This window comes from Cynocephalus volans, chromosome 5 (assembly GCF_027409185.1).
Source record: "Cynocephalus volans isolate mCynVol1 chromosome 5, mCynVol1.pri, whole genome shotgun sequence".
Classification (NCBI taxonomy): domain Eukaryota; kingdom Metazoa; phylum Chordata; class Mammalia; order Dermoptera; family Cynocephalidae; genus Cynocephalus; species Cynocephalus volans.
Genome location: NC_084464.1, coordinates 40,751,370 through 40,878,457, shown reverse-complemented (window position 1 = coordinate 40,878,457; position 127,088 = coordinate 40,751,370). Strand labels below are relative to the sequence as shown.

Sequence of the window (127,088 nt, the reverse complement as noted above, 5' to 3'; positions counted from 1 at the left end):
ATAGTACTAACCCATTGGATTGAGGATTAAATGAGTTAATACACACAAAGCACTTACAAACAGACCTGACCCAGAATAAGCACGCTATATTCAAATGTTTGCCAAATAAAATTTATAATGTTTAACATTAAAGGACGGCTTAAAGCAGAGGAGCAAGAGGAGGAGAGAAAAACAGACGAGAAGAGGAAAAGAAAAACATGCCTTGGCCGGTGGGACCCCCTCCTACACCCCACCCCGCCGCAGGCCCCGCCCCGCCCCAGACGCCTCGCAAGCGGCTCCCGGCCTGGACCCCGGACGCCGCGGCACAGACCTTCCGGCGGCCTCAGATTCTCCACCAGCCTTTCGGGTCACGACTTCCAAGTAATGGGGCCAAAGGAGCCCGAAGGGCCCCCAGGTGAGGTCGAAGGACCTATGACCCCACCCAGAACACGTAGACGCGGAGCTTAGCCTTGGATCGGGGACAGCGTTTTTCCACTCCGCGGTCTCCATGGTAACGCGCTGCTCGCCCTTCTAGGACGTGGGGATGACTCTTCTCTGTGGTCCAGCCCTGCAGACCCTAAGCGAGGGGTCTGACTCTCACCTTAGCTAGTTTGGGACTGTTGCACCTAATTTACCTGAATATGAAATTTGCCTTCTTTAGTGTACGAAGAGATAAAACAAAGAGAAAATGGAAGCACGAGTTAATCAGAATTACTTGAATATAAGCTCCACGGGGCAGAGATCTTTAATTGTTTTGTCCACTCATGTATTTCAAGCTCTTAGAACAGTTGCTGTAGAAATACTTGTTGAATGGATGACTTGAAATGGGTCTGAAAAAAAAATTGCCGCAAAGCGGCTTTGACTAATAATAGCATTTGCCTCTTCTTAGTAGCTCTATTTAAAAGAGAACTTTGTATCATATACATTTAAATGTGTTATAATTTTTATGATTATGAAGACCCGCATGCATTAGAAATAATGTATTCTGTATTTTCCAAAATATATTTCCAATATATGGTATTTTTCTGTAATGTATTTTCATTATGTTATATTTCAACATAATGATTAGCAGCAGAAACTTGAACAGAAAATGTTCAATATATGTAGATAATAAGGTTAAGCACAAAGGATATACTTAAAAGTTTAAGAAAGTGGAAAATACCTTTTTTAATAGACTTTATTTTTTAGAGCAGTTTTAGGTTCACAGTAAAATTGAGCTGAAGGTAGAGAGATTTCCCATATCCTCCCTGACCCTGCTCATGCATTAGCCCCCACACTATCAACATTCCCAACCAGAATGGTACATTTGATACAACTGATGGGCCTACATTGACATATCATTGTCACCCAGAGTCCGTAGTTTATATTATGGTTCACTCTTGGTGTTGTACAATCGATGGGTTTTGACAAATGCACATACATCCTCCACTGAAGTATCATACAGAGTATTTTCACTGCCTTAAAAATCCTTCGTGCTCTCCTCCCCACCCCCAACTCCTGGCAACCACTGATCTTTTTACTGTCTCCATAGTTTTTCCTTTTCCCGAATATCATATAGTTGGACTCAGACAGTATGTAGACTTTCAGATTGGCTTCTTTCACTTGGAAATATGCATTTAAAAGTTTCCTCTGTGTGGTAAATAATTTTTAGATTTTTTTCCTACACTAGAATGTAAACTTTCTACGATAAAATTATAGGAAATTATCCTTTTAGAAAGGGAAAGTCCAAAAAAATTACTTCAAAAAGCCGATATAAATGAAATGAAATCTATATAATCAAAGACAAAAAGCAAATACTTGCTAAGTTCTGGGTTATACTGGAAAAATAATCGGGTTAATTAACAAGATTATTGGAAGGAAAATGGAAAAGACCTGTGGCAGTTAAAATGAATGAGCTAGAGCTACATATTTCATAGAGGATAAATCTCAAAACCATAAAGTTGAGTACAAAGTACATAGTAACCTCTATGAAGTATTCTTGCCAAAAATATCGAACCTAAATAAAATCAAACCTTTCAAGCTGAAAGGATATGTTCAGAGTGAAACTATTTGTGTAAAATTTGTAAAACATAATGTTTGTGGCTACCTACATTAGTACTAAAAATATATAAACATGCATGGGACTAATAACATTAAAATCAGAGTAGAAGTTAACCTGGGAAGGAAGGGGGAAGGAATTGGGGAGGGGTAGACAAGGGGATTTAATTGCGTCTGTAATATTTTATGTCAAGCTAGGTGTTGAGTGTTCCTTATATTATTCTTTGGTATGCTTGAAATTTGCAATATTTTGGAAAACCCCAGGAAATGAATTTGGTAATTTCTACAGATGGCAGAGGGGCCATAAAATTACTTAACACCTATCAGCCTTTTATTTCTCCATCAATGATCATGATCTTCAAACTGGGAATGGTAGACATATGTTAATATGAAAAAGATAGTAAAAGAATAACTACTTGCCCTAAATGAGTACAAATCTTCATGCCCAACTTGAAACATCCTAAAAGTCAGGCAGATTGGCCAGGGGACCACTGAAGGCCATTTTTGAGGAGTATGACAGATGTCCAAGACTGGCAAATATCCAAATTTTCAAAAAGTAAAAAAAGGTGAACTGTGTAACTACCAGGCTGAAAAGCTTGACATACACTCCTGGCAAAATTCCAGTATTAATTATTTTAGGAGATCTTTTATGAGCAACTGGGGTTAGCCAAGAACAAATAGTATAAATAAATTTATCTCAATCGGAGTAGATTATTAAAGTGGTATGCTAAGGGTCTGCTGTGGAAGTAAAATACCTTTATATCAGCAAAGTTATGGCAAACTCTCCCCTGAATGCACCCCGTGACGATATGTAAACTGGACGTCAGTACTCTTAAGTAGATTAATATTGAGAAGAAAAACTGTACCCAGTCAGCCTGGAGGATAGGTGACTATTCATAAGTATCTGTTTTGCAGCCCCTGCACAGTGCCTTTGCACAGTATTCACTGAACTCATTTACAGAATTATAGACTTAGTATCCTTAGGGATCATTCAAGTCAAAACGCTGATATCCTCTAAAGGAGGAAAATGAAATTTTATTAAATTGAAGGAATGAAGAATTTTTTTTGTATAATGATCTTTATTTAGCGATTATTAAGTAATAGTATATTATAATATATTGTATTTTAACACTCACAACGACCTTGTGCATAAAGGATTTATTTTGACTGTTTTATAGACTCAGCAATTGAGATGCAAAGGAGTTAAGTGACTTGTCCAGAATATCATAGCTAGCAAGTTGTAGGTCCAGGAATTAGATCTTCTGAACTTAAAATTGGTGCACTTTCCATAACACCAAATATTTTCTAAACTCCTTTGTTCTTGAATAAGCAGAAGCCTTTACTGGGCTGGAAAGGCTGCATTTATATTCAAAATCGCCTAGGTATGAGATTCAAGAGTGTGGAGTCATTAGATTCCCTTCTAATTTTATTCTTTTTATTTTTAGGCAAGTTTTTAATCTCTTGGGCCTCAGTCTCTCAAGTATAAAATGAAGAAAGTGTACTTGACCACTGTAGTATCTTCCAGGCTTGTAATTCTATTCTTCAAATCATGAAATTTGATGCCAGGCAATGTGTTAAGTGATTTCTACGTATTAACTCATTTAATCCTCATAACAACTCTGAAAATTAGGTATTTATACTGGACCCATTTTGCAGATGGAAAAACTGGGATATGGGAAGTACCTTGCCTAAGTTCTCATACACACAGTAGTGAGTGGTATATCCTGTGTAAGTCCAATTCTGTTGCTTATAACAAAATACCTGAAACTGGGTGATTTATAAAGAAAAACAGCATTTATTGCTTACAGTTTCAGAGGCTGGTGTCCATCTGGTGGTGGCAACAGTGATCTAGGGTCTCGCAAGATGGTGGAAGCAGAGAGAGCAAGACAGAGCAAGAAAGACAGACTCTCCTCTTCTTTTAAAGCCCTCAGGATCATGCCCCTGACCACCATCTTTAAACCATTCACTAAGGCACACTCCTACAATCCAATCACCTCTTTAAGGCTCCACCTTTCAATTATCACAATAGGATTTCCCACTCTCTTAACAGTCACAGTGGGAGCTAAGTTTCTAATACATAAAACTTGTGGGACACAATTCAAGCTTCAATGAGTTTTAGGGGTACATAATTCAATCCACTAAACCTGCAACTGGGTAATTTATAAGAAAACAAAATTTATTGCTTACAGTTTCGGAGGCTGGGAAGTCCAAAGTCCAGGGAACACATTTGGTGAAGGCCTTGGTGGTAGTGACAATGACCCAAGGGCCTCAAATGGCAGAAATGGCAGAGCAGAGAAGGAGAGAGACTAGCCTCCTCATTCACTCTCCTTTTAAAGCCCTCAGAACCACACCCATGAGCACCATTTTTAATCTATTTACTAGGCATAGTCCTACAATCCAATCACCTCTTCAAAGCCCTACCTTTTGATTACCATAATAGGATTTCCCACCCTCAACAGTTACAATGGGAATTGAGTTTGGAGGGAACATTCAACCTAAGGCAACCCTGTATTTAATCCCATAATTAAGCAAATATAACTTACTTCAAACTTTAAAAGAAGTCAACCATGACCATTCACAAAGATACAGAATCCTTGCCCCCACTGAAAGGAATCAGAACTTCTTGGAGAAATGGCTGGTACCAGGTCTGGAGCAGGAAAATGTACAATATGTGTCTGAAACATCCTCCCAGAAAGGAAAAAAGCTATCAAAGACCCTTAGAGTTGGATGAAAAGGACACAGGAGATAAAATGAAGGTATTCCCACTGACCAAAGATGAAATAATTTGGATATCAAAAAAAAATAATGATGGCAATTGATTGAAATTCATTGAATGTATTTTTTAAAAAATCACAAGTTCAGAACAATACTCAAAAAGAGGAAACAAAATAATTTGTATTAGTTATCAATTGCTGCATAACAAATTACCCCAAAATGTAGAACCAAACATCAAACATTTATTATCTCACAGTATCTGCAGATCAGGAATCTGGGAGCAGCTTGGCTGATGGTTCTGGGTCTATGGTCCCTTGTAGCCAAGATGTCACCCACGGCCACAATAATGTGAAGGCTAGACTGGTGCTCAAAGATCTGCTTCTAAACTCACGTGGTTGTGGGCAGGAGGCTTCAGTTCCTCCCCACAGGTGCTTCTCCTTACAACACGGCATCTGCTGTCCCCCAGGATGAGGGGGAGAAGGGGAGAAAGAGAGAAAGTGGGAGAAAGAGAGTGGGAGAAAGAGGGGGAGAGAGACTAAGACAGGAGCCTTAGATTATTTTGTAACCTAATATTAGAAATAACATAGCATCACTTCTGCCATATTCAATTGGTTATACAAACCAACCCTGGTACAGTGTGGGAAGGGGATTTACAAGGGTGTGAATACTGGAAGGCAGAGCTCATTGGTGGCCATTTCAGAGGACGGTCACCACATCACTGGTCACCACATGTCACTGGGGCACAACTGCTTATTTTGAAAAGCAGCAATTAGGTTAAAAATTAAACATTCTGTCTTTCCTGTACGAATTACATTTCAGGATAACCAAATAGCCCTGAATTGATAGATTGATTTTAAAAAGTCCTTCTTTACAAAAAATTTTAGCTAATAAATGTGAAAAAAAAAAATTGAATTAGAAAATCACAAGTTTACAACCTCTAATGAAATGGTTGATTCTGGCAAGGATCAACAGTGGGAGAAACCGTCAGATGAAAGGTTGATGGGGAACTTTACACAGAAGGATCCAGCTATCAAGTATTCAACCTTTTAATCGATTTTAGCATCACAAAGAGTGAAACAAACATTATATGCTTCCTACTGTGCAGCAAAAAGAAATACGTAGCACCACCTAAGAAGAATTTCTACCAAAAAAGTTAAACAACTCTAATGAAACCTTTAAAACTAACATCTAGTTTACAGGAAATACAAGGTTAGAGAAACTAATCAAATGAGGGGCTGGCTGGTTAGCTCAGTTAGTTAGAGCGCGGTTCTTTGGGCGGCTGGCCAAAAAACAAATCAAATGAAGACACAAACAGATAAAGCCAGCACGTAGAACATTCAGGACAAACGACCCAATTTGTTCAATGAGTTGATTACATTGTGGGGACAGGGGAGATGGGGAGAAAGTGAAAGACAGAAAAACAAACTGTTCTAGATCTGAATAAAAAAAATCAAGAGATATTACCAAATTAAACATTTAGACTTCAGGTCTTGAGTCAAAAAAGACAACTGTTGCAAGAAGCATATTTATATATTTAGGGAAATTTAATATGTGCCCGGCATTAGATAACAAAGAATTAGATGGCATAATGACACTGTAATTCTGTAAAAAAAAAATGTGCATATTTTTAAGAGATATATAACAAAGTTGAAATAACATGTTAGGGCTTTGCTTTAAAATATTTCAGCAAGAAAAATGGAATAGAGAGGTGAAACAAAATACCGCATGTTCTCAATTATTTGTGGGAGCTATAACAAAAATAAATAAGTAAACGAACGGGGTCGGGGGGAGGGAAGAAGCCACAACAATCACAACTCCTTGATTTTGTTAAGACACGTGAACAGATATGATGTTGATGAGGAGAAGGGGGGAGAGGGAGGGAGGAAAAGGAGAAATTGATAAAGGGACACAAAAATCAACTGTATTGTGTACTGATAAATTTTGTTTTTAAAAGCTCATAGGAAAATTTTTTTTAAATCTTATTTACTTTTAAATCTGAGTGATGGGTATATGGGGGTTCATTATACTCTAAATTTTTGTGTAGGTTTAAAATGGTCTTAATGATTTTTTTTTTTTTTGAAAAACACATTAAATGATGTGTGTTATTTTTAAAAGTAACTGTTTTATATATTTGTCATAAAACTTCCGTCCATTCCTATCCAGATTCCCCTCCACGACAACAATGAGCCAATTGGTAACGTTTCTGCCGCCCCGACCCTCCACCCTGAATCCACCAGCGCAAACTCCTAGAGGACGCGAGGGGTTTCCAGGACACGCCGCGACCAGAGAGTTGAGGTGTTTCCTAGAAAATCACCGGAAATGATGACTGGCCGGCTAGGAAGTAGAGCCGGTCTGCATTTGGGTTTCTCATCTCTTCGGGAGAATAGCGATGCGAAGGTTTGTGCTTCGAGTGGGCGCGGGAGGGGATCTGCAGCCTGGGGGTTCCTGAGTTGCCACCTGGGTCCCGAGCAGGCCAGGGGGCGAGTGGGGGGAGTCGGCCTCACTTAAATACATCCTCTCCCTGGGGGACCCGGGGTAGGGGCGGGTGGGGGGGCCTTTGGGGCCAGATTTGGGAAGGGAATAGCAGCGGTTTCCTCCCCCAGACAGGGCTTTTCCCGCCCATTTTTCTTACTTCCTCTTGCCCTCAGGGGCCCCTGACCGTTCTTTTTATTCTTCTCTACAGCGTCCATTCATGTATTCATTCATTCAGCCAATTTTTAATTCAGCGCCTACTAATTTAGATATTGGGAGTACAACAGTGAACAAGACAGACAAAAATCCCTGCCTTCGTGGAGCCTAGGAGCCTACATTTTAGCGAGGATGGAATGACAAACAATAGATGTGGTAATATAAGTAACTTATGCACCATGTTGGAAAGTGCTAAAGTGTTATTGAGAAAAAGAAGAAATAATGTAAAGGAAGGTAAGCCCTATCAGGATTGGAAGGAGGGAGTAAGTTGCAATTTTAAATAAGGTACTTAGAGCAGACCTCTTTGGGAAGATGACATATAAGAACACACTTGAAAGAGGCAAGATTATTGGCCATGGAAATAGCTTGAGGTGAAGGAAACAGCCAGTGGAAAGGCCCTAAAATGGAAATGGACCTAGGGAGGAAGAGAAAGAGGGTCAGTGTGGCTGAAGAGATTAGAGTGAAGGGGAGAATAGAAGAGGAAGTCAGAGGCAATGGTCACATTTATGGACTTGTATGCCACTGTTAAGGACTTCAGCATTTATTTCAAGTGAGTAGGAGAGGAAGTTAGAAGTAATGGGCACATTCTGTAGGGCCTTGCGTGCCTTTGCAGGGACTTTAGCTTTTATTTTGAGTAAGATTGAGCCATTGGAGAGTTTTGAATAGAGAGATGAAATGATCCAACTTAAGTTGTAAACGGAGCACTCAGACTGCACTAATAAGAAGAGAGACAGAAGGGAGCCAAGGATAGAAGCCAGGAGACCAGTTGGAAGACTACTGCAGTAATGAGGAAGAAGGGAGATGGCTGGTGATGGTGGCTCAGACCAGGGTGGTAGTAGTGGTGATTGTATTCTGGGTATACAGTGTTAATATTTCCAGTTTGTCTTCCTGTGCTCCTCCATTTCCCACAGATGCCTCAGATCCTCAGTGGTTTCCTCTTTTTTCTATGATCACATTCCTCTTTTTTCTCTTTCCTTCACCAAATATGCAGAAAAACAAGATACAAGATTATAGCTGACTTCATATTGCTAGTGAGCCCCCAAATCAGGGCATATTTGACCCATCGAACCAAATAACAGCTGTCCTGTAGGTCAGGAAGGACCCTTTGGCTGGCACCACCAAGACTTATGTCCCCCAAGAGAGGCTGGCATCTACAGGAGTCACTTCATAACTTATTGTTTGGGAGCAGGATCCAACCAGCAGGAAGAAACCAGGACAATAGTGGAAGACTGTAAAAGAAACCTGGGTAAAAATATGCAACAGGTAAGAAGAGGAGGGTCCGTGATACAGCCCAAGAAGAAAGAAGTGAGTTCAGAAAGAAGGAAAGTAGTGGGAGTGGTGGTGGGTCTGGACTGACCTTGTGGAGGTCTCTCTCTCTGGCTATTGTTTATTTCTGCTTGACCTGATGATCATTAAAGCTCTGTGGTTATGGAGAGTAACTGGATGCCATTTCTATTTTTCATAAGGTATATTAAGAACTGAGTTCTTGATTTTTCTCCCTCCTTTTGGTATTTCTGTGAGACAGTTTCCATCAACAAACCTTTGTGATTGGATGGTTGGTTGCATCTTCCTGTATATTTTTCTCACCTCCATAACCTCTGTGAATTCATTTTGTGCCCTGCAACAGGTTGTACTGTCAGATGAGAGTCCAGGACCACCAAGCCAGCTCCCTTGGATCCCCCCTGATTCCCAGCACCTTCAGGAAAGAGGTAAGGCCATACAGGATGTTGTGGCAGGAGTCATGGCAGCTGAGAATGGTATAGTGACACAGAATGGGTGAACGCTGCCTTCCTGGGGCCCAAAACTCTGTTCATTATTGAACATTTATAGAAAGTCTTCTGTTGTTTCTCTGCCAAGCTTGGATCAGTATCAAGAAGAATTAAATTATTCAGTTTTTGCCTCATCTTATATAAAGTTTGGAAAAAATAACCAAAGATTCATAAGAAAAGATTCTACAAAGCAATTTATCAAATAAATTGAACTTATTCAATCATTTACTATATGTATAACTTGATGTATATGATAAATAGCATACATATTTATACATTAATACTTACAAGTATAAACCTTATAGTATAATTCAGTAACTCCTACCCAAACATAATTTTGCCAGCATATAAAATTTTAATATGTATAATTTTACTTCTGCAGACTTTTTTGGAACCCTGAGATTTTTAAATTATACAACAGATACTTGAAAAATACAAAATTAAAGCAGTGGCAAAAAAGGAAGAAAGGTTTTCCTGTGAAGCTTTGAGGAAAATGAAGGAAGGTATACTAATGGGACGCTGAGTTTTAGAAGTGCTTTTTGTGGCATATGTGAAGAAAAAAGTGCTTAAGATTTGTATAAAAGGGGCTGGTGGATGTGGGACCTAGAAGATGGTATTTAGCAATTCTGGAGTCATAAAATCAGACCCAGAAAGGCATACACTTTTGGACAGAGGACTAGGTATATCCAAAAGTATGCTTTTTAGTTTAACCTATAAAAAGAAAAGTGAAATGTATTTTTAGATATATCATTGAAACTTCCAGAGGAGAAATCCTGACATATCTAATCTATAAGGAATCATAAATGAAAATTAATCATAAGGAACATATTTATTATAAATTTAGAAGTAGAAAATAATAGATATTGTTAAACTTGGGTGCTCATTTTATTTCATTGTTTTCAATATAAAAATATATACACTCGTATGGTTCACATCTGTCTCCCAGTCCTCCTTTACTCAGAAGGTCTTAAGTTATCCTCCCATAGTGGATTTTCAAGGCCATAAAGTCTACAGTTACCTAACATATATATAAATATATTAATCTCATCCTAGAAAATATCTTTGCACTGCTTTAACAAATAGTGTCATGTTGTTGTTTTTGCATGTAGCCTGTCTCCCAAGTTCATTTGTAACTTGAGAGGAGAACCTGACCTTTCAAATTATAAAGCTAAAAAATAAAGCTTAAGAATCACTCTGAATTGACCAAACTTTTCCAATTGTGATGAGAATATGGTAAAAAAAAAAAAAAAAAAAAAAACCAATTGGAATGTATATGGAGGGGAATTTGAGTTATATAGAAATGTGCTTTTGTCAAAATTCATCTAGTAGTACACTTAAGACTTGTGCATTTCACTATATGTAAATTTTACCTCAAAGAAATGTAAACAGATATTGAATCCAGTTAATGATATGCATGTTTAGAGGTAAAGTGTACTAATGTTTTCAATCTACTTTGATGTGCATCAAGAGATAAAATAAATTAATGAACAGATAGAGGAAAAGATTATATTGCAAAATGTTCATTTTAGAATGTAAGCGATTGGCATCTGGAGATTTACTATATAATTTTTTCAACTTTTTCACATATTTGAAAATATTTATAATAAAATGTTGGTTGACAAAAATCCAGTTGAGAGCTTTAGGTTTATTGATGTTATAAGGAAAAGAACTGTTATGTGATATAACAAGGCAAAACATGTCTGCTGTGAGCTCTATGCTGTCCAGGTAAGTTTGGAATTTTTTGAGACAGAGTTATAACGTAACTTAGGACTTTTAGAGTGAAACAGTAGAAAAACTGAGTGGAACCACTATAACTTAGACACAGCCTTGGTCTTGGTCAAAAGCTAAGAGTAGTCTAGATCAATAAAGAGTCTTCTTGGGAAGTTTCTGTGAGAAGAAATCAATTTGGTTCTAAATTAGGGTTTTGGTAAAATTTGAATGATAGTTTCAGGGACTTGAGGCCAAAGAGTGATCTTTGAGTTTTACCAATAGATGACTTTTCCCCTGCTAATATCTTAATAATAGAAAGCAATCATTCAGACTTGGATTTGGGGATGCGTTGATAGACCATCAAAAAAAGATACCATAAACAATGAAGCTGCAGAAAAGTTGATATGGCCTGCAAGGAATAAAATAGGGCTACATTAATTAGTAATGTGAAACTTCTCATCCAATCCATATGAATCATACCTAAACATTTAGACAACTCGGATAAAGTTTCTTTTTCATTTTAAAGTGCTGTTTGTGATATACTGCATTGTTATGGGTAGGATAGTTTAGTACTAGGTATTTAGTAGGAAAAAGGATCAGCATTATAGGGGACAAGTGATTTTTCTCTAATATGGACAGGGAAAAATGTTTTCTAATAAACTGACTGGAAGTAGAACAGCCTTTAAGTTACTTAAAAAAAACAAGCTTTGGGCCTATCCCAGGATATTTCTGTTCAACACCTATTCTCCCTTTTTTCTCCTCCCACCTCCCCAAGTCTTGGAGGAAATTAGTTCAATAAAGAAGGGTTATCATACAAACTGGGAGTCAGTGATTTGGGCCTTTTTTTCCTGATCTGTTTAGGGAGGGGGTAAGGTTATTCTGGACAAAGACTAGAGAAAAACATGTAATAGGTGAGAGAGGAGGAGAATGCATTTACTGTTGGCTTGACTGCCATGCCAGGTCCTGACACCCAACACTGGAAGCTGAGACAAGGGAAATAATGGAGAAGAGGGATACTGTGAAGCAGTGGACTTAAGCCCAGGTTAGAGCTGCAGAAGCTTCTGCATTTGGAGAAGAGAAGATGAAAGCAGAAGGTTTCATTAATACTATAAGCTGACTCTTGGCTTATCTCTCTTCCCTCAGCTCTACCAACTCCTCAATATCCTGCCTTTACTAAAGATGGAAGCCAAGGAAACCTGGCAGGAGCAGATATCACACTGATGAGCCAGACCCAAGTGAGCTGAGGCCCCTTCCATCCTTCCTGAAAATATATCACTGCCTCCTAAATATGGCCCTATTTTCATTGCATTCTCTAGCTATGCAACTCCCAAATCAAGGTGCTCCCTCTCATAAGGAACATTTTGTTGGATGACATACCACTTGTGGATTGTTTCCTCTTTTATTTTTTGCTGTTGAAACCCGATGCTGCCTTTTACCTGATTTCCAAATATCCACCAAACGATAACAGCCTTTCACTTCCATAAACCTTCTCCCTACAAATTCCTTTCTTCTGCCTGTCTCCTGAGGAAACTATGGAGTTTTCTCCAGGACAGCAGAAACATATTGTTTCAGGACTCAGTGACATTTGAGGATGTAGCTGTGAACTTCACTAACCAGGAGTGGCGGTGTCTGACCTACGCTCAAAGGCATCTCTATAAAGATGTGATGTTGGAAAATTATGGGAACATGGTATCACTTGGTAAGGACCTTCCCTGCACTTGGCTTAGTGCTTTCTCCCTTTTTTTTTTTTTAATTGCTTTATTTATTGATGTACGTGGGGTCTCAAATTGACAGTCAGAGCCCTCATTCTTTATCATCAGGATCTTGCCCCCCAAAGTTACAATTTTAAGTTGCCTCTGTTAAATAGCAAGGTAATTTTTGGGCTAACCTAGTTGCTCTTTTCTGATTCTTTGGAATGGGACTCTGCCTGGATGAAAAGGAGATACTTAGTTTCTGTTTTCCCAGCGTTGTTGCTTCCTCAAGCCTCTCATTTCCCATCAGGTACTCTATATTCAGGCCCTAGCCGTGAACTGCCTTGTAGGGATGTGAAACTGATAGTTTTCCTATACAGACTTCCATTATCCTAAAAAGAACACCCAAATGACCATTTCCAAGAATCTCTTTCTCCTCCCTTCTGAGTATGACTTTTCTGAGAAAGTCCCTAAATGCGTTCTTTTACATGTTAGACCCTGAATAAACTCTTTTCTCTACCTAAATGGACATTTCTTTCCTGTTTCTATATGCAAACAAAGGGATCAGGGATAAGTGTTAGGACAGTTGCTCTATACATTCTTATTCTCTACAACCAGGATTTTCATTTCCTAAACCTCCTTTGATCTCCCATCTGGAACAAGGAGCAGAGCCCTGTGTTCAGGATTTACAGGACAGGGAGTCCCTGAGCTGTTCTTACCCAGGTGAGTGACAGAGAAGCATTCAGTTCACTCCTATCTTCCATGTGACAAAATGACTATAGAATGTTCTTAGTGGTGGGTCATCCATTCTGAAGGGCCCAGAAAGAAAATCCATGTAGGAAAACTTAAGGAAAAGAAAACAAACAACCACTGCCAACTATTTGGGCAGTTATGCTCTCATTATTTAATTGGTTCTCTGCAACATATCTCATAGGCTTTTTGCAATTTGACCCTCAAAAAAGCTCAGAAAATTTATCTCCTCTGTGTGTATCCATTACACCAGAGCTCAGAAAATAATAAGTTGAAGGAGGGGAGGAGCATTCTAGGCAGAGGGAATAACATGTGAGAAAGTAAAAAGAGTATGAGTAAAAGAATATGAGCTGTAAATAGTTCAGTGTGACCACAGCAAAGGCCTTGGGGTAGCTGGTGGGGAAAAAACAGGAGCAGTATAAAGATGCAAGATTATGATTTGAAAGACTATTTTTTGGTTTGTTTTTTGAAGAGTTTTTGATAAACTACAAGCCTTGGGCTTTGTTCTTACATTAACAGCCAACATTTATTCAGTGTGGCAAGTGCTTTAAATGCATTGACTCATCTAATTATCATGGGTAGTCTAAAGTCCATTTTATAGATAAAACAATGGAGGCAAGAGAGAAGTTATACTGTCCTCCCAAGTTCACATAGTTATTAGGTATCAGAACTAGGATTTGAACCCAGATAGTCTTACTTAAGAGCTAGGGCTCTTGACCATGTGCTTTACTTCCTTCCTGTCTGGTTAAGTATGGAGTGTCATTAAAGCATTGTGAGCTAAAGAGAGACATCAGTAGGTTTGATTTTTAGAAAGAATAATCTGGAAGCAGTGTAGAGGATGGCTTAGAGGGGAGCCAGACTAAATGACATTTGAGCAGTATTACAGTTAGCTAGTGAGAATGTACTGGCAGTAGAAATGGAGAGGATGGGACAGAGTTAAGAGATAATGAGAACATTGATTTGGACTCTCTGATTGCCAACAATAGAAATTAACTAAAGCTACCTTAAGCAAAAGAACATGAATTTATTTATTATTCAGGGTGTGTCATGGAACCTAAGAGCAGGTATACATTAGGCTCAAGAAGAACTGGAATGCCATCAGGGCCCTCTCTCCAGCTGTCTTCTCTGCTGCTCTATGGGTCAGCTTTATTCTTCTTTCCTAGCAGATTGACCTTCTCTGCTTCTCAGACCAGATGGCAGAACATTCCCTCCTCTGTACCATATAACATCCACTGGTTTTCAAATTGAAGTACTAAAGATTTATCTACCCTCACAGCCTGGCCTAACCTGCCCTCAGATCACAATTCCAAAGTCCAAGAAAACAGAATCTGGCCTAGTTTGGGTCAGGTCTTGTTCATATCTAATCTGTCCCACCTAGATGGGCCAAGTCACACAGCAGCAATATGGCTCTCCAGGGCCTACTCTTGGGAGCAAAGCAGACAGTTCTTTGAAAGGGGACTGCATCGGCATTTCAGCACCACCTCTGCAACTCACTTCACAGGTGGAATTTGTAAAATGTTAGCTGAGTAAATATGAGGGGAGGAAAGAGGAGTTGAGATTGATTTACAGTTTCCTGGCTTAGGTAATTAGGTATATGGAGTTGCCACTTACTAAACTAGGAGCCTCTAGAGGAGTAGATTTATAGGGATTTTTTTTTTCTTTTTTTTTATTTGCTGAGTTTAAAATATCTTACCTCTTTTCACTATTTCAACCTGTCCTGACCTTTGGCCACAATGTTAGCAATTTTTCCAGCATGGAAAAGTCATTTACTCTTCAAACAGCTTAACATTGCTTCACCGCTCCCACCTCACTTATTTCCTTTCCTCTGACATTTTTATTTTCTTGTTTAAGTGTCAACTGATAAGACATGGCCAGAGAATGAGAAGTCAAGTTTAGAACAAGAGGCTTTTGAAAATGGAGAAGTCTGCTGGGTAAAATTTAACAGTCTCCTAAAAGTTGTTTCCCAGGATCCTGAGGTTAAAGGTTGTGTACAGGATGTCAAATTAGAAAATCAGTGGAAAACACTCATAAGGGAGAAATTGAGAGAAGAGAAAGAAGACTCTGAGAAAGTGACTTTCAAAAAAGGAAAAAACCAGAAGGTACTTAGAAAAAATTCCAATCCTAACTCAAAGCATATTCCATATACTAGTGTTCTTACGGAACAGAAGTTCCATGAATGTGCCAAATGTGACAAAAACTTCAGTTGGCATTCAGACCTGATTCTCCATGAACGAATTCATTCTGGTGAGAAACCCCATATGTGTAATGAGTGCGGGAAAGCATTCAAGACCAGAAATCAGCTTTCTCTGCACCAAATAATCCACACAGGGGAGAAACCCTTTAACTGCCCTCAGTGTGGGAAGGCCTTCAATAGTAGATCAGGTCTTTGCCGACATAAAAAAACCCACAGTGGGGAGAAGCCTCACGAGTGCAGGGAGTGTGGAAAGGCCTTCAAAACCAGGAACCGTCTCAGTATGCATCAGATCGTCCACACTGGGGAGAAGCCTTATGAATGTAATGACTGTGGGAGGGCCTTCCAGTTTAAGCATTCCCTTACCATCCACAGCAGAATCCACACTGGGGAGAAACCATATGAATGTGAGGAGTGCGGGAAGGCCTTCAGCGGCAGTTCAGATCTCACCAAACACACGAGAATCCACACTGGGGAGCGGCCTTATGAGTGCAGTGAGTGTGGAAGGGCCTTCAGTTGGAGCTCAGACCTAAGCAAACACAAAAGAATCCACACTCAGGAAAAACACTACAAGTGCCCCCAGTGTGGAAAAGCCTTCGGTATCAAGGCAGAACTCACTAAACACAGAAGGATCCACACTGAAGAGAAACCTTACAAGTGTGACAAGTGTGGGAAAGCCTTTCGTCATAACTGTAAGCGCAGGACTCATGAACGAGAACACACTGGCGAGAAGCCCTATCCATGTGGGGATTGTGGGAAAACGTTCCAGGATCAGCACTGCCTTACCGTCCATCAAAGAATCCACACTGGAGAAAAACCTTATAAATGCTTGGAGTGTGGCAAAGCCTTCAGTGGGAAATCAAACTTGACCAATCATCAAAGAATTCACACTGGAGAGAAACCTTACGAATGTGAGGTGTGTGGAAAGGCCTTTCATCATAGTTCAGTCCTGAGGCAGCACAAAAGAATCCACACTGGTGAGAAGCCATATACCTGCAATGACTGTGGCATGTCTTTCCGTCAGTGCTCAGCTCTAATCGGACACAAGCGAGTTCATACAGGGGAAAAACCTTATGAATGTGAGGAGTGTGGAAAATCTTTCAGAGTCAGCTCAAATCTCACTGGACATAAGAAAAAAAAACATCGAATATAGAGAACCCATAAACTTGATGAGAGGGAGAAACCCCTCTCTTCAGTAACTGTATCCCAGACCTCAGTAGTCAGTATTTTGACCACCAATGCCTGAGTGTAACAATTCTGTTTACACTTTCCATTTCTCCTTCTTCCCTTTAAACTGGCCCTTCTTGTCTCCTATTTTGGTTATTCCTGACTTCCTGACCCCTAATTATGAGATCTCCAAAGGCATTGTTTTTTACCTCCCTATTCAGTATTTCTTCAATGAGCACATTCACTGCCAAGAGTTTGTCAATCACTTCATAATAATAATACATACTAGTGCTTCCTAGATGCCAGGCACTATTCTAGGGCTTTATACATTTAACTTAATCCATACAACATCCCTATGAAATGAGGAATTTGAGGCATAGAAAGATTAAAAAACTTGCCCAGGATCACATAATTCTGCACAAATGACCCCCAAATGCTCAGACTTCCATAGGCAATTACCATTTTCATGCACCATACCTTTTGAACATGAAGCTGTACCTAAGTTTAACACAAAACTTTTTTTAATTGATAAACATTGATGAGTTTTTAGCAAGTTGTTAGTTTGTTTTTAACTTAAATCCTGAATGGTATTTCTCCATATTGTATCAGGATTGCTGAGATTTAGGATGAAAAGGGAGGTGGGAAAGAGCAGGTTTAAAAATTACAGATAAGGAAAAGCCAGCTGTAAATGCTCAAGTAGCAGTTTACATACAGAAAGAGCATGAAGCCTGCCCCACTTTAAGTTATAAATACAACAAAATTTTTTTAAATGTTTATTCCTTAAATATTTGCTTTGTCCATTTGCATGATACATTAAATACTCTTTCAAATTTATTAGTAAATGTGTATCTTTTTAGGTCTGTGTGTCTCTTACTTCCATCCCTTTCTCTTCCAAATGTTACCACCTTATCAGTTCCTATTGCAGAGAGAATTAAATACCAGCATACAATAAGGCTGTTAAAATAGAAATTGAAAAATCCTAGAAGAGAATGTAAATGTGTTGGTTCAATTAACAATAATAACCATAATTGAGGATTAAATTTAACTCTAAGTTTCCACTGGTAAAGTAATGAACAGTGAGTTACCCAGCATTTCTCAAAGGTGTTTTACAAGTTAGTAGTTGTTCTTAAATAATAATTTTGGGAAATGATAACTAGGTGGGTTTTTTAACTCTTCCTTAAAGACTTCTCAGGGCATAATATGCTAATGTCCATTCTAAATCTTAAATGAGGGAGCTAAAAAAAATTGCTTTCCAAAAGCAATTCACCATAGATCCCTGTTTGGGGAAGCATCTTCATGAATTCTTTTGTTTTACAGAAAACATTTTGGAAAATGGTTACATATTACCTAGTAATAAAGAACAAAGATGCAATTTTCTAGTAACAAATTCCAAAGGGGATTACATGGTTTATTATACAAAAGACACAGATGAAAACAATGTTCCTTAGGTTCAGTTCCTACAGGAAATTAGAGCATACTCTTTATAGGGCCATTTCTTACATAGTTTATAGATGAAAGCATTTAGGACATAACTCTGAAATTGTTTCTATAGAGGATGAAACTGGGTATGTGGCTTTTAGATGATATATGACTTAAGGACAGAGCTTAAGATATGTCTGAACAGGAGTTCCTCAGCAACTGGCCCACCCAGATAACCTACAGTGAAGAGCAGCAAGTCCAAGTCCTCCCGTCAGAGTTTCTCATCAGTTTAATAGTCCTCCTCTAGTTTTGAAAAAAAAAAAAAAAGTTTATTGTAGAAAATTTCAAACTCATGCAAAAGTAGAGAAAATAGAAAAATGAACTCACGTACGTGTCACCCAGCTTCACCAATTATTAACTCAGGATTAATCTTATTTCATCTATAGCCCTACCCCTTCTCCCTGCTCAAGATTATTTTGAAGCAAATTCCAGAAATTGTGTTTTACCTGTAAATATTTGATTAACTATAGAAGATAATGACTCTTTCAAAAACTAACAATAGCACAGTCATCACACCTAAACAAAATTATCCATTTTGTCAATATCATCAAAGATCATTCAGTGTTCAAATTGTCTGTCTTCATTATTTTCACATTTTTTAAAATCAGTATTCCAATAAGGTCTATACATTGTGATAAGTTGGTATGTATTTTAAGTTTTTTATATATAAGTTCTCCCCACAGTCTTTTTTTTTTTTTTTTTCTTGCAACTTAATGATTAACTAGGTTGGTTGTGCTGTAGAGTTTACCACAGTTTGGATTTTAATTATTGCACTCCTTTGATGGTATTTAACATGTTCCTCTGCTCCTATAAGTTCTATAATTTGGTAGTTAGATCTAGGGCTTTATCAAATTCAGGTTAGATTTAGTTTTGTTAGGACTACTTCATTGGTGTCAGAGCAAGCATTTTCAGATTAGCTGCTAAGCGCTTTTAACATGACTTTAGTAGTCTTCGATGGTTTCCTTGCTTCCTGGTGAAAAGATTTTCCAGGTTCATGTAGAATATCTTACTTGGAAAACCCTTCTTTCTAAAAATAATACAGGTAGAAATATAAAATCGGAATGGTCTGATACCAGTTACTTAAATAGAATCTATAGTACATATTCCTAGAAATAAAACTCCAGGTTCAGATGGTTTCGCTAATTAATTTTACTAAACATGCAAGGAAAAACCAACCCCAGCATTAAACAAAGTCATTTTATGAGGCCTGTATAACCTTGATACCAAACCCTGACAAGGAAACTAAAGAGAAAATTACAGGCCATTATTATTCATGAGTGTAGTGAGAAAAATCTTAAAATATTATCAAACAGAATCCAGTAATACATGGTTTTCAAAAGATGACATATCTTGAACAACTTAAGGTTATTCTAGTAATTTGAAGTTGGCTTAGCATTCAAAAGTCAGTAAAGGTAACTTATCACATTAACAGAATGAAGAAAAAAATAAACATCTTACTAGATGCAGCAAAGTATTTGATTATCCATTCAGAATTTTCAAAATCTCTTAGGTGGGGTGGCCAGTTAACTCACTTGGTTAGGGTGTGGTGCTGATAATCCCAAGGTCAAAGGTTAGGCCAGGTGCCAAAATAAAATAAAATAAAATAACCTCTTTATAAAACTAGGAATAGGAGAGAACTTTTTTTTTTCCTTTTTTTGTGACCAGTAAGGGGATTGCAACCCTTGGCTTGGTGTCGTCTGCACTGCGCTCAGCCAGTGAGCGCACTGGCCATCCCTATATAGGATCCGAACCCACGGCAGGAGCCACGGGGTCGGCCCAAATTTTCAAACTTTCTCAATCTGTTAAAGGACGTCTACAAAACACTTGTATGAGACACATGTCTGTTGATGAAATGAAAGCTTTACCTCTTCAATCAGGACAAACGTGCTCACTATGTTTAAAACCTTGTACTGCAGGTCTTAATCACAGCAATAAGACAAGAAAAGGAAATAAAAGGTATAAAGATATGAAAGGAAGAAATAAAATTATTTGGATTGTAAATCAAGAAAACCCAAAAGAATCTACTCAGAAGCTATTCATAATAATAAATTCAACAAGGTAGCAGAATACAAGTTCAATAATAATTATATTTCTATTCAACAGCTATAAATACTTTAAAAAATGATTTTTTAATGCTGTTTATATAGCATCAAAAAACGTCAGATACCTGGCAATGAATCTAATGAAAGATGAGCAAAATCCTCACATTCTACAACAATATTTGGAAAAATTAAAGATCTAAATGAAAGGAAGCCTATACTTGTTCATGGACTGGAATTCATATGAGCTGCCATTGTTAGAGGTTGAGCAGTGGCAATATAAAACGGTTCAACCTAATCCTCCTACAACTCAATAAGCAAAAGATAACCTTTAAAAAGGCAAAAAAAAAAAAAAAAAAAAAAAAAGAAGAAGCATACATTAAATATTTCACAGAAAATTGTAATGAATGATGACCAAACACACAAAAAAAAATGTGTTCAATTTCAGTAATCAAAGAATGAAGTCCATAGTAATATACTGTGAGATATCACTACATAGACAACATTAAGAAAATTGACATTACCAGGTTTTGGCAAGGATGTGGAACTATGATAACTACCAGTGGTGGTGGTAACTGATATGTCCACTTTGGAAGGCAATTAGATAATATCTTGTAAAGTTGGACTTTATCCTACAACCCAACAATTCCAGTCCTAAATGTATACCCTGAGAAACTCTTGCACATAAGCACCAAGATTCATGTATAAGAATTTTCATAGCATAATTGTTCATAATAGCAAAAACCTAGAAATAACCCAAATGTTTATCAACAATAAGTAAATAGGAAAACAAATTTTGCCATATTTAGATAATGGAATATTTTATAGCAGTAAACATGAATAAACTACACTTCCAAACAATAACATGGGTGAATATTAGAAATTTCATGTTGAGTTATAAAAGCAATTCCCAAAGACAATATACAGCATGGTACCATTTTTATAAAGTTTAAAAACAAGCAAAACTAAGTATTGCATTGATTAATGACAGAATCACAGGGTAAATTATTTTTAAGTAAAGGAAAGATAAACACAGAGTTTAAGATAGTGGTTACTTCTGAAGGGGAGTCAAAGTGATGGGATGGGAGAGGAGCACATTGGTTGATGCAATAGTAGGAGTAATGTTCTAGCTCAGACCTGTCCAACAGAAATATAATGCCAGCCGCTATATAAAATTTAAAATCTTGTCATTAAAAAGGTAAAAATAAATAAGTGAAATTAACTTTAATAATATACGATACATATGATCCAGTATATTCAAAATATTATCATTTCAGCATGGGATCAAAAAAGTATTATCAAAGTATGTTATTTTATTTTTTTGTGCCAAGTCTTTGAAATCCAGTGTGTATTTTGCATTTACAGCATATTTCAGTTTGTACTTTTAATTTTCATTAGAAATATTTGCTCTGCATTTAGACTTCATAAAACTTAACAATTGAAAAAATAGATTTACATAGCAAAATTGTCCTAAACATACTAAAAGCTTTCCAATGGGATAGAGAATCCTTTTAAACTTGAACTAATTAGAATTAAAATTAAAAATTCAGTTCCTCAATCACACTGGACACATTTGAAGTGCCAAATAGCAACATGTGGCTGGTAGCTACTATAGTGAACAGTGTAATTCTAGATCTGTAGTGATGTGTTCAAAAGCGTTCATTTTAATATTATGCTTCAAAACTTTCATGCTTGCTGCTTATTCTTTTTAATGTATAAAATGTAATAAAAGGAAACAAGAAAAATCTAGAGAAGCTGAAAAGAAAAAACCCCAGCCTGAGCACAAAAGAAACACACCGGGAGACAGGAACTCAAGCCAAAGTGTATTAGGCAGGCAAAATGAACACGCACGCTGCCCTCTCAGAAGTGGGAGCAGCAGCAGGGAGAGTTGGGGGTGGGCCTTTTATATCCAGTTAGGCTGAGCTGGACTGTTCCTATTGGCTAAGAAGGAAGGGGAGGGAAGTGAGCCAGGTTTAAGCTGAGTTGGGATTTTTCTATAGGTGGAGAAAATCGTGCAAGCAGGAAGGGGATGTGGTGGTGAGGAAGAAGGGGGAGGGGGCTTTTTGTGATTTTCCGAAAAGGTGCTGTTTTAGGGACCTGAAACTCTCTGCGGCCATTTTGGGTGTTCCTCCCGTTGCCATCTTAGACATAGGCTAAAACATAATTGCCTAACAGAAGCAATCCAGGGATCCCAATTAACAGTATTTCCAAGAAAATGAAAACATAAAAACAGCAGCAAGTTATCAAAATAGAAATTAAGAAAATTAGTTCTGTCTTAGTCTGTTTTCTATTGCTATAACTGAATACTTGAGACTGGGTAATTTACAAAGAAAAGAAATTTATTTCTTATAGTTCTGGAATCTGAGAAGTCCAAAGTTGAGGGGCCACATCTGGTGAGGGCCTTCTTGCTGGTGAGGCCTCTCCCAAGATGCAGGTCAGTTAGTGACTCTGTGGCATAATAAGAAATATATATTTGGTCTTTGTCACTGGTTGCTGACACAGAGCTCCAAAATTCCTTGGAATTTCTTGGGTGATAGGAGCCTCTTTTGTTCTAATGAAGTGATGCTTGGTGCGCCCCTAATTAGTTTCGGGGGCTGGTCACTAGAAAGATCAAGCCTTAATTAGAAGCCTGGAACTTTCAGTCCTACCCCCAACCTCTGAGGAAGGGAGAGGGACTGGAGATTAAGTTAATAATTGATCATATCTATGGTAATGAAGCCTTCAAAAAGACCCCTAAATGATAGGGTTCAGAGAGCTTTCAGATTTGTGAACAAAATGAGGTGCTGATAGGGTGGTTTGCCCAGAGAGGGCATGGAAGGTTCAAGTACCTCCCTTCATTCCTTATCCTATGAATCTCTTCCATTTGGCTGTTCCTAAGTTGTATCCTTAATAATAAACTGATAAATGTAAGTAAAATGTGTTTCTGAGTTCTCTGAGTCATTCTAGCAAATTATCGAACCTAAGGAGGGGGTCGTGGGAACCCCAATTTACAGCCAGTCAGTCCGAAGTAAAGGAGGCCTGGGACTTAACACTGATGTGTGAAGTAGGGGGCAGTCTTGTGAATCTAAACCGTTAACCTATAGGGTCTACACTAACTTCCAGCAATTAGTAGTCAGAATTGAATTGAATTGCTGAACACCCAGCTGGTGAATCACAAAATTGTTTGTTGGTGAACTAAACAGTAGAGACTTAAAATACATGCAGAAACAGAGACCCTTGGAAAATTGTCTCCCAGTAGTAACCACTTGGGAACAATTTGGTCACTGTCCTTCCACCTAGCAAACAGTGCGTTTTATTCTCTAACTTCTTTTTACTCCTAAATCTGGAACATCATTCAAAGTCTACACATAGAAAGCTCTCTCTTTTTTAGTAGAGATTGTACTATATTTGGAAGGCAGCTATGCCCACCACTATACCATCAATGCACTTAGATTGTACCATATTTGGGCAATACTTATCTAAGGCTTGCAAACCCCATGAGAACTCAGCTAAACTCTTAAGTTCCATGGGACACACAGACACCCTCTGTGCTGTTACCGTCCAAACCCTCTCCATGCCCTCCGTAACTATCTCCAGAGCTGGTAGGAGGGAGAGGGAGAGTCAGGGAAGACTTCCAGGAGGAAACCATTTCCAAGCTAAGACCCAGAGAATGAGAAAGAGACGCGGTGTGTGCAGAAAGAACTGCTCACAGCAGGAAGAGAGCACCCCCGGCGACCATAGAGACACCGGGTGCCGACAAGCGCTCGGGGGAGTGAAGGCGGCGGGCAGTTTTGAGGCAAAGCAGGGCACTGGCGCTTTCCCTAGAGTCGTGTCTTCTCCAATCCTCATAACTAGGGTTCCAAACATGAAATGAGCACACTACAGAGAGGCTGAAGGAAGCACAGCTGTTAATTAAGAACATACATTATTCCTTCGAAGGCGTTGGCAGGGTCTGTCTTGAGTTACAAGCAGATTCCAGGAGTCTGGTACCCATTCGCTTGTTTGTACCGGGCAAGGCCGTTGTAAGAATGAAAAACCCCTAACAGGGGTGGGACTCGAACCCTCACCCGCCAAGAGAGTGGAGCCTCAATCCAGCACCTTAGACCGCTCGGCCACACTACCGTTTTTATACTGTTGCTTCTTCTATCTTTTCACTCTGAGGGCAGGTCGCGTCCTTCTGACTTTCACAGGTCCTCTCCTTGTGACTCTCTCTTCTCTGGCTTTCCCCAGCACCATCAAATGACCTCCGACTAGAGTTTAGCCGCTACGTATCCTGACCCCCGACACTGCTTCCGCACAGCTGAGAATACTGCGAGAGGAAACCGGAGGACCTTTTTTCATTTGTCACCAACACACGAGGAAGGGGCCGCGCGGACTGCGAGCCCCTAGGGACTCTCTGGGTTGCTGGCCCGCCGTGGAAGGTGACGCGCGGCGGGAGCCCGCACCCTGCTGAGTACCGGAGTGATTTTTGTCAAGGGGACGCTGCGAAAGAAAGGGGAGATCCTGCGAAAAGGGCAAAAAGCTCAGTCCTTGCTGTTTACCGAGGTAAAAATTCAGAAGGCGGATCGCAGCCTCCGCAGAAATGCCCCCAGCCCAAAAGGCATATGGCGGTTCATTTTGAAACGCCAAGATTCAGATCATTTAAAAGCATAGTAGCTGTTATAACATAATGCAACGTATGGTAAAGTCGCTCCCCGCGTTTCTCTTCTCAGTGCAGGCGGCAGTGCGTCCGTCTCTTTGGCCCAAGTTTTGACAGGCAAGAGTCTTAAAAAGGCATTGTGCAGATTATGACAGAAATAAGATCACAATAAAGGAAGTTAACTAACGTCGAAGTTTCTGTTTGTTTTGCCATTCAACTCCAAGAAACTCAATGCTGATAAATCTTTCTTTCCAATTTTCCGACAAAAACTAGGCTGTCTTACAAATTTCTATACTTGAATTGCTCATATGTAATTTATTGCATAGTGCATGGGTGTCACATTCCTGTGGCTACTGTAACAAATGACCACAATTGTGACAATACAACAAAATCTGACCCTTGCCTCTTCTAGCTTCTGGTGGTTGCTGGCATACCCTGGCCACATCTCTCCAGTCTTCAAGGTCAGCATGTACAAATATGTCTCTGCTTTGTCTTTGCATGATCTTCTCCTCCTAAAAATTTTTTTTAAAAAAAGTCAAAACTTGGCTGATTCGATAGTATCTCATCATCTTTAGTTGCAATACTTTTAGCAATTATCAGATGTTATCTCCTGGGGAAATTTCTTTAAGAAAATGACTAAGGAAAAGTTTTCACAAGAAAGCAGAAGCAACATAATCATCCTCTATTCTACCCCCTGGCTAAGGCCTCACTTTCTCCTGTTCCTCCATATATCTCAAACTAGGAGCCACTTTTTTTCACCTGCTGTGTGAATCTGAGCACTCTGCCTGGATCTCTCAGTCCTCACAACGGCAGTAATGTCCATCTCCACAATCAGGACGGTGTACTCCTATCAAGTCTGGATCTCTCAGAACAAGGTGGCCAGAGCCTGAGGGAGATTGATCATTCTGTGACAATTTTAACTTTCAGGGACACAGAGCAAGGGTACCCATCTGCCAGGTGCTAGTTGGTTCAACGTTTCATCATCAGCTGCATCTTGGTCCGTCAAAGGCATCAATCCAGGGACCAATTTTCTCTCTGGTGTTTGCATTGCCGCACAGTAAACTAAGAGGGGGGAAACGGAAAAATTAAGAGAAAGTGACTATATCAACAAGTGAACATCAGGAATCCATTGACTCATTCGATGAGTTTTGTTTACTATGTGCCTGGGAACTGAGTATTCGGGAGAAACACTGACACCAGCGGCCCTCATCCTCAGAACTAGCAGGAAAGACAAACATTCAGTGTCCTGATCGAAGAAGTGCTGGGGTCACACAGCTCAGGAGCCAACTTAGTGTAGACCTGGAAAGGCCTGCAGGAGAAATGTAGGAGCGCACTGAGCGAGACAAGACTAGCGAGAAGTCTAATAAGAGAAAGAAAGTTCGGGTGTGGAGGGCCCGGAGGCAGGATTGGACCCGCAACCGGACCCACCCCCACCCCCACCCCTCTACCCCTACGGAAGGGGAAGACCGAGATTCCTGAAGGAGCCAGGGGTGAGAAGAGGGGGAGAGAAGAAAAAAAGAGGGGGGATTCGTGAGCCCTTAGGGATCAGTCGCGTAGATGGTTGGGGTCCCTGGGAGCTGCAGCTGCCTGACCGTTTCCGGATCCATGATTCTAAGATTCCGAGAAATAACCAGCCCAAGCTTGCTTCTCAGGAAAGCCCAAGGGCACACGGCACACAGAGTTAGAACAAGGGATTCAAATGAGATTAATACATCCCTCTTCCTGGTGTCCGGGGAGGTACTTACTAGCACCCTCTATCCAACTCCGCGCTGCGCTGTCCTGTCTAGGAACGGAGGAGGACTGCCCCTCTCGCTGGTTCTACGTCAGTCAAGAGCGCCACACAGCTTCAGCCCAACTGATTTGCCTTGTTGGATAGGCTGGCTGGGTTTGAGAGCAAGATTTGGAACCACCCTCACGGGTTCCTGGGAGTTGAAAGAAGAACTCTGATGGGTCTTCTCTTTAAAGACCAAGCTGATTTTAAAGCAGCTCCCTGGGGCCCGACTGACTTGAGAAATTTTCTGGGAAGCATTTATATAACTGCAGGAGCTGGACTTGTCAGCACCTGGCATACAGAGGGAACTCTAACTCTAGCTTTAGTATGTATGGCCAGAAAGCTTGAAATTGAAAACGTGATGCCATCTCGTCACTAGCAGAGTTTTTCCAGGTTTCTAGTTCAGAATTCAAAATCATGAACGATGTAAGAGCTTTCACAATGTGCTTTTGCTTCTCCCGATTTCTTGTCCTGCAATGCCCTTTTCCATTTTGTTCCCTCGCAGAAATCTTGTTCATTCTTCAACGCCAACCTCAAATAGGCCTTTCTCCACCCTGCCTCTGAATCTCTCTCTCTCTCTCTCTCACACACACACACACACACACACACACACACACACACACCCAGTTGTGCTTTTCTACACTCCATTTTAGCAGGTGACCGATAGAAAACTTATTCATAGTATCTGTCTCCTCCACTCAACGTAAGTACCACAAGAAGAATAATAATAAAGATAACAATAATAAATATGGATTTGGATAATAGTATGGCTGAAAAACCCTGCTACTGATGAGATGGCATCATTACTGCATTATTTCATTTACTCCACACAACAACTTTATGTACTAAATACTCTTTTTAACCCCATTTTACAGATAAGAAAACTGGGGTTTAGGGATATCACGAAGTGAGATTGTTTTTCATCTTCCGTAGTGACTAGGGCAGTGCAAGCCTACACTGGCCCTTAATATTCATATATTGATCTATTGACCCCAACTGGTGTCTTTTTTCTTACGACCATTCACATTCCTGTTCTTCCTCTTGTCCTGATGTGGATTTTGATTTTGTAATAGTTTTGCCTCTTGACCTCTGAGTTGACTTGTAATCCAGTCTGGTGAGCAAACTCAACGTACTGTGCCAAAATACAGAATTAGGGGATTTTTTTTTTTTTTTTTTTTTCCTTCTTGAACGGTGAGTGATGGCTCGTAACAGAAGAAGGAAAGAAAATCATGTAGCTTTTGAAGAAGAGTTTCTTGTCTCTGATCCAATCAGCTTTCTGTGCAAAAGCGTGGGGAGGGTGAAGCAGGCATTAGTCAAGGTACTGGTTTCTTCCACAAGCACATTCAGGGGTCCCAACCAGACTGCTCCCTAAAAACAGAGATATAAAAAGTAATGAAGCAAAGGATTCTTGTCATGCTAATCTCAACCAACTCCTAAAGTTGATATAATCGTCTCCGAAATTTCCCGCTCACTGAATCACCAAAGCGAACGAGTTAGACTTAAAAGCGTTTAGAATGTATAGGTACTCGGTCTACGCCAGATTAAGTATTCATTCATTAATACAATTTTTAGTATTACTGAAAATTACACCGTTTGTCATTTTGCACTCGGAATACCGAAACTGGCGCAGGGTTCCTAGGCAGAAAATGCCTCATACGAAAATTGAAAGTTAATTGTTCACTTGGAAACTTCCTCTTCGACCGGAAAGAAAGGGGAGGTAAGAGAAAAAGCTATTTCCCTGACCGGGAATCGAACCCGGGCCGCGGCGGTGAGAGCGCCGAATCCTAACCACTAGACCACCAGGGAAGATGCTAGACCTTTTCTTCAATGTTTTTAGGAGGTGAGTACTCCACACATACGTAGGTTGTTTTCTTGGTTTCTACTTTCCGACTTCCAGACCAGCCAGTGTAAGGCCGTACTCGTACACACCGAATTCCTGTTCCGCGCCAACTAATGAAATTTGGAAGACTGAGAAGTGTGGCAACGCCAAACGAGTAATTCAGGAGACAAGCAACTGGATAACAGAACCTGCTCAGCTTCGATGTGTGGATTCAACAGGGAATAAATTGTAGCGTTTAACTAAATCCCTATGACAGCTCTTATGACATTAACTTGTTATTGCCTTCTTGCCTTTTACATAAAATGGTGAACTGTTCGAAGACAAAAACCGTGTTTTGGTTTATCTTTTGTTCCCTCAGAGTACCTACGGTGTTTGTAGTGAACAGAAAGACTTCAGTGGTAAAGTCATTGTGCTTTATTTTGAGAGCCTGTGGGCGGAGCCGAAATAGCTCAGTTGGGAGAGCGTTAGACTGAAGATCTAAAGGTCCCTGGTTCGATCCCGGGTTTCGGCAGGAAAACATACGTTTTAGGATCTATAACAATTAAGATATTGGGGATTGGTTGTCTCTGCAAATATGGAAATGCTTTTAGAACCGAAAAAGAGAGCAAGTTTTTCTCGAGCTTATAAAGGAAGATACAAGAGGACTGCGATAAAACGATTGTTCCACTAGAAACCTAGATGTGGCTTCTACATCGCACTATATAAAAGGCACGGGTAAATGTGCTGACGAAAAACCACTTGTCCCACTTTGTAATATTTAGTATCTTCTTTCTCGGTTTGAGCTATATTCCCCTCTCTTCCTCTTTCTCCAAACACACCCCTTCTTCATTCCAATGGAATTATTCCAACAGGCTAAGCCAAAGTCAAGGAACCCCGATGGACTCTTCTTTCTCCTAGTCTTTCTATTTCATTGAAACCCCTTTACCCCGATCTCATTTCTGCCAGTTTCTAATAAATAGATGTAATATAAGGAATACCAATTACTTTTATTTTCGACCTTATGTTCCCTCAATAATATTTTCTAAGTGGACTCTTACGTAACTCTGAAGGAATAGAGAAAGGTTCCTGGAACAGAAAAGCACCAGAGTTCGGTTGAATTGAAGAGGTGGCTCCTGGCTGGTGAGGGGCGTGGGGAGTGAGTCGGAGGAGAGGGTCTGTGGAGGCCGATAGCTCGCCTAAACCCACCCAGTCCTCTTCTAGGTCTTGGACTCCATCTGAGGAAAGAATTCAAGAGCAGAGTCATAGTAGAAGATGAAAACAGTTTTAATGTAACAGAGAAGAAGTACAGACTTCACAGAGAAAGTGCAGCCTAGCTCCAGAGACTGAGCAGGGCCCAGTCCAAGTTTAACACAAAAGAAACACACACTCAAAGTTTAGTACAGAGAGCAGGCTGGCTCAAGAGAGTGAGCAGCCACCTGCTAAAAGTAAGCCTAACACAAAAGTAAGGCATATACACCTCAGCCAGCAAAGTGCAGGTTGGCCCCAGGAAAGTGAGCAACAATTGCTCCTACAAGGATTCGGCTTTTATAGTTTCATCTCTGATACATATTCATGATATCTAATGAATACGCAACTAAAAGAGTAGTTCTCTGTTATGGAACACAGTCTTGCACATGCTCAGTTGGTCTCTTTTGGAGCATGATCACTGGTCAAATCCTGTCACATGCACTGAACATATTCAAGAATATTCTGTGCTCTTTAGCACCTCTAGTGGAAGGTCATTTGTGGGATTAAACTCCACTTTACTGAGCATGCTCAGCTACCAGGATTATATACTTCTCTATTGAGCATGCCTAGCCAGTGTATTTGCATATGGCAGCCCCCCTCTCAATTTCTCTGGTGCCAAAAATAGGCCTAACAATAGTAGTTCTCCTCTAATGGGTGGCCTAGAGGAGGGGCTTGAGACCTTGGGGAGTGGCTTGACACCCAGAGGTGTGTCCTGAAACCTGAACCCTGGGAAGCTGAGCACCTCCTATATCAGGAGCATGGGCTGCTGAGCCTTGGAGAGAGAGCCAGAATATTCCTTCTTCCCTACCTCCTAATTTGCTAGCTCTTGGCATATTCCAGCCTCTTCCTTCCTACTCAGAGGAAAAAATTTTCTCTCATTTCAAAGGCTATTTAATAATCCATCTGAGCTTTTGACTTCTTCTCCCCATTCCATTCTGCCATGTGTCCTTGATTGTTACCAAGACCCCAAAGGTCCATTTGCTTGCCACTTAATAGTCAATAATTGAGAGACAAGAGTTGGTGTAAGGAAAGGTAGCTTTTAATCAGGAAGCCAGCAGCCTGGGTAAATGGTGGACTTATGTCTCAAAGACCATCTCCACCTCTCCCAGGTTTGCCAAAGGATTTTATAGGGGTCTGTGGTGGAAAGTTCATTCATGATGACCAAGGGGGGATGTGCAGACATGCTCAAGTGTTTCAGATAATCATCAAGGAATTTCCCAGATGGGAGTTGACCAGAGTTATACATCACTCTCCGTGGATTCAATTTCTGTTACCTCAAATATGATCAGGTTAGTAAACTAGTAAAGAATGGCCATCTGGATCAATAATTTTTCTCTAATTATTTGTGTACAGTGTGACAGCAAGAATCATTGTGTTCTGGCAATTAGCTGCAGGCTATGTGGTTTGGGTTACAGGAGAAAACAAGTTTTTAAATTCAAAGGTTTAACAAAATGGAGTCACTTTTGTTCTGGCTGTTACATGACCCCTCTTACCTGCCTCTCTTCAAACTGCAGAATACCTAAGTCTCTGTCTTTAGACAACAAAAACAGAACACATGCCCTTTTTTTCCCTCATGCATCATGCCTAAACTTCCCTTCCTCCCACCACAAAACTTGTTGCAAGTAGTATTTGTACCTTCCTTGCCTCATCAGTTGTTCATGAGCTATTATGGCCTGCCTTTCAATCCCAGGAGACCATTACTATCGTCTTCCCAACTTTCAAACGTCTTGGCTCTTTTTTGGCCCTACACTTAATTTTGCACAAGATGCAAACCTATTGACAACCCTTCCTCCATGAAGCAGTCTTCCTTTGGACCTTGGGACCGGACTCTCCCACATTTTTGTCTATACTCTCTGGCTGGTCTATTACAGGTTCCCCCCCATCCCCACCCATCTCCCCCTCACTGCCTCCCCCCCACATACACACGCACTTTTAATGACTTTTTAGAAATGGCTACTTCTCAGGATTCTGACATCTGTCTTCTGAAAATTAAATATTTGATTTGTAGATGATTGTAGATTCACATGTAGTTATAATAAATAATACAGAGAGGTCCCATGTTCTCTTTACCTAGTTGCCCCAATGCTAACATCTTGCAAAACTATAGCACAATATCACAATCATGATATTGATTTGACAAAGTCAAGATACAGAACATTTCCATCACCACAAATATACCTCATGTTGCCCTTGTATAGCCATACCCACTTCCCTCCTGCCCCCACCTCAACCTCTGCCACTAATCTGTTTTTCATTTATATAATTTTGTCATATCAAGTATATTATATAAATGGAATCATATATTATGTAACCTATTGGGATTGGTTTTTTGCACTCACTATAATTCTCTGGAGATTCATCTAGGATGTTGAGTGCATCAACAGTTTGTTTCTTTTTATTGCTCAGTAGCGTTCTATGATATGAATTTACCACAGTTTGAACATTCACCCATTAAAGGACATTTGGGTCATTTCCAGTTTTTGACTATTACAAATAAAGCTGCCATACACATTTGTGTACAGGATTTTGTGTGAACATAAATCTTCATTTCTTTGTGATAAATGCCCAGGAGTGCAACTGCTGGGTGGTATGGTACTTTCATATTTAATTTTTTAAGAAACTAACAACTGTTTTCCAGAGTAGCTACACCATTTCACATTCCCATCAACCGTGCACACAGCCTCATCAGCATTAGATGTTGCCACCATTTTTATTTTAGCCATTTTGATAGACGTATAGTGATATTTCATTATGGTTGTAAGTTGCATTTCTCTAGTGCTAATGATGTTGCAAATACTTTCATGTGTTTATTTGCCATATGTATATCTTCTTTGGTGAAATATCTCCTTAGATCTTTTGTCCAATCCAATAAGAACATTTGCGTACAGGTGTTTTTGTAAGACATCTTTGAAAAAGCTAGAAGTTCAGATATGCCTGTTGCAAATTTCTGTCTTGGATTATAAAGTTGTCATGCAATACAATTTGTTGAAAAATTATTCAGATATACTAGGTAAAGTGCGGCAAGGAAGACTTTATTCAGAACCATCAAGATAGGTCTAGGAACCACTACAATGGGGTCTTGCAGTGGGGGAGACAGATTGGGCTCAACTCAATACAGCATGGGCAAGTGGGCATTTATAGCCAAGGAGCAGGGTAGATGGAAAATTAATACAAGTTAATATCAGGGGACAGGGGAATTCTGGCTAAACTGACCTAACAGTATTCAGGCCAAAGTGATCAGGCATCACCAGAGGGATGGTGTAGGATGAGGAACCTATTAGATATTGAGAATGATCAGATATCTAGGACGAGGGTCTTGCTAAACTGACTTAGCAGGGTTCTTTGCTACACTGGATTTTACAAGGAAGTGCACAGATGGGCCCAGCAGAAGATCCAGAAGCCGGACTAAAGCTTGGCTAAGCAAAGAATCTCTGTCAGATTCTTATGCAGCTGCATTTGCAACGTGCAATACAGACTATTGTCTTGTTATATTGGGAAAAGGAGAGGGCCGGGTAGAGAAATCCACAAGATAATAAACTACCAAGAAGAGTTTCATCCTTCGCTGCATGCAAAACCTAAAGGTGGAGCAAAGGGTAGTATGTACACGTTCCGTCCCACCCGTGAAATCACGTGGTCCTCTGTATGCAAAACTAATGCTGGGGATCATAAAAAAGAAAATCCTGAGAAAGGAAGTTAAAAAAAAGAGACCGGGTCTCGTCGGATGTCCCGGGCGGGACTGCAGGCATTGCTCGCAGGCGCGGTCCCACCGCCGCCCAACACGGGGAGTTTGACCTGCTCCGTATCCGGCCTGGGCCGGGTCCCCCCCTCCTTAGACAACCTGGTACTCCCGGGCTCCCCCGGGAGCCCCATGTTGGTGCCAGGCCCGGTGCGGACGCCCGCTCCACACAGCGCCGTAGCCCCGAACCCCCGAGCACCCACGATCCACCGACCTCAGCCTCCCAGGGAGCTGGGATTACAGGCGCGCGCCACCGTGCCCGGCGCGGGGTACAGCGGCACAGCGATCCTGGAGGCTGCGGCCAGAGCGATGCGCGCGGCGCTTCCCTGATCGCCCAGCCCACAGCCGCTGCTCGCGGCCAGAAGTGGCTGACAGAACCGAGCTGAAGAGACGCAGAAAGCACTGGCAGAGAAGTGAGTGAATGGAAACGTTGTCCTCAGAATCTTTGCAAAAAGGACAGTTAAATTTAGCCGTCAATTTAACAAGGGAACGTGTGAATGATTGTGTTGAGCGTGCTTCACAAGCCTGTACGTAATCATTTGGGAATCTAAAATGCATATTCTAACGCTGCAGGTCTAGAGAAGGGCCTGAAGATTCAGCGTGGCTAAGAAACTCTCAGGTTAGGTCAATATTGCTGATCAACGGCCCATACTGCTGGTGACAAGGTTGTTGACGCTTTCAAATCTGAGGGTTTTACACGATTTCGTTTAACAGTCACATTGCTATGATATGAGAACATTAGAGTAAAAAGAGAGGCAGAAAGTTAATCACAGTTGCAGCCCCCCATGGGATTATAGACATTTCCTTTCTTCCTTTTAGTTGTCCTTATGCATACATAATTTGTTCCGTGGTGGAAACCACATTTGCACAATTTTATGTTAGGTGCTTTTCCGTCTTCTGGTGAGTAGTAAATACATGCAGAGAACTGTTCAATCACTCTTTCTCTCTGCCAGCATTTACTGAGACCCTTCTTTGTGACATATATATTAGGTTCACCTGGGGAATTTGAGAGCCTAAAACACATTTTCTTAAGGAGCTTATGGCCTGATAAGAATAGAAAGACAAGTACATCAGTAAGAGTTACGACTTACTCCTATGTTCTTCGGTAGATGTAAGAGCAGTGTGTTGTGTACAGGATCACCAATCCAGGCACCTATCCTCAGACAGGTATGGTGTACTGGAGGAGGTCGTAGCTGAAATGTGTCTTAAAGATGAGCTATAATTACACAGGTAAACAAAGGCACAGAAATGTTCTTTTCATGAGGCATCAACAGGTAAGCTGAAAAGGTGTGTGGAAATATCACTAGCTCCTAGTTCAATTAGACCTGAATAGAAAATCAAAGGCGCATGGACCAAGAGAAAGAAGAAGATGAGGCAGCAAAGGAAGAAAGAGTTACCTTGTGTGGTAGTTAGTCTCCAAAACCTGACCTCAGTGTAGCATGTCTCTCACTAATCACACTCTTTTGTCACCCGTTACCACAGCAAATTTTGGCTGACCTGATAGAATTTCATTGGAGTAACAATGTGACAGTTCCAGGCCTGAGCCATAAGAAACCTTGCAGCTTCTGACTTTGTTTCTCCGAATGCTAAATCTTGGGACTCTCCCTCTCAGAACCCAGTCACCATAGTGTGAGAAACCCAAGCCACGTGGAAAGGCCATATCTAGGCCCTGTGGGCAACAGTTTCAACTGAGCTCCCAGCATCAACTGCCACTGCCAATCATGTGAGTGAGCCATCTTGGACATTCCAGCCCAGTCAAGCCTTCCGAGGAATGTAGTCCCTGCTTACATCACAAGGAAAAGAAGCACCCAGGTGAGCCCAGTCAGCCCATAGAATCATGAGAGATAATAAAATGGTTGGTATCTTAAGTCACGTGTTAGTTTTCTATTGTTGTCATAACACATTAACACAAATTTAGTGGCTTTAAAAAACATAAATTGATTGTCTTAGCGTTTCATAGGACGGAAGTCTGGTATGATCTCATTGTGCTAAAATCAAGGTGTTGGCAGGCTGCATTCCTTTCTGGAGGCTTCAGAGGAGAATCTGTTTCCTGCTTATTCAGGTTATTGACAAAAGTTAGTTGTTTTCAATTGTAGGACCAGAGTGTCTGCTTTCTTCCTGGATGTAAGCTAATGGCCATTCCCAGCTTCTTAAGGCTGCTGAGTTCTTCGGCTCTTCAATGCCAGTGATGGTGGGTGGAGTCCTCAAGTCACGTCTCCCTGATCTACTCTTCTTCCCCTTTCCACTTTCAAGGACTCTTGCAATTAGGATCATCTCTCCATCTCAAGGACCTTGACCTTAATCATATCTGCAAAGAACCTTTGCCATGTAAGGTAACATATGCACAATTTCCAGAGACAAAGAGGTGGATGTTTTGGGTGGAGGAGACCTTATTCTGCCTACCACAAGCCACTACATTTTGGAATGGTTGTTACATATTAGTAGGTAACATGCTGTGAGCCATATCTTGCAATGCTAAGGACTTTGGACTTTACATAAATGGCTATGGGAAGATAGAAAAGTGTCCTTCTGAAGAGGAAAGTCAGTATGACTGGTATGTTTGCAAGCTTGTCCTGCCAGTACTGTGGAAGCAGGACCACAGCTAGCCAGCATATGGAGTGCCTTCATGCAAATTATGTAACAATAGCTCACTTTGGTGGATAAATTCAGAAAGACAACCTCAGAGATGATGGTACAAGAAAGAGAAAATGCCACTGCTCTCCAGGACTCATGGCTTGGCTCTCAGAGCTCAGGTCATAGTTCAGCCCCCATTTACCTTCTCTGCAAGTGCCTTTTTCAGGGCACCTGTGTGTGACAGCCCTGCATAGAGAAACAATGGGAGACAACAAGGCTAGAAGCAATGAAACCAAAAGGGAGGCTATCACAGTAACTCAGGAAAGACAAAGAAAGAGGAGGAGGGAGAAGTTCTCAGGTAAAATGGTAGTAGTAATCTGGCAGTGGAATAAAGGAGACAGACTCAGGAAGTACTGAGAAAATAGGATTCACAAGACACAAGTGGCTGGTAGAATGTGGGTATTAGTCAGTTTCTGTTACTTATAAAATAAATACCTGAAACTGGGTAATTTGTAAAAAAATATATATATATATTTATTGCTTACAGTTTGGAGGCTGGGAAGTCCAAAGTCCAGGGAACACTTACAGTGAGGACCTTCTTTGGTGGTGACTTCAGTGACATAGGGTATCACATTGTGAGAAAGGCGGAAGCAAGAAAAAGTAGAGCTTCTCATGTGCTCTACTTTTAAAGCCTTCAGAACCATACCCATGACCACCATTAAACCGTGAATTTATTAATCCATTTGAGACAGAAAAAGGCTAGACCTGTGAAACAAACTAACTCCAATTTCCCTGCAGAGGACATTGTGTTACTTTTCCACTCCTCAGTCATGAGACCTCCCCCAGGGTACTGATTGTCCCATGGCCTGCTATGATAAAATAAACTAAGAGGGGAACAGATATTCACTGAGTTGCAAAACCCTTCCCCAAGGCTTATTTACCATAATTGTAAAAATTAGGTTATAGATTAACCTTAAGACACCTTTAGGAATTCCTGCATGTGCACAAAACTTCAAGGTCACCACTACAATGGCCTGCCTGAGGTGATGGTAATGAACACCACCACTATCTTGGACCTACTGAACAGGCGCAAGGACCAAAGCTCTAACTAAGCATGTGCCCATGAGGCAACCAGGAAGAACTGAGTGGACCACCTCAAGAGATGCAGACTGACGATGCTGGCCTGCACCCCTTAACCCTTTTCCTTATAAAACACCCTGAACAGCTCCCTTCAAGGGGCTAGTTTTCCTGTAGCTACCCCCCTTATGCATATGTCTCTCTCCTCTTTTAATAAAGCATTGCTTGCTTCACTGCTGGGTGCATTGTTCATTTCTGTGACTTTGGGACCCAAGAGCCTAATTTGGTAACACATTTACAAGGTAATGGTCCCCACAATCTAATTACCTCTTCAAGGCCCCACTTTTCAATTACCATAATTGGATTTCCCACCCTCTTAACACTGTCACAGTGGGGGTTAAGTTTCTAACACCTGGACTTGGAGAGACAGAATTCAATCCACAGCAGTGTGGAAAGTAAAAAAGAGAAAGGGATTGAAAAGGATGCAAATGTCATGTTGCCATTCGACCTCCATCAAAAGAAGCAGGTCCTCTCCAAGATGATACTTTTTCTTCTGGAGAAGTGAGATTCGAAAAACAGAAAGCAAAAGAATAAAAAACCTTGAATCTGGTGCCTTAATGCAGTTTCCATGCAGGTGAAGAAATGCTACTGCATATTAAAATGTTTTGAATTTCCCAAGGTCAGCAAGACTGGACTTGGAGCTGAATGAAAGGAAGGCTACAGAGCTGAAGATGGGGCTCGGATGGGAATCATCCCCTTAACCTGTGCAAAGAGAATTGACTCAGGATTTAGGGAACTCACAAATTGAGGAGAAAGGAGGGAGGAGGAAAAGGAGAAGGAATAAAGAAGGATAAGGAGCTAGTAACAAGAATATATTTCAAGATAAAATCTAGGCTATTCCTCTGCTGAAAGAAATATGATCACCTATCTTAATTTGAAAACTATGATTTCCTGCTTACAAATCATAGTTTCAGTAAATTTGCTTGTTATTCTGTCAGAAGCCAGCTTCCAGCTAAGATTTCTCACTTTTTCTATGTATATATGAAACTAGCCGGGGGGGGGGGGGGGGGGGGGGGGGGGGAATCCTACTCATGGTGTCTTCTTTCACTTTCTCTGCGGAGGATATACTGAAGATCTTTCTGATGGATCTTGGACATGACAGGCGCCATTGTGCACACAATAAGCACAAAATAGCCCCTGGCCTCGTCTTCCACTCCAGCACCAAACCCCTCCCCCTTCCCTTTACAAGAAGCCTCCTGACTTAAACAGAAACCCTTTTGCTTCTGCAAGGGTGCAGTTCTTCACCCTGATCGCATAGTTTCCGTATTAGCATAAGGCCCCTCCTTGATGGTATCAGTCAACCCTTGGTGCCCTATATAAGCTCTGCCACCCCCACACCTGGTGCTGTCTTCCATTTTGAGGGCAGTCCCAGGCTGTTCCCCACTTTCAGCACAGCCTGGCAGATTCTTTTCCTTTGATAAAGCTTGAATGGTACCCAGCATCTCAGCTCACTGTTTTCCATTATGGTGCTGAAACCAGGGAAGGGTCTCGGCCAGACCATGGGCCAATCCCCCCCATCCTTGTTAAATTGCGGAACTCCTCCTTGTTCCCTGATGTCCCACAGTACCCCATTGCTAATAAACACTTAAAAGTGTTGAACCCCCTTATAAACAAACTCCTTTCTTCTCATCTCTTACAGCCTACCCACTTGCCTTTTAATACACCCATCCTTCTAGTTATAAAGCCTAATGGCTCATATCACTTAGTACAGGACTAATCTTGACATGCGTCATTCCCAACAACTTCCTTGGACAGTACTATCTCGGGGGTTTTGGAATAGCCCCCACTTTCTGGCCAGGACTTAGCTCAAGACTTACCTGAACTTTCTCCAACCTCTAGCACTTTAATACAATATGTGGATGTCCTCCTCCTTTGTAGCCCCTCTTATGAGGATTCACAGGCCCACACTGTTGCTCTCCTTAAGTTCCTGGCCTCCAGGGGATGTCAGGCGTCCCCCAGCAAGGCCCAAATTTCTTCACCTTCAGTCACCTACTTGGGAGTCCACCTCACACCCAACACCAGAGAAATAACAGTGGATCACGAAAATTTAATTTCTGAACTCCCTACTCCTACCACAAAGGGTGAAATCCTTTCTTTCTTGGGGCTTGCAGGATATCTTTGCCTGTGGATTCCTAACTTTGACGTGCTAGCAAATCCACTTTATGGGGCAGCCAAAGGGGATACTGCCATTACTTTAGATCCCACAAAGCCCATTCATTCTCCCGTCCAGTGATTAAAAGCCACTATCCTTGCAGCTCCAGCTCTATCTGTCTCAAACCTATCTCATCCTTTCATCCTATATGTCACCGAAACCCAAGGATTGGCAGTCGGGGTTTTGGGACAAAAGGCAGGAGATATTTTCTCCCCAATTACATACTCTCTAAACAACCAGATACCACAGCGCGAGAATGGGCCCCCTGTTTACAGGCCTTTGTGGCAGGCACCCTTTTAACACAAGAAAGCTCTAAACTAACTTTTGGACAACAAACAGTCAAGACCTTCTCAGCCATAAGGCCAAGTCAATTCTCTCCCCTCCCTAACTACAACTTGTTCACCTTACTTCCATTGAAAACTTCTAATTCTCCTTTAAAACTTGGCCTCCCTTAAATCCAGCGACTCTCATCCCAAAACACTCACAACCCTTAAAACATAATTGCATGGAGGCTTTAGACCTCTTTCTCAATCCCTTTCCACACATCTCCCCACATCCCATTATGCAGTTCATAGATGGGAGCACCACCTCTGTGCCTGCCCCCCCGGGCAGGTCATGCCGTAGTAAATCTAACACAAGCTATTGAGGCTGCACCACTCCCAAAGGAGGTTGGGGTTATACACTGCAGAGGACATCAAACCTCCAATGACCCCATAGCCCAGGGAAACAAACTGGCAGATCTAACCACAAAATAGGCTGCTCAATCACCAGACCCCCACTCTTTCTCTCCCACTCTGGTCCTTCTCATGGCCCCTACACCCTTATCCCAATACACACCTCAAGAAATACAACATCTCCAACAGTTGGGAGCACAGAGAAAGGATGACTGGTATACTCCAGTCGCTATGTCCTCCCTACCACACAAGCTAAAAAAAGCCTTTTAGATTTCCATAATTCAGTTCACATAGGCTGTGAACCCCTACTATGCCTTCTTCAGCCCTTATATTACTCTCCCCACAAAAGGACTTGCTATCTTCTTTTTTTCTTTAATTTTTATTGAATCAAACTTGATTATACATATTTTTGGGGTTCAACATTGAGATATGTTGATCATCTCAATATTACTAGCGTACATATTGTTACAAATCATAATTATTCTTTATGCTCCTTGTCCAATCCCTCCCCATCCCCTTTTCCCTCCCCCCTCTAATTACCCTAGATTTCTTCTTTCCCTCTAAAAGAATAATGGTTACTCTGTTGATTTGCCACCCAAATGATCTGTCCAATGCTGAAAGGCATGATCAGGTCCCTCAATACAATCACAGAGCAGATGCCTCTTCCATCACCCTGAAATGGGCTCTGTGGGGAGAGACATCCTCCTCCTTTCTTTATCTCTGCTGGTGACTCTTCTTGTGTCAATGCTCTCCAGTGGCTGGTGGTTATGGCATCTAGCTGCCTTCGCAGCAGCCATGATATCATGGTGGCTATGGTGAGCCACCCACATGGAGGAGATGATTTTGGCATGCTCCTTGGTGCTGGTGGTGTGCCTGGTTGTGGAGAATGTCCGATCCCCAGCTCCATACCGCAAGTCCCTAGGCAAGCCCCAAGGCACTGGTGTGGTGAGACTGGTTGCAGGAAGGGGGTCCAGTCCCCTTCTCCATGCCCCAGGTCCCCAGATGGACCCCATGGCACTGGCACAGTGAGCCTGGATGTGGAAGGGAGCATCCGGTCCCCAGCTCCATACCCCAGGACCCTGGTTGGGTCCCAAGGTGCTGGCACAGTGTGCCTGGTTGTGTGAGAGGTGTCTGGTGCCCTTCTCCATGCTCCGGGTCCCTGGGTGGGCCCCAAGGTGCAGGCAAGGTGTGCCTGGTTGCAGGGGGCATCTGATCCCCTTCTCCATGCCCCAGGACTCCAGGCAGGCTCCAAGGTGCTGGCACAGTGTGCCTGGTTGTGGGAGGGGGGTCTGGTCCCCTTATCCATGCCCCAGGTCCCTGGGCAGGTGGCAAGGCACTGGCAAGGTGTGCCTGGTGGTGGGAGGGGGGGTCCAGTCCCCTTCTCCATGCCCTGGGTCCCCAGGTGGGCCCGGAGGCACTTATGCAGTAAACCTGGTTGTTGGAGGGGGCTCTGGTCCCCTTCTCCATACCCCGGGTCCCCAGGCAGGCCCTGAGGCACCGAGATGTACCTGGTTGTGGGAGTGGGGTCCGGTCCCCTTCTCCATGTCCCCGATCCCCAGGTGGGCCCCAAGGCACTGGCGTGGTGTGACTGGTTATGGGAGGGGAGTCCAATCCCCTTCTCCATGCCCTAGGTCCCTGTGCAGACCCCAGGACACCGGCACAGTGTGCCTGGTTGTGGGATCCCTCCTGGTACCCTTCTCTAAGCCCCAGATCCCTGGTGGGCCTTGAGGCACTGGTGTGGTGTGCCTGGTTGTGAGAGGGGGATCCAGTCCCGTTTTTCATGCCCTGGGTCCCTGGGCAGACCCCAGAACACTGGCACGGTGTGCCTGGTTGTGGGAGGGGGGGTCTGGTCCCCTTCTCCATGCCTTGGGCCCCTGGGTGGGGCCCTGAGGCACTGTCACAGTATGCCTGGGTCTGGGAAGAGAGTCCAGTCCCCTGCTGCTAGCTCTGGGACCCTGGGCAGGCCCCAAGGCATTGGTGGTGTGCCTGGATGTGGGAATAGGGTCTGGCCCTAGCTCCAATCCTCGAGTTCCTGGGCAGGGCCCCAAGGTGCTGGTTGTGTGAGTGGTTGTGAGCAGGGTCCTGCCCCTGGCTCCATGCCTGATGTCCTGTGGTGGGCCCCAAGGCATTGCTGGTGTGCCTGGGCCAGAACAAACTTTTTGTCCTATGCTTACTTCTAACATGGAGGAAATTCTTGTGGGAACCAGTACTTGGGCTGTGTGGTTGAGTAAATTGCTGCTTTGCTACTGTTTCCCTACGGAAGGCTTTTTTTGCAGCTCAGGGTTTAATGGTTTACATGATAGGTAATTCCAGCTCTCCAGGTACTCGGTGCACCTGGTTTGTGTAGAAACTCTGACCTGGGCCTGAGTTTTTTTATCAAATTTCACCTCATGAATTCTGAATTCCCAGCCAGTCTCCTCTGAGTGGTCCTGCAGTGATTGGGGGGTGGATCAGCTGTCCTTGCTGTGTCCCAGTATTCTCCAGTGGGCCTATCTCCCTCAACGCCCCTGCTCCAAACACTTGCCATGGGACAGGCCCTGAGCCGGTCCCTTGTGATGACTCACCAGCCTCTGAATGGCTCCGCTTTTTCAGCTGTTCTGGCTCCTCGCTCCTTCATGGGTCCAAGGGAAACCTATTAGTGGTCTTGCTGTCCTGGAGGCCAACAAAGTCCTCTTCTCCCCTTCTGCCTCCAAGTAACTCCATCTAAAGGGCACAGATGCGTCTTCTGCCGGCTCCCGCTCCATGCGCTCCAGCATTAAAACAGCCACAGCCCGAAACGCTGAGAGCAGTTTTTTCTTTCTCTCATCGTGGTTTCTCCTGCCTTCATGAGTTCCATAGGTCTCTCCTCCTCCTCATCTGAGCTCCAGCAGCCCCAGCTTGGCTGATGTTACATTCTTGTAGTTGTAAATCCATTGATTTGTGGGAGAGAGTGACGCTGTTGGAGAGAGGGGACCATCTATTCCGCCATCTTGACCGGGAGCTGGACATGCTATCTTCTAACCCTAATAATACCTTTTCAGGTTGGGTTGAGGCTTTTCCCTGCACTTCAGAGGATGCTACAGCAATAACGCATGCTCTCACCTCAGAAATCATCCCTCCTTTTAGCTTGCCCCAATCACCTCATAAAAACACACCTCATCAAGCTGTCCATCGAACTTCACCTCCCTTAGACCCAACTTCTCCCTTTAGCACTCACTCGCCTACGGTTTGCCTGCCACAAGCCCACAGGCCTCAGCCCCTTCTAATGTATGGTAGACCCTTCACTCTCACACCTCTCCCTTCCAGCTTATCACCTTTAGGCCAGTATCTCCCTACTCTTTCACTCATTAGGGATATTCTTCGGCAACAGGCCAACCTTCTATTACCTCATCCTTTCCCCACCACCCCCTCAGACTTAAAACTGAGCCCAGGACAGCAAGTGTATATTAAAACCCAAATCCCGGACTTTGAGAGAATTATATTAAGTGAAACAAGTCAGGCACAGAAAGAGAAATACCACATGTTCTCACTTATTGGTGGGATCTAAAAATAAATAAATAAATTCACACACACACACACACAAAAAAAACCAGGGGTGGGGGGGAAGAAGACATAACAACTACAATTCCTTGGAGTTGATACAACAAGCAAACAGAAAGGACATTGTTGGGTGGGAGGGGGGAGAAGGAGGAGGGAGGGGGGTTTCGGTAAAGGGCCACAATAATCAACCACATTGTATATCGACAAAATAAAATTAAGAAAAAAAAAAAAAATCCCAATGCATCTCTCGCCATGTTAGGAAGAGCCTTATACAGTACTTCTCACCACCCCCAAGGCAGTAAAAGTACTCGGAAAAGCCCCTTGGTACCACTTATCCTTGGTAAAACTAGCACTTGAGACTTTACCCAAAAATCTGTTAACACCAAGCCAGGGGGTCCCTCTGCTCAGCCCCCAACCCAACATCTCCTCACACTTCATCCATTTTAGGATCCACAAAACTGAAAATCTCCAGGACCTCTGCTCATCCCCCAATCCCAGAAGAAGGATGATCTTTCCTCCAGTGATTATCCTCTCACTCTTGCAGGCCCACTTCATGTCCCTCTCACAAGAGCTACCATTATACTTTCTGTTCTAGTACTTGCTACAGGGTTGGCAGCAGCTGCCCCAAAGGAGTGTAACATTATTGGAAGATTTCTCCTGGCACTTCTTTACCTCCTATCAGTAGGATGCTTCTTAGCAATGTCATTGTGACAATGTGCCCTTTAAATTCTTTTGGCTCCCTAACCCTTTGCATCCTTCCCATGTTTTTCCTCCTATCTCAATGCTCCCCCTTACCTGGAACATGGAGATTCCAGGTCCACAGGGACAATGCAGTCCTCAGCGAATCAGACTGGTCCCCAAGCAACTCATCTGTCTCCCACTTCGTGAGAAACTTTTTGTGGTCACCCCCATTCCTGTCGATGCAGCCCACAATGTTTCCACAAAGGTCTCTTCACTTTCCTCTAATCTCACCTCAGTGGGGACTGTGAGCATTGTGCGGGGCCTGCCCACACTCTGCCTCACTAACACCAAACGCTACCACTCACTCACCCCCTCCTCATCCATGCCCTAAAACTGATATATATTTCCTTTGTAAAACTATGTTATCCTGTTGCCTGCCTCCTAATGCAATTTCTTGCATATTCATTTGGCTCCTCCCGACATCTCCCTCCACACAGATGGATGGATTGAGACGGGACTGGGACTAACTTTGCCCGCGCCCCCCCACCTCTCAGGAAGTGCCCCCACTCCCGTAGGGCACTAATTGTACCTTCTAATTGGGGCAGGGATCCTTCCTGCAACTGGAACTGGCATAGCAGGCCCTGCTACTCCTTCTCAATTCTATCAAAAACTCTCAGAAGAACTAAGTATAGATAGCATCTCCTCCCTCCAGTGACAGGTCACCTCACTTGTGACAGTCGTTTTACAGAACCATCGGGCCCTTGACTTCCTTACTGCTGAGAAGGAAGGCACCTGCCTCTTCTTGGGGGAGGAACGCTGTTATTATGTAAATGGGTCCGGGGTGATCCGAAACAACTTAAACCATTTTACTGAACCCTTGGATACCCTGGCTTATGTCCCTACTAGGACCCCTAACTGTGCTGGGACTCATCTACTTTTTGGTCCCTGTCTCTTTCAGTGTTTCTTTAATTTCTTGCAGGAACATATACAGGCTTTCACCAACCAAAAGGTCACCAAATCGTTCCTGCGAGGAGGATATCAGCCCCTCAGAATCAGCGACCCTTCCCCAGGAGAATACAGCCTCCCCACATGAAACCAATACCCTGCCACCTAATTGTTTTATCCTCCAACATAAATCTTTATTTTTTCATATTTTTGCCCATCTCCAGCAGGAAGTAGCTTCAGAGGAATGGGACCTTCCCCCGTTTTCCCTTCTGCCTATACTTAAAAGGCGGGAATGATGCATCTTGAACATGACAGGCACCATTGCGCACACAATAAGCACAAAATAGCCGCAGGTCTCGTCTTCCACTCCAGCACCAAACCCCTCCCCCTTCCCTTTACAAGAAGCCTCCTGACTTAAACAGAATCCCTTTTGCTTCTGCAAGGGTGCAGTTCTTCACCCTGGTCGCATAGTTTCCATATTAGCATAAGGCCCCTCCTTGATGGTATCAGCCAACCCTTGGTGCCCTATATAAGCTCTAACACCCCCACACCTGGTGCTGCCTTCCATTTTGAGGGCAGCCCCGGTCTGTTCCCCACTTCCAGCACAGCCTGGCAGATTCTTTTCCTTTAATAAAGCTTGAACAGTACCCAACATCTTGGCTCACTTTCTTTTACTTTCCAAACATTGTCTAGCAAATGGCTTTCAGGTGTGCAAGGAGACGTGGATTCCCTCAGCCTTTAGTCCTAATCCCATCTCCCCCAGGTCCTTGACTTTTTCATTTCTAAATGAAGTACTCCATCTTTCTCCTCCTGTTCTGTTTTTCACGCTTTTCTTAGTGGAACCCATAATGAAAATATAGTTTACATCACATCTCTTACTAATTTGCGATGCACTCACCTTTTTCATTCTATTCTCTTTCACTAAAATCAAAATTCTGGTCATGACCCACTGCATTGATTTCATGAACCACAAAGACATCACAACCTGCAATTTGAAAAACATACTACCCTTGACCTTACCATTAACTTAAACTGCAGGCACCAAATCCAAAGTGTAAATTTCAGTAATCTCTTAAACCCACCACCACCTCCTGTTTTTTCAGCTCATTTTCTCTTACCCACTGGAAAAGTATTTAATGCATTCCTTTCCTCTTCACATCTTTACTTCTCTTTTTATACAACTTATATTTCATGATTAATTACCAGCATTACTAGCTTGCAAAATCTTCAGCTCTTTTGTCCACCCCCTATCCTTGGTCAAACCAAACACACCTCTTACTCCAAATCTGAATCTGAATAGCTAAATGGGTAGAGGATACTCCTAACTGTGCTCCTCTCTTTACCTCACTCTAAACCACTCCACTGAAACTCGCTTGTCAAGACCCAGCAATCTCCATCTTGCCAAATCTAATGGTCAATTCTCAGTCTTCAATTTGCTCAACCTCTCAGGGGCTTTTGGCCCAGTTAATCTTCCCTTTGTATGAAAACACACTCTTCACTTGACCCCTGAGGGTCTTCTATAACAAATATTAAATCCCTGAGTGTTCAAAAAAGAGCTGAAGTATACCAGCATCAAGTTTATGAGTCAGCATCTATTAATCTTCTTCATAGCAGAAATGGAACCAGAATTTCTTTGTGTGTTGCTAGAATAGTGTTATTATTTAGGCAGGAGCGCTCTTATGACCCAAAGAACAAGTATCTGAAAAGAACAAATAGTCTTTGACAACCATCCTGTTACCTCTAGTCATTTACAAACCATTGTTGTCTTTTAGAAATCATTCATATTCATCCTGTAAGCTAGATCTTGTCCTTGAAGCTTGCTGGAAGCTCTTTGTAATTCTTTATTCTTTTTATAAGTAGTGTTCCTTCAAACTTTGGGGAGGCAGTTACTCTGGGTGTTTAACTTTTTAGAGAGCCAACTGAGACATGGCCATACCAGAGCAAAAAAAATAAGCATATCATATATAATAAATAAATATATGCATATGTTATTACCTTAATATAAAATCTAAAAAATGTATGTTTGAAATTATATATTATTGTGTATTATTTACTTTTCTGTTGTATAAATGGTATTACTTAAACAAAACAATAACAGTAGTTAATAATGGCAATTAGTGGTAGTTATAATAGGACTAATTACATTAGTAACATGTGAGAAAAATATAACAATATGTTTATAATGTTTCTTTCAGTTCTCTGATGCAGAGATTTATTTTGACTTTTAAAAACTCTGTACTAGCTATTTAAATCTCATAGGCTGTATTATTTGAACTCTTAGGATAATTAATGTAAGAAAAACATAAATACAAAGAAGAATGTAAAATACAATAAGAATGTAAAAGAAGACTGTAAATACAATAAAACTATATAAGCAGATATACCTATATTTAATAAAAAATAACAATGACGTGTTCCTTTCTGTCCCATGATACAGTAGGATATCTTTACCCTTTCTCTTTTTCCAATATTGTTTCTGTGAACTCCTGTGACATTTAGGACATCTGTATTTTCTTTTATAAAGAGGTAAAACTGAATACAATCAAAGGTACAATTCCCTTTGACTTGCAGCTCTACTCTTATCAAGCAGGTTCCCGGTAACATTCCAATGTGATAAAATCAAAGTAAAATCCTTTCAATGAAAGCATTTGAGCATTGAATACTCAGAATTTTACTTACTAGCAATAATGGGCTTTTAAGGCCTATAGGAATTAGTATCTAGCTCTCCAAGAATGTCCATCCACTATATATCTACAGGCTTGCTTTGGTAGACCAGTTGTTAATCAAACAGGTCCTTTGCATCTAGAATTTTATCATATCATACACATGTCAAAAATATCCATAATTTTTTAAATACTCCAGAGCACATTGAATATTGAATGTCATCATAAGTTAAACCTCACTTTCTCAAGGAAAATGCTTTTAAACCACAGTAGTAATTTGAAATTGTGAAATAAAAACTGGATTCCAAATAAGTTATACTTTAAAGAAACTGAGAAAGTTGTGTTTAACTTGGCTGCCCTTTTCTGGTAACTTTTTTTCTTTCTGAAACAGTCATATTTCAAATAAAAAAAGAATAACTTTTTTCAATGTATGAGTTTTTGTCACAATCTATACAACATAACATTGTTAAATAAAATTTATGCGAGGCTGTTGTTTTGGACTGAGCTCTTGCACTAGGCCCCAACAGACCAAACCAAACCTGAATGAAGTCACTCATGCCAGGTGCCAAGTAATCAAACTGAAGTTTAAAATGAGCTAGTTTTCAAAAAAGACCAAAAAACAAAAAAACAGGGGATTAACCAGTAGAAAGGGGCCCAGTCTACCTGAGCCAGCAGGATAGGGAAGTACCCTCTGCTTTAACCCTATAAGGAAAGTAACTTTGATAAGACCAATCCGCTTCTTATTCCTTGTTCCTAAAAAGCCCACCTTCTCTCTTCAGCTCATTGGAGCATCTTTCTTTTTCATAGATGGGATGCTGCCCAATTCATGAATTGCTAATAAAAGCCAATTAGATCTTTAAACTAAAGTTGTTGAAATTTTATTATTTGACAACATCAAACAAATGAAAGTATCAATTTCTGCTTTATTGCAGTCTTTTTCTCCAGTCCCAGTATTTTTCCTCCAGTATTTCTTTGAGAAATACTTCTTAAAGTATTTCTAAATTAGAGAACATTCCTCTTGTTTGACACTTTGAAAATATGATTTTATAGCGTGCCAATATTTTAACATCTTTTCTGCAACTGGCAGCAACGATAGCAATTTTGTGGGCATATATCTAAGGAAGCTATTTCCTTACATTTCTATACAGTTGAAAATACCATTAAGTGCTTCTGCATGTTTTGAGGTGTCACCTCTTACAGAGTGACAGAGATGCAAAAGATTACTCAGAATCCCATGTATTCAGAGCAAAGAGAAGCCCGAAGCAACTGCACTGAGGAAAACTCCTTCAAGAGAGGAGAGCCCAGGCACAGCCCCAAGTCAGTATTTGCTTCAGTTTTTATTGTAAAGACAAGAAAGTTACAGAAGAAAAACAGGAGGTTAATCAATCATAGTGAAAACATAGACAAACTGGCTACATGACAATCTTCATTAAAGCAGGTATAACTTAAAATAGTTCAAGCAATTTACCATCAAAAGGTGTCATAAAACTAAGCTCTGTGACGTACAAAAACAAACAAAGTGCCTTACTCCCCAAGAAACTCAAAGAAACAGCTTAGGGCAAGATGTGGAACATCCCCCATGCACTAACTAGCAGAATATTCTTGAAGATTTTAGCTGAAATACTTTCCCAGCATCTAGGTTTAGCTGGGCCAAGGGCAACTGCCCCCAGAGCAATCAGTTTTTGCTGTGCTTCAATTCTCTTATCTACATCAAAGGCTTTAGTCCTGTGAAAGTTTTCTGGTCTTTCTTAATCTTAGCAATTCTAAGTGTTTTCCTAAAGGGTTGGGCTTTGGCCCCCTAAACTAGAGGCTCTGGCCTCCGAAACTACAGGATTTTGGTCCTCTAAACTACAGGCTTTGGTCCTGCAAAATACATGTGTTTTATTTCTATCTCATTAATAACTTCTTAGTCAACATCCTTCACGTTGAGGAAACTAAAAAGTGACCATAGACTTCAATAAATCATGAAAGCTTTAGTATAATATCACAAGTAAGCAAATCCCAATCCGTTTTAGCAGTGTTGTGCACAAGGTGTGCGGGACACTTAGCATGTAAGATCTTTTCATTTTCTTTGGTAAGTTTATAGTCTGAATGGAATTTGGCAAAATTTATATTTGCATTGTCTGCCAAATATGCAGAGAGATGAGCAAGGTCTAACTTCTATTTGACAAAGATATCAACATTGTTTTATGTCTCTGGTGGTTTCATTAAATCTTCACGTAAGTCAAAAAGATGCCTTTCAACCCATGTTTCAAATTAAAGTACACAAGAGGAAACATTTTTTTGTTCTTGCTGTGATTTGACACATCACTTGATATATTGTAGGAAGCAAGGTCCTCTGACAGAATCAGCTCTTCCCTGCAAGACAATACATGGTATCGAAACTGCCTCTTTTGTTCTTCCACAGGTTGCAACCTCTCAATCAGGAAATAGAATAATCAAGGAGATCCATAAAATAATGAATGTTCTTTCCAACGCTGTTTTTCACTGATCTTTGGTGTCCTTTGGGAGACGAAAAAACCCTTGATTGATTTAAAAGTTCTTTCCTGTCTCATCCAGGACTTGTGAGATTCAGTCTCCTATGTACTTTCATATCCAAATTCTTTCTTGCATTTTTTTCAGTATGCTCTATTTTGATTATTTATCCCCAAAATCCAGTTGTGTGTGTCCTTCCATCTTTCACTGAAATAACACCGTCATTTAGATTTTTCTCAGTGATGTCTGGGTCAAACTGGCGTTCGCACGATAATCGTTCTCATTTTCGTTATCTGATCTCCAAAACTATGGTCATAATATTCACATTGTTAAAAATTAAACTAGCACAAAACTAAAAATAAAAAAAGAAGAAAAATTAAACTAGCATTATCTCGACGCCACAGTTAGTACACAGGTAGAGAGAGCCAAAGGCAGACGGTTAACCCTCAGGACCACAAACGCTGACATCGTGCATTTAAGTCGCATCACTCAGAGAGAAGCCACACTGCGTGGCCCGTTATTGTGAACCGAAAACCAGGAGAAAAACAGCGACAACAGCTACAGGAGTTGAATCATCTGACACCGTATCCATTTGACAGTAAAACCGGTGTTGTTTTCCTCCTCGGGGCGGGCTCGGGGGAAGCTGTCACGTGGTTTCCGGTATTTTCTCCAACCTTCCGCCCCCATCGCTGAAAACTGAAAACCCGGTCTTCTCACGCCCCCAGGGAGGGGTTTCCCGTGAGGTGGGACTTTGAGCGTTAAAACTGGGACAATCCCCGGCAAACCAAGACAGGGGGTAAACCAGGCTTTTCACCTCTGCCTGCTCCTAGCACTGCCGCTCTCACGTATCAGATCCACAAGAGTTTGTACCGAGGACACCTTATTCTTTAACCCAGTGAGTCCCACATGTCTAGGAACCCGCTGGGGACCTCATCGGGACGGAGGAGTGATGGGAGAAGATTGCAGTGGGTTGAAAAGTCAGTGGGACTTGGGGAGGTGTCTTCTAAAAATGAGGACGGACGGCCTCATAAGAAGACTTCCCGCGAGGGAGCAAATGAGGTAGGACGATAGCTGGAGACAGAGGCCGAGTCAAAGGAAATGTTGTGTTAAGGCAGTAAACACTTGAACAGTCTCTCGACAGGAGAGATTCAGTGTGGAAGGAGAGAGGGATACTGAGGCAGGAAGCGGAACGGCTTCCTCTTGCATCGAGACGAAACGGATGGCGCCTGTGCGGGTAACTGTGCAGGTTGCCGAGAGCAAGTGTTGGGGATTTTCCACCTGACGTGAGAAGCGGGGTCATCGGTTCAAAGTGAGGGGAGCAAAATCAGCAGGATCAACAGTGACTTTCTTCTTCTGGTTCAGGTTTTGGAAAGTGTTGAGCTTTTAAGACGTTCCAACGGAGCACTTCATTTTAGAAATTTAAGTTGAAGCTAATCTGGAAGAGTAAAAGTAAAATTTAAACAAAGTAAAGTTCAATGCTAAAAGAGTGTGACGACGCCACGTGCTCACCTGCCTTCTTAGCGCAGTAGGCAGCGCGTCAGTCTCATAATCTGAAGGTCCTGAGTTCGAACCTCAGAGAGGGCAGTGTGGTTTTTGTCCCCACACTTACCACCAGAAAGAAAGTGGTGCTGTGGTATAAATATGACTCTACAACTCCTGGCCATTAGACTGGATTTACGTTGTTAAAGAAGTCTCACCTTTCTTCTTCCCGACAGTTTTTCAAATTCTTGTACTTAATTCGTAAGTTCTCCTTTCTGTGTAATGACTTGTTAGCATCCCTTTCCGATGGACAAGCCGTTTTGTCCAAGTTCTTCTGATTTCCGTTCCTTTTTGGGACAACATTTTTCCACTGTGCAACTTAATTTATTGAAAGAAAAATAAAAAGAATGGACAGAAAGATGAAAACCTGATATTAAAATTTCCCAGCAAGTATTGTTTCTTCATGTTTACACAAAATCTTCTTGCCACGGAGGCATACACTAGAAAATATCTTAACAGTGTTCTCGACCTTTAGCCTCTGAGTCAAGAAACCTGCACCTGACACAGTAAAAAGAGATACAGGTAAGGATTTGGAAGAGGCCTAAGAGCTGGATTGCCTGGCGGTTTAGGCAGCTCCTCAGAGAATGCTTAATCCTTGTTGGAGCCATCACCACTCAGAATCTGTTTCTTTACTTTGTAGAATTGAAAATTATTTTTTAATTTACCTAGAGGTTTTTGGGGGGGCTTGCAAGACTGACTCACAATAACCAAATGTCAGAGATGTTTCAAGCCATAATGTAAATATATTACAGCCATACTGGTGATCGATCAGCATATTCCCTTCTGTGTAAAATAAACTCTACACTGGAAAGCAATTAACAACAGAAGTTTGCTCTGTGCACCTGTAATCAAAGTAACAGGAGTAATAAAATATTAATAACTATAATATCAAGCAACAATAGTCTGGCACGTTCACCACCAAAGAATCAAGCCAAGCCAACTTAACTTGTGTTGACCCACATGTTCACCCCCTGGATAGAGTCAGACAGAGATTCCATCACAGAACTCTGATCATAGCTTGCTATTTTCCTAAACAAGGTTGCAATACCATTGATCAGATGAGAGTTATTAGTTCCATTTAATTTTTATTATTGTTACTTCATTGAACTTGGATTTCCAGAAAGTCCTTCTCAGCCACTCATTTACTAATCACCTCTTGAGTAGGTCACTTCTACTTCACTCTTAGAGACTTCTACGTAGGGATGGTTAAACTCATTCCTTACAAGGAGATGTAGTAACTTCATTCTTAGAGACTTCTATGGATGGTTAAACTCATCTTACAAGGAGAGTGTAGAAACTTAACTCTGGCTTTATTTGTTTTAGTTAAATGGGATTAACAGGCAAAGAAATATGGTTCTGGCACAAAGCCATGTTCTCTGAAGTGCTTCTTGGCTGTTAGTTTTCTTCACAAAATCTAAGACCAGCTCACTGTAGAGGTTCCATGTACAGTATTCACCTCACTGTATTGCTGTAGTTCATATCAGAATTATTTACTAAACAATTGATCCTAAAGGGGTTTGGGGGGACAGGGGGTGCGGAGTCATTTCTACAACCTCTGTAACCTAATCTGTCCCGTATAAAATTGTACATGTTTTTGCTTTTCCAAGTGGGCAGTCAGAATTAGATGCCAAAAGCCACACGCCCGAACAGGGACTTGAACCCTGGACCCTCAGATTAAAAGTCTGATGCTCTACCGACTGAGCTATTCGGGCCCTCCAAGTAGACTATTTTTCTGTACACTGTTGTGTGAAGAAAGGTGTATGGACGAAGTTCCGATGTTTTTCTTCTTTAATTCTGTCCATGTTCCTTTTTTAAAATTCCCAACTTTATTTTTGCCTCCTTTGAATATGGCTTACGACTACTACTGCCCCCAGATCGTGGAGAAAATTAACTCCCACCCTGTGTAACGTAACCAACAGATTACTTCTAAAAGTAGTACACAAGTATAACTTGACACCTCATCACCTGGTCCTTCTTGTCCTTCCTCTTCAAAGATTATGCTCCAGTCTCGCCCGAGAACTTAAGAATGCCTGGCACAAAGAGCGCACAACAAACAGGTTTTAAAAACTTACTTTGAGCAAGGCTTTGTCCTGGGTTTACAGCAGTAGAAAGGTACTACCTCTGACCTTGGGAAGTTTACACTTTAGAAGGGAGAAGCAGCCATTAAATGACAATTACACCAAAAATTTTTAAATAGCCATTGTCAAAAACGTTCTCAAGAAAAAGTTTAGGTTACGCGATGTTGAGAAAAACAAACAAGTATAACCTCATGAACTGAGTTTCCAAATTAAATGAGATAACGCAAGCAAACTCTTGGAATAGTGTCTGGGACATGCTAACAGTTCAATGAAAATTAGGTATCGTTATTGTTTTTCTTATTATGGCAAAACAGAAAATCAGTTAGAACATCCTATTTTATCGTTTTGGTCATGCCACCTTAGACAAGTTACTTAATCTCTCATCCACTTTCCTCCCTTAAATGCTGCAACAGAAAATTCTTCCTCAAAGGCTAAGTTTAATACAATGATTATAGCATGGTGTATTTCTGATTGTGTGTTTATTTATGCCACTGTTCAAAAACAGATTTGAGGTGGTCTACACTACTACAGTGTAAGATAAAATGGAAAATATTAATAGATTTAAATCAAAGTAAAGGGAATGTAGAGGCAGAAAATTAAGGTGAGACAAAATTCTGCACACCATAAGCTCTCCCTGTCCCCATCTCCAAGAGAGTGAATTATAAAGGGGGATGACCTCTTCCAAGGGATTAGAGAAGACTTCTCCCAGATAGTGATGCTTAAACCGAGAAAAGAAGGCTTAGTAGCAATCAGTTGGACAAAAATATTGCTCCAACATTTCAGGAAGGCAAAGTGCAGAGAACGCTCAGAGACCCGAAAGAAAGCCTGAGGAGCTGGAGTGCAGAGAGCTTGGGAGAGCGTTGATGGAGGTGGGGGTGGTGAGGTACACAGGAAGGCAGGTACAGAGCAGTGACTGAGGTTCAGAGGTTATGGCCAACAGTGCAGTGTAAACCTCACCCTAGCAGCAATTTGAAGCCACTCGAGATTTTAAGCAGGGAGGAACAACATAAACAGAGGTGATTTCAAAAAAACTACGCTGGTTTCATGGAAACAACGGCCACAGTGGAGAAAAAAATTTGCAAAAACATGAATTAGGCCACTGTGCAGTGAAAGGCCATGCAGACTTGATCTAGTGACTATATGACAGTGGAGAGGAATGGTGCAGAGAAACTAGGGAACATCTAGAAGAAAGCAGAAGACTTGGGCCCAGACCACCTCTGGGGACTAAGAGAGCAGGAGGTATCAAGGTTATTGATTCCTTTCAATAAACTTTCCTGCAAAAGGCAGAGATAAAGCAGAATAGAAAAGGGCACTTTCAAGTTTGTTTTTTTTTTAAACCAAAGCAACTCAGACTGTGATCTTTCCCTCTTTCCCTCCCAAAGGAGGAGAATGATCAATGGCAAATGGCAGTTGCAGCAAAGCAATACCAAGAGCCGGCTTCATGTTCAGGAGAGAACGCTGTACCACCTCGTGGGTTTTGGTACGCTACACATTCAGAGAAACTTCTCTAATAATAAACTATAGAAATGATCCCTTAAAGTACAGTCTTACTTTGGATCTTTTGAGTTCTCTGGGAATCATGGTGCATGTGCTCTGCTCTTGACTGACCTTATGGAATCCTGAGGAAACTCCTACTTTTGACCAATAAGCAAGCCCTGAGTGATCAAACAAAAACAAGGAGAATCTTGGAAATGGATTTCCCCAGAGGCAGTAAATGTGGAATAATTGGATACAGGCAAAACATGTCCCAGGCCTGGACTTCCAAAATGTTGCCCCTCTGACTGCATTCAAATCTCCTGGAGCTGCTGTTAAAAACTCACATTCACAGATTCCATCTCAGATCCACTGATTCAGAATAATTCAGCATGAAGCCTGGGAATCTGTATTATTAATAAAACTCTCAGATGACTCTGCTGCACAAATTTATAAATCCAAATATGTAAGTTATCTGTTGCTGTGTAACAAATAACAACAAACTTAATGGTTTAAAACAACACACATCTATTATCTCACCATTTCTAAGTGCAGGACTCTGGGCTTGGTTGAGCTGGATCCTCTGCTTCAAGGTCTGTCACAAGCTGTATGCCAGGCAGGGCTGGAGTCACATCTGAAGACTCAACTGGGGAAGGATCCACTTTCAACTTTGTGTGGTCCTTTGCTAAATTTAGTTCTTCAAGGTCTGTTGAACTGAGGACCCCAGCTCCTAGCTAGATATTGGCTGGAAGCTACGCTAAATTGTTTGCCACCTGGGATTCATCAAAGAGAGCAAGCCAAGAAGGCAATAGTTTGCCAAAACAGAAGTCACAATCTTATGAAACATAAAATAAATGTAGGTCTGACTGACTTCCACAATTTCTCTTGAATTTCCTAATTTACCTCCTTGGTGTCTTTTTTTTCTCTTATGCAATAAATTCCCTCTTTGATCATTATCATGACCTAAGACTCCATATAATCTACATGCACACTAACCCCTCATCTCCTATCAAGTTCCCCCTTATTCACTGATCTTCACCATACTGGCCTCCTTGTTATTCCTTGAACATGCCAATCACACTCCTGCCAAACCCTTTGTACCTGCTGTTCCCTTGGCCTGGAATTCTGTTCCTCCTGATAGCCTCATAGCTCATTCACTCATTTCCTCCAAGTCACTGATCAAATGCCTTCTTGTCAGAAGGCCTCCCTGATCACCCTTTATTATAAAGCAATCCCCTCCCCTTTATTCTCAATTCTCTTGCTCTGATTTTTTTTCTCTTCACAGTGTGCATCACTTCCTGACATTTCTTATATTTGGTTAGTTTATTGTCTGTTATTCCCCACTAAAATGTAACTCTGTGAGAGCAGGAGCTTTTGGGGTTGTGCACCATAAGTATACTTGCACCCCTTAAGTATCAATCAGGGTCCAGTTAAGGAAACTAGGTATTTCAATTGTGGTAACCCAGTGATAATACCTATGGGAAGGAAGTAGCTACCACCTTCCAGGGCCAAGGGAACAAAAGGAAAGAGGTTGGAATCCCTGAGGAAGGGCACCACAGAACTCTGAGGGAGCACTGGTCTGCTGCTGCTACTGCTGTTGTTGCTGCTCCTGCTGCTAGTACATCTTAAGCGCACAATGAGATGTTCTGGGAATGCATAAAGAGATCAGAGGTTGGGGTCAATTGCCATTGTTGGAGCAATCTGACAGAAAGCACAAAACTCAAGAAAAGCAATGCCTTTCTCCTCCTGCCTTCCAGTCTACTCGTGGTTCTTCTTATTGACAGAAATGAAGAGAAAGCCAGTTGGTAAAGGACTTTGAAAAGTGTACTTTGCAGACGCCCAGCCACAGAACAGAGTATATGAGGGTGGATTTGACACTGAGAGAGAATAGATTAATATGGACACAGCTTTGAACAGTGTCTAGCACATAATAGGTGCTTAGTAAATATCCTGGCACATCGCAAGTGCTTGATAAATATCTATTGAATACTTCCAACTCAATAAGCTGACATGTTAAGAGCAGGATATTAAATATAAGTCTTGTGCATTATTATTTGAGTCAAGTGCTTATCTTGACTCTGAATATCAGCTTATCTTCTTCACCTCCTCTTGTTTCTCTTTTCACCCTTTTCTGCGTCTTGTAGTTTGGATGTCTTAAAGATCCAATCAACAGCACTAGTAGCAGGAGAAAATGCCCAATGTAATGACACTATGAGGAAAGTTCTTTACTTTTTTTTTTTTTTCTTTTTCATATTGAATGCCATCGATGGTCATCTCCTGGTAAGCCATTCCACAAGAACGTGACAGATAAGCAAGTCAGTAATTAAAAATAGATTGCACACCATACTACACCTTCCACACCCCCAGTACAGTTCTCCGTCCCCTTCTCCCTCTCTTGGCACCCTAGAACCGGTAAGATTCTTGGCCCTGGTGTTTTTCTAAAAAAAAAAAAAATTTTTTTTTTTAAACTTATCTGAAAGGCATTTGAAATACGTTCTAGCTTTATCTCCAATTGGTATGAAGAAAACCGGAAGGCTTTTGGAGTATTTAAATTCTTAGTGAAAATCACTATTTTGTAACTGAACATTACAAGGATCGGTTAAACTTCAAATTACCCGTTCAGTCTCATCAAAATAACTTCCCTGGGTCAGCAGAGATAAAGAAAAGAGGATCTCTCTCTCCACAAAGCCCATTCCAGAGTGACAGAAGAAGCATCTGCTCTATGATAATATTGGGGGACCTGATCACACCTCTCAGCGTTGGACAGATCATCTAGGCAACAAATTAACAGAATAACCATCACCCTTTCAGAAGGAGAGAAGAAATAGAGGGGGGTGGGGGGGGGAGAGATTGGACAAGGGGAATAAAAAATAATTACGATTTGTAACAATATATATGCTAGTAATATTGATTTGATCAACATATCTCAGTGTTGAACCCCCCCAAAAATGTATAAAGTTTGATTCAATAAAAAAAATTTTTTAAAGGCTAATTGAAAATTATTTTTTTAAAAAAGTAACTTCCTTGTATTTTTTCCAAAAGATGTATTGTACACTTTTCTATGAAAAAAAAGATGAGAGAACACAGATATATCAATTTACTTCATTGTTTTGCTTCTTTTGAGTTGACAGAAAAACCTACGCTGCCCCCTCTGAGGTTCGAACTCAGGACCTTCAGATTATGAGACTGACGCGCTGCCTACTGCGCTAAGGAGGCAACTGTCCCTTGACCTTGAAGGAACCATCTACTAACAATACTATAAGAATCAGTTTTAAATTCTTCGAATTACAGTGTTCCAAAATCAGGAGGAGCTGTGATTTCATTCGCGTCTAAAACAGCTCGGATGACAAAGCCACGCAAAACAAGGCGGGGTCCGACTCCCAGCCGAACCCCGTCCCGCCGCGGACGTTTCTGCGCAGACTTCACCGGCTGCAAGGGCCGGAAGTCCTGTACAGGACCCTGGGTTCCTCGCCTCGCTGCTTGGCCGCGGAGGCAGCAGCCTTTTTCTCTACGATCAGGGCTTTCGTAGACAAACCACCTTTTCTGAAAGACAGACAAGACTTAAATAGCAAGGACTGCGCTCTTTCGTCTCCTTTGTGAGGTTATGTGGAGAGCTCGGTCTCCTGAAATGGAAGAAGGGGGCAGGGAGAGGAGGTCTCAGGATTCTTTCCTCGCTTCCCCTTAACAAACGGCCAGACTTGCTCACTCCTGAAGTCCGGGGGGCTTATTCCTTGGTTTCAAAGCAGATGTGGAGCCCACAGCGACCTCAGGAGCTCTCAGTCTACGTAACCCTTTTTCCCTGTGTTGGTGACAAACGGGACAGGAACTTCCTCCTGAATGACCTGCGGCGTCCGTCCAGGGTCAACCTGGGAGCTGCGAGGAAGCGAAGTGTCGGGGGTCGGGGGCTAGGGGGCTCTGGGGCGGTGCTGGACGGCAGGAGCGAGCACCGGAGGAAGAGCACGCTGGGAAGGCGCGGAGCGAGAGAGACCAGGAAGGAGCGAGTGACTTGGGGCGAAGTACAGAGAAGGCAGTGCCCCGCACTGGGTAGCGTGGCCGAGCGGTCTAAGGCGCTGGATTAAGGCTCCAGTCTCTTCGGGGGCGTGGGTTCGAATCCCACCGCTGCCAAGCTTTTTTTTCTTTCCTCCTCACCCCGGTGCAATGGGAGTCCTTTTTCGTGCTTGGTGTGGACAGTCCTCACAGCTTCCAAAGTCGGGCAGGTTCCTCTCCTCCCACTATTTTCTCAGGGACTAGAGATAACAGATGTACCATTCCCTAAACAATGTTCAATACATGATAGGCCTTCAAGTAATTATTTTAATTCACAAATAATTAATGAGCATCTACTGTGTGATATTTACTCCTTTGACAACCACCTAGAAGCATTCAACATATAACGGGCCTTTATCTAATTAATTTGTGTATTTAAAAAAATTATTCTACGCCTACCATGTGCCAGGTACTTACTTAAGTCTTGCAGATACAGCAATATTTTCTTATTACATTCAATACACGATGGACGAATGAATGGTTATCAGTCCCCGTGAGTCCACGTGCAACTGAAAAAGGTCCCGCGTAGGTCACTGAAGGAATGAATTCTTCCCGAACCCGCCACTGTTCTCTGCATCGCCGCAGCCTTCTCTTCACATTTTGAACCCTCATCCTGCTGATCTGAACTGAAGCGAATCTACGAAAGGCGCCGCGTTTCGGCACGCCACTGCCACTTACGGCCCACCAGCTGGGGGCGCTCTGGTCCTTCCGTGAGCGTTTCTGTGTCTCCAGGGAGCACCCTCTCTCAGCAACAAGCAGTTCCCTCCGCCCGCATCGCTTCTTCTGATCCTTGAGGCCTCAGCTTAGAAGTTGCTTCTTCTGGAAGCCTCCCTTGAACTCAATTAGACACTGAAAATATGGAGGGGAACAGGAGAGAGGGTCCCTGTTCTGATGCCTAATGGGGAAGACAAGCCTGGGACATATAATGGCTCCAATATGGCACAAATTCTACTGTAAAGAATGAGATCAAAGTATGAATGACATCTGAGATAAATTGTTACCAGCATAAAGAATGTTACTGAATAGTACAACAGTACAATGTATAGAAGGGTACACTTCAGATTGTTCCTAGGGATAGTGTTGGAGGAGAGGGAAGAGGAGATTATAAATTTTACTTTAAACACTTCCGTTTTAGTTGTTAGAATGAGCGGATATTTGTCTCATAAATTGAATAAGTGGTTTCATGAATTAATAAGTGAATTTTTTTCAAAAAAAAAAAAATCTCAATCTGATACGTACGGCAAAGGAGAAATGTCCCGTGCTGGAGAGTACACAGCAGGCTTCAGGTGAACCATCCCTTCCTCTGGCAGACTTTTCTCAAGCTACCTGCCCTTAATTGTGTATTCCTGTTGGTATGCATTGGGTGTACTCTGTCATCACTCAATCCATCACTTATTTTAGCACTTACCATACCTTTCGGAAAGTTTTGTGTAATTGTCTGTTTTCCCCATACACCGTAAGTTTTATCAGACACAGAACCATTTTTCTCTTGCTTCTCCACATCATGAAAACTAAATGAATCTTTGTGGTAAGTTTTAGTGCATAAATACACGAAAGAATATCTTTCTGATTTGTGAAATGAGCAAAGTATACATAGATGGGGAAGCAGGAATACTCCCGAGATCTTCAGTTTTAGGTAGGGCCATGTATTTTGAAGCCCCCTTTCCACAGGACACTCCAGCTGAGTTGGGTTCTGGACTACTGATTATGCCACATTGATTTGTTCTTTCTGGACTCAACGCTGCCACCAGGTGACTGCAAACCATCCTTGCTCAGATTACTAGGGAACAAATTGTTTCTGGATTGCAAAGCTCAGTTATCTCTTCCCTGAGTCATTCCCCTCAGTGGCCTTTATGTGTTTGCATTCACCTTGAAATAATTGTGAACCAACCATGGGCACTTCCAAGGGAAAAGGGTGACCTTCTTAAATCCAGACTCGGGAATAAACAGGCCAACCTATGGCCATATGCCCGGTTTTCCATGTCTTTACCCGGTCTCCTTTCTGGGTGATAAATGTGTTAAGGATGAAAAAACAGTCACCTAGAACCATTCCCCTTTGCCTATCCTCAGAGGGCAGTTTAAGAACTGTAGTTGAATAGCAGGCTTTTGAAGTTCTGGTATCATTTAACCAGTAGACATTTTTTTCTTTTCTTTTCCTTTCTTTCTTTCATTCTTTCTTTTTAAGAAATAAGGTAGTGGCTTACAGAATAAAAAGGATGCCACCTATGCAAAGATATATTGAATTCAACCCATTGAGCAGCTATTTTGTGACAGACACCTTGCTTGGAGATACAACAAAAGGATGAATGCCAGAAAAGGATTCAGAATTCCTTAGCAATTCAGCTTTGGGAAACTACCAGAGGCACATTAAGCGTAGATGGCCAGTAATTAATATTTAGATTGACTAAAGGGGTAATTTTTATCTGTATGTTTCTTCCAGTCATGTTACATATATGGTCTCTTTGTTATACCAGTGTCCTTCAAAAAATTAGTGGAAAAATTGAATTAAAAGATAATACAAATCTTTCCATGAACTTTTTGAAGTATCCTTGTTATGTTGCTCTTACAGTTTCTAGATAACTAATCATGTTGTTTTAATAAAATTAAGATTTAGAAAAATAAATATGTCCAGCACTATGACGTCTTTGCTTTGTGGGACTATCTAAACTCTGAAATGTCCACCTGGGAGATAGGACCTGGAAAGGCAAAAAAGAAGAGGAAAAGGAGGAGGAGGAGACGAATTAATTAACCCTCTTCGGATTTGTCAAAATTAGCCTCTCTAGTAAAGACAAAAAGAAACCCTCGGGGGGAAAGTCTAAAGCTGGGCTCTCCTACTGAGTATTTATTTAGCTATTCACTCATCCTTTCACCTGTGCGTTCATGCAGCAAGCATCGATTGAGCTTCTAGGTACCAGGCTTTGGGCTATCAAAGAGGAGTGACTCGATCCTGCACTTCAGGCGTTTTGGAAGAGACGGACAGATTTTAAAAGTTCAAGCACATGATTACAACTGAAGGGAAGTACCAAGACACTAGGAGGTTGCTCCGGGGGTTTCTGCGGGTATCCTAGAATAATTAAGTGAAGCAGTAGAAAGGAGATGTTATATTTTTCTTTTCTCCCTTTTAAACTTTAAGAATAAAATCTAATTTGCCCTTTCATGGGTCGAAAATGAAGGCAAATAAAAATCTCCGGGGGTAACAATATTCCTAGATCATCAGGATCCTGTCCTGCCCCTGAGATGGAGGGGGAAAAAACACTGGGAAGAAGGCCAGGTGGAAACAACCAGTGTACGACCCCTCCCACTTCTGCCACCCCTGTGTTCGGCACTTCTATCGCCCCGCCGCTGAGAAATACAAGATTTTCTATTGGGGGGCGGGGGGAATGCCCCAGTAAAAATTCTTTAAAATCAGCTAGGTAAATCAGAACAGGTAAAGCTTTCATTTAATGTGGTATGAAATGTGGCTTTCATTTGTGTTCTACACAGCCCTCTGAAGAAAAGGGGAAAATAAGCACACAAGAAAACAGATCTCAGAGGGATCGTGTGTCCCATTATCACCAAGGAGGGTTCCATGGTGTAATGGTTAGCACTCTGGACTCTGAATCCAGCGATCCGAGTTCAAATCTCGGTGGAACCTGTCTTTCCCTCCGGTTTTTGTCTTGTTTCCGATGACTAAATAGTGAACTTCTCTGTTTTCGGATTCAACACCGTGACCTATGACGGGTTCTGGCGGTGAAGAAGGACCTATGATATACGTTCTCGATAAACCCCTGAGCTCAGAACAGTCTGTGATCACGGAGTCTACGTACAGGTCTTTTTGTTCCCACCAGACTAATTTTCCTCCCAGGACGCCCTGAGTTAGTAAGAATTTAGTAAACACTCCTTTAGTTAACCAGAGCACAGAGCAAAACACGATTCGTGATTAAGTAGAGAACAAAACGAAAAAGGAAGAGAATAGACCTCATTTTCGATCCGTCAGTTTAGTTAGCATTGAAAAGGAAAACGTGGAAAGAATAAAGGTAAAGAAATACCTAAGAAACTGACAGTATGAGGGGCAAGAGAGAGAAAAAGACGTGTCAGAAGTGGGATTCGAACCCACGCCTCCATACGGAGACCAGAATCCTCAACATGAGGAAGCGGAGCTTGAGTCTGGCGCCTTAGACCACTCGGCCATCCTGACACCTGGAACAAGGCTTAGCAAATGAATTATATCAACTTTAATATACGCACAACCAGTGTAAATTGTTCCTGTTTTCATGGTTTAGAGTCCAATTTCAGAAATAGAAATACAAATCTCTATACATCAAAGAAACCTCTTTCTCAGAGGAATCAGGATCTGATTCAACTCGAAAGGCTTTCCTCCCAGTCTCGGCTAGAACTCAGCGTCTCTCGCCCCTCCCTTCCCACTGCCCTTCACTGCACACCCCAGGGTACAAGAGCGAGAGGATCCTAAAAACCCAGCACCGATTTTGGACTGGACAAGAGACAGCCCGTTTATCCATGACACGAAAGGACACAGCACGGGCCCTATTCCTGAGATGCTGCCTGGCAAACCAAGCGAATGGGCGATAGCTCGGCAGGGAAGAAATGAGCCAGTGTAGACCAGGTGAGAAAGCAGGAGAGTTTGCGTAGACCACAGAAGGGTAGGGTGAGTGGGGTTCAGAGGACTTGAGCATGAAGACTGGCTATAGATGTGAGTAACAGGAGTTGGCCTGGTCAGAAGTTGAAAGAGGGGGTAGCGCAGGGGTGAAAAACGAGAGTGGCGTGAAGGAAACGTCAGCACAGAGCCCAGATCCCCAGATCGCTTCCCGCAGACTCCCAGAACCAGACAACGGGGCTCATCTCCTCTCCGTCTACTTCTGGCAGGAGGTTGAAGCTGTACGCCATTGGAAATTGGTACTAGAGATAAAGAACGACAGACACTGACGTTTGAAGGTCTCCTCCAAGAAATGGCCAGGTTTCCATGCGATTCCCGAAGACTCTCCAGTCTACAAGCTCGGGACGGGTCCACACAGCTTCCAGAATCAGGTTTTTAGTTCCTTATTTCAAATATAAACGACAACCCAAAGATAACCAGATGCTTATGAACATATTTCTACAATAAAGACGATAACGAATATAAACAGGAGGGGACAAGGAGGATCTAAGAAGAAACAAATAAAATGCAGGAAACTGGATTTTTTTAAAAATTATAATTAAATCCCCAGGGAGCTAAGAGAAGTTATTACACTCACGAAACAAGAAACGGTGGGGAAGCTCTTAAGATGAATATTATGATGGCAGAATCTTTAAATTTCAAAATAAAGTTGTAGAAATCTCCTAGATAGGAGATAAAGATATAATACAAGATTCTTTTCCAGGACTGAAAACCTTAAATCTCCAGATTTAAAAGGCCTATCAAATGCGCTGCATAATGTTTAGCAGCAAAAGCCCCACAGCAGGGCCGGCCCATGGCTCACTTGGGAGACCGTGGTGCTGATAACACCAAGGCCACAAATTCGGATCCCTATATAGGGATGGCCTGTTAGTTCACTTGGGAGAGCGTGGTGCTGACAACACCAAGTCAAGAGTTAAGATCCCTTTACTGGTCATCTTTAAAAAAAAAAAAAAAAGGCCCACAGCAAAGCACGTCATCATGAAGTGTCAGAACACTAGAGATAAAGTGAAAATCTTTAACGTTTCCAGAAAGAACAAAACAAAAAGCTTGCATATAAAGGATTAGGAATCCGAATGGCATCTTTTTTTCTCCACAGCAACATTGAAAGCTGAAAGACAGTGAAGCAATGCCTTCTAAATCATTTCCATAAAGAAAAATGATTTCCACAACTGGATTTCTGAACCCAGCCAAACTATCAATCAAACGTGAATGGACATTTTCAGGTCTCAAAAGAATTTACCTCCCACTCATTCTTTCTCAGGAAGCTTCTGGAGAATTGTTCCACCAAACAGGAAATTAAGAAAAAAGATGTGAGATCCTGTAATAGGTACCTAACACAGAAGAGAAGTAAAGAAAAGTTCCCATGGTGCCCGCTGAGGTGCCAGCCTACAGAGCAATCAGTCTATATGGAATAGAAGAAGGAAGGGCTTAAAGAGGGATGTTTCCAAAGGGGGAAAGTGGAGCTGACATATTGCCTCATGTGTCTGACCATAAAATACTGTCGGAAAGCTGGTGTTGAATTAGGAATAAATATTTAGAAAAGTTAGCTAAGACATGGGAGGTAATTATTAATTCCAGGAAGGTCAAAAGATTGTCAAAGAAAAAAAGTGATTATGGTATACCATGTAGCTCAGCTGTGAAAATTATGAAGTGATGATGAAAACTTTGAATATTGATTTAATTAAAAATTGTATATATGAATATTTATTATTATATCCAAGAATTTATTCAATAAATATTTGTTGGATTAATGAATGTATGAGTAAATAAATTTCTACAAGAAGAGATTCATGAAGAACACATGCTTAAATAGAAAGGATTTTTGTGGATATATTCTTATAATAAAATACATTGTAGATTAATATCTTTTCATATATTCTTTTTGTGTCCCTCAGTCTCCCTTATCTCTGCTGGACTAAGGAAAAATCAAATCTTCCCCCAAAAGCCATTATTAAGACAAAGTGTATAACAGGTCAATTATAACCTCACAGAATTCTTTAAAAGTTGCTAAAACCACTCCAACGATATGAATTGATGTAAATTTTGTAATTGGTTCAAAGAAACAAATAAATTTGGTAAATTGATTTTCCATTAGTGTATCTATTTTCTGCTTCTAGGACGTGGTGTTAAGATGAGATGAAGACATATATACATTTATAAATTTATGCCATAACTTTTCAATAAATGGTACATAACCAACTGAAAAAAAACTAGATTTAGACTTCATATCAAACACAAAAATGAATTCAAAATGAATCATACACCCAAATATGAAAGGGAATGTAAAGCTTCTAGAAGGAGAATATCTTAATAAACATAGGGTAGGCAAAGATTTTAAAAACAGAAAGGAGTAACCAAAAAGACAAAAAGTTGATGAAGTGGAATTCATCAAAACTAAAAACTCTGTTCTTCAAAAGACACTACTAAGAAAGTAAAAAGTGAAACCACAAGCTGAGGGAAAATATTTTCAAAATACCTATGTAACAAAGGACTCATCCAAAATATACAATCATTATTCAAAAAGTTCATGGAAAGATTTCTATTATCTTTCAATTCTATTTTTCCACAAACTTTTTGAAGAACCCTGGTGTAAAGCACTGCTACAAATCACAAAAAAGACAAGTACCTTATTTTTTCTTTAATTGGCAAAAGACTTGATCAGGCTCTTCACTAAGGGGGACATTCAAATGATCAGTAAACATATGCAAAGGTGCTTAATATCCTTAGTTATCAAGGGAATGTAAATTAAAATCACAATGAGATAACATAACAGATACACCTGAATGGCTAAATATTTTTAAAACACATATACCAAGTGTTGGTTAGTATGCGAGCAACTAGAATTCACATGCATTGCAGCTAAAAATGTAAATTAGTACATTCACATTGGAAAATTGTATGGAAGTATCTAAAAAACTAAACATATATATATATATATATATATATATACCAGCAGCTCCACTCCCAGAAATGAGGGCATTTGATCACCTACAAACATATTGCATAAGAGAATGTTCAGGGCATTAAGTTTTTGCCTATTACATATTCAACTTAAAACAACCCAATAACCTGTCAATGGCAAAATGATTAAATTATGACATGTTCATATGGCAAATCATTATAAAGGGGGGGGAAATTGCTGTAGACAAGAAAAAATCTCAGACATAATGAGAAAGAAAAAAAGCAAGACATGATATAAGTGCTTAGTATATGATTTTATTTATAAAAAGGTCAAGATCAGGCAAATTAATTAATGTTTCTAGAAATTTGGAACAGTGATTTCTTCTGGGAAATCTCTGGGGTTGGGTATTGATGGGACAGAGGCACAAGGGAACCTTCCTGGATGCTGAAAATGTCCTTCATCTTGATCTGGTAGTGGCTGCACACACATAACAATTCAGTAAGCTATATGCTGAAGGCTTATACACTTTATGTATATTTTACCTCGATATGTTTAATATTACAATATAAGACAATTTCTCCTTCAATGTCAATTAAACGTTACACAGCATAAGCTCTAAAGATGTTAAAAGAAGGGAGAAATTGTTGTGACTTGGGAGGATAGAGGAAGTTTTGTGAGAGGCTGATTCTGGAGGGAGTGGCTCACCTGCAAGGAAAGCAGAGGCATCTGTTTTTCCAAGGAGTTTCGCACAGAAAAGAAGAGAAATGGTTCCAGAGCTCACAAAGGCATTGAAATCTTCAGGCCCAATGTACTCTGGGTCTTTTGATTATTCCTCCCTTGCAGTTCAACATGTCTTTCCCACACACCCTGTTATTCTTTCTTTTAGCATCCTGTCTCTTCCTTCACAGCACTTGTCACAATTAGTAAACATATGTTGATTTGTTTAATTACTTAATGCCATTCATTCTGGTTATTTCATACTGCATAACAAACTGCCCCAAAACTCAGGGCTCATTGGGGTGATTCTTCTGCTCCTTGTAGCATTGACTAGTGACTCAGAATGTATCTGTAGTGGATTGAATTATGTACCCCCAAAACTCCCTGAAGCTTGAATTCTGTCCCCCAAGTTTTATGTATTAGAAACTTAGCCTCCACTGTGACTGTTAAGAGGGTGGGAGATCCTATTACGGTAATTGAAAGGTGGAGCCTTGAAGAGGTTGATTGGATTGTAGGATCATGCAGTAGTCAATGGATTAGAAATGGTGGCCAGGGGCTTGGTTCTGAGGGCTTCAAAAGAAGAGGAGAGTCTGTCTCTCTCTCTCTCTCTGCTTCCACCACCTTGCAATGTGAGATCCCTGGGTCATTGTCACCACCACCAGATGGACTTTGGACTTCCCAGCCTCACAAACTGTAAGCAATAAATGTCATTTTTCTTTATAATTACCCAGTTCCGTGTAATTTTTTTATAAGCAACACAAAATGGAGTAATACAGTATTCATTTGGCAATTAGGCTGCTCTTCATTCACAAGCCTGGTGCCTTTGTCAGGGAATGGCTCAAAGGATGGTCTCAGAGGACCCCCTCATCCACTTTATAGAGCCCACGGTGGAGTAGTTGGACATTTTTATGGACTGAATTGTTTCACCTTTCCCCCTAAATTCATATGTTGAAGCTCTTACAACCTATGTAAACTGTATTTGGAGATAGAGGTAATTACAGAAGTAATTAAGGTTAAATGATGTCATGAGGGTGGGGCCCTAATCCAGTAGGACTGTGTCCTTATAAGAGGAGGAAGAGGGCTGGCCAGTTAGCTCAGCTGCTTACACTAAGGTCCAGTGTTTGATCCCTGTAGTGACCACCCACCAAAAGAAAAGAAAAGAAAAGGAAGGAAGGAAGGAAGGAAGGAAGGAAGGAAGGAAGGAAGGAAGGAAGGAAGGAAGGAAGGAAGGAAGAATAAGGGACAACAGGGGTTTATGTGCACACAGAAAAAGTCATATGAAAACATAGTAAGAAGGCAGCTTCCTGCAAATCAAGGAAAGCAGCCTCAGGAGAAACCAACCTGCAGACACCTTGATCTTGGACTTCCAGTCTCCAGAAAATAAACTGTGATAAAATACATTTCTGTTGTTTAAGCCATCTGTGGTATTTTGTATGGCACCCTGAGCAGACTAATACAGACATCTTCTATGGTAGTTAAAGACTCTAAAAGATCAAGGCAGAGGCTGTCAGTCCTCTTACAGGCAGGCCTGGCACTGGTGTAGAATCACTTCTGCTATACTCAGTTGCTCAGAGCATTTGCAGGCTAGCCAGATTCAAGGGGGCAGACGAGTAGACTCTACCTCCCAATGATGCAAAATCATGTGCATATAGAGATGGAAGAAACTGATGGTGACCATCTTGGAGACAGCTACCATCCTCGCCTCCACCCATCCCCCAGTAGCCTGTGAGCTACATAGGGCAGGAATCTTGTCTAGGGTGTTTACCAGGATATTCTGTTCATATCAAAGTACCCGTATTAAAGAAAATTTCCCAACCCCCTGCTATGTGGAAAGATGGTACAGATTAGCTTTTTCCCCACTGTCATCAAAGATTTGATCCTCAGGAAATAGGATACAGTTAAATGTTGGGAAGCAAATTACCTTTCTTTTCTTTTCTTTTTCTTTCTTTCTTTTTTTTTTTTTTCTTTTTTTTTTTTTTTTTTTTTTGGCAGCTGGTTGGTAGGGGGATCCAAACCCTTGACTGTGGTGTTATCGACAAGCAAATTACAAATTTAAAAATAAATGTGGATCCCCATACTGGCCAGCAGCCAAAAAAAGAAATAATTTTAAAAAAGAAATGATATTTATTTATTTTTAAAAGATGACCGGTAAGGGGATCTCAACCCCTGACTTGGTGTTGTCAGCAGCACACTCCCCCAAGTGAGCTAACCAGCCATCCCTATATAGGGATCCGAACCCATGGCCTTGGTGCCATCAGCACCGCACTCTCTCAAGTGAACCACAGGCTGGCCCTGGCCCAAGAAATGATACTTAAATGACTAATGACAATCACATTTTTCAATGACATTATCTGAAAATGCCTTGAGTTCTCATATCCTGTATCTTGTCCTCAATTGCTTGTATAATCTAAGACACATCACACTGGTCCCTAAACAAAATAACCTATATCAGGGAATATTGTCGTGAGAACTAAATAAACTTATTGTTGGGGCTCAGAAGCTGTTACTCCAAAAATATGGTGCTTTGATATACTGGAATAAAGAAGCAGCCTCAAGGTCTCTGTGACCTTCCCCGCACCCTCACTTCCTCTCCTCTCTCCTCTGTTACCTTCCAAAGCACAGGAAAAAAGCTGTACCCATATTTGCTTAAAGTCTGGACCCACCAAATAAGAAAACAAATGTATCTCTGATTCTTCCCCTGAGTTTTCATTAACTGATATCACAGGAAGACTGAAGTTTGTCAACTCACCTGGACAGGTTTTTGTCACAGACCATTGTCTTCTATTTTGGTCTCATTGAGCATTTTGATGAAAATCATTTACCAGTCATTGTCTGCTCTGAGGGCCAATATAGACTTTGTCCCAGTCCACTGTATGTTCTCGAGGCCCATAGCATCTCCCTGAGAATCATTTACTCCTACTGAGGATGGGTACATAAGCATCTGCACCCCATTGGGTTATTTGTAAATCACTTTCTTGCAATTCCCCTGTGCTATGCACATTAAAATAAAATTTGCTATGCCTTTTCTTCATACTCGTCTGAATTTGTCACTGATTTTTTTTTCTTTTTTTTCCTTGATGGCTAGTTGGTACTGGGATCCTAACCCAGTATTCTGGTGTTATAAGGATGTGCTCTACCCAACTGAACTAACCCGCCAGCCCTTTGTTGCTGATTTTTAACGGATCATCAGGGGTGAAGAAAAAGCTTTCCCATTGGCACCTACAACAGCAATGCAAGTATATGGTTTAAAAAAAAAAAAAAAAAAAAAAAAAAAAAAGGCCTGACCAAGACCTGGAGCTAGTCTACCTGGACTAGCTCCAAAAATGGGAATGATAATAATAGCATCTACCTTGCAGGGTCTAGAAGGATTTTGTGCCTTGTAAATAGAGTCCTGTGCGTAGTAGTTTCTAATAGGTACCTATTAAATAAACATATCTCTCCTTCTCCATCAACTTGAAAGAATCAGAGGAGGAAGAAGTGGTGAAAATCACTTATTCTTAAAAGCCTCATGATTTTTTCCCTCTCCTACTTATTGTCAGTCTCCTTTAGATACATAGTAGTCCATTTTGAGAGTATGCCATTTGGGTTTCTGTCTGGGTGGGGTTTCTGGGAGATGGTCAGAAAGCCACAAAGTCACACCTGTTCAAAAGGAGAACTATCTCTTCCCCAAATGCAAGCAAATCCCTCTCTTTTTATCAGATGTCTGCCTCTCCTCTCTCTGCCTCTCGTTCCCCTGCTTACTGCATTCCTCTTTATTTCTCTAGTTTAAGATCTCTCTCCTCCTTGACCATTTCAGCTTCATTCTCTTTAGAAGTAGCTGAGGAGGATGACACTGAGTATTCTGATTCTTATTCAACCTCTCTGCCCATTTCTGTTTTTTATCAGTCCCTCCGCCCATGTCCTTTACAGCCACTATTGCAATAGGCTCCAAATTGGTCCTCCTGATTGGTATTACCTATACTGTGGCCTAGATCGTCAACAGGTCCATGCTATGCTCACAATGGCTCTCCCCCATTAGGATTCAGAACTCTCAGTCTAAGCCCTCCACAACCAATTTTTATCACCATTGCATTTTTCATGAACCCTTATTTAGCCAAATTTATCAGTAATGCCTTTCCAAATTTTATTCAACCCTGACCTTACTGCAAGTTAGAGTCTCTCAGAGTTTACCAATGTCCTATAGTTTAGTTATTATTGCTCTTATAAGCAGCCACTAAGGATTTGAGGCGGTTGGATTTCTTTTCTTTCTTTCTTTTTTGGCAGCTGGTGGGTTACAGGGATCTGAATCCTTGACCTTAGTGTTAGCAACAGGATTTGAGGTAGTTGAAAGGAGTACTAACTATACAATAAAAGAAGAGTTTTAAAATTTGAAAAAAAAAAAAGAAATGGCTGAGGAGGGAGCATGCCTTGCATTCTTGGTTTGTAATACTTTGTAGTCTATTGTCTAGCTCTCTGACTAGTCCTCCATTTTTTTTTAACTTTTAAATTATTTGTACTATATTTTCTGCTTACAAAATGACATATTCCTGTAGTAAAAATAAAACATACATTGCAGAAATATAGTAAATCCTAGAAAGTAAAAGTCACTTCTAATCCACCCCCTCCTCCCAGTCTTTCCAACACATTACTCCCTTACCAATTTGGTTTACGTTCCTCCAGATATTTTTTCAATATATACATTAGCATATTATTATTTTACAAAAATTAATTCACTTTATATAACGTACTGCAACTTGTTTTTAACTTAACAATGTAAGCTGGACATCTTTCCATATCAGTACACACGTTCTTTTTAATGACATATAATGACACAATAACATTGTGGTGTGTACCGTAACTTTTAAATTAATACCTGTTGGTGGGTTTTTTCTTTGCTGTTTTCTTTTTAACTAGTTTGGTTCTCACTCCCTGTTTTTCTCACATAGACCCAACTAGATCAAAAAATTGGATTTGATTTGCATTAGATTTTAATAATAAATAAATCTGAAAAATAGCAAGATAAATGGTTTTATAATGGGAATTTTCAGTAGCTGTGGAGTGGACAGACCATTATCTCAAAATGAAACATATGTTTCTTTTACCGTTAGAAGATCTTTCAGGGCTTATTTGTAAATGGACCAATATTTCTCAAAATCTAAAAGAAAATTTCAGAAACAAAGTCATTCCTTCAGTCAAGAAACATGATTTTAAAGTTTGAAATTTAAAATAGACTGTCCATTCCCTGCACAGAAAGGAGTATTTTAGATAATTGAGAACTCTTTTGTTTCCTTATTCTTTAACATTTTAGTTTGTTTTGATAGCTAAGGCATACACATAGTATAAAATTCAAAAGATACAAAGAGTCCACCACCTTTTTACCTCAAAGCAGAAATGCCTTCAGATTACTGCAAGTCATTTGATCATGTCTCTTTAAATCCAGGGTTCTTTAAATGTGAATTTGGCGATCCCCTCCATCCTTGCTTTCTGTGCCCCATCGCCAGCCATCTATCACCTTCAGTCAATGAGGGTGGAAAGGCAAGAAGAAGCTGAAAAGGGACTGTAATGCTTCCTACTTTGTTTCCTTTTACAAACTACCCTGAAATGCTCTTCTGAGCTGGGGTAAAATGGATAATAGAAGAGTAGGATTTTTATTTATACCAAGTTCAACACATTTCTTTCTTTCTTTTTTTTTAAAGATGACTGCTAAGGGGATCTAAACCCTTGACTTGGTGTTATTAGCACCACGCTCACCCAAGTGAGCTAACCGGCCATCTCTATATAGGGATCTTAACCCTTGACTTGGTGCTATCAGCACCACACTCTCCCAAGTGAGCCACAGGCTGGCCCTTCAACACATTTCTAATATATTTATGAAGATTTTCTCGTCCTGTGCTCATGGTATTTGTGTAGTGAGGAATCTGGTCTAACTCAAAGAAAGGTCTGGTCTTTGTTTTCTCCTGGGCAGTAACCTCTAAACACTTGCAATTTCCCTAGTGACAAGTGTGTCTGCTGTTCCTGGTGGGCCCCTCAGAGGACACTCGACAGCTTATGCTAATGAGATGACTCGGCGTGGGGCATGCACACACTGCTCAGGTCTGTTTCATAAGGACTTTCCACTTTTGGCTGAGGGAAGATGTTAGAAAGTGAAGAAGAGAGGGAAGAGATGAAAAGCTGGCCAGTTAGCACAGCTGGTTAGAGTGCAGCCTTATAACACCAACGTCACGGGTTGAGATCCCGGTACTGGCCAGCCAGCCCTTCACCACCCGCCCCAATAAAAGAGCTATTCCAGAGGGAAGAGATAAGGACCAAAGAGGATTTGTCCTTCGCCACATTTCACATACCATTCTGAGAGCCTTTGGATTCAAAAGGAGTTGTTTTAAAGAAACTGAAATTCAGGTCACCAATAGTTCTAATGCAAGACCTGTGACAGAAGCTGCTTATTGCCTACCCAATAGCCATTCTTATGTTCTTCTTTCCTTCCTTGCAGAACCCCGATTTTTATCCTGTGCCTCCTAACTTCCTTGTGCAGTAGTTAGTTAGTGATACTTAAGTGGAAGTTGACGTGCAGTAGAAGAGCCTTCTGAGAAAGATCTTCAAAAACAGGGTGATGATTTGTCCCAGTTTATCTGGGACACTTACTATTTCCATCTGTTGTCCTCGTACAGCTATTAAAAGCACCCCCTTTCCCTCTCAAAGGTTTTTAAATTTGTGCAATGAATTATATGGTCACCTTTAAAAAAAAGTGGGGGTTTCACTTAGTTGGGACAAGTGACCTTATCCTCTTTCTCTTTCCCATCTGGGTTATAAAACTCCAGCAGTCATCTTGGACTATGAGATAACACTGAGGGTGGACGCCATGCCCGAGAACGTTGGAACAGAAAAATAGAAAGAGATTTGAGCCACTGAGGATGGTGAATCTGCCACACTAGCCCTGAAGTGCCCTCTTCTGGACTTTTTTACATGAGACAGATAAAAACTCTGCCATATGTAAGCCTCTTATTTGGGTTTACCTAGGAGAACCTAATTGTAATGGATATAGGGCCCAGGTGACTACAGAGTCAGGACAGGGGAACGGAATATAGCTAACCTTACAGATGTTTCACCAGCATCCAGTTCACCCCACTCCATAGTACCCATGAGGTTTCAGAATTTTGATGTCAAAAATGGGTCTTGACTGGCATAGACCTGTGAACATTATCTCAGCCCCCCTGCTACATTGGTTCAGGGACAGGTAGTAAAACCAAACCTAAATCAATTTCTCTGTCCATGGTGATTAGTTCAGTAACAGCAAAATAGGGATTTGCTGGCTGGAAGAAGACATGGATGTTGTAATATAGAGAATTTTTTAAAAATTTATTTTGAGATAATTGTAGATTCACATACACTTGTAAGAAATAATAGAGATCCAGTATACCTTTCACTCAGTTTCTCCCAATGGTAACTGCTGTGGATTGATTGAATTGTGTCCCCCAAATTTCATGTATTATAAGCTTAATTCCCATTGTAACTGTTGAGGGTGGGAAATCCTATTATGTAATTATATAACTACCATCTATAATTAAAATTATATTAATTATATTTATATAATTAAAATTATATTAATTATATTTATATAATTAAAATTATATTAATTATATTTATATAATTAAAATTATATATAATCATACATATAATTATATATAATTTATATTATATTATAATATTTTTATAATATATAATATATCATTATAATTATGTTTTATATATAATTATATAATGGTGCGGCCTTGAAGAAGTGATTAGACTGTAGGACCATGCTGTAGTGAATTGATTAAAAATGTTGGTCATGGGCGTGGTTTGGAGGGCTTTAAAAAGACAGTGAATGAGGTTAGTCTCGGCTCTCTCTGCTCCACGATTTTCTCAATGTGATGCTCGGCCGTCACTAAAGTCACACCAAACAAAGCCTTCACCAGATGTGTTCCCTGGACTTTGGATTTCCAGCCTCTGAAACTGTAAGCAATAAATTTAATTTTCTTTATAAATACGCAGTTCGGTGTATTTTGTTATGAGCACCAGAAAATGACTAACACAGTAACATCTTGCAAAATATAATACAATATCACAAACAGGAAGTTAACATTGATATCACCCACCAACCTTATTCAGATTTCACCATTTTTACATTCACACGTGCTTATGTGTGTTTAGTTCTATGCAATTTTATCACATGTGTAGATATCACATGTGACCATCTATCTCCACAGTCAAGAAACAGAACTGTTATCACTCACCATCTGGCATAAAAAAAAAGAAACAAAACTGTTTCATTACAAGGATGCCTCATGCTACACTCTTACAGCTACGGACACCTCCTTCTCTCCCTTCTCCCTAAACGCCAGCAACAAATCTGTTCTCTATAATTTTTGTCATATGAAGAATGCTATGAATGGAATCATACAGACTGTAACTTTTTGAGATTAACTTTTTTCACTCAGCATAATTCCCGTGAGATCAATCCAAGTTGCTGCCTGTTTCAGTAGATCATTGGTTTTTAGCGCTGAGTATTATTTCATGATACGGATGTGCCAACAATTTGTTTTAGCCATTCATCATTCAAGGCCATTTGCGTTGTTTCCAGGTTTGGCTATTACGAACACTGTTCAGTGAAGATTTTTGGGTAATCATAAGTTTCTGTTTCTCTAGGATAAACGCCCAGTGACATGCAGATTTGAGATTAAAAACTGCAATGGCCATTTGGTTACTTCATTACTAGTGGGAATTGTTGCTTTCATCCTGACACATTGTTGCAATAATTTAGGTCAGGGTAGAGTAATAGAAATTAAAATGAACAGGCAAGTTTAGTGAATTAAAATTCCATGAAATCTACAGGATGAAGGAAAGACAGTAATCATTCAAGGAAGGGGGTTGGTAGAAATTACCAAGTAAAAATCTTCCCTTTCGCTACTCCTATCCCAATCTACCCCACCCATTTATTTTGTTCTACTCTTCCTTACCTCCAGGTCATCTCCCTCCAGGGGTTATAAGGGGTTGATAAAATAAACACCATCAATCCTGAAAAACAAAGCCAACCTCCAGGTTTGCATTCCTGAGATGTTGGGGGAGATGATGGGCAGTTTATCTATATATCTGCAACTCTCATATTTATACACTGTTTTGCAATACTTGTTAATTCTTTTTGGAGTAAATCAGAGTAGAAGCATCCTTTAATTCTTCCAGGTTTCAGTTTTGATCCAATTTCAAACCAAGACCAGACTATGGAGTGATCTAGCCCAAGTACTCCACATTTTTCTGGAAGTGGGTTAGGGCTACTTGGGCCTAGGATTTAAAAGACTGGGTACTCAGAGTGTGGTTTAGAAGGGGGATGTGGGATTGGGGTTGGTAAATCCATATAGTTCCTCTGACTTCTTGCCCCGTAAGGAAGAGGACCAGAGTTCTGGAAACTGAAGCCCCTCTTGCTCAGACACAAGGCCTTTACTGAGAAAATCCGAAAGAAAACTAGGAAATACCAAGTCAGGGATGAGGAAGCAACAGAAAAGAGTTGCAAGTCTACTGGATAAGAGAACGGGCATTGTGAGAATCCAAGAGATTGGGTCACCACAGGATTCTCAATCTCTCTATACTGTACGTCAGAAAGGAGCAAGCAAGTTTTAGGTACTACTGAATACAATAATCCTATGTAGTGGGTATTTTATTACTATTTTTATGAATAAACATTTTTAGGGCTCAAAAAGTAAAAGATATAATGAAGTCTACCTCATTGCTGGGGCATAATTATCATCCCCATTTCACAGGAGGAGAAACTGAGGCTCAAAATGGTAAATCAACTTGCTTGAGCATAGATGGGAAATGATAGAACTAGGTTTCTGCCCTCCAAAAATGTTACCGTCTGATAATTAAACCTTTCTTTTTCCTAACAAAATTTCAAGTGCGTATAAATGGGTCTGTTTAACAAAGTGCATCACACACCATGTGGGGCTCAGTCTGCTACCGCCATACTCCGGACTCAGGGAGAGGCCAGATGGCCGCGCTTCCCGGTACGGTATCTACGCTAAGCCAGCTTTCTCTCGCAGGGGCTGAGGCCTGGGCACCAAGAGGAACCCGACAAAAGACTAGCGGTTCAGGCCGGGCGGCGCGAGAGCTCGGAGGTGGGGCGGGAGCGTGCTGGCAGGGGTTACCCTGTCACCGCCGCGCCCCGCGGATATCACCTGCTCCTGCGACTAGGCTGGAGATCCGACGCGTCCCGCCTTAAGGTGGCTAGCGGGGCGTCCCTGTCCTTTCCGGGAAGAAACAACCCAGGCCCCGAGGCCACGAAATCGTGTCGCGCGCAGGAGGCGCGGGCCAAGCCCCGCCCCCCCCGAGCCGCCTCTTCCGCTCGCGCCGGGGTGGGGTCTGCGCGACCGCGGGGATCGGCTCGGACGCGGCCACGTTGTCTTGCGCGCTCGGCGCGCTTGGCCCTGTGAGCCTGACCCGCGGCGCCCGCTTCCCGGCCCCCTCGCGTAGCGGCGAGGCTCGGTGGGGCGGCAGTAGATCCGCACACTCTCAGCGAGGCGCAGCGGCACAGGAGCGGCCCGGCCACTCCGAGGCTCCGGCGCGCGGGCGGGTCTGCGATCCGGGCCCCGGAGGCGCCGCCCTCCGTCCGCCCCGCTCGCTTCCCCGCGCCGCCCTCCGTCCGCCCCGCTCGCTTCCCCGCGCCGCCCAGTAGCAGCGAATCCGGGAGAGCAAAGGAGAGTTGGGCTCCGCGCAGAGCTCGGTGCCGGGGCCCATGCCCGGTCGCCCCTGTGGGCCCGCGCCATGGCCTCCGGGAGTGTGGCCGAGTGCCTGCAGCAGGAGACCACCTGCCCCGTATGCTTGCAGTACTTCGCCGAGCCCATGATGCTCGATTGCGGCCACAACATCTGTTGCGCGTGCCTCGCCCGCTGCTGGGGCGCGGCGGAGACTAACGTGTCGTGTCCGCAGTGCCGGGAGACCTTCCCGCAGCGGCACATGCGGCCCAACCGGCACCTGGCCAACGTGACCCAGCTGGTGAAGCAGCTGCGCACCGAGCGGCCGTCGGGGCCCGGCGGCGAGATGGGCGTGTGCGAGAAGCACCGCGAGCCCCTGAAGCTGTACTGCGAGGAGGACCAGATGCCCATCTGCGTGGTGTGCGACCGCTCCCGCGAGCACCGCGGCCACAGCGTGCTGCCGCTCGAGGAGGCGGTGGAGGGCTTCAAGGTGAGGCCCCGCGCGCGGAGCCGGGAGGGGCGGGAGCGCGAGCGGACAAAGGGAGGAGAAAGCCAAAGGGGCTTCCCTTTTTTCCGCCTAGAAAATGGCTGAGCCGGACGTGTGGTTCACAGCCGTCATTTCCTCTCTGTCCGCTCCAGAGCCTCCGCACTCAGATTTGGGAGGAAAACCTGTAGCTGGTGAGGAAGCCAAAAGTCTCCCCGCCCACGCCCTCCTTTCCCTATGTGCCCCTATGTTTCCGGGCTCACGGGCACGTTGGGCAATGGAGACGCCCCCTTGACTATATAAAAGATGTGCGTAAAACCACGTACGTATCGAGAAGCTTCGGAGACACTCATAGTCCCCTCGGCTCCCAGATAAACTCACATGTTAACTGGCTGTAAAATATCAAGCAGACGTCCATCACTTAGTCTATAAGCATTTCCCCAGCACTTCCTGTAATCTGTCCTGTTCTAGAAGCTCATGGAAAAGAACAGAGCTCTTTACTGTTCAAGTAAGTCATTTAACCACTATTATGAGTCTCAGGAGATAACACAGTTATGAAGATTAAGTGAAGTCGTATGACGTGTAGAGCCATTTGAACAAACAGACTGGCACAGCTAAACAATAACATGGAAACAAAGTATTACATATAAAACAGTTGTAAGGCGACATTCAAGGAGTGATACTGTGTATTTTCTGTGTAGTTGAAGGCTTCAGGAATACATACACAATACATCCGTGTTTAAATGTGAATGTATTCATGCATAATTACATTTATTGACTATTCAGCTATCATTTCACTCACTTTGGTAGGTTAAGAAGATGATGTTTACACATGAGAAAAATGAGAGAAGTTAAGTCATTTTTTCAGTATCCCTCTGGAAGAGCTACAATTTAAGTTTAAGCCTCCTATTGTAGTCACCCCACTGCTAAGCCATGCAGTATCCTTACAGGGACAGGTAGGTGACTCGCTGTTTAGGACACACAGAAATGGCCAAAGGAGAGGTGTAGTGGCCCCCTGTGCTCTGGGCCTTTCTCCAGTGGGTAGCAGTGTGGTCTCAGGACAATCTCTAACCAGGGACTTGGTATCAGGAGTGTGGGTTCCATGTAATAAGCAGAATAGCTATGCTGATGGCTAAGATCTGCCTAATCTTGAGCTGCCAAACTGTTTGCTGTTTACAGGAACAAATTCAGAACCAGCTGGACCATCTAAAAAGAGTGAAAGACTTAAAGAAGAGGCGTCGGGCACAGGGGGAGCAGGCACGAGCTGAACTCTTGGTAAGGGTTGTTGGATTTCACAAATACTGCTTTCCCCCTAACCTTGTTCAGCCAGGTCACTCAGAACTTCTAGGTACAGGTGGAATGACCCCACATATCAGTGAGAACTCACCTGGAGAACCAAAGGATTCCCCCATTTGGGGGGAAAAGAGTGGAGAAGCCAAGGTTGGACCTCTGGAAATCTGACCTGTCGATAAGGTTTAACCTACTAGCTTTCTGTAGACCAAGGTTGAGCCTTGTCAAAAGCTGAGACAGATGAAATTCTTGGGCACAGTTAGCCTCCTTTGGTACCATTCTGCAGACAGGTGCTGATAGTGAATTTGTGTAAGCCCCACTGTTTTCTCTCTAGTGTGTTCCTTTCTTGACAATGTCTTAATTCTGAATTTTTCACTCTTCTGTCTTCCCCCAGTCTCCCAAGGCCTTGGCAACTGGCTGATGTGATAATTCATGATAGAGGTATTTGGGAGTTTTGTTTTGAAAACAAACAAACAAACAAAGCACAGAGATTTTTATAATATACACTTATGTATCCACCAACTAGGTATTAAATTTTTTTTTTACTTGTTCCCAGCTGCAGATAAAAAATTTTTTGAACAATAAATAAAATATTGTAAATCTCCACCCATTAGAGGTATTTGCATCTGAAAAGCAAACTTCTAGACTAGTATCTAGCGTTATCTGGTGAGAAATATTGTCAGTCCTGGCCAGGGTGTAGTAAAGAACTTCTGGTCTGGGAATTCATTCCCATAGTGTCCTTAGATCCCACGACTTGATCTGCCCACACAATCTGCTGAGACTTCCTTGCTTGAAAATAGGTCTGATGGATGGAAAATCTTCTCAGTGAACCTGAGCGGACTCCAACCATTATGCATGCAACTGTCCTGTCCTCTGTGGGAGGATTGTCAAAGGGAAGAGACAGCACTTCACTGAGAATCAGGGTACCTGGTCATACTTCTTAACTCTGACACTGGCTGATTATACAGATGTAGAGAGTCATACAACCTTTCTGAGCCTCATTTCCCTCATCTGTGATATGGTTTGGACTAGACTATGGTACTCTAGCAAGGCTCGTACTGCCCTTTTCTCACTTGCAGTGGTGTGGGTATTTCTTTGGCTGTCACTTGAGGAATTGAGTTATTGGGGAAGGTGGGGCAGGGATGCTAAATTTTCTCTGATACAAAAAACAGTCTGTGCCAGGCAGAATTGCCTTTATCAGGCTGCCAGGAGCACCCCCTTTGAGAAACAGCAGAGGACTTACCCAGCTAAGAAGAGGCATGAACTTATGGAAAGGATTTATGAACAAAAGTATGTGTGCATTACTAAGTTGCACAGTGAATGCCCCTAAGATGGGGGATTAGAGGGTTGTCAGTGGGGGAAGGTTCTTAGGAATTGAATTTGGAACAGGTGTCAGCAAACTTTCTGTAAAAGGCCAGATAGTAAATATTTTTAGTTTTGTGGGCTGTATGGGCTTTGTCACAAATAATCAACTCTTGTATCTCAAAAGCTGCCATAGCCAGTGCATAAATAAACGGGCATGGCTGTGTCCCAGTTAAACTTTACTTGGCTCCTTTGGAATCATTTTCTGACTCCTTGTTTAGAACAAAACTGTGCTAGAGTGCTGACAGTCGGGGGTGGAAAAGGAAGGAGAGACAAGGTTTCACAAACAAGTGAGCACCATGAGGGAACCATGAGGAAGCCACCACCACCACCCCCTAGCCACCCAAAGCCAGTGGGCAGGGCAGGTGGTGAACATCCTTGAAGGCCAGATAAAGCATATGGATTACATATGAAGGGTCCAAGGAAACTGGCCAAGGAAATTGTGCTTGATTGTTCCAAACTGTCCTCCACAGGGCTCATATCTGATATGTCACTTTTCTTTGTGACTCCCTGTTGCAGTAAAGTTCTTACTCCTTAGTCTGCCAGGCAAGGTATGGTCTGGTCTCTTAACTTTTTTTTTTTTTTTTGGCAGCTGGCCAGTGCAGGAACTGAACCCTTGACCTTGGTGTTACAAGGCTGTACTCTAACCAACTGAATTAACCAGCCAGCCTTCTTACCTTTTCTGGCCTCTCTCCTCAGCACTCATGTGCTCCAGCCAGATAAAACCATTGCCTTCTCTCTCCACTCTTTTGCCTCTGCCATTTCTTCTGTCTGGAAAGCCCTCCTGCTCATTGCCTACGTGGATGGTGAACTCCTGTTCATCCTGCAAGACCCTGTGTGATCATTGTTTCTGTGAAGACTGTATCAGCTTCTCCCACTACAGGCTGTCACCCTATCTTTAATTACCCATCCATGACTACATGTGTCACATGGACCTGAGTCTCACTTGATTGAGGTTCTTGAGGGCAGGCAGTATGTCTTAATTATCACCGGGGTAACTCAGTTCCTGGCCATTATATATCCAGTCAGTAAAGACTGGAAATAATGAGTGAATGAACACAGTGCTTATTTTAGTGTCCTAGGATGAAATGATAAGGCCTTGGGGTAAGAAGTCAGGGGAAAAATATGAAGGGCTCTAGAGGTGAGCATTGCTTTTCCTCACTGCCCTTTCCTGTCATCTGCACAGAGCTTGACCCAGATGGAGAGAGAGAAGATTGTTTGGGAGTTTGAGCAGCTGTATCACTCCTTGAAGGAGCATGAGTATCGCCTCCTGGCCCGCCTCGAGGAGCTAGACTTGGCCATCTACAACAGCATCAATGGTGCCATCACTCAGTTCTCTTGCAACATCTCCCACCTCAGCAGCCTGATTGCCCAACTAGAAGAGAAGCAGCAGCAGCCCACCAGGGAGCTCCTGCAGGTAAGGCTTGGAGAGCCCTGCCAAGACAGCTCCCACTAACAATCGTCTCCCTTCTTCACCAAGTGGTATCCAGGACCCACTGTCTCCTTAACTCTGCGGGAGTAGCAAGGGCTTGCCAAGCTCTATATTGGGCATGTTGGAAGGAAAACATGTATGTTACAAGTTCTGGTTGACACAACTTGGATCATTCAGGTTCACTGTGTCGTGCATGGAAAGGGCAAAAGGAAGACCTGACGCCCAGGTCTGCCCTGCACTGACAAGTGTTGTGATCACTTGCAAGGCTATTGACCTTTCTGAGCCTTAATGACCTCATTTGCTTATTATGTAATGAGGGGCTTGGACAACACGCCATTTAAAAACCCTCCTCATTCCAGTATCCTGTAATTGTAACATATATGTGCATTTCCACAGCCTCAAACATCAAGCACTTGAACAGGAGTGGTTAGCCTAAGCAGTTCTGTGATTTAACCGTGGTAGTGCAAGTGGTGAAGCTGCAGCAGCCTCACCCAGCAAGACCACAGGAAGTGAGCTAATGCCTGTCTGTTGATTGTTCGTTCCGTGCCTGTTGTCTGCTCTCGGTCAGGCACTACTGTAGACACTGGGATTAAGTGGTGAATACGCTTTCCTAAATTCTGTCCTAGTGTGGAGATCAGACAATAAGTGAACAGTTATCACAGGTGTTGATAAATTCCATTAAGAGGGGATGATAGAATAAAGACCACCACTTGTGTTTGTATGTCCTGAGAGCTAAGTATGGTTTTTACATTTTTAAATGGTTGGAAAAAATTAGAAGAATGTCCAGACGGTCCCTGACTTATGGTGGTTTGACTTAACATTTTTTTGACTTTATGGTGGTGAGAAAATGATACACATTCAGCAGAAACCATACTTTGTTCTAGTCCCCATACAACCATTCTGTTTTCCACTTTCAATACAGTATTCAATAAATTACATGAGATATTCAACACTTTATTTTAAAATATTATAATATAAGATATAAAATTATAGAAATACTTTATTACTGTGTTAGATGATTTTGCCCAACTTTAGGCTAATGTAAGTGTTCTGAGCACATTAAGGTAGGCTAGGCTAAGCTATGATATTTGGTGGGTGAAGTGTATTAAATGCATTTTTAATACCATACCATTTTAGGATATTTTCAACTTATAATGGGTTTATTGGGATGTAACCCCATGTAAGTTGAGGAGCATCTGTATTTCTGGATACATGAAGTGATATAAAATTCAGATTCAGTGTCCATACAGTTTTATTGAAAGAAGCACAGTCAGTTATGTGTTGTCTGTCACTGCTTTTCTGCTACAACTGCAGCATTGAGTAGTTGTGACAGAGACTGTATGGCTCACAAAGCCTAAAATATTTACTGTCTGGCCTTTTAAGAAAAAGTTTACCAACCCTTGCTTTAAAATAATAAGAAAAGACAGCTTGAGTCTTAATGAACATCAGTATTTAATTGCCAGCGAGTGAAGGAAAAGTTTGCAAAAAGTTGATCAGAGAGGCAGAATGAGGGCAGGAAGAAGGAATATTTCAGGAAGGAGGGAATAGACTAGAGTAATGCAGCTGAAGTCAAATAATATCAGAGCTGATAGCCACTTGGTTTAAAAACATAGCCATCATTTGCAACCTTATGTACAACTTCACCCTGAAAAAATTCAGACAAAAACCATTTTAGGGAGTGGTGATGGGGTGGGGTGAATGGAGATCAACAATCAATGACTATTTCAAGAAGTATGACTATGAAGGGGATGTAAGAAAATACTTAGAGATGAGGTAGGATTGTGGGGTTTTATATGGAAGGGAGGCTTAAACTAGTTAAACATATTTTCAAAGTATGAGTGGGAGGAGCTTCTATGTTGTAAGGATCCAGATGAGGGAAGACATTGACGCTACAAGAAATTATGGACCAATCAGCAACATGCTATCCCTGAGAAGGCAGGTGGGAATGGGAACTAAAGTGTATGTGCAGGAGTTAGTTTCAGAAGGTCCTCTGTTGTATGGGAAGAAATTATGGTTTTCAGAGTATGGTCTGTGAGACATAATAGGATTGTTTGGTCAGAGAATATCCACTTATAATGGGGCTGTTCTGCCCTGTTGTGTGACTTTCTTGTCTGCTGTGCTTTCTCCAATCGTGACTACTCTGGTGTAGGCACTGAGAAAGCAGATAGTTGAGCAGATCTCAAGTAGGGTTGGGGTTTTGAAAGATGGATTTGAGGGTTTTTTAAAATTTATTTTTATTGTAAAATATACATAACATAAATTTAACCATTTCAAAGTATACAACTCTGTGGTACAAAAATAGCATTTAGTAAATTCACAGTGTTGTACAATTATCAGCCAATATGTAGATCCAGAACACTTTCATCACCCCAAGAGGAAACCCCATACCATTAAGCAATCACTTCTTATTCCCTTCTACCCCACCCCTTGGCTCTGGATTTGTCTATTCTGGATATTTGATGTAAGTGAAATCATACAATATGTGGCCAATATGTGGCTTCTTTCACTTAGCATAATTTTAAGATTCATTCATATTGTAGTATGTATCATCGTTTCACTTCTTTTTATGGCTGAATAATATTCCATTGTATGGATGTATATTACATTTTGTTTATTCATCAGTTGATGGACATTTGGGTTGTTTCCACCTGTTGACTCTTGTGACTAGTGCTGCTGTGAACCGTAACTAAATAAGACGATTGACAAATTTGTGTGTCATCCTTGTGCAAGGAGCTATGCTACTCTTCTCTGCCTGGTTCCCATTTCGGTATATCTGCTGCTGAAGCGAGCACCATACTTAAGGTTTTAGAACTTTCTTTAAAGGCAGAAGGTATTTGTGAAAATATTTTTGAACAGATAGATTGTGAAATTGAAGGTGGATGATGAGGAAAGTGGAGAAAGAAAGGGAGATTATGGACTCAATGAAGAGGGAGGGTTTTGATGATTATCGAAGAGTGCTTATGGTGGAAATGATTGGAAAAACAAGCTGAATCTTACTTAATGGGAAATACTGGAGTCATTCCCATTGAGGACAAAGACAAGGCAACACGCCCACTATCATCTACACCTATTTAAAATTGTACTGGAGGTTTTAACCAATTCAGTTACGGGAAAACAATTAAAGGCATAAGAATTTGAAAAAGAAATTAACATACCGAAATCATATGCACAGGTAAAAGCCCCTAGAAGATATTAGAAGAGAACACCTGTTTCAAATTGCAAAAAAAAAAAAAAAAAAATTTTTTAAAAACCTGTGAATAAACTTAGAAGTGTACAAAAACCTGTGTGGAGAAAATTATAAAATCCTCCTGAAAGACACAAAACAGACTTGAACAAATAAAACAGTATTCCTTCTTCTTGGATAAGACATCTTGGCTCCAAGTTGTCAGTTCTTCAAATTAATAAATTTAATAAAAATTCATTAAATTCTAATAAAAATATCAATAAGCTTTTTTTCTGGATCTAGACAAATTGATAGTAAAGTTCAGATAGAAAAATAAGTTCATAAAAATAGCTGGGTTACACTGGGAAAGAAGAGCTGTGTGGGGAGAACTGGCCCTACTAGATACTAAAACATACTACAAAGCCTATATAATAATAATTATTATTATTTTTTGGCAGCTGGCCTGTACAGGGATTGAACCCTGGACCTTGGTGTTATCAGCACCATGCTCTAACCAATTGAGCTAACCAGCCTTCCTAAAGCACAAATGAATAAAACCACACACCCATTGTAACAAGTCAAAGGTTTTTAACAAGTCAAAAGACTGTGTCAAATTAAAAGAAAATATTAGCTCTAGGGCTGGCCGGTTAGCTCAGGTGGTTAGAGCTTAGTGTTGTAACACCAAGGTCAAGGGTTCAGAAATAATAGCTCTAATATAAAAAGAGCTTTTTCAAATTGAGGGTGAAAAGATTAAAATTCTATAGGAAAATGTGCAAAAGACACAAATAGGCAAGTTGCAAAAGACATATAAAATTGGCCTGTGCACATATGAAAAAATGTTCATCTGCACTTATAATAAAACATAAACAAATTGAAGCCACACTAAGATACCCTATCTTACCCATTAAATAGCAAAAATTTTTTGACTTAATACACTGTTGGCAAAGATGTGGAAGAGACTCTTGTGTGGATGGGAATGCAAAATTGTACAGCCCCCCCCCCCTTTTTTTTGTTCAGCCCTTTTGAAGGAGAATTTGGTAATATTTAATAAGACTGCACAAGGGTAGTTCAAAAAGTTCATGGAAAGATTTGTATTGTTTGTATTATCTTTCAATGCTATTTTTCCATGAACTTTTTGAAGTACCCTGTGTGTGTGTGCACATACACACAGACTTTGTTCAAGAATCCTGCTAGGAATTTACGTTGAAGATATACCTAAGTGTGAAAAATGTTTTAAATTACATATGTACAGTGTTACTTGCTGCAACATTATTTGTAATTCCAAATATTGGAAATAGTCTAACTTCCAAACCTAGAAGATTTCTTTAGTCAATTATGCACAAATACACAATGAAATGCTATGCAACTGTAGAAAAAATAAGAATGATACTTATAAACTGATATGGACTGGTTAACATGATCTATTGCTACATGAAGAAATCAAAGTGTAAAATATGGAATATGCTACTTTTTGTGTAAGAAAGAAGGGGGAATTGAAAAATATATGTATCTACTTATTTTTGGAAAAGAAACGGGAAGGATAAACCAGAAAATGATGGGGAGATGAGAGAATGAGATGGGAGGGGATGGAGAGAAAATGACAGGGACTGTCTAGCCAAGTCTCTGACTTTAAAGAGCACCAAAATAAATAAGAACAGTAATGGATTATTACCCATTGAATAAAATAAGAATTTATGAGTCTAGGCTGGTTCAAGTATAATGGTGTTTACAACTAATTGATCACAAGCAGTTACAGATTCCTTTGTTCCTTCTCCACTCTCACTGCTTCACTTGACTAGCCTTTTTTCTTTTTTAAAAATACTTTTTATTTTGAAATGGTTTAATTGACCAGCCTTTTTAAGAAAAAAATTAAACAAAACTATGAGTCCATACTAATAATAAATAAGGGAAAATTTTTCCTTCCTGGAGAATGCCAGCTAAGTAATATAGAAAGAATTTTGATATTAGAAAATGACCATTTGGCAAACATCATAGTAAAAAATTAGTTCATGCAAGAAGTATCAATGCATGCTAAATCTAAGGTGGAAAGTTCAGTGAGGATTGGAAGTATCACTTATAAATTACGTATTCGTTACAAAAGGGAAAATAGTAACTATATAGTGATCAAAGTCAGTTTTTTCAGTAAGAGTCAAGCAAATATTATGTACCTTTAGAAGGACACAACATACGCTAGTCAAAGATGGTGCAACCTGAATTTAATTTTGAGGGAACTATCTGACAACCCCAAATGGAGGGACATTCTGTGAAATAACTGGCTTGTATTAAATAATGTCAGTGCCACAAAAGCCATATTGGTGCTGAGGAACCGCTCCAGTTAAATACACGTGTTATGATAACTAAATGCAATGCATGTTCCTGGATTACTGGAGGAGTGAGATAGCTGTAAATGACATTATTAAGACAATAGATTAAATTAGGATATGGACTATGGGTTAGATAAACATACCAGTATTTCTTGTCCTGACTTTGATAACCGTACCATAGTTATGTAAGAAAATGTACTTGTTCTTAGGAACAACACATGGACATATAAAGGGATGTAGTGCAAACAGTGACCTTGAATGGTTCTGAAGATAAATATGTCATGTGTGTGTGTATATATATATATATATATATATATATTATATATGAGAGGGAAGAAAGATAAAATAATAAACCAAATTAAATGAACAATTAAAGGTTGGTAAATCTAGGAAAAGAGAATATAGGAGTTCTTTGTACTACAACTTTTCTGTGTATTTGAAATTATTCCACCATAAAAAGAAAGCAAGCTGGACAGGTAGGCAGTTGAGGTCCAAGTGTAGGATCCTTGAGTTAATAAGTCTGAAATCATGAAATCCTTGGCCAGTGGATGGTGGGTACAGAAGGAGGGCATAGGGAATGCTGGTGTAGCAAATAGTGTGCATCCCAGTTTCCTCTGCCGGATTTTTAGCTCCTTGAGACTGTTATGATGCAGTGATCCTCCTTAGTTTCCCTCAGGATGTCCAGCCCATGGTTGGGTTTTCAGCAAACATCTGTGAAATAAAACTGGACTTAAGAGTAGCTTCTCATGGTTATCCTTTCTTTTTTCTCTTGTAGGACATCGGGGACACATTGAGCAGGTACAGTTTTCTCTCCCAGTAATGTTAAATCAAGCACGGAAGATTGTCTCCTCTACATTTGTAAATCCTGAAAGGAGCCCAGAGCCTGAGATGGACATCTTACTAAATTGACACATATACTACCGTCCTGGAAGAGAGTCACTAATGTACAAAGAATAGATGAACTAGCTCTTTTCAGTAAAACTCAGGAATTACTGACAAATTGTGGGGTAGGGGTGAGGGGATAGGGGGTTCACTTGGGAGAATGCTGGTAGTTTAGGGGTATGAGGACACTTCCATGGAGAGAATAGGGACTTACTGGGACTTGGGCAGACTACAAGAGTTGCTTATAGCTGTAGCTTCTTATGCATTTCAGAATCCTTTTCCTTTCATTATCTTTTTTTTTTCCCCCTATAATGGAGGAAATAAGGCCTAAGGAAGGTGTGACTGGCCTACAGTTACATAATTCCTGATGAGCCACCTGGATTCTGGCTCTTATCCTCATTACTCCTCTACTGTATCATCAAACTGAAAGTGAGGAAGAGCTCCCTGGGATTTGGGACATGACAGAAGAGGGAGAGCTTGAAGGGAGCAAGAAGCCAGGGCAGAGTTGTATTTGTAGGACGGATGGTGAGGGCAAATGGGATAGGCCTTGGGGAGATAATGTTTGGTGCAAGAGTATCTAAAGCGATGGAGACTGGCTGAGGGAGCTGGACTTGCAAGTTCATTAAAATGCTGTGTGGTGAAAGTCTTCCAGAGGAAAATGCAGCTTGACTATGTGGGAACATTTGAGGAGATGGGGAAGGGCCTCATAGATGGCGTAGTTTGGCTGGGAGTTTTATGTGGATAGAATCACATTGATAGAATTGAGGTTCTTGAGGGCCTCTGGGATGGAGATAAGTTGGAGCCTGTACCAGTCCCAGCCAAATAACACAAGATATTACCTTTACCTGCTATGGTTCTGATGGCAGTCTAGTTCTCACCTGACATGGAGGTAGATTTCTGAGACCTCAGCAATTCTTGACATTAAGGATTGGGTTTAGATATATGAGATAGGAAAGCCCAAATTTCATTGGCTTAAGGCTTAAACATAATAAAAATATATCACCATATAAGAAAGGTAGTTAGGTAGGCTGGGGCTGGTGTGGTGAGGACCAGTGATCCTCAGAGACTCAAATTTCCTCCAGTTCACTGTTTTACCATTCCTAATGTGGTCTTCATATGTGGGTACTTCAAAAAGTTTGTGGAAAAGTAGAATGAAAAGATAATATGAATCTTCGGTGGATTTTTCAAGCACCCTTGTATAGTCCATGATAGCTGCTAGAATACTAGCCAGGAGGAGGGAGATAAATCACATCATATTACTTTTTAAGGAGACTTCTCAAAATACCGTGAGGTACTTCTTATTTCTCAATGGCCAGAACTCAGTCACAAGGTCACGTCTAGCTACAAGGGAGACTGGTTGGCCATGAGCCATAAAATTTGGAGGATGGGAGGAGGGTTATAGAGCAGGCTGCTAGCAGTCTGTGCCATAGATGCCCTCATAGAGGTGGGGAAATTGCGTATTGTCCCCCAGAGTGCCTGTCTCTCCATATTAGGGAACCTGAAGTTTATGTGTATAGTTCCCCACATTAAATATCAAGCACTTTGTCATGGAATCTAGTGCTTTCTGACAAGGGCAGCCTCATATTCAATTTAATTCAGTAAATCTTTTTGAGAACTTGCTATTTGAAAAGCCTTGAACTGGGTGCTTTGGAGGATATAAAAATGAGTCAGATGTCTCCCCTCTTCTGGTCTAGAGGATCATAGTCCAGGAAGAGAAGATGGGAAAAGCTGCTGTGGCTTGTTTTAAAGACTGTCCACCTGTGTTGGACAGTTTAGCCCAGGCCCTGTCCTGGTCCCTAGAAGATAGTGGAATTGGAGAAGGGATTCACTCATGTTCTTTTAAATTTAGGGCTGAAAGAATCAGGATCCCTGAACCCTGGATAACACCTCCAGATCTGCAAGAGAAAATCCACATTTTTGCCCAGAAGTGTCTGTTCTTGACGGAGAGTCTGAAGCAGTTCACAGGTAATGTGAGAAGAGTCGTCATGAGCGGAAATGGATTTATACTCTGGGTATCTTTCTGTTGCCTGAAAGAATATGCTTTCTAGCCAGAAAGTGGGATGCAAACTGTTTATCTTCTCTTTTTCTCTCCTTAGAAAAAATGCAGTCAGATATGGAGAAAATCCAAGGTAAATTTATCTACTCACTGGGCTTTGGATGTTGAAGTGTCCTGGGAAGAAGAGCATATACCCTTCAGTGTGGGAGGATGGGACGAGGGTGATACCCACAGCCAGCCTTCCCTGGTATTTTGTGTCTTCTTTTTGTCTTGTTAATTTTTTCAATTAATAACTTCTTGTTCTAATTTGAAGTCTGTTATTAACTATAGTATAATCAGTCAGTTCTCAATCTACATTGATGGAGGAGAAAATAGCCAATCCAAAAATTAATTAATACAGAATTAATTTGATTTTTCTTATTGGGAAAGCAAATAAACAGGAACTATCTTAGTTACCTTTCACTTGAGCCAGTATTTACAGTTGTAATTTACTGAGCTCCTACTGCTGGTGGGCACAGCTGCCAACCAGGACAGGAGGAATTGAGCACCACTTAGGACAGGAGGACATAGGCAGCTCCACGGGGGAAGTGGTTAGGAGCAGGCATTCCAGAATCAGGCGGCCTGGCTTCTGGGCCCAGCTCTGCCACTTCATACGAACTCTGATACAATTTCCTCATTTGTAAAATGAGAAGAATAGTTGTTACCTCATAAAGTTCTGTCAGCGCCACATTCTATCAAGTGAGCTAACCAGCGTACCCCCTGATAAAGTTATAAGAATTAAGATTACTTACCATTTCTAAAACCTTTAGAATGAAGCCTGATACACAATAAGTCCTGTCTTTCTGTTTATTAAATAAAGAGGTTTAGGCATTTGAGAGAAGCTTTTCCAAATCTAAACTTTTCTATTTATGGGCCACATTCAGTTAGGAGTTGGCCATGTACTGAATACCAAAATTTCTAGGCAGTCTGGTAGAGTCTGAAATATTTATATTTAAGTAAACCCTGTTTCTTATTATTACAAATTACAAGCCCACATAATCTTTGATAATCTCCTATGTTATGTATGCTGAATCCATATTTGCATTGTATTTTCTTAGATATATACTTTTTTTGGCATCTAGCAACATAAATTTAGGGGACACCAAGGTGTCCTCTACAAGCAAGACAAATGGGGGAAAACTCCATTAATGTAGTGAATAATATCAGAAGTGGTTAGTTCAGACATGACTTTCTTTGATTTGGCTCTCATTTACTTCTCCTACTCTTTTCTTGCTACTTAAAATGCTCATTGAGAACATGTATGAAAATGCTTTGTCAACTGTAAAGTGCTTTATAAGTGAGTGGTCTCATTTGCCCCAGAGTGGCAATGGGTGTCACTTGAGCCACCCAGGCCCTAGAATGCAGATGGCTTATGAAAGCCAAGAATTGTATATGACATGAAGTTGGAATCATGTTTCCTCTTGCAGAGCCAGCTGGTTCATTGGAGGGTGGAATTCTTGATCTTGGCTTAGTTTTATCCTATTCTACTAATCTCATGCATGTGGTTATCCTTCCACCCAAGGCTCTCAATCTCTCTTCCCTTAAAGTTCTTGTCTGGATGATGGAGTCATATGATGTATGAAGAAATCAGTGCATGGCTGACGATAGGAGTTATGGAGTTTCTAGCAGAGACCACTGCTTTATGATGACTAACCAAAGCTCCCTCAGTTACATATTTCCTGGAAATAGTCGTAAGATGTCCATAACTTCTTTTCTCTTTTGTTCTTTCAGAATTGAGAGAGGCTCAGTTATACTCAGGTAGGTGATGAGAGAAAAACCATATTGGGGAAAGGAGTAAAAAATCCATGTGAACCAAACTACTATTGTGAATGATTCTGGAAATTTTCTAAGTTTGGATTCTTTAGGTTACATGTGTAAAAATGATAAACAACAACAACTGCAAAAATCCACTGGTAGTTTTTGTGTGTTTACAATAGCTTTGCCTCCTGAAATGCCTCAGAGCTGAAGCCATAGGGAGAAATCAATCTCAGGTGTTACGAAGGATTGTAGAGTGGAAACTGCAATTCTCCAAAAATTAGAACATTGCTGGTACAATGCTGTGCCTGCCCAGCCTCAGGGCAACGTGCAGTTTGCAACAAGCAAGAGCGATTGAGCTCAGCTCTTATTCAGAGTGCTAGAGAGAGTCCAGGAGCCTTGTGTCATCCCATCAGTGGGCCTTGGGGTGAAGGTTGAAACTCCTCCTCCCCTTGACAACCACTTTCACCTTACAGTTCAGAGAGACTGGGTAAATCTGCAATCCCAGTGGCACTCAAATCTGAGGTGTGTACTTTCCACAGTCACACAGCCACCTTCTGTGTGAATCCTGTTCATGAAGAGAAGGACTCTACATACAATGGTTCTTCATTCATTGGTGTCCACTGGCTGTGGTCCATATTTAATTCTTTCAGTGAGTATTAACTGAATACCTTGCTTACGTCCAATACTGTCAAACATGTGTAGGGTACTTTAGAGGGAAGAAAAGCGTATGAGACACCTTCCTACCCTTGGAGTTTACATCATTTGGTTGGAGGTATGAAGTATACCCATGACATAAGAAAGAGATGGGCAGCTGTCGTGGACAGATTGTTGAACCAAGAACTAAGGGTTCTTGGATTTTGGGTCACTTCCACCAGTTGCCTGTCATAAATATTTTGTGGGAGACATTTAGCATGCCTGGATTTTGATTTCTGAGAGGTAATGTTTGGGAATCTTCCTCTTGAACAAGATGTGAAGAGCAAATGAGGAAATATATCAGTGCTTTTAAAGTGGGAAAGCACCACATGATTGCAAGATACTGTAATACTAAATACTGGAGGAGATGACATGGGTGATACACAGTTTTAGATTTAAGAGCAGGAACAGTGTAATGGCTTGGGCTGATAAAGAAAAACTTTGAGGAAGATGTGGGTCTTAACAGTGGACATTAGAAGAAGGTGCATAGGGTTTGGATGTGCAGAGTAAGGATCTCATAGAATGTGTAAAAGAGTGTTTTAAAAGGTGGGCAAATTGGTACAGGTTCTCAGTCCCTTACCCATAATTCCAAAATCCCAAATCTCTGAAAGCCAAAAGCTTTTTTATTATTTTGCAGCAAATTAATTATGATGGCAAAACCTGAATCTATGTGGGACTATTTAGAGTCTTTATCCTACAGGATATGAAAATTCATGTGTTTCACAGCAGATCTATTAATATTTGATTCTAGAGTGCTGTGCCAGACCCTGCTTATCTAAAATCTGTAATATTCTGAATTCTGTGAAACTTTTGCCACGTGAAACTTTCAGATTAAGGGATTGTAAACATGGTTAAGAAAAAAAAAAAAAAAAAAAACCCTTAAATTCGATTTATGATGGATATTGTGACTTAAAATGTGAAAGAAAGGAGATAGGGGTAAAATTTTAGTACTTTAATATGTCCTGGCTTAAAAAAGGTAACAAGTTAATCCAAGCAGTACTTTTTGAAATGTGAGCTTCAGGATGTATTTCACCATATAATGAATGCAATCTCTGGTGGGGAGCTCTGATTTTTTCCTCAGGGGGGTAGGTGAAAGGTTGAGTGTTCTAGAGTGGGCTCTCCTGGCCTTCAGGCTGACCCTCTCCTCTGTGTCTCTGCAGTGGACGTGACTCTGGACCCAGACACAGCCTACCCTAGCCTGATCCTCTCTGATAATCTGCGGCAAGTGCGGTACAGTTACCTTCAACAGGACCTGCCCGACAACCCTGAGCGGTTCAATCTGTTTCCCTGTGTCTTGGGCTCTCCATGCTTCATCGCTGGGAGACATTATTGGGAGGTAGAGGTGGGAGATAAAGCCAAGTGGACCATAGGTGTCTGTGAAGACTCAGTGTGCAGAAAAGGTGGAGTTACCTCGGCCCCCCAGAATGGATTCTGGGCAGTGTCGTTATGGTATGGGAAAGAATACTGGGCTCTTACCTCCCCAATGACTGCCCTCCCCCTGCGGACCCCTCTCCAGCGGGTGGGGATTTTCTTGGACTATGATGCTGGTGAGGTCTCCTTCTACAACGTGACAGAGAGGTGTCACACCTTTACCTTCTCTCATGCTACCTTCTGTGGGCCTGTCCGGCCCTACTTCAGTCTGAGTTACTCGGGAGGGAAGAGCGCAGCTCCTCTGATCATCTGCCCCATGAGTGGGATTGATGGGTTTTCTGGCCATGTTGGGAATCATGGTCATTCCATGGAGACCTCTCCTTGAGGAGCCAAAGTCCGGCCAGAAGAGCTGTTGGCCATAACCCTATCCCAGGTTCAAGGCATCTTGTTGCCTTGCTGCTTCCTCTCACAGCTGGATATCCTTACCATTTTCTGTGCCCTCACAGTGGCAGGCAGGATATCCATGTTCTCTACCATCCTTTCCCTTCCCATGCAAATTGTGAGGTGTAATGAGAAGCATCAAGATTCCCCAGACAAAAAAGCAGGTGTCCACCTCCAGTGTTTCAGACTTCTTGGTTTTACACATTACTGGAGGGAATAAAGAATAAGGATTATCTTTGGATTTGGAGAGCCGTTTGAGATACTTATACCTTCTTGGCTCAGCCTGACTTCCTCTGATTCAGCCCCACACAGTGATCATGGGTATTTGCTGTTATTTCTGGACTAGGGCTCCTAGTCCTATTTCTGAGAAACTAGAATGGAAACTACAGGGCCCTGTCAGCATGGCTCCCTTATCCCAGTTTTTCCTTCTGGGAGTAGTACCTCTACCCCTGATTCCCAATCCACTGTACTTTTGTTAACTCTATTAAAGAGTTCTGTATGTGTTTTGGTTAGTTACAGTTATTTTACAATAATGGTGGGAAATGGCCCCACCTCTGTTATGAGATAATGTTCTAATCAATGTCTCTTTGCCTCTATCTTTTCTGAGGGCTTTGCTCCCTTCATTCTAAGGAAAGGTGTATCCTGGTGCTGGGTACACATCATTCAGGATAACTTTCTGCCCAACACCATCCACTGTTTCTAGATCCCCTTCCAGTCACGTTTGTTGACTGGCAGGCGGTCATATACCATCACTGGAAGGATTCTGGGGCAGTATTACAGGGACTCATTGACTTCATGCCTTGTTTTCTCCATCACCTCTGAAGGATGGGAGAATTGGCTTTTATAATGTGCGTGCCATCAAGGGGCAGCTCCATCCCCATAGCCGTTGGATCATGAAACAGCCTAGGGTCAGAAGGCTAAGACAGATCACTTTGAGCAAGCCTCCATGATGGTTCTTAGTCCTGCTTCTCTTTGGGTACATGCTTCTATGTTTAAAATAAAGTGAATATGGATGTTTACATTGTTGTTGTTTTCCGGGTCTTGGTAGGATTGGGTTTGCAGATGTTGAGGGTGGGGGATTGGGGGCAGGGGTAGGAAAAGGTTAATAGTGTTGATTTCCCATATGGGTCTAGAATCTCATTCAGGCCAATATTTTACTTCCAACTGGGTGTTAAAACTACTGTCTCAGTACTTTATCACTACTTTCTAATGGTGGTGAGAAAGTAGTGTTGAACACTCCTAGCCTATAGCTGTTGTATTGGTTAATTCTGTAATTTCACTAGGAGAGTGTTGTCTCAAGTTCCTTTTATAATTGGCAGTGGGATAATGCATCAATGCTTGGTATGGATCAGAGTGCCCAAAACTTCCTTTCCAACTCAGAACCACCAGCCCACGCCTTTGGAGGCACAGAGTTACCATGTGCTGAGGAGGAAAGATCAAACTGAGAGAATAGTTCTATTCCTAGGGATTTGGATCTTTTCCACTTCTGGACATGGTCTCAGTACAAGATTCTATGGCCTATACTTAATCCTGTACCAGGCATTGGGGTTCCATGGCTGAAGATCATGAGTTGGTAATATCATGTCCTAATTCTTCAATAACTTATCAGGTTTTTGTTGTTGGCGGTGGTGGTGGTGGTGTTTTTGTTTTTGTTTTCCTGGCACCTGGCCAGTATGGGGATTGGAACCCCTTGGTGTTATATCACTGTTCTGGCTAACTGGCCAGCCCTATTTATCAGGTTTTAAGGGAAATAATACAACTAGAGACTATAGAAAGGGGCTTCCATGAGACTAGATTAGCTTTTGGTGAATACTCTGAGATATAAATGCATATGATAACAAATACATGTACATAAAATACTAACAGATACACAGCAGTGCTTGGCACATAGTGTGAAGAGCTTTATGCACAGTAACTTATTTAATGCTCATAACAACTTTATGAAGTATGTACTATTGCCCTTATTTTGCAGATAAGGAAACTGAAGCAGAGAGAGGGTAAAATGATTTATCCAAGGTGCACAGCTAGGAAGCAGCAGAGCCAGGATTCAAACTGAGATGGAACACATGCTCACATACATCAAATCCTGCCCGACAATATATAGATTATGCTTTTCTGCATGGGAGGGGCAGAGGAAAGACTGGAAGCCTTGGAGTGCCAGTCCCTTGACCTGGAATACCTGCCTTTTAACAGTGTCTACTCTAGACTTGAGGATCTGCAACTGGAAAATGGGGTGAAGAGTCCCACTCAAAATTACATGCCATTTTTACTTAATGTAGTCCATTGGTGCAGGGAGGAAGAATAAAGGCCCAAAAAGAGGACATCTTGTACCAGTCCAAGAAAACATGCCCTGGGGATGGACTCCTGTTTCTTGCTGCCCCAGTGATGGGGCTGTCTCCAGGCTAACTTAGAGGATATCACACTGGGACTTCTTTATTCCCACTAGACGTAGTGCTTTAGGAGCAGCATCTTAATACACTTTTATTAAAAGCAGCAGCTGGAGCAGTGATAAGCAACCTTGTTGGATTCAGCAAAGCTACTTCTGATTTGAATGGAGGTATATCTATAAGGGTGAATCGTACTAACAATGTTGAGTGAAAAAAGTCTCAGAAGACTATATACTTTATGATACCCTTTTTATAATGTGAACAAAAGGATCATGGTTACCTATGGGGTGTGTGGGAGGGTGTGGAGGAGGGCATGGGTTGATATGTGATAATGGTTATCTTCCAGTTCTTATGGGTTCATAGGGGTTCATAGATATTTATTTAAATTTGGGGTTTTTTTTTAAACCTGCTATTATAATGGGGTTAAATGAACTTGTAAATGATACTAAATTTACTCATCCGTAGAAAGGTAAACAAGCTTTGAATTCATTGAGTCAGGATTTGGGCCACTAAAGGCAGACATGGGGCCCACTAGAATTCTTTTGGCTCCTCTCCGTTTCTTTCCTCAGAACGTCTGAAGTTGTTAATTACACATTAGGGCTTCAATACCTCCTCCTTCCTTAATTCTTTTGCTACCTCAGGAGAAAGTGTGTGTGTGTTTGTATGCGTGTGCACAGGCATGTGTGTCTTCAGCTGCATGTCATGCAAAGACCATCTTCCTCAAGAGCAGACAAGGCCTAACACTTAAAGGCACGGTGAAATTAAGAGCAAATAGATGTCAGATGGTAAATAAGAATGATTTGTTAATGCCTTCAGTTATCTGAGATCTAGAACAGAGTATAGATGGAAATAATTTGCACATCTCCTCCCAGTAAAATTTTTTTAAAAAACTCAAAAGCCTCTTAGCATACCAATGGTGGATGAGTTTCCTTTTCACAAATGAAAGACAGTGATTCTTTGATTCAAATATACAATTAGGGGCCGGCCTGTGGCTCACTCGGGAGAGTGCGGTGCTGATAACACCAAGGCCATGGGTTCAGATCCCATATAGGGATGGCTGGTTCACTCACTGGCTGAGCGTGGTGCTGACAATACCAAGACAAGGGTTAAGATCCCCTTACCGGTCATCTTTAAAAAAAAAAAAAAACACAATTAACCAGTGTTGGGTGCCCCAGCTGAACTTGACTCCTGAAGAGAATACAAGAGGACATGGCTTCTGTCTTTGGAAAAGTTAAAGTCAGTTAAGTGGGGGGTTGAGGGGGAAGTAACAAGAAAAAGAAGTTGGAAGACTGGCCGGTTAGCTCACTTAAGAGAATGTGGTGCTTATAACAACAAGGTCAAGGGTTTGGATCTCATACTGGCTAGTGGTCCACCCCTCCCCCCCCCCCAAAAAAAGAGGTGGAGCTCAATGAAAGACAATTGGGGGATAAGTGAAACATTGTGTGTTGCAGGAGACCTCAGTGAAGACTAGAAATCTGAGGAAGCTGAAATGCTAAGGCTACATTTCTTCCTTAGTGCCCTTTTTCTTGAGGCTGTCCCTTTTGTGTTGCTATAACAGAAATACCTGAGACTGAGTAATTTGTAAAGAACAGAGGTTTATTTGGCTTATGATTCTGAGACAGCTGTGTCTGGTGTGGGCCTTAGGCTGCTTCTATTCATGGTGGAAAGTGGCAGGCAATCAGCAGGTACAAGCAGATCACATGGCGAGAGGAAGCAAGAGGGAGAGACGAGGTGCCAGGGTCTTTTAAAGAATCAGCTCTCACAGGAACTAATAGAGCGAGAACTCATTTGTTAATCCCCACTCCCCCAGGGAGAGCATTCATCCATTCATGAGGGATCTGCCCCCATGACTCAATCACTTCCCAACACTGCCACATTGGGGATCAAAATTCCACATGAGTTTTGGAGGGGACAACACATCCAAATCAGGCTGAGAGGTGAGTGCCCACTAGCTTGGTCCTGCAATAAATTTTGACTTGAATTATGTAATTAAGTTACTAAATCCTGTACCTTGTTAACCCAGAAATTCCTAATATGTGAGGTCTCTCCAAAGAATAATGAGAAAGCCCAACCAAACCAGTGTTGGGATTATTGTAGGAGAATTCGCTTTGCTAGGATATTAATGAAGTAGTTTAGATTTCAGAATGTGCAAACAATATTTCTGTTTGACAGTATTGCCCAGTTACATTTCCTTTTTTCTCTGTTGGAAAGAATGTGTAAATTTCTCAGGTGTGGCTTATTTGTTGGCTTAATTTTGCATCTGAAGTTTGAAATGTAAACAGGGCATTTGAAGGTAACCTTTTCAGGTACACTTAGTCTCTATCAGATTCTCATTCAGAGCACATGCAGAATTCATCTGGATTTGTATGGGAAGTAATTACCAAAATCTGGATTTGTGATACACAAGAAAAATGTAGTAGGAAAAAAGTGAGGAGATATTAGTTTATTTTAGTGTAGAAAGACTTCACATTTTCGACCTACTTTTTTAAAAAAAGAACTGGGAAGAAGCCAAAATATTAGCATATACTTTTTTTTTTCTTTCTGTATTGAACCCTTCACCGTAAAACCTTTTAAGCATACGCAAAAGAATATACAGTGAACCCTCCATACCATCTTCCACCTTCAACAATTATCAGTTTATGGTCAGTCATTTTGAATATAGCCTCATCTCAGTTTCCACCTCGACCCCTGTTATTCTGAAGTAAATCCTGGATGTGATATCAGAAAATCAGATAATTTTATGAGCCTCATAAAACAGCCAAGAGATTTATTTATTGTTTTGGGGTTGGGATTCTATTTTTTGTGTTTTTTTTTTTTAATTGATGTAGACAACCACTGCCAACTTTTTAGTTCCTGATAGAATTTGAATGTATTGTCCCTGCCAAAACTCATGTAGAAGTCTGATCCCCAATGTGGCAGTGTTGGAAGCTGTTTGAGTCATGGGGTCGGATTCCTCATGAATGGATTAATGCTCTCCTTAGGTGGGGGAATTGATGAGTGAGTTCTCCCTCTATTAGTTCCTGTGAGAGCTGTTTGTGTAAAAGACCCTGGTACCTTCTCTCTCTCTCTCTCTCTCTCTCTCTCTCTCTCTCTCTCTCTCTCTCTCTCTCTCTCTCTCTCTCTCTCTCTCTCTCTCTCTCCCTCTCCCTCCCCCTCCCCCTCCCCCTCTCCCTCTCTCTCTCCTCTCCCTCTCTCCCTCCTCTCCTCTCCTCTCCTCTTTCCATGTGAACTGCTTGTACCCGCCGGCTGCCTGCTGCTTTCCACCATGAGTAGAAGCAGCCTGAGGCCCGTGCCAGATGCAGCTGTCCCAGAATCGTACGCCAAATAAACCTCTGTTCTTTACAAATTACCCAGTCTCAGGTATTTCTGTTACAGCAACACAAATGGACTAATACAGTTCCCCCACCACCACCACCCACCCCTTTAAATAGTTTGTCAGGCCTTTCAAAATCCCTCTTGTTAGAAGATGTCTTCAGAAAAATGTAGGATGACCTCTGAGGAGCCACATTGCACAATAAATGTTGTTAGTAAAAATATTTATGGAGCTGGCCCATGGCTCACTTGGGAGAGTGCGGTGCTGATAACACCAAGGCCACGGGTTCAGATCCCTATATAGGGAAGGCCGGTTAGCTCACTTGGGAGAGCGTGGTGCTGACAACACCAAGTCAAGGGTTAAGATCCCCTTACCAGTCATAATTAATTAATTGATTGATTGATTGATTAATAAAAATTTATGTATTATACCTCACCTTATTCCAAAAAGAACTTCAAGCCATTTTAAACATAAAACCAAGGGAGCTGTTTAACATGCTATAAAGGAAGAAAGAATAAGGATGGAACAAAAAATAACCAGGAATTAAAGTAAACATATAGCATGATAACATTTCAAGGACATTAAATGTTGGCCACAGTTTGGTTTTTTTCAGCCGGGTGGTACAGGGATCCAAACCGTTGACCTTGGTGTATATCAGCACCATGCTCTCACAAGTGAGCTAACTGGCCAACCCACAATTTGAGCTTAAAGATTGTTACATAACTCATAGTTTCCATGAGATGGTAACAGACCAAAACAGAATTCTTGTTAGTAAGAGATAGAAATTTCTGCTTCAGTTCTTGTTAAATAGAAACTATATCACAAGAGTTTATTTTTCATAAAATGAGTTTTACAAATCAGTAAGGAAAGATGAACTCAGTAAAAATTTAGTAATCAATTTACAGGAAGAAGTATGAAAATTCTTTAGGCATGAATGTTGAACCTCCCTAATAAATCTGTAAAAAAATGCCTTACCATTTTTCAACTATTGAAATGTTTTGATGAAGATCACCATACTGGCCAGCCGCAAAATAAATAACTTTAAAAAATAAAAATGTTTAGGTGTTTTTATTGTTTGTTTATTCCTAATTTCCTTTGTTGGTCAGGTTTGGGGTATCTAAATTGCTTCACTGGTTTTTTGACAGGCATTTTGGACAGTATGTATTGAAAGCTTTTAAAACTGGATAAACTTGATCCAGTGATTCCACATATAGAAATTTAAAGAAATAATTATGGGGTCGGCCCGTGGCTCACTTGGGAGAGTGTGGTGCTGATAACACCAAGGCCACAGGTTCAGATCCCTATATATAGGGATGGCCGGTTAGCTCACTTGGGAGAGTGTGGTGCTGACAACACCAAGTCAAGGGTTAAGATCCCCTTACTAGTCATCTTTAAAAAAAAAAACAAAAGGAAAAGAAAGGAAAAAAATAATTATGGATGTTTAAAATATTTATTTTCACAGAGATTTTCTTTACAGCATTGCTCATGAAAATGAAAAATTAGAGATATGTTCAACAATACCAGTTTGATATGAGGCATCTGCAGTCATTAGAATTTATGCAAAACAATATTTAACTACTTGGAAAGCATATATGTTCATAATAATATTAACTTTAAAAGCAAGTTAGCAAAGTACTACACAAACTTTTTTTTGGAAAAAAAATGCCGTATGAGAGTACTAGACCAAATATATTGAAATGTTAATAATTAACTCTAACTAGCGAGATTATAATTTTTATTTATTTTTATTTATTTATTTATTTTGTCCTTTTTTGTGACCGCGCTCAGCAGCGAACTGGCTATCCCTATATAGGATCCGAACCCGCGGCGGGAGCGCTGCTGTGCTCCCAGCGCCGCACTCTCCCGAGTGAGCCATGGGGTCGGCCCTATAATTTTTATTTTTGACTTATTTGTGTTTTCTACCATTCTTGTGTACTTTGCAATTAGAAAAAAAACCCAATAATTATAAATAATTGAGGTTACTCTTCCTATGTCAGGAATCACTTCTTGGACAACTTTCTTCCAATAGAACTATAGCTTATCAAAGAAAACGTAGCAAATCTCATATCTTGGAAGGAGATTGATTGGGAAACCAGTGTTTACTGTACTTCTCACTACCCATTTTCTTTTTAATTATCAAAAATAGGATATGAAGCCAAGGGAGTCTGGAAATCTAAGATAGGAACTACTGAAACTCAAATTATTTGTCTTTATTCAGAAAAGTAACCTAACCGCCTTACAGAAAGAAAAAGGAAAACTTATGTGTTGATAAATATGAAAAATAAACTGTTGGGACAAAACAATTAAAATTTCCATATCTGTATTTCTGCACTTTGCACGTCACATCCCAAAATGCAGCAGCTTAAACAGTTGAGTTCAAATCATTTACTGAGCCTAGCTTACCGTGTTTACCACGCACTGTCCTGGGTAGCGTTTGACCTACAAAGGTTATTTTACTACTGTGTCCCTGTCCCCTAAGGGCTCTCATTCTAGTAGGCTCTCAATTTTTTACTGTTTAATCTCAGGGCCCCATGAAAATATATGACCTCGGGTCCTCCAGGTCTGGAGCTCAGATTACTTGGCGAAAGGCTGAAAAAGTCTGGGTCAGATGTGGTACATTCCCCTATTCTCACCCGCCACCCCTGTTAAAAACCGCTACTGTGTTTCCCAACCATGCAATGGAAACCTTGGAAACTTTTAATCGGGAACACCTGAGAGTGACCAGAAAGGCGAGCGTGTCGTTCCCAGAGTTTCTCCGGATCTGTTACAGGTCAGTCCGTTGCCCCTGTGGCCCCTGCACCGGCAGGAGCCATCGCGCCCTGCACGGACTTTCCCAGCTGTTCCCAGCTGTCACTTTCGGAGCCCATGGGAAACTTCAACGAGTGGCAAAGCAGTTCTGGGGACAAAGGGAACCGAAATAGAGGGGATAAAAGGGGACCGTGTCATAGAACCGGGGTCTTTTGTCAGGGTCTTGGTTTTTATTCCTCTCCATCTTCAAGACAAAGAAGTCCTAGGGGGAGGCTAACCACAATTAGGATTTTAGTGAACATCAGAGGCTAAAAACCCGACCCAGCGACGTAGGCAAAAAGATGTTCTTTCTTTCCTTTCTTCCTTTTCGAAATCTGGGCAGGCTGGGCAAGGGAAATGCTTACACGTCCTTCTCGAGATGGCCCATAAGAGACTGTCCAGTTTTATGCATAAATATTATCTCTGCTCCTGCAAAGTCTTCCCCCTTTTCTTACCATTACGAAATCTTCGCATGCAAGTCACGATGTTGGTCTTTGATCTCTATTTTAGAGAAAAATCTCAGCAGCCCGGCGGAATGTCAAGATAGTTGAGTGGTCTAAAGGGCCGGGTCCAAGCTACTCTTCCGCGGTGGGGGTTCTGGGCTTTCCACGGAGAGATATCGGGTCGAATCCCTCACCTTCTCTTTCTCTCCTTGTGTTTGGAGCAAATATATTGTTCTAAGCAGTATGCATAAATAACTATCAATCTATATTTTAAAAAATTGACAACACTTTCTCACAGGAACTGTCAGCACTGAAAAAAATTGAAAGCGGAAGCATCGCGATATTTTTATGAAGCCGTGACCTTTGGGGCCGGGGTAGATCCCTGCATAGTACTGAGGCAGGAAGGTGGTGGGGGCCACGGTCTCGTTTCTTTCCAGCTTCTCTACCAGGCCCACCTGCTTTGTCCCGGACCCAAGCCCTCCCCTGGGTACTTCCTGTAGCACGTTTCTACCAATCCCACAATCCTCTAGCTCATGGCTGTGCAAAGTCTCTAAAGAAATCATACACAGATTCCCTGTTCTCTCCATTTTCAAAAGTCATGGAGCTACAGTAGTGCTCAAACTTTTCGTTTGTAAATTATGTACATTAACACCTGCGGTGGCATCTGATCGATATTGTTTTGTCTCCTCTGTCAACATGAGTACCATTTTAACTTCTGAATAAAATATGACAATTCTTTTTTCTCTGCATTCACGTATATGGATTCAGACATATTCATTCGTATTTTGCTTATTTTTTACAGAAGTGCAGTCATACTCTACATATGGGTCTCTGACATACTTTTCACTTAATACATCTTCGGCTCCTTCCATGTGGAACACTCATTTTTTTTTTCTTTACAAAGGAAATATTGCAAATCATTCCACAGGATGGATATATCCTTTTTAACCACTTTTCAGCTGAACATTTAGGTATTTCCGATTATCATTATTTCATGAGTGCCTCTTATGTGCCAAGGGATGCAGCGCCAGGGATATGGCAGTAAAAATATAAAATTAAATTTAAAATAAATAAATAAAATTTCTGCCCTTGTGGAACTGACATTCTAATTAAATGACTTTGGCTCTGTCTCAGGAACACCACATTCCAGTATTTCCTTATCTTTCAGGAAAAGAATATAAATCAGTTTTGCCAGCTATTGAAGATTCATACGTACATAACCATATGTTTCTCTGTCATGACCACTCAAGACTGTATTTGTCTGATCATTGATTTTTGTCCTAACAGCCAAATATGAGAACTGTGTAGGAGAAAAGAAAGCTGGTTTATCTAACAATAAAATTCTCAGGAGACATTCATCATGGTCAAGATCTATTTGTTTCATTTGGGAGGTAATATTCTGAATACAAATGGCTGGAACCAAATGGTTTCAAGTACTGCCAAACAGTCCCAGATCCCCGCAGTCTACTTGCATTAAGTGTGGGTAGGTGAGTATGAAGTGAAATATAAAAACTTATGTAGAGGAAATGAAACTAAGTCTTATAAAATTTATCTTATTAATATTAAATATATAAAAGTACGAGGCATAATATAACATGGTCATGTGTATCCACTGCCCTAATAAGATTTTTTTTCAGAAAAGCAGGTAAGTGTATCTCTGAAGACTTTGGAAGAATTTGTAGCTCCTTGTGGAGAACTGAGTGACTTAGAAAAAGACAGGAAAATAGTATGAGGGAGAGAGATAGCAGCTGTTTCCACTGGAAATTTCTATAGGAAAAAGAAGCAAGGATGCTGTCATAAGTGACTTTTCTTTTTTTTTTTTTTTAAAGATGACCGGTAAGGGGATCTTAACCCTTGACTTGGTGTGGTCAGCACCACGCTCACCCAGTGAGCGAACCGGCCATCCGTATATGGGATCCGAACCCGGGGCCTTGGTGTTATTAGCACCGCACTCTCCCGAGTGAGCCACGGGCCGGCCCATAAGTGACTTTTCATATGACTGTCATACTGAATATTAAAAAGTTAATTTTAGTTTAAAAAAATAACTACAGAATTTTACAAAACTACTCTTTAAGAGAAACTTTATCTTTCCTGTTTCACTCATAGGTGCCACTTGGGATTATTGGTGAGATGCTTTAGCACTTCATTCCACTTTTCATTTGCTCTTCCCGATAGGAAGAGGAATGATTAATCTTAGTATGAGTTTTTATCTTCTTTAATCCACATTTTCCCTTTGGGTGGTATTAGTGTTAAGCTGTGCTTCTGTGGTCTCCCCTCAGCCCTTCACATTAGTGTACCTGAACCTTCACAGAGCTGCATGGGTGAGTGTGTTTTCTGGGTCCCAGGGTCTAGACATGGGAGAAAAGAGTAGAGAAAGCCCGCTCTAGCTTCATATGCAAACCATGTTCTTCATTCAATTTATGAGTCACAAAGCCAATATTTTGTTTCTGCCACTGGGGTATATGTATAAATTGTTCCACATTGTTAAAGAACACTTTTTTAAAAATTGGAAAAATCATGACTCATACAAAAAAAATGAATTTTGTCAAAAAGACTATTTAATTATTGAAATAATGTATCAATTAGTAAGGTGTTACAGTTGCTTCAAAAGAAAATTCAAAGTGCCACAAATTGTAGACAATATGGAATAATGAAATAAATTTATAAATACATTTTTAAAAATCTGTCAACATCCAGGGCAATGATCAATTGCATTCCATTGGACACAACTCATTTGCATTTCTATGGATGAAAACGGTCTGGACTGTTGTCAGTTTTCTACAACTTGAAAAATTGTAAGATAACTCAAAATCAATGAAAGATGCTCCAGACAGGGTACCCAGGAATCTTTTTTTCCTCCCATTTTAAACTCTTTCACAATTTTTCCTGACAAAACTCACCTGGGAGATAGGTGTGATTATTACCTTCAAAACTGAACACATCCTTCCACTATGTAGCTAATAACATCACATAGAATTGAGTTTCAGGGTTGAATTTGGTAAAAAAAATATGGGAGGCCATTGTTTTGCATTGAACTTCTGCACTAGGCCCCAACACACCAGACCAAATCAAAATGGAGTCACTCCTGCTAGATGACACATAACCAAACTGTAAAGAAGCAGGTAAATCCTCAAACCAACCAATTTCTCCTGGAAATAGGAGATTCCAGTCTACCTGAGTCAGCGTACTAAGGAAGTCCCCTCTGCTTTAACTGACAAAGATTCTTTGCTTGGCCAAATTTTAGACAGGCTTCTGAACCTCTTCTTAGGCCCAATTGTGCACTTCCTTCTAAAACCCAGCTTTAGCAAAGAAACCTGCTAAGTCAGTTTTGCAAGAACCCCTCTTCCTTGATATTTGATCATCCTCCATCATCCCCCAGGTGATGTCTGATCACCCTGGTGTGTCTTCAGCAAGAATCCTGTTAAGTGGTTTATCTAGAATCCCCCTTAACCCTGATGTTTTGTCTTAGTAATTTTCCATCCACTGGCCCCCCATACTATTCCTTGGCTATAAATTCTTACCCATGCTGCATTTGGAGTTGAGCCTGTCAAAAGACAAAATTAAATATATTTAGTTATAGATCTAATTAACTTTTATTTTGGCTTCATGAATCAAGGCAGCCTCCATTCTACAAAATGAGAGCTCCCACTGGACAATAGCAGAACAGTGGGTTTTGTAATGTGGAAACAGGTAAAAACAATGAAAGAAAAGCTGAGTGGTTAGCATCAGGTTTTTTCAGGTTACTTTTTTATAAGGGTTAAAGCAGAGGGTACTTCCTTATGCTGACTCAGGTAGACTGTCATCTCCTGTTTTCAGGAAAAACTGGTCTCTTTTGGAATCAGTTTGATGATGTGGCATTTAGCATGAATGACTCCATTTCAGTTTGGTCAGTCTGGTCTGTTGGGCTTAGTGCAGGAACTCAGTCTGAAACAATGGATTGTCATAATTTTTTATTAGAAAGCCCAATCTGTCTTCTCCAATGCAGCAGTCCCTATATCTTTCAGGATAGTCCTGAATAAAGTCTTCCTTACTGTACTTTAACAGTATCATTGAATAATGTTTTCTTTAGCATAACCCTTACAAGAAAAGTAACTTTTATTAACTAATCAGTTTTTTTTTTCTATTTTTCTGTTTCCTTGTTCCCACCTTACAAAACACACTGTTCTGCCATTGCACAGTAGGAACCTTCATTCTGTTTTGTAGAATGGAGGCTGCCAAGATTCATGAATCAAAAGTAAAAGCCAGTTAGATCTTTAACTAAATTTGTTGTAATTTCATCTTTTGACAAATTTATTAGATGAGATCAGGCGCATTCAGGGTGGTATGGTGATAGAAGACAAATTTATTAAAAAGTGGAGAAGATAGGCATTTGTCTCACTAAATCTCAGTGCACCCTCTAATTTGAAATAATTCTCCAGCCAATTAATGCCTTCCTTTTTGTATGAAATAATAGTGGACACCTATTGGGAAATTCTATTAAATTTACATTGTTACATGGTAATAGGTTCAGTGAGGATCACTTAAGATGGTGCCACCCAAAGATATTCAAAATGACGGTTCCCACTCTATGGGACTTCTCTGAAAAATAAAAAGACAAAGGAACTGATAACTGCAACAGAACTCCATGCCATTGGTCCCCTCTGAAGCCCTACTTTACATATTAAGGGAACCAATAATCACAAACCTAAAAATCACCTAATTAACATAAGGCCTCAACAACTTCCATTGGATATTTCATTTAACTCCTCATTAACATAAGCTATTGCTAATCAGAGCAATACAACTCACCACAAGAAGAAATATAAGCCCAACACCCAGGAGGGAGGGCAGGCTAGGTTCTGTCCTTATACCTCCATCATGCCGCCTTTACTAATAAACTTCTAGCCTGATTTCTTGTCTTGGTACCAATTCTTCCCGAACCTTTCACATGGAAGTGCTTTTATGTAAACTTTCCCGGTATTCTTATCATAACTTCAAGGTAGTGATGACAAAGAAAAGGAGAGGAGAGAGGGAAAATGACTGAAATTTCTGTGAGTTGTTTATGGTTTGTAGTATTAGCCTCGGAATCAATAAACAAACCTAGTAATATTTTCTGTGAAAGCTTCTTGTTTTCTCACTTTCATTCCACTTCCTTCTCTCATCCTCTTCTTTCCCCCTCCAGTCCTGTTAATTCTGGACTCCTGGGTGCTCTATACACACTTCACCACCACAAAACTATTTCCTCCAAGAAAACTAAACTGCAGATTATTTAAAAGAAAGGAATTTTTATATTCCTTTCCATGTTCACTGTGGAAAATAATGGTTTTGTTACCGGATTCAGGTCTGGCTGCCCGCCCCCTTGAAAAGGAAAGAAAAACTCAGAAGTCAAATGATTGGTGTTAGAAAAGCAGATGTACTCAGCTGAAGGAGATGGTAAGTTACCCCATCTGAAAGATTTACATTTACTGAAGGGGTTTTAGAGGAAGGCTTGAGGGAATGGAATGTAGGAGGTGAAAAGCAGGAGAGCAGGAGATATGAGTTGTGAGGGGTCCATTTCTATGGGTCAGGTACAAGGTCTTGCCAAGGACTCATCTGGTTTCTGTTCTCATCTTCACTGTTATCTGAGGACCCTGCAAAATTTTGATTTGTGCCAGTGTACTTGGCTAGTGCCCATGGTCAGCTTCAGTCATTTGGCCTTGATCATTTCTCAAAACTCTACAAGTCTCAAAGAAAGAACTGTTAGCTTTGCAAAGTATTAATTAGCTTCTCAGCCTTGTTTTCCTACTTAGCAAGCGAGATAAGAAAGTCAGGGATGGGAAGAAAGAGTGGAGAGAAAAAAAATCTCCTTTTAAAAATCCTCCCTCCCTCCCCCCCCCCCCCCCAGCCCAGGCAGATTTAGGTCCCAACATGGCTTCAGTCCTGCTCACTCCAATAGTTTCTTATCCAGAATCCATCCTGTATGTCTGGATTTGTCCTATTCTCCCAGCATTGCTCACATTTCTGATTCTTTCACTGAATGAGTTAATTATCCTCTGAAAAACTTTCACAAAATTGATGGAATTTCCTACTTCTCACTTCCAACCCCATCCCCATTGCCTGCTTTTCAAAATAAAATAGCATTTATCTGTTAGGTGGGAGAGAGGACATGTCTGTTGTTAAGTCTCTTTTGTTTAGAAACTTCCATGGTCACTCCAACCTCCCAATGTTACTTAGCTCCCTGAAAAAAACAAAAGATGAACTCCCCTGAGGGAATTCTGTGGAATTCTGTCATAGGGCTGGAGGAAAAAGCACTGTGGCTCTGTAAAATTTTGTAGATTTGGGGCCAAAAGGCCACGGCACTTTCCAGTTTCAAGTTCTTTCGCTAGCAGAAGACCATCTACCATGAGTCATATTTCCAGCATGAAGTGGGATAATGTATGCAAAATGCATAACTGTTCCTAGCACAAAGTAAGAGGTCTGTAAATGCTTTGTATAGTATCGGCGGGAAAAGAAAACAGCCCGCTAATTGTGCAGGTTGACGGAAGAAGCAAACTTTCGGTTAACTCTGGAGGCGGAGAATGAGTTTGAAAGTTTTGGCGCCTCTTCCGCCCGCTTGGTGGTGCAGGAAAGTGACGTTAGGAAACCACCGAGAAAACGAGACCTCCAGTGTCCTAGAGAGGACCCGGAAGTAACCTTGGATCGGCTAAATGGGCTCTCTACCGTCAGAAGTTAATTTTTACTCCTCCCCGCCGCACGCAGCATGTGGGTCTACCAGTGAGAAAGTCGGATTAGCTGGCTGCCGGGGCAGAGGTGAGCCAGGGGTGAGCCAGGGGTGAGGTGCGCTCCCCGGAGGGAGCGGCTGTGCGGCTGATTGGAGCTAAGTGGGGCCTTCGGACTTTTCAAACACGGGACTCCGTGGAGGTCCTCCTTTCGGGTCAGACTCACGTCCTTTCACGTGAAACGTTCACGTCGGCTGCTCACTTTCCTCAGGGCCTTGGAGGGTCTGTCACATCGAAGACATTTAAACTAGAGATTTTTCTGTTTATTTTTCTGATCCCTGAAAGTTATTTAGGACGACAGATTCTTTTACTCTTTTTATCTCTCATCCTGTTTTATTATTGTGACATCAAGATGTTTGTGAAAGCACTTCGTAGACTAAGGGACTAAATCAATGTGAAATTGTTATATAAAAGGGAGGAAATCATCTTCTGTGGTGAAGATAAGACACATCATTGAATAATTCCAGCATCACCTAAGTACCATTGAAGAGATGAACAAATGCTGTGGCATAACAGGAGGGGGCAGCTAATTCTTAGGGAAGGAGGAAAAATAAGACTCTTTTATTATCTAGGATTTTATTTCCATTTGTGATATATCATCTCTTACAGGTTTTCTTTGCATATGGAGTAGTCTGGAAATTAATTCTTTTGGTAGAATGTAAATAAGTTTAGCATTTTTTTTTTCGAATAGTGATTTTTCAAAATCCTCTTTCCTAAATCAAAATGTAGGTGGCATCTAGATTGTCCTGTTCATCACAGTAGAGGTGCCTACTTCCTTTCCACAGTGGAAAGGACCTCAAGGGAAGTAACTCAACGTTCTTTGTGGGGGTTATTGCAACCCAGCAGACCATGAAGCCAAGCAAAGTTGTAACTTTGTCCCTCCAATTTACAGGGAAGCTTGTGATCTTGAAGGCTAAGAAAAATGAACATATTTGGAAATTAATCCAGCATTCATAGGAACAAATACTACAGTAGGGATATCTTTCCCCAGCGTTTCAAACCGTTTGGCTATTAAGAGACACCTGGGCCTCACGAAGCTCTGAACTGGCTCCAGGAACTCTGCTGGTGGTGGCTGGAGCCCGAGACACACACTAAGGATCAGATCCTGGAGTTGCTGGTGCTGGAGCAATTTCTGACCATCCTGCAGGAGGAGCTCCAGGACTGGGTGTAGGAGCAACATCCAAAGAGCAGGAATGAAGTGGTGACTGCTGGAGGATTTAGAGAAACAACTGGATAAGCCAGGAGATCAGGTGGGAGAGAGAATGTGACCTATCCTCAGGGAAGTAAGGGGGTTCAGATGGGAGGGGGTGGCATTTGCCCAGCACTTGGAGAATGGGCAAATTTCAGTTTTCTCTAGTCGAGTCTAGAGCTTCTAGCTTCTTATTTTGTCCTTGTCTCTGGGGATGGAAAAGTACCTTCTCTATTTTGGGTTTGTTTGTTTGTTTGGTCTTTTTGTGACCGGTAAGGGCATCGCAACCCGTGGCTTGGTGCGTGGCTTGGTGTCGCCCACACCGTGCTCAGCCAGTGAGCACACCGGCCATTCCTATATAGGACCCGAGCCCGTGCGGGAGCCAAGCGCTGCACTCTCCCGAGTGCGCCACGGGGCCGGCCCACATTGTATGCTGTTCACTCAGGGTTCTCATAAGCTTCAGAAAAAAAGGGGTCATCATATTTTCCCCTGCAGTGAATTGGTCAATAATTTCTTAGATTTGTGGGCACACCAAAACCGTGAGATTAAAAACTTGTACCAATTAAAAAAGATATACCAGCTACTGGAAATCACAGCCTCTTGTCATTATACCCTACACATTTGTAAAGCAGGAGTCTTAAAAGGGATTGACTCCTGCATGTCTCAGATCTCACATTAATGGATGAAATTCTCAAGTTGTTTTGTTTGGCTTTTTAACATGCATGAATAGGTTTGAAATGGGGATGATTTTTCTAATGTTGAGGCAAGTAGATATTTTAGGGGGTCCCTTCTCTGGGAACAAGATTTTTCTATTTTGTTCACCAGTATTGAGCCTTCTGAAATCATAAGGTTTCTTTGTGTCCCTGTGATGTATCAACACTCAGCCTGAAAAAGTATTCCTCCTAACTCTTAATATGTATCATTATGGTCTTGCTCATACAGTAAGGTTGTGGGATATGTTAGGGCCTTTTCAGAGGTCTGCTTTTCAGGAAGATGATACTTTGTATCAACCACATAAACAACACAACACATTTTCTAACTTTTATCTCTGGCTCATACAGTGAGTTTTGTCTCAATTTCTTTAGGAGAAAAAAGTTTATACAAATCACTCAGATTTCCATTGATAATTTTCTCTTGGCACTCCCGTCTTAGCTGCAAAATGTCACCACTATGTCTTGTTGGACTTGTTGGAAGAATTCTGAGGATTTTGCTTCTATAGGCAGTCCCAGTAATCCTCTTGGGTAGCTTTAGTAGAATTCATACTTTTTGATAGATGTAGTCAGGTTTAACTGATCGATATCTTTAAGGAAATGAACCCCTCCTCATCCATCAGACATACCTGAAGCATTTTTACTGTGCTAGGGAGAGTGTACTTCATCCTAGCCCTAACCTCTGGGCTGGGCTCAATTCAGATTTGGTGAACTCGGTGACTTCTATTTACCCCTAAACAGGCATCATCTGCCTTTGTCTCATCTGTCAGTAGGTTCTTTTAGTATGTTAAATCATCGTTTTAAAAACATTATTTTTTACACTAATATTTTATGGCTTATCTAGTTCCTAAGCAATGTTTTAAATCATTTGAAACCTCTAAAGGACAAAGGTGCTACCTACAGCCATCTGATCTTTGACAAAGGCTCCAAGACCACACACTGGGGAAGAGACTGCCTCTTCAGTAAATGGTGCTGGGAAAATTGGACATTCATATGTAGGAGAATGAAACTAGACCTATACCTCTCACCATATACCAAAATCAACTCAAAGTGGATCAAAGAATTAAATATACATCCTGAAACAATAAAACTCCTTAAAGAAAACATAGGGGAAACACTCCAGGAAGTAGGACTGGCTACAGACTTTATGAATATGACCACAAAAGCACAGGCAATCAAAGGAAAAATAAATGAATGGGATTATATCAAACTAAAAAGCTGATACACGGCAAAAGAAACAACAGAGCAAAAAGACATCCAACAGAGTGCGAGAAAATATTTGCAAAATATGCATCTGGCAAAGGATTAATAACCAGAATATATAAAGAACTCAAACAACTTAAGAGCATAAAAACAAGTAGCCCAATTAAAAAATGGGCAAAGGAATTGAATAGGCATTTCTCAAAGGACGATATATGAATGGCCAACAGACACATGAAAAAATGCTCAACATCACTCAGCATTTGGGAAATGCAAATCAAAACCACTTTGAGATACCATCTCACTCCAGTTAGGATGCTAAAATCCAAAAGACAGAATGACAAATGCTGTCAAGGACGCAGAGAAAAAGGAAACTTCCTACATTGTTGGTGGGACTGCAGATGGTGCTGCCTTTATGGAAAATGGTATGGAGGTTCCTCAAACAATTACAGATAGATCTACCATATGACCCAGGTATTCCACTGCTGGGAATATAGCCAGACGAATGGAAATCATCATGTCGAAGGGATACCTGTACTTCCATGTTTATTGCAGTGCTATTTACAATAGCTAAGAGTTGGAACCAGCCTAAATGCCCATCATTAGGTGAGTGGATAAGGAAAATGTGGTATGCATACATAATGGAATACTACTCTGCTATAAAAAAGAATGAAATACTACTATTCACAGCACCATGGATGAACTTAGAGAAAATTATATTAAGTGAAATAAGCCAAGTGTAGAAAGAGAAATACCTCACGTTCTCACTTTTTTGTGGGAGCTAACAAAAATAAGTAAATATACAAACAAATGGGGGTTGATGGGGGAGAAGACACAACAATCGCAACAATTCCTTGAACTTGTTATGACAAGTGAACAGATATGATGTTGATGGGGGATGGAGAGAGGGGGAAGAGGGAGGAGGAAAAAGAGGAATTAGTAAAGGGACACAAAAACCAACTATATTGTATATTGATAAATTTAAAAAATAAAAATAAAGAGAAAAAAAAATAAAGGACAGAGGTGTTATAATGTCCATGAAAAGTAAAATATTAAATCTTTAGAAAAAAATCTTAACTTTTCCTTTGTTTAAACAAAAGTGATTTAATAATGACATAAAAAGGCTGAGAAATTCATTCCATTTTAAAACTTTTCCTCCAATCTGTCAATTCTAATAAGCAATATAATGCTTATCATCTGTAAACTCATATTCCTGATGTTTTTTCCTCTTGTTTGAGGGGTGCTTCTATAGTAGACACATTACTAACAAAATGTGTTAATGTGATAAGTTGTTTTAAGGAAATGAATATAAACAGCATAAAAATGGGGGGACTTGTCTTTTGCAGTCAATTGGGTTGAATTAGAACCTAGGCCTCAGGAAGGAAGGGGCAGGGTGGGAATTGGAGCATTGAAACAGGGAAGAATTGACACTTTCATGATCATTTTGTTTCCCCAAACTGACAACAGATAGTTTGTTCTGAAGTACTACATTTGAGGAGAGTGAAGCACAAGATGTGTAAGACAGACTCAGTGTGGGATTTCCAAGGATCCTGAGTGCTGAATTGTCAGTGAACATCCAAGTTCATCAGGACAGCAGAGTAAATCATACATGGAATAGACTGTATAAATATGAAGAGTGTGGAAAACTTCATTCAGAACTTAGTTATATTAATCAGAACTCGCACTGAAAAACTCTACATGGTGCTGTTCAATAGAACTTTCTGTGATTGGAATGTTCTATAATTTGTGCTCTCCAGTGTTCTAGTCACAAACTATATGAGGCTACTGAGCACTTGAAGTAACAGCTAGTAAAGAGGAACTGAATTTTCAATTTGCTTTCATTTTAGTTACTCTAAATTTAAGTAGCCACATGTGGCTCATGGCTACCATCCTGAACAGTGCAGTTTTCTAAATATGATGAGAATGTTACCCATTTATCATGAAGTGCTGCTTTATACCTTAATCATACTAATGATAGCTCCTATAAATGTGATAAATTTGGGAAAGTATTCAGTTTAGGTCTGGTTTTATATTACATTAGAGAATTCGCACAGGAGCCAGACCCAATAAATGTGATAGTTCAAGATTGTACCATGTTCAACTTCAGAAAACCCATACTGGAGAGAAGCATATGAGAAATTACTAAATCAAATCGCAGCATCAGTAAGACCACACTAGACAAAAAATCTTTATATAAGTGACAAATGTGGGAAAGCCTTTATAATGATCTCAAATCTGCTTATAAATCAGAGAATCCTACACTAGAGAAGTGAAAAATTCCTGATAACAGCAAGTGTAGGACAACCATTTAGTCACCCTCATTTCTTTCTTTTTTCTTTTTTTTAAAGATGACCAGTAAGGGGATCTTAACCCTTGACTTGGTGTTGTCAGCACCACGCTCACCCAGTGAGCAAACTGGCCATCCCTATATGGGATCTGAACCCGTGGCCTTGGTGTTATCAGCACCACACTCTCCCGAGTGAGCCACGGGCTGGCCGTGGTCACCCTCATTTCTTATGAATATTCAGAAAAGTGTACCCTGAGGAAAAACCCTATTAATATAACAAATGTGGGATGCCTCATTAATATGAAGAACTTTGTATAAGAGTTCATCACAAAAAGTCAGCAAAATAAAAATCTTTTAATTATGGGTTCCACATGAGTATCTTCCATTGAAAAGTTGAAGATTGGGGCTGGCTGGTTAGCTCAGTTAGTTAGAGCACGGGTGTTATAAAAAGAGCACGGGTGTTATAACACCAAGGGCAAGGGTTTGGAACTTCTTACTCTCCAGCTGCCAAAAAAAAAAAAGCTGAAGATTGGAAACTTAATTTTTCTAAATGGCTACCATATAGCTTAGTTTCTGTGCTTTATTCATGCTAGCATCTTCTGTGCAAAGAATATGCAGAATTTTCTTGTTACTTGCATTGATTAGAAAGATGTACATATGGTTAGCATGAGCAGCTAAATAAGGTTTTTCTCTATCAGACAGATATTCATGTTGGCCAGATTCCTCCTAACTCTCTATTTCTCAGTAAAATGTTCCAACATCTCCCACCCCCGTTAACTCAGTGAGCAATTTTATCCTTATAATCATTTATAACATTCAAATCAGATTACATAATAAAACAATTCTATAAAATAGTATATTTTATTGCAATTTCCCATTGAAGGAATATCCCTTCCTGACCTTTCCTTACAAACATTCAGTACCTGTAACAGGTGCTGAGTGGAAGTAGTTGTTTCAGTCTGTCCTGTCAGTTAGAGAAACTCATCACAAAGAAGTTTCAATCACATTATTGTTATTTTCTGTAATTTTTGTTTTCTTACAGCTGATAGTCTTCAGGTGGAGACCACACTCTTGGGAAAGCCTTTATTCTTGTGTGTATTCATTTAAGATGTTTAGGAACTTTTTGTGGTTGAGGAAGCTCTTTCACTAAATTCTTTTTTTTTTTTTTTTTTTTTTGGTGGCTATTCTTCCACTAAATTCTTAAGAATATCTTCTGGAATATCCTTATCTGGAAAAAGATGCAACCTTTGCATCAGCATTCTTCTGTGAAGGATTTTTGTCAGCATGCCATAGACAGCTAGTTCTACAAGTGCCACTGGATCCTTCTGGTGAAGTTCAGCAGCTGTTACTTGTCTAAACCCACCTGGGTAGCCACAATGTGAGAGAGTACACTTTTTGTTCCCATTTGTTTCCAGAAAATGTCTTGGGCTCATAATGACAACATGGTCCCACAGTCATTCAGTTGATGATACACGGGATTATGTTATCCTTGAAGTTTGATCGATGGCATAGGAGCAAGTTTGCCAGGAAGCCGCATTTTCCCATCTAAGAGATAGCAAAGCAAAAGTGGCTCATTGCTGGGGCACCCTAGAGAAATTCAATATATCTTCCCACCAGCAGGACTATCATTCTTTTCCAAGAATCAAGCCAGCTCATGCAGCATTACTGGCCTGGTTGGAAATGCATATACCCAGGCATGACAGTTCCTAGCCTGTTCAGCACTTGTCTGCTTCTCTGCCTTTCTTGGGTCCCCTCCAGTCTTCCCATGGTAGCAATTTCATCATGAAAGGAGGAAATAAGGCAGTCATTGAGAGAATAACTCCCAAAAGTAATGCACTTGCTGGAAAACTGCAGAAAAACTTCAACATCTTTATCGGATGGTTTCTGGTTCCTACTTACAACATTGATCATTTAAATAATTTTTAATTTCCATACTGGCAAGCTGCCAAATAATAAAAATGCATTTTTAAAATTTATTTAAGTATAACACACCATTCGGTCATTTTTAAAATATCATCTGATTACCAAGGCATGATCTTCTCCCTCTAACCCCTTTAGTAGAATAGATAAATGTTGAAGGACTATAGCAACACAGCATTCAATTTCTTACTTTTCCCCATAGGGATCCTCCAGTATGTCATCATTGGTTTCCGTCGTTGGTTCCAATTTGTGTTTTAAATATCACCATCTGTGGTTTTAGATTTTCTATGTAAGGATTCAGTGTTCCAAACAGTGACAAGTATTCCTTCACTTCTCCAGCCACTTGTTGAGACTCTCCAGAGTTTATGGAAAGACTTGTGGAAAGGACTCTGGCGTAGACGCTTGGAAACTTTCTGTACTGACCTTTCCTTTCTCACAGTGCAGCATCCCCAGGTCAGGCTCCATGCAGATGGCTGTTCAACCACTAAGCAGCTCCTTGGCCTAAAAGGCTGACACCTTGACCACTTGTGGACCAGGCTCTCTACTTCATCATTTCAAGGGTAATATTAAAGGCAAAAACTGGAGCAATTTATCCACTGGATGAATGGGGGGCGGGGTGGGGTGGGGGAGGGTATGGGGCGGGTCCACTGGTGAAGCAGAGGAGAGGCAGAATCTTCACACCAGTCCTTACGTGAGATTTTCTTCCCCTGGAATACAGCTTTAACAATTACAGAAAGAACCACAGAGCATCAGACCAGGGCTGATTCCCACAGTAGATGTGATGGAATGAGAAGGAGGCTCTGAAAACAGCAAAGAATAATAATTGACTCTGACCTTCCCTTGCCTCCCCCCAATTTCAGCCCTGATTCTGCTTAAGGCATATTAATACATTCTTGTATTCCCTGGTCTGAGGCGGATCCTACCCCCAGAGCTCCTTCTTTAAAGAGACTTGCTCTGCCCGAGGCACAGAATCTCTGCTCTGCTCCAGAAGGCTGTCCACTTCTGGAAGGTCCCCTGGGACCCTACTTCCACCAATTTCATTTTTTTTTTTTTTCACCTTAGAAGATGACCGGTAAGGGGATCTCAACCCTTGACGTGGTGCTCTCCGCTGTGAGTAACCGGCCATCCCTATATAGGATCCGAACCCGTGGCCTTGGTGTAATCAGCACCGCACTCTCCCGAGTGAGCCACGGGCCGGCCGGCCCTAACTTCCACCAATTTCAAGTCGTGGATTTCTTCCTCTTTGTACCAAAGCCAGGTCAGTGTGATCTCTGCCGCACAGAGGCCCTGGGCCCAGCACCTCGGAGTGATCTCCTCTTCACGGATAGGTGGAGTCACCTGTGTCTTTAGGGCACTGAGGGCGGTGAAGCGAAAACTGAGAAACTTTCGTTTTCTTCCCACTGTCCATTCAACAGAGCAATATTAAACCACTTAATGGGCAGGACAATTGAGGAGGGAAGAATGGAGAAACTTAGAAATTAGTCTTCCTCGGTGGGGCGTAGCCCCGAACTCTCAAACTGCCCTACCGGCGAAGGAGGCGGAGGAGACAGACGGCAGCTGTGGCGCGGGTGGCGGCGGCCTAGACGGGAGAGACGGCCGGAGAGCGGACCAGCAGGGGGCGGGGCCCCAGTGACGCCGTGAGCCGCCCCCTCGCGGAAGCCCGCTGGCTGCAGCGGCCCATCTGTGGGTAGGCCGCAGCCGGCTGGCTCCCTCAACGTCCGTCATTCCCGAGTCTCCGGCTCTCCCGGCCGGTGGGGCTCGCACGGCACCAGCCCCTCCCGTGCCGGGCCGGTGAGGACTCGGTGACCGGCCCCGGTCGCTGGGCGCCCACACGCTCTCGTTAATGATCCTTCGGTAGGTCCACCTAGGGAAACCTCATTATGACTTTTACTTCCTCTAGGTAGTCAAGTTTGTCCGTCTTCTCACTAAAACCATCGAGCGTCTCACTAAAACCATCCAACGGTACAAGCGACGGGCGGTGTGTTCAAAGGGCAGGGGCTTAATAAAAAAAAGAAGAAGTTAGTCTTCCCCGTTGGGGTCTGAGTAAAATTCATCTATTCATAGCAAACTCTGGATGGCGGTAGTGTGAAACAGCTCAGGACTGCGGCTACGTGAGAAGAAAAAACAGAGCCCTGAAAACAGGGGCCCATCCCCACACGCAGGAGCAGAGCTTATTTGAACACGATGCCCGCAGGTGGGAGGGCAGTGGAGGAACCGCCCCCGAAGCCGGGGAAACCCCCGGGGCGGGACTCTGCAAGCACCGACTCCCGCAGTGACGTCACTCGCCGAGCTCGCGGAGTGCGGGCGGGCGGGGTGCGGGTTTCCTCCGGGCCGTGTGCCCCGCCGCTGGCACGCGCGCCTGCATCCTCTGCTTCTCCGTAGCTGACCGCTGCGAGGCTGAGGCGTGTGGGACGGGATGGGGTAGGGGGTGGAAGGCTGGACGAGGAGGGCGGAGAGGGGATGTGGGCCTAGGTCGGGGCCGGGAGTCCGGGCCCGTGTGGCTAGAGCGGAGGAGAAGCGGGAGGGGGCGCGGGCGGAAGCGCTGCCCCGCGTGGAGACTCCGGCTGGATTTCGGGGGTTCCCCTTTAGGCTCCTTACTAGGCTGTGGATTCGGCGCGCCTGCTTGGTCGCGCGGGGAGGAAAGCGCAGAATCCCCGTCGGGGCGGCCGGCCAAAGCAGCCTCTGGAAGAAAGGGATGCTATTCCTTCCCGTTCGCTTCTGTAATCTCTTCCCTGTCTGCCAGAAATTCTTTTCTGTTACTCAGCAGTTCTCAGACTTTAGCGTGTGTCAGAATCCCCTGCAGGGGTAGCCAAAATTCAGATCGCCAGGCCCCTCCCGGGATTTCGTATTTAGGTAGAGTAGGGTCAACAATTTGCATTTCTAACTATTTCCCTGTGGACTCTGCTGGTCGAGACCACATTTTTTGAGGAGTGTTTGGGAAGCATGTCTAGACCTGCAGCGCTTGATGGTTCTATTGACTATGCCCCACCCTTCCCCAACGGATTTTACACCGGATTCCGTAGGGGAGGTTAAGATCGAGGACGGCGTGTTCCTCAGCCGTCTAAACCGTGAGGATTTTGCCTTCCTTAGTCGCAGATGGTTTCCACGCTCGTCTAACCCGAGTGTAATGTTTTTTTCCTCAACCTTAGCTCCTATCATCAGTCAGCCTAGGCATCCCATTTTATTTTGGGACCAAAAATTCCAGTTGCTTGATTCAATGTTTTCTGTAAATTGGAGCATACAATTTGGACTTTTAAAGGGAAATTAACTCATTCTTTTTTAGTGTAGTTTGTACTCTACCCGTAGAGGTTCATCTGTAAAATGGAAATAAAATTGTACATATCTCATAAAATTTTGTTAGGATTAAATGAGTTACCATATTTCATACATTCCAAGATTCAGTTTTCCCTGTTTTTAATATCTGAAATTGAAATGTCTAACAGTCTTGTCAATGTAAAGCATTTTTTCTTTCTCAGTGACACATAAGATAAAGGTGCATCTTAGAATCAAAGACTTTATAGATTTAATGAAGTAACAGTAATAACTGGAACAGTGGCCATAATAAGCCCTTAATAGGCTGGCCAGTTAGCTTAGTTAGTAAAGTGTGGTGCTGACAAGGCCAAGGTCAAGGGTTCCCGGATCTGTACTGGCCAGCCATCCCCCACCACCAAATAAAGATTAAGTTCTCATTGAAGTTTTCATTCGTTCATGGATACAACAAGCTATGTTACTTTCACAGTCATTATCTGGAGATAAAAAGTCAATATGGTTTTTTGTTTGTTTTTTTTATTTTTTGCTGCGCTCGAATAACGTTATCATCTTCTCAAAAATACAAATTAAATTTTTTGCGAGGATTAAATAACATACCTAAGGCACTTAGCACATAGTAAGAGCTCAATACATTACTTGACAGTTCTTATTCTTCTAAAAAGTCAGTATGTTACAATCTTGCAAAGAAATCAGTTGGACAGTCAATTTGGTCAGATAGACCCCCCTCTTGGAATAGGATACATAGGAGTACAATTTAAAAATTAGGGGGCTGCCGGTTAACTCAGTTGGCTAGAGCGTTTTTGCTGATAACACCAAGGTCAGGAGTTGGATTTTTGTACTGGTCAGCAGGAAAAAAAAAAAAAAAAATATATATATATATATATATATATATATATATATATATATATATATATATATATATATATATATGTATATGTATGTATGTATATGTATACACACACACACATATATATATAGGAAACAATTTCCACAGGTTTAAAAATGATCTGTACATATATAGTATGTGTAGCCCACATACTATTGAATATTTAAGTAAATGAAGAAAAAATATATGTTGTATCAGTTTGCTAGGGCTGCTGTAAACAAAGTACCACAAACTATGTGTCATAAACAACAGAAATTTATTGTTCCAGTTCTGGAGGCTAGAAATTGAGATCAAGTTGTCAGCAGAATTGGTTCCTTCTGAGGGCTCTGAGAGAGACTGTTCCTTGCCTCTCCTAGCCTTTGGTTGTTGGCAATCTTTGACGTTTCTTGGCTTACGGAAGCATTACCCTGATCTCTGCCTTCATCTTCGCATGGTGTTTTCCCTGCATGCATATCTGTCTGTATGTCCAAAATTTCCCCTTTTTAAAAGATGCCAGTTGTAATGGATCAGGGCCCACCTTAACAACCTCATTTTAACTTGATTAACTCTGTAAAGACCCTGTCTCCAAATAAGGTCACAAAACTGGGGGTTAGGACTCCCAACATATTGTTTTGGAGGGGGACACAATTCAACCCATAACAGTGGTTAGAGAGTTTCTCAAGAGTTGTGCAGTTAAGAGTGTGATCTGTTGTGGAACTGAGATTGGTTATTGGTACATGGTACTGCTCCTACCCAGCTTATGGGCACTGGGATGTATGTCTTGATGTAGACTCGAGACATTTGCTCTTTCTGCCCTCTATTTGCTTGGCCCTAATAGTGCTCATAAATGTTCTGGCCAATGCTCTCAAGAGTGTCAACAATAAAGAGAAAGCAAATGCCAGGTTCTTATTAAGCCATGTTCCAAAGTTATCATCTTGTTTCTAACTGTGATGATGTAACATGGGGCATCATGAAGAAACAAGACAAAAACACACAGGAGGGAAAATCCTGGGATTCTTTTTCTAGGAATATACGTACATAGAAATAAAATGCCCCAATGGCTAAAAAAAAAAAAGAGAGAGAGAGAGAGAAAAGAAAAACTAGCACTTTTTCCTAAGTGGCTGTGCTATTTTGCATTGCCATTGGTATTTGTTTTTAGCAAGTGAACTTATCACTATAAATATTTAGTAGGAGATCATGTAAATATAGTGAAATGTTTGATTCTATGGTTTTAAAAGTCAGTCTGAATGATTTTATTTTACTTGTGAGTGCAAGGGCACTTCAAAAAGTTTGTGGAAAAATGGAATTAAAAGATAATATGAAACTTTCCATGAATTTTTTGAAGTATCTTCATACATATTGCAAGGAAGGATATGCCTTTCCTAATTGTAGGAAAATCTATATAGTCCTAGAATAATCAAGTTAAATAAAGTTACGTCAGTGAGGTCACAGTGACTCCACATATCCTCATAGTAGGTGTGTAATATAATTTGGGGAATACCAAACTGATGTGACAAATAGACCGTAGACTCAAAATGAAATGGCTTGGAGACTCCCGATCAAGATGGCAGAACAGACCGTCCCCAGCATCACCCTCTCCCACAATTGACCAATGTACAACTATTAAGAAGCAACGATTGCCAGGCTGGTACCGCTAGAGCTCAGGGGAAGAGGAGGAAAGAAGTACAGAGTTCAAGAAAGTGGGAGAAGCCCCAATGAGGGAAAGGACTGTTTAGACCTTTTCAAGTCCAAGCCACTTCAAGGCTGGCCCTGGTGAGCACATGGAGCAAGAACTGGCAAAGCCACAGCTGTGCTCTTTGTGTAATGTTGCTTGGAATCTGGAGGGGAGAAGAGAATCTGCAGGCCAGCAAGACCACTAACAGGGTTCCTGTGGACCCGCATAGGAGCAAAGAGCTACAGACAACTGAAGAAAGAGCCACTCAGAGGCCAGTGAGTCATCACAAGGGATCAGCACATGGCACACCCTTTGGGAAGTGTTTGGAGAGCGGGGTTGGGGGAGATGGGCTGGCCAGAGGAACATTGGTTTATAGCATGGACAGCTGATTTGTCCTCCAATCAGTACAGGCCCTGTCAGTGGGGACTGGTCAGGAATGTAGAACTGCAGGGGGTGTAGTTTGCTGAAAAGACTCAGGCCCAGACCAGAGTTTCCACACAACCCTGGTATATTGAGTCTCACAAGACCCAGAAGTGCTTAAAAGGTCAATAATTAAAACCTGAGCTGTACAAAAACCCTTCCCCAGGGAATCAGCAGCAAAGCAGCAATTTAGCTCAACCACAGGACTCAAGCGCTGGTCCCCACAGAAAGTTCCCTATTTTAGAAGTAAGCAAAGGACAGTAAATTAGTTCTAGTACAGAGTTGAAGTGGGGGAGTAGCTGATAATTCAACAGAGAAGTGAAAGAAAAAAACAAAAAATCCACAGGTCAAGTTCTGATATCAACCAGTAAAGGCCTAACACCACCAAAGAACACCTGTAAAACCTAGAAGAACTGGAAGCCCCTGTGCTCCAGACATGGAATGGGCCCTCCCACACCCCCATGTCCCCCCAACCTCCCATGCCCCCACCCCCAGTCATGCCCCCCTGCCCTCTGCAGCCAGTCCAGCCAAGGAGCCAGCTGGGGGTCAGCCCCTCCGCCCTCCCTCCTCCCTCCCCCCAACTGCCCCACAACATCTTAGAATGTAAAAAAATAATAGTAAATTTTAAAAAATGAAGTGGCTTAACAATGTCACATAACAGTCTAAGGTCATTCTAAGTTGGTAGAGAGGAGTGCTGGAAAAGAATACTGGAAGAGTGCACATGGACTTCATTTCCTTCTATTCCATCTCTTCTCCATATTAATATGTTTTAACGATTGTAGCTTTAAATATATTTTTAATAAGGCCCCCATTACTGCTCTCTTCCAGGGCTTTTCTGATTATTATGTGTTCATTTTTCCAGATGAACATTAGTATCATTCTGTCATCTCCTCCACCAATATAGTTTTAGTGTTTATAATGGATTACATTGAATACCTAAGATTAACAGCAAAACGTATGTTTCTATTTATTCAAGTGTTCTTTTTTTATAACTCACCAGTTAAAAAAAAAAATCTCAATAGAGACCTTCCACATTTCTTGTTAAGTTTGTTTCTGGTATTTTTTAAATTGGTATAAAAGGAATTCTTATCCTGTTATATACTCTAACTTATTTTTAAGCACTATCAGCAGATGAAGTGCATGTGCCAATTTTGACTCTGGTGGGAATCGTGAGTATTGTTACACAGAAAAATGCAAGAAAAGACTGGCTACCCAATCAGCTATTATAGATGCACCTATGATATCGGAAGAATACATTTTCGTAAATTCATATCCCATGGTTTATATTGTGCCCAAGTTCAGAGATTGTGAACTTTAAGGCACCTTTTTCCTGTTTGTTTTTTTTGTTGTTGTTTTGTTTTTGAAGCCAGAATTTGTCATAAAAGTGATTTTCTTGGATAAAATTTGGAAGCACAGGCGACAATAATCCTATGGAGTAGAACTTCTAAGCTTTTCTGGAATCCCTTGAGTTTCATTGAGGGATCAAGTTTAAGTGTTTTCCTTTGATTTTGTACTTTAAAAATTCTTACATAGGAATATTCATACAGAAGAATACAGTTAAAATTGATATCTTATAGGTATAAAATAATCTACTCTCTTTTAGGGACACCTATTATAGACACTAATGTTTGATCATGGGACTCCAAGTGACTGTGACACCCATGCTGCCTGGGATGGTGTAAATGGATTCACCCAGCCATAAAGTCAGGTGTGTCCAGCATTACTATAATATGTTATTACTATAATATGTTGTTAAAGTGGGATATTCAGTGCCTGCTCTAAGCAGAAAAGCTCCCAGTGTGATTTTAATGCTGGTGGTTCTGTATAACAGATGCTAGAATACATGGGCACTGTGGGCTTTTCTCTAAAAGAGGATATGAAGGAAACCTAAGAAGGTGGTGTCCTTGCAATGTTTGAATTCTCCTTGAATGGGATCTTATTGCTGTAATTTGAGGGATCTTCAAAAAGTTTGTGGAAGGATTCATAATCATTTAATTCAATTTTTCCATGCACTTTTTGAAGCACCCTGGTAGGGCTCCTCTTCAAGAGGCAGAAAAAACTGCATATTTAATGACTTTTGAGAGAAAAGCAGGATCAGACTGGATTCCAGGTTTTTATCAGATTGATCAAAAAATGCATATAATTGTCTCCAGGATAAAGTTTTGAGTTAGCTCTAGAGTGTTCATGATCCTAGGGGAATTATTCTGTCTTTTTGCCTAAATTCAAGTTGTAGTAAATGCAATTTGAGTTTCAGTTACTCTCTGTTCCTAGCCCTTTCCCATTTCACTTACCTTCTTATGTGTTTTTTTTTTT

At 41.4% G+C, this 127,088-nt stretch overlaps 2 protein-coding genes and 10 non-coding genes across 12 annotated transcripts; 6 read left to right on the top strand and 6 right to left on the bottom strand.

Annotated features, from left to right (window-relative positions):
* The first annotated feature begins 7,050 nt into the window (after window positions 1-7,050).
* Window positions 7,051-16,683, top strand: ZNF311 (zinc finger protein 311). Its single transcript, XM_063098239.1, has 5 exons — window positions 7,051-7,128; window positions 9,047-9,128; window positions 12,042-12,133; window positions 12,471-12,597; window positions 15,191-16,683. Exons 1-5 carry the CDS (start codon window positions 7,051-7,053, stop codon window positions 16,681-16,683), a joined length of 1,872 nt encoding a protein of 623 aa, XP_062954309.1.
* An 11,655-nt stretch (window positions 16,684-28,338) lies between these two features.
* TRNAE-CUC (transfer RNA glutamic acid (anticodon CUC)) lies at window positions 28,339-28,410 on the bottom strand. The gene has a single exon. It is a non-coding gene; the product is annotated as a tRNA-Glu (tRNA).
* A 472-nt stretch (window positions 28,411-28,882) lies between these two features.
* Window positions 28,883-28,955, top strand: TRNAF-GAA (transfer RNA phenylalanine (anticodon GAA)). The gene has a single exon. It is a non-coding gene; the product is annotated as a tRNA-Phe (tRNA).
* Window positions 28,956-51,738: 22,783 nt separating this feature from the next.
* Window positions 51,739-51,811, top strand: TRNAM-CAU (transfer RNA methionine (anticodon CAU)). The gene has a single exon. It is a non-coding gene; the product is annotated as a tRNA-Met (tRNA).
* Window positions 51,812-53,405: 1,594 nt separating this feature from the next.
* On the bottom strand, window positions 53,406-53,478 carry TRNAK-UUU (transfer RNA lysine (anticodon UUU)). Its single transcript has one exon. It is a non-coding gene; the product is annotated as a tRNA-Lys (tRNA).
* Window positions 53,479-55,186: 1,708 nt separating this feature from the next.
* Window positions 55,187-55,393, bottom strand: LOC134379425 (small nucleolar RNA U3). Its single transcript, XR_010023803.1, has one exon. It is a non-coding gene; the product is annotated as a small nucleolar RNA U3 (small nucleolar RNA).
* Window positions 55,394-58,460: 3,067 nt separating this feature from the next.
* TRNAM-CAU (transfer RNA methionine (anticodon CAU)) lies at window positions 58,461-58,533 on the bottom strand. Its single transcript has one exon. It is a non-coding gene; the product is annotated as a tRNA-Met (tRNA).
* An 827-nt stretch (window positions 58,534-59,360) lies between these two features.
* Window positions 59,361-59,442, top strand: TRNAL-AAG (transfer RNA leucine (anticodon AAG)). The gene has a single exon. It is a non-coding gene; the product is annotated as a tRNA-Leu (tRNA).
* A 3,484-nt stretch (window positions 59,443-62,926) lies between these two features.
* TRNAQ-CUG (transfer RNA glutamine (anticodon CUG)) lies at window positions 62,927-62,998 on the top strand. The gene has a single exon. It is a non-coding gene; the product is annotated as a tRNA-Gln (tRNA).
* Window positions 62,999-63,435: 437 nt separating this feature from the next.
* Window positions 63,436-63,541, bottom strand: TRNAL-CAA (transfer RNA leucine (anticodon CAA)). Its single transcript has 2 exons — window positions 63,504-63,541; window positions 63,436-63,481 (listed from the first exon to the last, which is right to left on the bottom strand). It is a non-coding gene; the product is annotated as a tRNA-Leu (tRNA).
* Window positions 63,542-78,167: 14,626 nt separating this feature from the next.
* Window positions 78,168-96,591, top strand: TRIM27 (tripartite motif containing 27). Its single transcript, XM_063096717.1, has 8 exons — window positions 78,168-78,827; window positions 80,001-80,096; window positions 82,660-82,890; window positions 89,168-89,190; window positions 91,124-91,239; window positions 91,371-91,403; window positions 93,041-93,067; window positions 94,921-96,591. Exons 1-8 carry the CDS (start codon window positions 78,408-78,410, stop codon window positions 95,514-95,516), a joined length of 1,542 nt encoding a protein of 513 aa, XP_062952787.1. The 5' UTR covers window positions 78,168-78,407; the 3' UTR covers window positions 95,517-96,591.
* LOC134379349 (U6 spliceosomal RNA) lies at window positions 85,590-85,693 on the bottom strand. The gene has a single exon (XR_010023750.1). It is a non-coding gene; the product is annotated as a U6 spliceosomal RNA (small nuclear RNA).
* Window positions 96,592-127,088: the final 30,497 nt, after the last annotated feature.

What these genes read in the sequence shown, in the direction of transcription:
- ZNF311 (XM_063098239.1), top strand. Translation starts at nt 7,051, where the DNA reads ATGATGACTGGCCGGCTAGGAAGTAGAGCCGGTCTGCATTTGGGTTTC. An exon ending in GGGAGAATAGCGATGCGAAG is followed by an intron (nt 7,129 to 9,046) that starts GTTTGTGCTTCG and finishes GCCCTGCAACAG; the next exon opens with GTTGTACTGTCAGATGAGAG. An exon ending in CACTGATGAGCCAGACCCAA is followed by an intron (nt 12,134 to 12,470) that starts GTGAGCTGAGGC and finishes ATATTGTTTCAG; the next exon opens with GACTCAGTGACATTTGAGGA.
- TRIM27 (XM_063096717.1), top strand. Translation starts at nt 78,408, where the DNA reads ATGGCCTCCGGGAGTGTGGCCGAGTGCCTGCAGCAGGAGACCACCTGC. An exon ending in AGGCACGAGCTGAACTCTTG is followed by an intron (nt 80,097 to 82,659) that starts GTAAGGGTTGTT and finishes TCATCTGCACAG; the next exon opens with AGCTTGACCCAGATGGAGAG. An exon ending in ATCGGGGACACATTGAGCAG is followed by an intron (nt 89,191 to 91,123) that starts GTACAGTTTTCT and finishes TTTTAAATTTAG; the next exon opens with GGCTGAAAGAATCAGGATCC.